Below are 144,179 nucleotides of genomic sequence, written 5' to 3'. Positions count from 1 at the left end.
ATACACAATGAAATCAAATAAGTAGGCAAAAGAGATCATACAAGACTTTACAGGACAAAATAAGATGTTTGGATTTTCTTATATAGGTGCAAAAAGAAAAAAGCATAGAATATAAAGAATATATGAATATAGTGATAGTAACATAACAATAAAAGAAAGGGTCTATCAAAACTCACAAAATCATCCAGTCTTGACCTAATCAAGTCTCCTGACCTCATTTCCAGTTAAAATGAAACAGAGAAAGCCAGGCGTGGTGGCGCACACTTGTAATCCCAGCATTTGGGAGCCTGAAACAGGAGGATCTAGGTTCACAGACAGCCTCAGCTACTTAGTGAGGCCCTTTGCAATGAAGCAAGACCGACCCTGTTTCAAAATAAAGAATAAGAAATAGGGCTGGGGGTGTAGCTTGAAGGAATGCCCCAGGTTCCATCCCCAATACCACCTCAATAAATAAATAAATAAATAAATAAATAAATAAATGAAACAGAAAGAATCCTTCTGGAATGGCGGCATGAGACCTAGACAGAGATATCCTCAGCAAAACAATCCTACCTGGTGACAATTATAAAAAGCAACCAGAATCTCTGCAAAGTGTTCACAAGGGCATACAGCACATGGAGAAGGATCTATGAAGGAAGTACTACTAAGAGCTGGGCATGCTGGCCTGTGCCAATAATCCCAGTACTGGAGACTAAGACAGGAGGATCACAGGGTCAAAGCCAGCCTCAGCAACTTAGCAAGACCCATTTCAAAATGAAAAATAAAATAAGGCAGGGGATGCAACTTGTAGATAGAATGCCTGACTCAACCTCTATTACCAAAAAAAGAAAAGCAAATACTACTGTGCCTTGGAAAAAACAGCAAGAATCTGTGACATTTGAACCATGTGCCCAGCCCTGCTCCAGTGAGATAAAAGCTCCACTCTAGGCATATTTGGTCAAGAACTCAGGGCTCAACCTCACCCCAACTCCTAGTTTTGGCCATAGTTTCTTCCCAGAAGAGGCAGCCAGACAACATCTAATTCAAACCTTGTTGCAGCAGCTCTATTCCAGGCAATCACGGCAAGAGGTCTGGGACTCTCTTTAGTATTTGCAGAGATTCTGGTTGCTTTTTATAACTCTCACCAGGTAGGATTGTTTTGCTGAGGATATGTCTGTCTAGGTCTCATGCCACCATTCCAGGCACCATGCTTGGGGCAGAAGCTCTGCCAAGGGCAGCAGGCCAAGAATAATAGGCCTCAACTGTGTCCACACCATCATGCTCAAAGGGCAGAGAGGTGCCATGAGAGAACCAGTAACAGCTGAAGACTTAAATGTGTCATTTTCAATAACAATAGGACCGGGAAGATCAAGAAAGTCTTTAACAACTTTATACTCAAACTAAACCTAACAAAACATTCATAGAATACGCCACCCAACAACAGCAGAATGCATTCAAATACACAGAGAACATTCTCCAGGACAGACCACCTGCTAGGCTGTCAAATGAGAGTCAATAAATTCAAAAGGACTAAGATGATTATAATCAATAAAAGAAAATTATGTGAGAAATTCAGAAGTATGTGTAAATGAAATAATACATTCCTATAACCAAGAGACCAGAGAAATCACAAGAAAATGAATGAAAATGAAGCTGATATACCAAAACACATGGGACTTAGCAAAAAAGCTGTGGTTAGAGGGAAATTATAGCTCATAAATTCCTATTTTAAAAGACAAATCACTAGCCGGGCGTGGTGGTGCACGCTTGCAATCCCAGCATTCGGGAGGCTGAGACCGGAGGATCACAGTTCGCAGACAGCCTCAGCTACTTAGGTGAGGCCCTCTGCAACTCAGTGAGACCCGGTTTCAAAATAAAGAATAAAAAATAGGGCAGGGGCTGTAGCTCCAAAGTCTAATGGCCCTGGGTTCCATCCCCAGACCCGCAAAAAAAAAAAAAAAAAAAAAAAAACACAAATCATCCCTGGTTTTGATCCCCAGCACCAGCACTGTAAGAATGAGAGGTCGAGACTGAAATTTTTCATATGTATTTGAATGTTTGTGGACCCTTCCCCAATTCAGATGTTGAAATCTAATCCCTACTGTTATAGTATTTGGAAGTGGGGCCTTTGGGAGTTAACTAGGTCATTAGGGTGGAGCCCTCGTGAATGGCATAAGAGTCCTTATAAGAAGAGACCTAAAAACTAGCTTGTTGACCCGGGCGTGGTGGCACACGCTTGTAATCCCCGTGCTTGGGAGGCTGAGACAGGAGGATAATACAGGTTCAAAGCCAACCTTAGGCTCTCAGCAACTTAGTGAGACCCTGTTTCCAAATAAAAAGTATAAAATAGATTTGGGTGTATAGCCTGGAGGTAGAAAAGCCCCTGGGTTCCACCCCCAGTAACACACACACACACACACACACACACACACACACACACACGTTTATTCTCTTCCTACCATGTAAAGATTCAACAACAATCTGCATTGGGGAAGAGGGCCATTATCAGAACCCAACCATACTAGCGCCTTGGACTTTTCTAACTTCCAGAACTATTGAGAAATACATATCTGTTTACAGCTGGGCATGGTGACACATGCCTGTAGTTCCAGTACAGGCATGAGATATAAAGATTATAAGCTCAAGGACAGCCTCAGCAATTCAGTTGAGACCCTGTTTCAAAAATATTTAACTTTAAAGGGCTAGGAATAGCCAGACGTGGTGACATACTCCTATGATCCTGGTACTTGGGAGACTGAGACAGGAAGATCTTGGGTTCGAAGTTAGTCTCAGTAACTCAGTGAGGCTCTCAACAACTTAGTGAGACTGTTTCTAAATTTAAAAAATAATAATAAAATAAAATAGGTCTGGGAAGTATAGCTCAGAGATAGAAGGCCTGGGTTTCACTCCCAATACCATAAAAAAAGGGAGAAACTAGGGGTGTGTGTTTTTTTTTTATACTAGGGATTGAACTCAGGGGCATTCTACCTCTAAGCTATACATTCAGCCCTATTTTATTCTCTTATTTTGAAACAGGTTCTCACTAAGTTGCGGAGGGTCTCATGAGGTTGCCGAGGCTGGCCACAAACCTGTGATCCTCCTGTCTTAGCCTCCCAAGTACTGGATTACAAGCACGTGCTTGTATATATACATACATATGTATGTATATTTTACACATATATTTAAGTCATCCAGGTTATGGTATTTTGTTACAGAGGCCCAAACTGGTTAAGACAGACTAATAACCAAATATTCTAAATTAAGACACAGACAAGCAAGGTAACTTGAGGACCATATGGCTTCCTAATAAATTTTCCCAAACATTTAAAAAGAATCAGTATGAATCCTCCACAAACTATCCTTAAAAAAAAAAAAAAAAAAAGGAACCACTTCCCAACTCATTTCATGAGGCCTCTGTTGGTCCAAAACCAAAACCAAAGAAAGACATCACCAAAAAAACTACAAATCAATGAAACAGATATATGAAAACAGAAACAAAGTCAGGCATGGTGGTGCACACTTGTAATCCCAGTACTTGGGAGGCTGAGACAGGAGGACCACAGGTTCACAGCCAGCCTCACATACTTAGCAAAGACCTCCACAACTTAATGAGACCCTGTCAAAAATTAAAAAAGAATAAAAAATAAGGTTGGGGGTGTAGCTCAGAGCTATAATGCCCCTGGGTTCAATTTCCAGTTCAGAGAGAAAGAGAGAGAGAAGAGAGAGAGAGAGAGAAAGAAAGAGAGAGAGGGAGGGAGAGAGGGGGGGAGGAAGGAAACAGAAGCAAAAAATTATCAGCAAAATACTAATAAACCAAATCCAGTAACATATAACAAAAATTGTATACCATAAGCAGCTGTGTCATATAGGAACATAAGCTTGGTTTAATAACTAAAAACTATTTATGTATTATAACATATCAACAGACTAATAAACAAAAACCACATGATCATCTCAACAAAGACACAAGATTTTAACAAAATCCAACCTCTTTTCATGATACAAATTCTCAATAAACTGAGAAGAGGGAACTTCCTCAATCAGATAAAGGGGGATCTACAAGAAACCCACTGTTAACATCACACTTAATATAAATACCGTGTGACTTCTCCCCCCAAAAAAGTTGTCTATTATTATTACATACTTATCATTGTACTGGATATTCTAGCCAAGCAAATTAGAAAAGGCATCCAAATTAGAAAGTAAGAAATGAAGCTGGGCATGGTGGCGCACACTTGTAATCCCAGCGATTGGGAGGCTGAGACAGGATGATTGAACAGGATCAAAGCCAATCTTAGCTACTTAATGAGGCTCTCAGCAACTCCGTAAGACACTGTTTTCAAATAAAGTATAAAATAGGTCTGGAAGTGTAGCCCGGAGGTAGAAAAGCCCCTGGGTTCCACCCTCACCACACACAAAAAAGTAAGAAATAAAACCATATCTATTTGAAGATGACAAACTTCTACATAGAAAATCCTAAAGAATCTATTAAACTATTAGAATAAATGAATTCAGTAAGGATATAGCATCTAAGACTCATACAAATATCAATTGTAGTTCTATACAACAGTAATAATCTGAAAATTATTTTTTGTGTGTGTGGTACTAGGGGTGGAACCCAGGGGCTTTTCTACTTCTGAACTGTACTCTCAGACCTATTTTATACTTTATTTGGAAACAGGGTCTAACTAAGTTGCTGAGAGCCTCACTAAGTAACCGAGGCTGGCTTCGAACCTGTGCAATCCTCCTGTCTCAGCCTCCCAAGTGCTGGGATTACAAGCATGTATCACCACGCCCGGCTTTAATCTAAAAATTAAATCAAGAAAACAATTCAACTTATAATTTACAAAGAACAAAAGAGAAAATATCTTAGCAAGTAAATTTAAAGTTGTACTCTAAAAAGTACATGTTGAAGAAAATTATAAACCTTAATAAAGAAAAAAGTATCACAAGCCGGGCTTGGTGGCGCACGCTTATCATCTCAGCACTTGGGAGGCTGAGACAGGAGGATCGCACAGGTTCGAAGCCAGCCTCAGCTACTTAGTGAGTCAGTAAGTAACTCAGTAAGTAAGTCAGTAAGCAACTCAGTAAGACCCTTTTGCAAAATAAAGAATAAAAAAAATAGGGCTGGGGGTATAGCTCGGAGGTAGAATGCCCCTGGGTTCCATCCCCAATACCGCAAAGAAAATAATAATAATAATAATAATAATAATAATAATAATAATGCCTTAAGAGTGCAGCTCAAAAGTAGAATTGCCCTAGATTCAATTCCTAGCACCAAAAAGAAATTTTTTTTAAAAACTCCAGATATGGCCAGGAATGGTGGCGCACGTTTGTAATCCCAGCATGTGGGAGGCTGAAACAGGAAGATCGTGGTTCAGACAACCTCAGCTATTTAACGAGACCCTTTGCCACTCAGTGAGACTCTATTTCAAAATAAAGAATAAAAAATAGGGCTGGGGTGTAGCTTAGAGGTATAATGCCCCTGGGTTCTATCCCCAGTATGGAAGAGGAAAGAAGGAAAGAAAGAAGGAAGGAAGGAAGGAAGGAAGGAAGGAAGGAAGGAAGGGCTCACTAAGTTGCAGAGGGACTCACAAAGTAGTTGAGGCTGGCCTCAAAACTGCAATCATCCCATCTCAGTCTCCCAATTACTGAGATTACAATTATGTGCAACCAAACCCCCCAAAAATACTTATTTTAAAGTCAGCTGATTTTTGACAAGAGTACCAAACAATTTAATAGAGAAAAAATAGACTTTTCAAGAAATAGTACTAAAACAACTAGATGTCTGTATGCTAAAAAAGAAATATATGAAAGCTAGAAGTGGTGGTGTACACTTGTAATCTCAGTACTTGGGAGGCTGACAGAAGATAATCTCAGGTTTGAGGCTAGCCTCAGCAATTTTGTGATGTTCTCAGCAACTTAGTGAGACCCTGTTTCAAAATAAAATAATAAATGAGGCTGGAAGTGTAGCTCAGAGGTAGAACACGCGTGGGTTCAAGTTTTAGTACCACAAGTAAAAGGAAAAAAAGGAATATATAGACCCCTTCCTTATACTACACAACAAAGTTAACCCCAAATAAATCAGAGAATTAAATGTAAGAATTAACACTAAAGCCTTTACAAGAAAATCTAGGAGTAAATCTTCATGATTGTAAGAGTCTACTTTTTGTTGCTGTAACAAAAACCTGAAGCTGGATAACTTTACGAAAAGAAAAAGAAAAGACGTTTGATATAAGCTAAAGATTCTTACCCTATTCAAATCCATGCTGCACAAAGTTGGCTTTACTTCAGTTTCTCAACAGAGGCCCTTTGGTATTTTGGACAAAAATAACAATAATCTTCTCTGCACATAAATTACAGGTTGTTTAGCATCCCTGTGTTCCTGTGTGCTGTATGTCAATATTATGGGGATTGGCTGAAGATGATTCTAAATACTGTATTTACAAATATCCTCACATTAAAGAACAAAAGCTACTGGTACATTCCCTACAACAGTTCAGAGTATTAGAGACTAGTCCACTTGGGGGAGGGGTGCACAACAAAACATAAAACAACCAAGAGAAGAGCGATTCCTGCTTTCTCTTCCCTAATCCTAAAATATCCTAACCTCTCAGGAGCTACAAATCATTGTATACTTCTCTTAAGCACATACCAAGAAACCATGACAATCTACTAAGAATGCTATATTTTGGTAGGTTATGTGCTCGATAAATGCACTCTTGTCATAAAAACTTATAAACCTGGTCCTTAAGAGCAAAAGTACACAACCAAAAGCTCATCACATTAACTGGATTTGTGATAACAATGTTTACCAAGCGACAATTGTCTTCACTACAGGGGCTCTGAGTCTTAGAATCAAATAGCATTTCTAACTGCATATAGTCATCTTTACAAGGCCTTTAATATTCTTACCTTTTGGTATTTAAAAAGACAATAGCGTAAAATACTTAGTAGTCTAGAAGCCAGGAATCCTGGCACATGACTGTGATCCCAGTGCTTGGGAGGCTGAGACTGAAGGATCATAGGTTCAATGAGAGTCTCATTATTTGCTGAGGCTGTCCTCGAACCTGTTTCAAAATAAAAGTAAAATTGGACTGGGGGTGTAGCTTGGAGGTAGAATGCCCATAGGTTCAATCCTCAGTAACAATAACCATAAAAAACTCTAGAAGAAATCAAGCTGACTGAACAATTCTAACCTATTACTTCCTTTCCTTTAACTTCACCTTTTTTTGGTACCACAGTTTAAACCCAGGGACATTCTGCTTCTGAGCTACACCCCCTGCCCTTTTTATTTTGAAACAGGTCTCACTAAGCTGCTGACAGTCTCACTAAGTTGCTGAGGCTGAAACCTGTGATCCTGTCTCGGCCTCCCAAGTACTGTGATTACAGGTGTGCACCACCAAGGCCAGCTTAACCTCACTTATCATATACCATACACTCCACCATATAAAAGGAGAATACATTTGTGTGTGTTAGCAATAGTGTCTTTTCTTTCGGTTCTAAGTATTATCCATGACACTTCTCACATCAACTCGTTTCCTTACCAGGTACCAAACAACAGTCTGCTAGGTCTACTATGCCTAAAGATGTTAATAAAAATTTTTTTTTTAATTTTTAATAACATGCAGTGCCACCTGATGGTAAGACGTAAGTATCACACCCCAAAGAGTATGGTCCAAGTATCCCTTCTTCTGAGAAGGGCTGAGGGATGAGCAGGATTTTGGAATTCTCAGTGGCCACTTAGCCAAGACAACCATCTAAAAATACAGTATGATTTTCAGAGTTCAAGAGAACAGCACAAAAAAAAAACTGAGATATTGAACAAGTGAGTGGGAGTTTAAGGAATAACATAATGCAAGAAAGATAGAATTCACCTCAAAGCAAAACATGACAACCAATAAACTTCCTTATAACACTGGCTCACATTCTATAATAGTGAAAATGATAAGAACAGGAAGGCTACCATATTAGAAAACTTAAAGAAAAGGATATTTTATTCTCTGAGAAACCAAAATCTTAAATTAAAAAACTATGTGCAGCTGGGAGTGGCAGCGCACACTTGCAATCCCCGTACTTGGGAGGCTGAGACAGGAGAATCACAGGTTTATAGCCAACTTCAGCAACTTAGTGAGGCCCTCCACAACTTAGACCATTTCAAAATCAAAAGAATGGCTGGGAAGCTGGACGTGGTGGCACACACTTATAATCCCAGTCTTGAGAGGCTGAGACAGGAGAATCACAGGTTCATGGCCACCCTCAGCTACTTAATAAGGCCTTCCATATCTTAGTGAGATCCTGTTTCAAAATTAAAAAAGGATAAAATATAGAACTGGGGATGTAGCTCAAAGGTAGAATGCCCCTGAGCCAATCCCCAATACTGTAAAAAAAAAATTAAAAAATAGGGCTCAGGGTGGAGCTCAGAGGCAAAATGCACCTGGCTTCAATCCCTAGCACCACGGGGGGGGGGGGGGGGGGACGACGGACACCTACATGCCACAGAAAAAGCTAACTCTGAATTTAACCAAGCTTCTGTGTCTTCTACCTACATAATGAGAGAAGTTGGTGGGAGGTGGTAAAATAATGTTGATAATTGTTAAAGCTGGGCAATGAGTCAATGAGACTTCATTATACAATTCTGTCTACACTCTGTTCTGTTTTGTCTTGTTTTGCGGTACTGGAGATCGGGGCATTCTACCTCTGAGCTACACCCCCAGACCTATTTTTTATTCTTTATTTTGAAACAGGGCCTCACTGAGTAGACGAGGCTATCTGCAAACTGCGATCCTCCTGTCTCAGCCTCCCAAATGCTGGGATTACAAATGTGCACCACCATGCCCGGCTTACACTGTTGTGTGTGTGTGTGTTGGTGGTACTGGGGTTCCTGGTACTGGGGTTCTATCTCCGGGCTACACTCCCAGACCTATTTTATATTCTGAAACAGGGTCTCTTAAGCCAGTGCAGCTAGCTTTGAACCTGCGCGATCCTCCTGTCTCCGCCTCCTAAGCGTGGGGATTACAAGTGTGCGCCACCACACCCGGCTCTTACACTGTATTTTTAATGGCAGCTAATGGACATGGAGATGATTAAAGTTGCTATTCAGAGCAGACACCATCTCCTCTGGAAATCTAACTGCAGTGAAGCACTGTTCTATATAGAACATAATTTTATTACTACACCTACTTATTGCCCATATCTCATCTACAGAATCACCAACTATTTAAAGGTAAGAACTGTGCCTTATTCATCTACATATGCCATCACTTACAGTATAACGGATCTAGCAAATGCTTAAGTAATGTATGATGAACTGAACAAAACAACAATGCAAGTAGTGATTGCTGACTGGAAGATAAACTTTCAGAAAAAGCGAAACAAAAAAGTCAAAGGACAACAATCATTCTGAAAAATAAGAACTGAGCTGGGTGTGGTGGCACACGCTTGTAATCCCAGCACTTGGGAGGCTGAGACAAAAGGATCACGGTTTGCAGACAGCCTCTGCTACTTAGTGAGGCCCTTTGCAACTCAGTGAAACCCTGTTTCAAAATAAAGAATAAAAAATAGGGCTAGAGGTGCAGCTTGGAGGTAGAATGCCCTCGGTTCCATCTCCAGTACGGCAAAAAAAAAAAAAAAAAAAAAAAGATAAAAATCTACAAGAACTACTATAAAAGTAAACAGTATGCTGAACGGCTAAAAAATACTGAATAAATAAGTCCATTAAAGCTGGGAGTGGCGGTGCACGCTTGTAATTCCAGCATTCCGGAGGCTGAGACTGAAAGATAGTGGTTCCTCAGCTATTTAGTGAGACCCTGTCTCAAAATAAAGAATAAACTGCGGGGCGTGGTGGCGCACACTTGTAATCCCCGCACCTGGGAGGCGGAGACAGGAGGATCACGCAGGTTCGAAGCCAGCCTTGCTGGCTTAAAAGATCCTGTTTCCAAATAAAAAATATAAAAATAGGTCTGGGAGTGTAGCCCAAAAGTAGAAGGGTTCCATCCCCAGTACCACCAAAAAAAAAAGAATACAAAATAGGACAGGGGGTATAGCTCGGAGGTCGAATGCCCCTGGGTTCCATCCCCGGACCCACAAAAAAAAAAAAAAGTCCATTGAGTACCTTCCTATACTGATATGGGGCACATCAAACCAACAAATCTAACAATACTTTTCCCTGGGAATAGCTAATCAAAATGCCACATGAAGTCATTATTAATCTTTCTTATGAATTATATTACATCAGAATTGAAGATCAAAATTAACTGAGTCATTCAAGACAACACAGGCAAAGTTAATAAGGTGAAAATAGAAGTTTAAATGAGTACAACAAAGGGTTAATGTGTGAGTGTAAAAGGAAGTGGGCACAGTGGCACATGCCTGAAAAACCAAGTACTTCAGTGGGAAGCTGAGACAGGAAGATCACAGGTCAAGGCCAGCCTCAGCAATTTAGGAAGATGCTCAACAACTTATAGAGACCCTTTTTCAAAAATAAAAATAAATAAATAAGTAAAAAAGACTAGAGATGTAGCTCAGAGGTAGAAATCCCCCGGGTTCAAGTCCCCTGCAACAAAAAAAGAAAACAAAATACAAGGAAACTTTGTAAATCTACACAGCAAGAAATAGAAAATTAGACAAAGGATATAGATGGAACCTGCCAAAATGCTAATAAATATCAGAAGAGATGCCAAATGATTATCAAGGATTTTTTTTTTGTGTGTGTGGTACTGGGGGTGGAACCCAGAGGCTTTTCTATCTCCAGGTTATACTCCCAGACCTATTTTATACTTTATTTGGAAACAGGGTCTCACTAAGTTGCTAAGAGCCTCACTAAGTAGCTGAGGCTGACTTCGAACCTGTGTGATCCTCCTGTCTCAGCCTCCCAAGCGCTGGGATTACAAGTGTGTGCCACCACGCCCGGTTTCAATTATCAAGGATTTAAAAAAGAAACCCTGAGATACTACTTTACAGTCAACAAACTGGCAAAATTTACAAAATCAAAAAATATTCAATGCTGCTGGGTGTGCATTCGGGAGGCTGAGACAGGAGGATCGCGGTTCGAGGACAGCCTCAGCTACTGAGGCCCTTTGTAACTCAGTGTGACCCTGTTTCCAAATAAAGAATAAAAAATAAGGCTGGAGGTGTAGCTCTGAGGTAGAATGACCCTGGGTTCCATCCCCAGTATCACAAAAAATAAATAATTCAATGCTGACAACATTGCTCTTAGAATATACTAGAGTACAACTACTTTTTTTTTTTTTTTTTTTTTTTTTGCGGTAACGGGGATGGAATTTAGGTGCATTCTACCTCCGAGTGACACTCCCAGCCCTATTTTTTTATTCTTTATTTCTGAAACAGGGTCTCACTGAGTTGCAAAGGGCCTCACTAACTAGCTGAGGCTGTCCTCAAACCCGTATATTCCTGTCTCAGCCTCCCAAATGCTGGGATTACAAGCATGTGCCACCACGCCTGGCTCTACAACTACTTTGAGAGCAATCTTGCTGTCTCTACAGTAATTATTAAGTGTAATGTTCATGTGTGTGGATCCTATGATCAAGGCATGCACATATATTTTTACCTCCTATGACTCAGCAGTGTCACACCTGGTACAAGAACCAAAGAAAACTGCACAGGCATACAAGAAGGAGACTGAGTCAAGGTTGTTTAACAATTTTGGAGTTGCCTATAACAGTTCAAAACAACTCTTGTTTATCTTCAAGGAAATAGTTACACTAATGTATGTTATCCTTCCCTTGTACAATTTGTTCTCTCTGGCTGGAAGGCTCTTGCCTCTAGGTATAAAGCCTGTTTGGCTCTTTAATTTCTTTCCAGTCATGCTCAAGTTGTCATCTACTAAGAGATCTGACTACCAATCTAAAATGGCTCACCCCTCACCTCAGAATCTCTCTCTGGTCCTGAAAGCCTTCTTAATTTGCATAATATTATTATCTATCTATATAATGTATTTATATCTGTGTAATGTATTTATAGTACAAGACTCTCTTGATTAAAATTCAGGTACAGGGACTTCCATTTGTTCAAAGATGTATCCTCTAATCTAGAATAGTACTTTACACAAATTAAAGCGATAAATAAGATTCAAATAAATGAGTTTTAGGAATATATCCCAATCCCTGCTTATAGTTGCATAAAGTCACAAAAGTACCCAAACCTGTCATTTTTCAAGCCCATGTGGTCTAATCTCCAGAGCATATAACAATCTACCTTCTTTCATTCCTCCCTGTGGTACTTCAATTTACATTCACAGTATTCAACAAGGAAGTGGCCTCTATTGGCCAGGCACTCCCCAGAAAAAACAAAGGAGTGTTTACATTCAAGTCTCCAGAGGGGGAAAAAAACAAACAACAATTGCAATATAGTATAAGGGCTATAATAAGCTGCTATGGGAGAAGGTAAAAGGAGGACCTAGCTCACTCTAGGGAGGTTAGAGGAAGCCTTCTCAGAGGGGAAGTAGCATTTGACCTGAGTCCTGCAAAAGCTGAGTAGGAGTTATCCAGATGAGTGCACCTAGTGTATATTTTTCAGACAGGCAACAGGTACACTCTAAGCATATAAAGGTCTGAATTTTTTTTTTTTTTTTTTTTTTTTTTTTTGCTGTACTGGGGATTAAACCCAAGGGCATTCTACCTCTGAGCTCCACCCCCAGCCCTATTTTTTATTCTTTATTTTGAAACAGGGTTTCGATGAGTTGCAAGGAACTCACTAAGTAGCTGAGGCTAGTCACAAACTAAGTAGCTGAGGCAGGGGGCAAATGCAAACAGCAATCTTCCTGTCTCAGCCTCCCAAATGCTGGGATTACAAGCGTACACCATCATGCTCAGCTTTAAAGGTCTGAATTTTTAAAACATCCTAATCCTTTTGAGGAATTATAAACAGTTCAGCCTGACAGAAGGACATGAGGCAAATGGTACAGAACATGAGCAGGTGAGAAAAGCAAGCAAAGTGCAAACCAGGGGTGCATGTATACAAAGAGACAATCATAGGAAGAGGCAGCAAGAGTGTGACAACCTTCAGGCCAATGACGAGACCTCCTAGAAAACCAGCCCTAGGGGCACGTGGTGGCACGTGCTTGTAACTCCAGTACTTGGGAAACTGAGACAAGAGGATTTGGGTTCAAGCCCAGCCTCAGCTACTTAGTGAGGCTCTCTGCAATTTAGTGAAACTCTGTTTCAAAATAAAAACTAAAAAAATAGGGTTAGGGGTGTAGCTCAGAGGTAGAATGTCCCTGGGTTTAATCCCCAGTACTGCAAAACAAAAAAAAAAAGAAAAGAAAATCAGCCCTATCTGTATCTTGATCTTGGACTTTCAACCACTAAAACTATAGAAAAAGAAATTTCTGTTGTTTAAGCCACCCAGTCCGTTTTTTCTTTTTGTTTTGTTATGGTAGCCTAGCCAGCTAATACAGGGAAGAAACACTGCCCCTAAGGGAAAAAACCCCAGAGCACAGCATCTCTCACTCTGGAGAGGCCCACATTCTTCCTTGAATGTGTAATCTTCACTTTACCCCCAAAGTCTCTCCCTCACTATTGAGGTGACCTGCATTCTCCCTTGAATGTGTACTCCTTGCACTCCTAAATAAATCCCAATTTCTCTGAAAAAAAAAAAGGAAAAAGAAAACTCAGAGCACATCTAGAAATGGAAAAACGTAGACATGTTGCAGAAGGAAGAACATAATGCAATGGAGTTCCCACCCACCAAATTGCCTCTGTGAAGCAGAAGGGTGTATTATCTAGTAAAAAGGAAGAATTATGGGTTAATAGGCCACTATCGGAATTAGGAGCAGAACACAAGATTAAGAACACAAGATTGTTAGACTGCCTGTCCAATAATAAGTCAATAAGTCTTTGCTGTTAAATGAAAACCTAGCTTTCATTCATGAATGTTTTGGTTCAGTTTAAATATGGTGACCAGCAAATGAAAAGCATTGGAGTTAAGTAAGAACCTGAGAACATGGGGTGTGAATTTACATATGTGACCTTGTGAAAGTCACTTAGCATTTCCAGGCCCCAAATTCTTCAAACAGATGAATGGGACTTGATAATCAGCATTAAGTCACCTCACGTTAAAATAAATAATGCTATAATTTTCATGCAAGCTTGTGTGTCATGTTTTCTTCAACTTTTTACCAACCAAAGTAGTTCATCTCAAGCATCAATGAATAAATAGTCCTATCATCTTAATATCTTGTTAAAATGCAAATTCAGATTTAGTTGCTCTCAGGTTGAACCCAAGACTGTTCATTTCTAACAAAGTCCCATGTGATGCCATATGCCACATTCTGAGCAGCAAGAGTGTAGAACACTGATTCAACTTAAGCTTACAAAGCTTATAACTGTGGACTTATCTGTAATGAACCCAATACTTAGAAAACCAAGCAGCAACACTTCAGACTCACACCTGTACAAAATTTGTATGGCAATTTTTTAAAACACTCTAGAATTAACTGACAATATCCACCTAAAGCAGATAAAGATAGGAACAAATAGCAATATTACCATAAATAACATCAAATTAGAAGTGAGATTAAATATAAACACATCTGTATATACATAAAAAGCTCAAAATCCAATAATCAAACATATTCCCTTTTTCTAAATTATTCTTTTACTTCTGAAGCCAGGTGTGGTGGCATACACCTGTTTCTAGTACGTAGGAGGCTGAGATAGAAGGATTGCAGGTTTGAGGTCAGTCTCAGCAACTTAGCAAGACCCTGTTCAAAATAGAATATAAAAAGGGTTCAATTCCTAGTATCAAAAAGTTAGAAATTAAAAAGACATGTATTTATTTCTGAAAAAAATCTGTTATCCTTTAAATACTACATGCCTGCAAGGATTATTATGCATTCTGGTTTTATTCTGAATATAAATATATTATTGTCTCAAAATCTAAATATTTTTGTATTGATTGCCAAATAATCTTCAGATTTTCTTTTTAGAACCTATAATCGTATTACTATGACCAAATTCATTCGTGATGAGAATTCTGACTTAAGGAAATGTAACCAACCAGGGCAGAGACCACCCTCCTACCAAATGGCTATAATATGTGGCCACATTATTCTGTTTCTACTATTGCTAGGTTCCATCAGAAAATTTCACAATCCTACCACAACAGTGAGATATGTTCTAATTTCACCTAAAGTCTCCTTCAATAAAGAAAAGAAAGATATCATGTGATGGATGTATCATTTAGTGGAGTCACTCTGCCTTCAACTCAAAGCCTTTACTGAGCAGACGTTTGAAATGATGTGAAAATAAACAAGGAAAATACCTATCTGCGGGGAGAGGGTGGTTGTATGGCTGCAAATTGTTCTTCTTTACTCCCTTTTGAAAAATAACCAGATCTCAAGGACGCTACCACATATAAGTGAGCCATTTAAATTGTGGTAGGGAGGATGTCAATTGCAACCTTGTCACCAGTACGCAATTTACCAGTCCTTGCTATTTACTTCACTTTGAGATAAGATTACTTCTCTCACACATCGCCATCTCACAGATGAATAAAGAAAAATGACAAGTGCAATGAGCCTCAAAATAGTCTTGCTGAATCATAAATATCTCCAAACATAAAACTGCGGGAATCTGAGCTTGAGCACTGGCGGCCATAATTCAGCATGATGCTCCTCTCCAAAAATGTGTGACTTCCTTCGCTTTTTCATTAAAGGCACGAACGATCTAATGTTGAAAGCTTTCACGGCATTGCTATTAGCAGCAAGGTTGTGTGTGCAATCACCACATGCACTGCTTTTATACTGAGCACGTTCTCGCAAATTTTACATCACTTATCCCCCCCAAGGGCAAACACACCAGCCTGGCCCGCAAACGCATCCACAATGGGTACCCTCGACTCTGCTCAGCCTGGCACACTGCTCCTGCCACACCGCACCCTGGCTCTCCTCCACAACCGTGCTTCCAGCTGACAGGCAGCCTCAGGGAGCACCCTGCTCCCAGGGGTTCCCGGGTTCCACAGAAAGCCAAGCCTGCAGGCCGCCCTCGCCCGCTACTGCGATCCCTCACCTCCCGGTAGCCCCACGTTCCTCCCTCTCGCCCGGATCTCAGCTGCCCAGCCCACTCCCCCCTTCCACTCGCGCGCCGAGGCTCTCGGGCCTGGGCCTCACCGCTTGGTTCGGTCCGGAACGGTCCGGCCCTCCCGCTCCCACTTCTCAACACGAAGTGGCGTCAGTTGGTCCCGCGCCCCACGCTGCCAGTCCACACGCTGCCGCCTACTGATGCCGAAAGCCGCTTCTAGGAACGCGCCATGTTCCGCGTCGCGACTCTAAACGACATGGACGCGCTAATATTGCGTCACAGGCTCCCAACGCGCAGGAGCTAGGGAAAGGGGAAAGGCGATTGGTTGACGGCAGGAAACGGAGGGAGGGGCTTCTTCTTTGAACCAAAAGGCGCCTGGCATACCCCCCCCCCCAAAAAAAAAACAAATCAGCTAGAGCGCATGCGCAGCACTTAGAGCCTGGAGTCTGGACTAGCGGGATCTGTAGCCATGGAAACCAGAGGTCGGCGCTGCCCCACAAGCCAGGAAATCCGCTTTTTCCAAGGTGGACAGAAGCCTAAGTCAGAAACATTTTATATTCCCTATTATAGGTATCGCTGCTTCTTGTAACAAGACACATCAGAGAGGGTTATTAGACGAATTTAACTCCCTCAGGGGCGCGATAGCGGTACACCTGTATTTGGAATGCTGAAACAAAAGGTGGAAGGTTCCAGGCCAGTATGCCTCACTTAGTGAGACCCTGCTTCAAAATTAATTTAAAAAATAAAATAAAATTGGGAGGCTGAGACAGGAGGATCGCGGTTTGAAGACAGCCTCAGCTACTTAATGAAGCCCTTTGCAACTTAGTGAGACCCTGTTTAAAAATAAAGAATAAAAAATAGGGCTGGGGGGGGTGCTGGGAGTATAAAATGCCCCAGGGGTCCATCCCCAGGACCACAAAAAAAGGGGGGGAGGGCAGGGATATAGCTCAGAAGTAGAACACCTTTGGCTTCAATCCTCAGTACATAAATAAATAAATAAATAAATAAATAAATAAATAAAATCTCCAATCAACTCTCTTCACTATGAATACTTAATTTTTTAAGTTCTTGAACTTGCTGGGCACTCTATTCCCAGAGCAATAACAAGGGTGAAAAGATTTAAAAGGACCAGTTCTAGCAGGGTGTGGTGGTGCACACCAATAAACTTGGGAGGCTGAAACAGGAGGATACCACATTCAAGCCCAGACTCAGCAACTTAATGAGACCTTGTTTCAAAATAAAAATAAATAATAAAATAGGGCTGGGGGCCTAGCTCAGGGATAGAATGTTCCCGAGTTCAATCCTCAGTGGGAGAGAGACTTGGATAACAAACTCTTGGAAATCTCTAAATTAGAAAAATGCAAATTGCAAATGCAGAACTGAATGTGGTGGTGCATGTCTGTAATCCCAGTACTTGGGAGGCTGAGAAAGGCAGATCGCAGGTTGGAGGATAACTTCAGCAAGTAATGAGACGCTCATCAACCTAGCTAAACCCTGTTTCCAAATAAGAAATAAAATCGGGCTGGGAGTGTAGTTCAAAGGTAAAATGCCTCTGAGTTCAATCCCCAGAACCACAAAAATAATTAGAAAAATGCAAATGTATAAATTTTACCTAAAATACAAGGATACCAAATTAGAATCCATTCAGGGTTCCTAGCTACTATAAATGTAAAATCTAGTCACATAAGTATATACGAAACAAACATGTATGCTAGATAATCTCTACTACTTCATTTTTTTTTTTTTTGCGGTACTGGGGTGAAACCCAGGGGCTTTTGTACCTCTGGGCTATATTCCCAGACCTATTTTATACTTTATTTGGAAACAGGGTCTCACTAAGTTGCTGAGAGCCTCACTAAGTAGCTGAGGCTGGCTTTGAACCTGTGCGGTTCTCCTGTCTCAACCTCCCAAGCATGGGGATTACAAGTGTGCACCACCACACCTGGCCCCTATTACTGCATTTTATTGCTTTATTCTCCTCAGGTAGGTAGGTGTGTGTGTGTGTGTGTGTGTGTGTGTGTGTGTGTGTGTGTGTGTGTTACTGGAGGTGGAACCCAGGGGTTTTTCTACCTCCAGACTATACTCCCAGAACTCTTTCTTTTATATTTTATTTGGAAACAGGGTCTCACTAAATTGCTGAGAATCTCACTAAGTAGCTGAGGCTGGCTTCAAACCTGTGTGATCCTCCTGTCTTAGCCTCCTAAGCGCTGGGATTACAAGTATGCGCCACCATGCCCAGCTTCTCCTCAGTTTTTTTTTTAAGAGTAAAAGGCAAACATGTTTAAATTAAATCATCATTGGATGTGTTCTTGATACATCTAAAAAAGTGTGTGTGTGTGTGACTGGAGATTGAACCCAGGGAGCATTCTACATCTGAGCTATATGCCCAGCCCTATTTTACTTTTTTCTTTTGAAACAGGGTCTGGCTAGGTTGCGGAGATTCTCACTACTTTGCTGAGACTAGACTTGAACATGTGATTCTCCTGTCTCAGTCTCTCAAGTACTGAGATGACAGTCATAGGCCACTACACTCTGCTCATCTAAAATCTGAATATAAATTCTGTGTTTTGCACCACATATAGTTGAGAACTATAAAAGAAAAGCAAAAGGTTGATTAAACTTATTCTAAATTAAGAAAACATTTAATGGATTGGGATGGAGCTTAGTGTTAAAGCACTAGCCTTGCATGCCCAACACCCTGAGTTTGAGCCCCATTACTGAAAAAGAAAAGACGGGGAAAAAAGAAGAAAGAAAACATTCAAGCCGGGTGTCATGGTGCTCAGCTGTAATCCTAGTACTTGGTAGGCTGAGAGAGGAGGATTGCAGCCTCAGCAACTCAGTGAGACCCTGTTTTAAAATAAAAAATAAAATAGGGCTAGGGCTGTAGCTCAGAAGTAGAATACCCCTAGGCTCAATCCCCAGTACCACAAAAATAAAAAAAACATGGAGAAAGATGTGGCATTTGTAATCCCAGTAATGGGGTGTCTGAGACAGAAGGATCACAGGTTTGAGAACAGCCTCAGCAATTTACTGAAACTCTCAAGACCGTATTTCAAAACAAAAAATAAAGAGTTGGGAGTGTAGCTCAGAAGTAGAATGCTCCTGGGTTCAATCTCTAATATCAAAAAAAAGAAAGAAGAAAAGAAGCTGGGTGTGGTGGTGCACCCTTGTAATCCCAGCATTGGGGAGGCTGAGACCAAAGGATTGCAGTTTGCAGACAGCCTCAGCTACTCAGTGAGGCCCTTTGCAACTCAGTGAGACCCTGTTTCAAAATAAAGAATAAAAAAAAATAGGGCTGGGGGTGTGGCTTGAAGGTTGAATGCCCCTGGATTCCACCCCCAAGTACCACAAAAAAAAATATTTTTTAAAGAAAAGAAAAAGAAAGCATTGGATTCCCAATAAAGAAATCATCCACCATGCCTATAATCCCAGTACAGTACTTGGGAAGTTGAGATTGGAAGACTGCAGATTTGAGGAGAGCCTCACCAATTTAGCTGGACCCTCAGCAACCTAGCTAGATCCTGTTTCTTTTCTTTCTCCACCCCCACTGTGATACTAGGGGAGCTTCACCCCCCTGCCCTATTTTATTTTTTGTTTTTGAAACTGGGTTTCAATAAGTTTTGGGTAGCCTCACTAAATTGCTGAGGCTGTCCTCGAACCTGTGATCCTCCTATCTCAGCCTCCCAAGTACTGGGATTACAAGCATACACCAGCAACCCTGGATTAGACCCTGTTTCAAAAAAAAAAAAAAAAGCTGAGCATGGTGGTACACGTTTGTAATCCCAGTACTTGGAAGGCTAGGACAGGAGGATTGTAGGTTTAAGGACAGTGTCAGCAAGTAATGAAATTATCATCAACCTAGTGACACTCTGTTTCAAAATAAAAATAAAATAGAGCTGGGGTGTGGCTTGAAAGTAGAATGCCCTTGGGTTCAATCCACAGTACCACAAAAAAAAAATTAAAAGAACTGGAAGTGTAGCTTGGAGATAGAATGTCCCTGGGTTCAATCCAAGAGAAAGGAGGAGGAGGAGGAGGAAGAAGAAGAGGGGATGAGGAGGAGGAAGAGGAGAAAGAAGAGGAGGAAGAGGAAGAGGAGGAGGGGGAGGAGGAGGAGGAAGAGGAGGAGGAATAATCCCAGTAACATTGCTACCCATTTGCCTCAATAATCACATCATTATAATTAACTTCTTTTTTACTTTTTTTTTTTTTTGGTGGTACTGGGGTTTCTGGAAGCCCTTCTACCTCTGGGCTACACTCCAAGACCTATTATATACATATATATATTTTTTTTTTGGAAACAGGGTCTCTTAAGCCAGCGCATCTGGCTTCAAACCTGCATGATCCTCCTGTCTCCGCCTCCCAACTGCAGGGATTACAAGCATGCGCCACCACGCCCGGCTTTTATTTTGTTTTTTAATAAATTTTTATTGATGCATTGTAGTCAAACATCTTAATGGGATTTAAAAAAAAACTTATGGAGATATACATGTACACATCACCCAATCAGCCCTTACCCAGTTTCTACCTTCTTCCCATGCTTGGTTTCCTGATTGACTTTGGTATGTTTAAGTACATCATGTGCTTTAAAGAGTTTCCCTCTTCCTCCCTCCCATCCCCTCAGATAGGTCACCTTAATTGCTTCTCTATAGGATCCCTTCTTCATCTAGAGTTTCTCCTATTACCCATTTCTCCCTAGTTTTCACACATTACGGAAAGCATCTGATTTCTTATTTTATTGTGACATTTTACCGTAAATGCCATAATTTTGTTCTCCTTTATGGCTGGGCAAAATTCCATTGTGTACACATCCCGTAGTTTTGTAATCCACTCATCTGTTGAAGGACATCTTGGCTGGTTTCACAGTTTGGCAATGGTGAACTATGCATCTATGAACATGGTTGCTCATGCATTAGTTTGATATTTTGGTTTTCATTCTTTTTGGTAGATACCTAGAGGTGGTATTGCTGGATCATATGTTAAGTTCATTTTCCTTCTTCTGAGGATTTTCCACACTATTTTCCACTAATAATGTATTAGAGCTTCTCCTTCTTCACACCTGATCAATTGTACTTTCTTTCTTCCTTGGAAGTCCTTCTTTTAATTTCCACACTGATTCCCACTTACTGAAATCCTGAAAGCCAGAAAGTGAGTAACTTTGACAAGATGAGCCACTCACAACCAATTTTTTTTGTGTGTGTGGTACTGGGGTTCCTGGAAGCCCTTCTACCTCCGGGTTACACTCCCAGACCTATTCTATATTTCTATTTGGAAACAGGGTCTCTTAAACCAGCGCTGCTGGCTTCGAACCTGCGCAATCCTCCTGTCTCCGCCTCCCAAGCGCAAGGATTACAAGCATGCGCCACCACTCCCGGCTCCATTTTCTTTTTAAACAGAGGTCACTTGGATCTGGAAATCTGCTGAGAGATGAGGCAAGGCTGCGTCTGGAGCCAGTGAGGCCCGGCCCAGAGCCTGCTGTGCAGCGAGCCTGGGACTGGAGCCAATGAGGCCAGGCCTAGAGCCTGACACATGGTGAGGCCAGGCCCAGAGCCAGCAAGGCTGGGCCCAGAGCCTGTCACGTGGCAGGGCTGGGACCAGGGCCTACTCCACATCAAAGGGCCAGTTGGTCCCTGCTACTGTGTGGCTAGGAAGCACTAGAAGCTACCGCTGCCTACCTTATTTCTATGATTAACTTTTAATAAATACTTCCCTTCAATCAGGTATGATGAAACTCACCTATAATCCCAGCTAATAAGGAGGCCAAGGCAGAAGGATTTTGAGTTCAAGGCATACCTAGGCAACTCAATGAAAATACTTAAATCCCTAAATACTCCAAAAAATACTTAAGTCCTCATAGAGACTATCTTTTCCTTGCTTTACAGATTAGAAGATGATGCTCATAGGAATTAAGCCATTTTTTTCAATGTTAGATTGTTAAGTAGAAGAGCTCTGATTCAGATTAAGATATGTATAGGTCATGTCATAGAACAAAACATATCCACACCCTGTCCCCAAAACCAGTGAATATATTACTTTTCAGGTGTGGGGACAGTCAAAACTTGGTGTGTGTTAGGCTTCCTCACCTCCTTCTGGTGAAGGTCCCTGTTGTGAAAAACAGCTAAGCGCATCCTTGAGGACACCATATTGTCTATGTAACTCTGTGCCCTGGCTAGTTACCACTTTTGTTCTGATTTGGTATAGGACTGGAACAGCTCACAGACACATGGGTGCTCAGGTAGGCAGATGTCCAATGGGAAAGTCCCCATTGTAACATTAAAATTGAGCGGGGGTCGCAAAGGAGATAAATGCCAGCCTAGTTATTGTGTGAGACCAGGCATCTTTAATTAACCGGCACCACTGGGCAGGTCTGCCAATCATGGGGGAAGGGACGGATGAGCCATGCGGTCAGCAGAGTCACGCTCCCCCATGACTCTGGGTTTTCATCTGAACCTTAAGTGATTTCCTTACATTTATCATACTTAACCGCTTTATAGGAAGCAGCCGCATGCAATCAAGAAGGCATTGTATCATATGGTCTCTCATTTTTATTCCCTCACCCCTAACGTTAGGGGCTGGCTGATAATCCCAGTAGGGATCCTCAGAAGGAACTGCAGCTGCTCCTGTAGGGAGCACTGGGTTGGTTAAATGAGCCTGGTCGGCCCATTCCCAGGCAGCCTTTACAATACGATCATGTTTAGATCATGTTCATCCAGATTTAAGGCAGAAGTTAGATCGTATGCTTGTGCAATGTATTGGAATTCTTTAATAAAACCGGATGGATTGGCGGAGAAAGAATGCAGTTTTCTTTCAATTTGAGCAAGGTCGGGGGGAGGGAGAAAGGGACGTGGACACGGATTACGCTTTCTGTATAGGACACCTCATGGAGTGGGGCCAAGAGAGAAGGGGGGGGTCCCTGGAGTGGGTACGGTAACATATGAGGGAAGGTGAGGGGGAGTAAGGGTTGGTCCCTTAAGGGAGGACGGTGAGGGGGAGGAGTGGGTCAGAGTGAGGGGCTGTCCTGGGAAAGGAGGGTGGCTGGGGAAGTGAGGAGAGATCCTGTGGATAAGGGTCCTCAGAAAGCAGTGCCTGCAACCCAGCTGGGTCAGACGCAATCACATGTGGCCACAAAATGATGACTATGCCTGTGACTCAGCAAAATTACAAGCTGGCAACTGTGCCTGTAACTCAGCAAGACCACCAGATGGTGCCTGCACACCGCCACAAGGAGACAAAGATGGCGACTGCATAACGTCACAAGGTTGTGACTGTGTAATGTCACAAGATGGCAACCAAGGTAGCGACTGTGATGTCACAAGGTAGTGACTACGTGCCATCACAAAACAACGGATGACAGGAAAATGGCAGCTAATGGGGGAGAGCAGTCAGAGGGACAGGGATGCAAGAAAAAGAAAGGACTTTTGACCATGTACCAGACTGCTTACAGAAGTTACTGGTCTTGGTCAGGGTATTAAAGTCCAGATTTCTGTTTTGGGGCCACAGTGACTCATTATTTTGGAATTCTGGCTTCCCATGTCTGGTCGGCAGGCAAGAATGAGGAACAGGAAACAGGAGTCCCCATTTTCCTCATCAGTCATTCAGGAACAGGGGTTAAGAGATCAGGAAAGACATTTCAATCCCTTCTCAAAACTGGAGGACGACCTGGTCATCTAGGAGGAGGTCCCAGTGGACCGGAGGATAATGGGTCACCAAGCACTTGGATTTTAGTCCCAGTAGCCAGGCAGAAAGGGAGGACCCAAGTCCGGAGAGGAACCCACCGCACAGAGGAAGAGGAGGGAACTTACCCAGTCTGAAAAACCTCTGCAAGATGTAGGAGTGCAGAGCTGGATCGGCAGTGGGTGCGTGATGTGGCCCAAGTGATCACAGGGTGTGTGGTGGGGCCTGAGCAGCTGCAGGGATTGGCGCGGGGGCCGGAGCATGGCGGCAGCCTGTGAGCAGCGGGGGTGGTGGTGGGTGGAGCCGTGGCTGTGGCCGGAGCAGCGGGCAGTGACTGGAGCAGCCATCCAGCGAGTCTGGTGCAGGACCTCATGGGCAAGTGGCTGGTGGGTGCGCTCTGCCCAATGAGCCTGGGACAGGTTGAAGAGTCCGGGATTGGAGCCTGCCGAGGGGTTAGGCCAGTGCCGGGGCCAGCGTGGCCGGGATTAGAGCCTGCTGTGAGGCAAGGCCGGTGCTGGGGCCTCCGAGGCCAGGATCGGAGCCTGCCGAGGGTTTAGACCGATGCCGGGGCCAACGGCTGGCATCGGAGCCTGCCAGGAGGCAAGGCTGCTACTGGGGCCTCCTAGGCCAGGACTGGAGCCTGCCGAGGGGTTAGGCCAGTGCTGGGGCCAGCGAGGCTGGGATCGGAGCTTGCCGTGAGGCTAGGCTGGTGCTGGGGCCTCCGAGGAGAGGATCGGAGCCTACCGAGGGGTTAGGCCGGTGCCGGGGCCAGAGTGGCCGGGATTGGACTCTGCCGTGAGGCAAGGCCACTACTGGGGCCTCTGAGGCTGGGATCAGAGCCAGCCGAGGGGTTAGGCCGGTGTGGGGTCCAGCGAGGCCAGAATCGGGGCCTCCCATGAGGCAAGGCTGCTGCTTGAGTCAGCAAGGTCTGGATCAGTCCACTAGGTAGCCAGGCCACTACTGGGGCCATCAAGAGTGGGATCAGTACTTGCAACACAGCATGCACAGAGAAATATCGCAGAAAATAAAAATCAGATGCTTCCCCTAATCAGCAATAACTGGGAGGAAAGGGGTAACAGGAAGAGGTCAAGTTATAGAAAGGGCCCTATAGCAAAGAATTTAAGGTGACCAATCAGAGGGTATGGAATAGGGGAGGATGGAGCCTCTTTAAAACTCAGGAGGTACATAAACAAATGTATCAAAGTTAATCACCAAACAAGCATGGGATCTAGGGAGGGGGAGGGAATGGGATGGGGACTGGATGAGGGCTAATTGGATGATGTGTGCTTGTGTATCCTCTCTTGTATTCCAAGGTGATATATGATTACAATGCACCAATAAAAATAAACTTAAAAATAGGTCTGGGAGTATAGCCCGGAGGTAGAAAAGCCCCTGGGTTCCACCCCCAGTGCCACCAAAAACAAACAAAAAAAAACTATAAACTGCAATTTAAAAATAGTGGGAATGTACACAATTAAATTACTCAGAAAGAGTCTGCTTTACTAATGACCAAAGAGACTTTTCTTTCAAAGACAGTTACACACTGAAAAAGTAAAAACGGAGAGCCATTACACTGGCAGGAGAAACAGATGTGGATTCATTGAGGTTACGGTTATATACCTATCATCACATTTACAGCGTTTGATATTTTTGTTTCTTTGTAGATTTCTCCAATGGAATAAATTTTTTTTTGCTCATTAATTTTTTTTATTGGTGCACTGTATTCATACATCATAGTGGGATACATACTTTTGTAGACATACATGCACACAATGCCCAGTCAGCCCCCATCCAATCCCCACCCCATTCTCTCCCTATCCCTCCCTCCCATGCTTGGCTTAGTGGTTGACATCTAGTATTATAGCAATTTATCCAAAATTAAAAATGATATTCTCACATAACAGTTTCATTTGTCTGATACCAAGCTTTTGATGACTTAAAGATAACATTTCAATATTTCTTTTTGCTTTCTTTCTTACCAGAGAATATTTTTTTTCTATTTTTTTAGGTGAAACTATCATATATTTATATATTTATTTTTCAGAAAAAAATCTATCCTAATATGGAATATGAACTCTAGGTACCCACAACGATCTTGAAAATGAAAAAAGCTAGAAGATATATATTTTCTGATTTCAAACCATATAAAGCTACAATAATTGAAACAGTGTAGTACTATTCTAAAGGCAGATAAATAAACCATTGGAGTTAAATAAAAGCCTAGAGATAAATTCTTCCCTATATTGTCAAGTTATTTTTGACAAGGTTTCCACGAACATTTGGTGGTGGAAATAATAATCTTTTAACTAAATGTTGTTGAAAAATAATAATTACATGGAAAAGAATAAAATTGGACCCTTACCTAATCCCATATACAAATATTAACTCAAAATAGATAAAAGACCTAAATATAAATCTTAAGACTATAAACTTTTAGAAAAAAATCTGGGTCATAAAACCTCACAACATTGAAATTGGTAGTGATTTCTTGGTTATGATTTCAATGGCACAAGCAACAGAAGAGTATACAAACTCCCTAAAAAATAAAAAAAAATATTGTATATCCAAAGACAATGTAAACAGAGTTAACAGTTGCTAATAGGTGGCAATATGGCGCCGCTGCTACGCCCTCAGCTGTGGGGCTGGAGTTTTTCTTCTTGGTTTTGATTTCCACTCTGAATCCCTGCAGCGTGTGCTGAGCTCGGCCACTGAGAGCTTTAGGTGATCTCTGCGCCGAGAAATCCCACCTGGCTGTTCCGCAGTGGCTCACCTCGGCTTGCTGTAGCCGTCCCGTGAATTCGCCGGTGCCGCCGGCAGTATGGCGCTGCTGCCGCGTCCTCGGGCTTGAGGATCTCCTCTGTGGCTCTGTTCTCAGTCCGCTTTCCTTCTGGAGCCTGGTGATTTTTTTTTCCTCTGGTGATGGTGTTTTCTGGCTATGAAAGGCGCTGATTATGTGGTAATGGAGATTTGTTGTTAGTGGGGCTCTTAAGCCCCTCTTTTCTCGGTCGCCATCTTCCCGGAAGTCCTCCAATGGAATAAATTTTGAGGGCAGTTTTCTTAACTGCAAATTTTTAGCAGTGTCTAGTATACAGCTGGAGCTTAATAAGCGTTTAGGAAATTAATGATGAGGCACAAGGGGGAGGAAAGGAATCAGTGCCTGTAGTGGAAACGGAGCCTAATATTCCATTCTCTGAATTCCTTTCCATAATGCAAGCAGCAAGGTACACATTCCCCCAAAGGAACAGGTTTCTCATCCCCAAATCCTGGGTATTTTGCTCCACAATTAGCAGGGAGACAGGAAAGAGACACGTAAAAGGACCTTTTTTTTTTGTGGTACTGGGGGTGGAACTCAGAGGCTTTCCACCTCCGGGCTATACTCCCAGACCTTTTTTATATTTTATTTGGAAACAGGGTCTCACTAAGTTGCTGAGAGCCTTACTAAGTAGCTGAGGCTGGCTTCGAACCTGTGCGATCCTCCTGTCTCAGCCTCCCAAACGCGGGGATTACAAGCGTGGGCCACCACACCTGGCTTAATCACCCTGAATTTACCCCTTAGGTGAAGTGCGCCACACAGCCCGTACTTATAGTCAGACAGGAGGCCCCGCCCCTAACTTCCAAACAGCCAATCCTAGCGTTTCCTCCAGCGGTGACTACATTTCCCGGCGGCCACCGGGCTCCCCTGGGGGCGGGCCCAGGGCGCAGAGGGCGGGGCGCCGCGTGCTCTGTCGCGGGACAGGCTGGAGGTGGCTCTCACGTGGTGCCCCGGCTCCGCGTTTCCCGGTCTTTACACCGGGACCACTGGGCCCGGTGTAGGCTTTCTGCAGAGATGCCGAAGGTCAAGTCCGGGGCGAGTGTTCGTCGTCGCGAGCGGCAGCAGCAGCGCGAGCTGAAGGGCACCGGAGGTGCGGAGCCGGGCAGGAGGCCGGGGCCGCGCAGGGGTCCGGGGCCGCGCAGGGGTCCGGCTTCCAGCGCTGTCAGCGCCGGCCTGGAGCCAGGCGTCCGGCGGCCTCCTTGGCACAGATCTTCCTCCTACTTACCCTGCTTTCTACCCTGGGACACCCTGATACCTACTGTTAGTTGGGAATTTAAAGCTGTTTCGTGTTTCCTTCCAGGACTCAGGTTCAACACGGGGATTGGACAGCACATTTTGAAAAATCCTCTCGTTGTTAACAGCATTATTGATAAGGTGGGTATGGAAGAGGAAAGGGAGAGAGTTGTTCTGTTTTTACGTTTATTATGATAGAAGCGTTGTAAATATTTGTTGAATGAATTGAAGAATTGACTAGGGTTCATAGGCTGTTCTATGTATGATATACTGCATTCTGTGGATTTGGGTTTCTCCTGACTCCAAATCCTATGTCTTTTTGTGAATTATATACTTCACAACTGGGTTTTTGTATTTGTTAACAGATTATTCTAATAATCACTTTTTAAGCACCATATCACTGTTAATTTTTATTAATTTCAGAGTCTAAACTTATGTCTAAATTACATATTAGGTAACTGCATTATTTGGTGTGTTCCTGGGCCCCATGTAAATGATTGTTTCTGTATGGGTTACTGAAAATTTTCTTACTGTTGTGGGTGATTGAGTGCTAGGAAATGAACATAGGTAGTAAAAATTACTTTTATAGTTACAAGGTAAGGTTTCCTACAACTGTAGAAAGAGCATAAAGAATATCTTACATACTTATTGGATCTTATAGAATATTGCAGCTGTATGCATACACAAACCCAGTTCTGTGTACAATTTCTTGTCCGTAGTTCTTGAGACCGTATAGCTTAAGAATTGAGAAATATTGATTCAACAATGCTGTGATTCTCAGGCAGGTTCATCATCCAATACTTTCTCTTTTTTTTTTTGGTGGTACTGGGGTTCCTGGAAGCCCTTCTTCCTCCGGGCTACACTCCCAGACCCAATACTTTCTCATTTTAACTTGCCTATATGAACAGAGTTGGTAACAAGGGATATTGGAATTATTGCCAAGGTAGAAAGCAGAAAGCCAATCATAGAACTACTATTCCTGTTTTTCTGGCTTCTAAAGTTGAGGAGTATTCCTCCAGATTAGTAGAGGTCTTAGCTTTTCATTTGCACCTAATGTTATTGTAGTAATTTTGTGAATCACTTACATCATGAAAAAAACCTCCTAAAAATGAAGTCAGAGTATGCTTGCTCTCTTAACTAAGTACTTTCAAACAAATATCTTTGGGTGTAAACTATGTTTCAGATGTGCCAGAAGAATTAAAGTGGGTGTGCTTACTTTTAGGCTGCTCTAAGACCAACTGATGTGGTGCTGGAAGTTGGACCTGGAACTGGCAACATGACTGTAAAGTTGTTAGAAAAGGCAAAAAAGGTAAAATGTAGTTTAATGTTTTGGTATCAGAAATGACTCTGGGCAAGCCTAACTGGTTTACAAATACAAATCTGCTTTAATTACTATTATCTTAATAGTAATTCTTGATTCCTTGCTATACATTTTTTCTTAGAAATATAATGGGCTTGGTGGTACACACTTTTTTTGGGGGGGGGGTGGTACTGGGGTTCCTGGAAGCCCTTCTATCTCTGGGCTACACTCCCAGACCTATTTTATACTTTGTATTTGGAAACAGGGTCTCTTAAGCCAGGACGGCTGGCTTCGAACCTGCGCGTTCCTCCTGTCTCCGCCTCCCAAGTGCGGGGATTATAAGTGTGCACCACCACGCCCGGCAGTGGTACACACTTTTAATCCCAGTACTTGGGAGACCGAGATAGGAGGATTGTAGGTTTGAGGATAGCCTCAGCAAATAGACTTTCATCCCCCAGCAAGACTCTGTTTCAAAATAAAAATAAAATAGGCCTGGGGTTATAGCTCAAACACAGAATGCCCTGGGTTCAATACCCCATACCAGGGGCAGGGGAGAAAAGAAAATGTAAGATCTAAAATATATTAGTCAGGAAAACAAATCATGCTAGGTCTATTGACAGGGAATTGAATATAGGGAACTGGCTTCGAACCTGTGCAATCCTCCTGTCTCAGCCTCCCAAGTGCAGGGATTATAAGTATGCGTCACCACGCCCGACCCCCAGTCCAGTTTTTTCTTTATTTTTATTTATTTATTTTTTTTGGTGGTACAGGGGTTCCTGGGAACCCTTCTACCTCCAAGCTACACTCCAAGACCTATTTTTATACTTTATTTGGAAACAGGGTCTCTTAAGCCAGTGCGATTGGCTTCGAACCTGCGCGATCCTCCTGTATTTGCCTCCCAAGCGCAGGGATTACAAGCATGCACCACCATGTCTGGCTTTATTCTTTATTTTTGAAACAGGGTCTTACTGAGCTGCAAAGGGCCTCATTAAGTAGTAGCTGAGGCTGTCCTCAAACCGCGATTCTCCTGTCTCAGCCTCCCAAATGCTGGGATTACAGGTGTGTGCCATGTTTTTGTCTTGAAGTGGTAGAATATAATCAAAGGAATATAGATGGTAGAATTAGAAAATGAAATGTGTAACTCATCAAGAGTTACTATCTGAATAATAAAGATTTATATGTTCAAATTAGCCTGATGAAACTTATTTATTGTTGGTTTAGGTAGTTGCCTGTGAACTTGACCCAAGGCTAGTAGCTGAACTTCACAAAAGAGTTCAGGGCACGTGAGTACATGTAATAGGGTTAAATTGCCTTTCAGTCTCATGAAGAACATTCTTTTAAAATTTCTTTTTTTATCATTAGGCCTCTGGCCAGCAAACTTCAGGTTATGGTGGGTGATGTGTTGAAAACGGATTTGCCATTTTTTGATGCTTGTGTGGCTAATTTGCCTTATCAGGTATGTCCTTAAGTTGTGAAACATCATACTAAGTGCTTTTCTGGTGTGTGTTCCCTGAAAATAACTAGCAATTCTCTTACAGATCTCGTCTCCTTTTGTCTTCAAGCTCTTGCTACATCGACCCTTTTTCAGGTTTGTGACAAAAGACCAGTTACTAACAAATTTTAGAAAGTTGACAGTTTAGGCCACGAACACAAACAAAAATGAAAGTCAATTGAAAAACTACTGGAGATTGCTTTTGTGTGTGTGTGTGTGTGTGTGTGTGTGTGTGTGTGTGTGTGGTGCTGGGGATGGAACCCAGGGGCTTTCTACCCCCAGGCCACACTCCCAGACCTATTTTTTCATATTTGGAAACAGGGTCTCAGACCTATTTTTTCATATTTGGAAACATATTTGGAAACAGGGTCTCACTAAATTGTTGAAGAGCCTCACTAAGTAGCTGTGGCTGGCTTCAAACCTGCGTGATCCTCCTGTGTCACTCTCCTAAGTGCTGGGATTTTAAGTGTGAGCTACCACGCCCAGCCTGGAGTTTTTTTTTTTTTTTTTTTTTTTTTTTGTGGTACTGTGGGTAGAATCCAGGGTCTTTTCTACCTCCAGGCTATACTCCCAAACCTATTTTATACTTTATTTGGAAACAGGGTCTCACTAAGTTGCTGAGAGCCTCACTAAGTATCTGAGGCTGGCTTTGAACCTGTGCGATCCTCCTGTCTCAGCCTCCCAAGTGCTGGGATTACAAGCATGCACCACCATGCCTGGCTTTTTAAATTTTATTTCTTTATTTCTTTATTTACGGGTCTGGGGATAGAACCCAGAGGCATTCAACCTCCGAGCTACACCCCCAGCCCTTTTTTTTTTTTTTTTAAATTAATTCTTTACTTTGAAACCAGGTCTCAATGAATTGCAGAGGGCCTAAGTAGCTGAGGCTGTCCATGAACCACGATCCTTGGGTCTCAGCCTTCCAAATGCTGGGATTACAAGCGTGCACCACCACGCCCAGCTTTATTTATTTATTTATTTTAAAGCAAGATTGGAAGCCAGAGCTGGGCGTGGTGGCGCACGCTTGTAATCCCAGGGCTTGGGAGGCTGAGACAGGAGAATCACATAGGTTCCAAGCGGGCCTCAGCTACTTAGTGAGGCTCTCAGCAACTTAGTGAGACCCTGTTTCCAGATAAAGTATAAAATAGGTCTGGGAGTATAGGCCAGAGGTAGAAAAGCCGCTGGGTTCCATCCCCAGTACCACCAAAAAAAACCCAAAAACCAGATAGGAAGCTGGGTGTGGTGGCGCACACTTGTAATCCCACTACTTGGGAAGCTGAGACAGGAGAATCGCAGGTTTGTGGCCAGCCTCAGCTACTTAAGTGAGGCCTTTCACACCTTAATGAGGCCCTATTTCAAAATAAAGAATAAGCCAGGCGTGGTGGCACACGCTTGTAATCCCAGCATTGTGGCTGAGACTGGAGGATCGCGGTTTGTGGACAGCCTCAGCTACTTAGTGAGGCCCTCTGCAATTTAATGAGACCTTGTTTCAAAATAAAGAATAAAAAATAGGGCTGGGGGTATAGCTTGGAGGTATAATGTCCCTGGGCTTCATCTCTAGACCCACACACACACACAAAAATAAATAAATAAAAATAGGGATCAAAACCCAGTTATTGCAAAAAATTAATAAATAAAAATTAAAAAATTAAAAGCAAGAAAGGACCTAACCAAATTCCACACGTTGCTTTTTTTTATTTTTGTGGTAAATATTCTACACCCCACTTTTTTTTTCTTTTTTTTTTTTTTTTTAGTGGTACTGGGGGTGGAACTCAGGGGCTTTTCTGCCTCTGGGCTATACTCCCAGACCTATTGTATACTTTATCTGGAAACAGGGTTTTACAGAAGTATCTCTTAGTATGATTCATTGTCAGAAAAGTTAGAAGTTAAAAGTGCAGCTTTGGCCGAGTGTGGTGGTGCACGCTTGTAATCCCCACACTTGGGAGGCAGAGACAGGAGGATCATGCTGGCTCGAAGCCAGCCTCGCTGGCTTAAGAGACCCTGTTTCCAAATAAAATATAAAATAGGTCTGGGAGTGTAGCCTGGAGGTAGAAGGGTTCCATCCCCAGTACAACAACAACAAAGTGCAGCTTTGAAGATGCACTGTTCATTAACCTCCAAAAACCTCTCCCATTTCTTGAGGAAGAGGAACAACAACAACAACAACAAAAACCAACAAGACTATATCCCTGCCTCAGCCTCCCAAGTACTGGTATTATAGCCATGCATCTGTGCCTGGCTGAGGTGGGCCATCTTCCGTAAGGTTTGGGGGACAGCCATTATAAAACAAAACAAAGCCATCTGTTCTCATTTTGTAGTAATGAAGCTAAAGTTTTTTCTAACCAGCTGAACTATTTGTCGTTAACTACATGATATTGCTTTGCTCTTTTCTGCCCAAGATTGATTGTAGCCAAAATACATTTATAATATTTCCTTATTCCTTTTTGCTTTCTTTTTAGATGTGCTATACTTATGTTTCAAAGGGAATTTGCTCTCCGACTGGTTGCAAAACCTGGAGATAAGTTATACTGCAGACTTTCAATTAATACACAACTCTTAGCACGTGTGGACCATCTAATGAAAGTAAGTGTTTTTTATTCTTGAAGAAATCTACCTTAATTCATCCCTTAACATTTAGTTATACCTTCTGTGAGGAGAGCATCTTTGATTACTAAAAGTTGCCTTTGAGAGGACTGTACTTTTTTTTTTTTGGTACTGGGTATGGAACCCAGGGGTATTCTACCTCCAAAGCTCCACTCCCAGCCCCCCCTTTTTTTTTTCTTTATTTTGAAACGGGCTCACTGAGTTGCAGAGGGCATACGTAACTGAGGTTGTCGTGAACTATGATCCTTCTATCTCAGCTTCCCAAATGTTGGGATTATTAGCGTGTGCCACCACACCCGGCCCTGAAAGGACTATACATTTTCTAATTAACAGGTTGGAAAGAATAACTTCAGACCACCACCCAAAGTAGAATCTAGTGTTGTAAGGATAGAACCCAAGAATCCACCACCACCTATCAATTTTCAGGTAAGGTTAAAATACTTTGCCATTCAATAAAGGGGAAGAAATCTCCATGCTGGAAGATATATGTCTATAGCAGCAGAAAAATATTGAGTCAGCTTAAATGTACAAATACAGGAAATGTGAATTATGATAAATCATTGTGAAGTAGATGGACTTACTTGCATTATGCAAGTTACTTACAAAGACCATAAATATGGAAAATGTAAAAGGCAAAAACAATTAGAATACAATTACAGTATGCTTGAAGATTATAGTTGTGGAAAACTCATCTAGTTGGATAAAACTTGCAAAACAAGATAAAATGAATATAGTTGTGTTTTGAATCATTTTGTAGGTGTAACAATTGTTTTCTTTTTTTGGCGCTGGAGATGGAACCTAGGGGCATTCTGCCTTTGAGGAACCACATCCCCAGCCCTATTTTTTATTCTTTTTTTCTTTTCTTTTTTTTTTGTGGTACTGGGGGCGAAACCCAGGGGCATTCTACCTCTGGGATATACTCCCAGACCTATTTTATACTTTATTTGAAAACAGGTTCTCACTAAGTTGCTGAGAGCCTCACTAAGTAGCTGAGGCTGGCTTTGAACCTGAGTGATACTCCTGTCTCAGCCTCCCAAGCGCTCGGATTACAGCATGTGCCACTATGCAGGTTTATTCTTTATTTTGAAACAGAGTCTCACTGAGTTGCAAAGGGCCTCACTAAGTAGCTGAGGCCACGAACTGTGATCCTCCTGTCTCAGCCTCCCAAATGCTGGAATTACAAGCATGTGTCACCACGCCCAGCTTAGTGTAACACTCTTGCAGATTGTTTTCTGTGATTTTAAAAAAGAAATCCAGAGCACTGGAGGCAAAGTAATACCTTATTATAGTCATGTTAGAGAAAAATTTGATTGTGTGTAAATCTGGTGTTATATGGAGTTTTAATGTGTCTTTGATACTGGGGATTGATCCCTGGGTCTCTTCTATCTCTGAAGTATTCTTAGCCTTTTTTATTTCTTGAGATAGGGTCTCCCTAGGTTGCCCAGGCTGCTCCGAAATTTTTGGTCCTCCTGCCTCAGCTTCCCAAGTCACATGTAAGACAATTTTACATTTTTTTCCCAATTAAAAAAAATTCAGTGAAGTGCACAAAAGTGCAGAATCCAAGTATACATTTTAATTTTGCATGTAGGCAAGCCAGACCAAAATTAAAATAATTTTCATCACTGCAGAAGATTCCCTACTGTTTTATATGTTAAAAGGCGCCAGCAGCAGGGTGTGGTGGTACACACCTGTAACCCCAGTACTTGGAAGGCCTGAGACAGAAGGATTGTAGGTTTGAGACCAGCCTCAGCAACTTAAGATATAAAGGGATTGGGGATAGTTCAGAGGAAGAATCCTCTGGGTTCAATTACTAGTAGCATTATAAAAAAAAGAAAGCAACAGTGCCTGGCACAGATATAAGAGACCGGGGGGGGGGGGGATATGAATATATGAATGTGTGTGTGTTAGTTACTGGGGATTGGACCCAGTGGCATTCTACCTCCGAGCTATAGCCCCAGCCTATTTTTTTTTTTCCTTTACTTTGAAGAAGGTTCTCACAGTAAATTGTGGAGGGCCTCACTAAATAGCTGAGGTTGGCCTTGAACCCGTGATCCTCCTGTCTCAGCTTCCCAAGTACTGGGATATAAAAGCATGTGCCACCATTCCCTGTTAAGGTTGGTGTTTTGAAAAATATATCCGTCTTCTATTTTAGGAGTGGGATGGCCTTGTAAGGATAACTTTTGTAAGGAAAAACAAGACACTATCTGCTGCATTTAAGTAAGTATTCTCATTTCTAATGTATTATAAAGGGCCAGTGTTCCAGATACCATCCTGGAATTTAGTCCTTGTCCTGAACAGCCACTGTAAAGCGTAAAGATTGTTCAAGTCCGAACTTAACCTTTCTAACTAACTTTGTATGTTTGGAGATAGGAAAATGTAATGAAGAAACTTTCTGGACTTGTGAGTCAGGGTTTTTTTTTTTTGACAAAACAGGAAAAAAGAACAAAAATCTGATTGCACATTTGCTTAAACTTGTTGCAAAAGTGTGATAATGAACCAGGTGCAGTGCCTCATGCCTGTAATGCCAGCTAAAGAATCACCAAGTTTAAGGCCAGCTAATTTAGTTTAGATCTTGTTTCAAAATAAAAAATTAAAAAGGCTGAGAATATAGTTTAGTGGTAGAGCATCCCTGGGTTCAATTCCTAGTATTGCACACACACACAAAAAAAGTAAAAGTAATAATGGGCCCCTTTCACACTCATGAAGGATTTGTGCCATTTTACTAACTTGGAAAAGTGGAACCTAACTTGAGATCCAAGGGTAAAAGACAGATGAGGCCAGTTTTAGAAGGTAATGCCAGTATTTGGGAGGCTGAGACAGATATCACAGGTTTGAGGAGAGCCTCAGCAAATAGACCCTGTTCCAAAATAAAACATAAAGTAGGGGTTGGGTTGTAGCTTGGAGGTAGAATGCCCCTGGGTTCAATCCCTAGTGCCACACACACACATAAAAATGCAACGTTTGGCTTGGTGGTGCATGATTATAATCCCAGCATTTGGGAGGCTGAGAAAGAAGGATCGCAGTTCTCAAATAGCCTCAGCTACTTGGTGAGGCCCTTTGCAACTGAGACCCTGTTCCAAAATAAAGCAAGCTGGGTGTGGTGGTGCACACTTGTAATCCCAGCATTCGGGAGGCTTAGACAGGAGGATAAGTTTGAGGACAACCTCTGCTACTTAGTGAGGCCTTTTGAAACTCGATGAGACTCTTTCAAAATAAAGCATTGAAAAAAAATCAGGCTAGGAGTGTAGCTTGGAGGTAGACTGCCCCTGGGTTAAATCCCTGATAAATAAAAAATAGGGCTGGTGGTGTACCTCAGAGGTAGAATGCCCCTGGGTTCCATCCCCAGTACCACAAAAATAAAAAAAGCAACGTGTGGAATTGGTTAGATCCTTTCTTGCTTTTATTTTTTTAATTTTTATTTATTGTTTTGCAGAACTGGATTTTGAACCCAGAGGCATTTGATCTCCAAGTGATACCCCCATCCCTATTTTTATTCTTTATTTTGAAATAGGGCCTCACTAAAGTGTGAAAAGCCTCACTTAAGTAGCTGAGGTTGGCCACAAACCTGCAATTCTCCTGTCTCAGCCTCCCAAGTAGTGGGATTACAAGCGTGCACCACCACGCCCGGCTTCCTATCTTGCTTTATAAAAAAATAAAAAGCTGGGTGTGGTGGTGCATGCTTCTAATCCCAACACTCGGGAGGCTGAAACAGGAGGATCACTCAGGTTTGAAGCCAGTCTCAGCTACTTAGTGAGGCTCTCAGCAACTTAGTGAGACCCTGTTTACAAATAAAATAGAAAATAGGACTGGGAGTATATCCCAGAGGTGGAAAAGTCCCTAGGTTCCACCCCCAGTAACTAACACACACACACACACTCACTCTAAATAAATGAAAATTAAGACTTTAATAAGCTGGGAATGGTGGCACATGCCTGTAATCCCAGTACTTGGGAGGTTGAAATAGGAGCATCACACGTTGAGGCCATCCTCAGCAACTTAGTGAGACCTTGTTTCAAAATAAGTAAAAAATGGCTGAGGGTGTAGCTCAAGGTTACAATGTTCCTGGGTTCAATCCCCAATACCACATACACACACAAAGACTTTGATAGATGTTTATAGGGACTCTACTATATATATTTATGTAAATACATTTAACATTATATATATAATTACTACTGGTACTAGGGGTTGAATAGAGGTTCATTTTACCTTGTAGCTGCACCCCCCCCCCCCCAGCCTTATTTTTTATTCTTTAGTTAAAAACAGGGACTCAACTGAATCGCTAAGGGCCTAAGTAGCTGAGTCTGTCTGCGAGCTGTGATCCTCCTGTCTTCAACTTCCCAAATGCTGGGATTATAAGCAGTGTACCACCACTCCCAGCTTCCTCCAAACTTTTTTAAATTTTTTTTTAAATTTGGAATGGGGTCTAGCTATGTTGCTGAGGCTGGCATTAACTCTTGACTCAGCCTCTCAAGCACTAAGATGATAGACAAGCATATACCACCATATCTGGTTAGGACTACTGTTTTTAAATTTTAGTACTGGGAATTAAGCCCCTGGGGCATTTTACCTTTAAGCTATACCCCCAGCTGTATTTTATTATTTTGAAAAAGTCTTACTAAATTGCTAAGGCCTGCCTCAAACCTGCAATCCTCCTGTATCAGCCTCCCAAGTATTAGGACTACAGGCATGTGCCATCATGCCTAATACTCTGAGTGCAAATACTCAACACCTTTTAAAATCTCTTAATTTCAACAAATGGAGCATAGAGTTAATCTTATCTAAACTGAATGGAAATTATGTATCTCTTATTTTGGAATAATGGGGATATTACTTCTTTATGCTATAGATCAAGTGCAGTACAACAGCTTTTGGAAAAAAACTACAGAATTCACTGTTCAGTCCATAATACTGTAAGTAGAAATTGTTTCAGTGATTTCCTTCCCTCCTTCCTTGCACTAGAAATTGAACCTAGGTGTTCTACCTTCTCAGCTAAATCTCCCAGCCCTATTTTTTTTTTTTTTTTTTTGCAATACTGGGGATTGAACCAAGGGGCATTATATCTCCAAACTATACCTCAGCCCTATTTTTTTTTAATTCTTATTTTGAAGCAGGGTGTAAGTTGTAGAAGACCTCACTGAGTAGCTGAGGCTGACCTCAAAACCTGTAATCCTTGTCTCAGCCTCCTAAGTATGAGATTATAAGTGTGTGCCACCACACCCAGCTTCTTTTTTTAATTTTTAAACAGGATCTTATTAACTTACCATGCACTGGCCTTAAATCTGTGACCCTCCTGTCTCAAACTTCCAGGTACTGAGAGAGTGATTTGCTTTCTTTTCAAATTCTTATTTTACTTTTTGATTAGATTCTCTATATATTCTTTGGACTCCTTGAAAGATAGTATATGATGTATAACTAGCACGGTGTTAAATTTTGACAGGTCAGTGCTGCTGTAAATTTTATGCAGATCTGAGCAACTACTTTATTCCTCCCTATCCTTTTCAACTGACTTTTTATCCATAACAATCAAATTCAGCCAAGTTATAATTTCTACAAAGCTATAGATGTGGACTGCTCACCTTAAAATAATTGTGTACACTTTGCTATCCCTCTAATCTACACCTCCAGCCCAATTTTATTATTTATTTATATTTTTGTGAGTCTGGGATGGAACCCATGACCTCCGAGCTACACTCTCTGCCCAATTTTTTATTCCTTATTAACAGGAATAATAATAAACAGGGTCTCACTGAGTTGCAGAGGGCCTCACTAAGTGGCTGAGGCTGTCCATGAACCGCAATCCTCCAGTCTCAGCCTCCCAAATGCTGAGATTACAAGCGTGCACCACCATGCCCGGCTTTATTTTTATTTGGAAACAGGGTCTCACTAGGTTGTTGAGAGTCTCACTACTTGCTGTGACTGTCCTTGAATGTGGGATCCTCCTGTTTCAGCCTCCCAAGTAATAGGACTACAGGTGTGCAAAACAATGCTAAAGTTACAGTTTTCTCTGTAACTTTAATACCAGAAACTAAGACAAGTAGAGTATTGACTGAAGAGCAATTTTCTGGTTGTGGGCTTCATGCCTTTTCTCATGTTCACAAGTTCCTTTTAAATATGTAGTGCTCATTTACATATACATATATACATATAATGAGAATGTGGTTGTTTGCTAACCTTTTAGCTATTCATTTTGATTAAAGCAGACAAAGGAAAATTTCCTTTGTAGCTTTTTTTAATGACTCAGATCCTGTGTGGTTTAAAGTATCATAATACTGTCTTCATTGTGTTTATGAGAAGTCTTTAAATACTGACCTAAGTAGAAAAAAATGAGCTGGATTAAGGAAAATTTTTAGGTAAAAGATATGAATCAAGCATGAAAAGTTAATTTTCTCAAAGATTGGAGAGGTCATCTGAAAAAAATTGCTGGTTAGGTGAAATCTGACAAGAAAATGTAAGTTATTTTGAAAGGAGTAACAACCACTTTAAAATTTAGTTATAGCTTTATTTTATCTGCAAAATCTGTAATTGGTAAGTACTTTAGAATTTAAAAAGAAAAAAGGGCAATAGGCATGATTACTTCAAGGTTATTTTGCATATTTGTTAATTGGTAAAGATCAGCCATTTAACTAGAGGTCCAAGTATTATTCAAACTGTCAGCCTTTCCAAGTAGTCATTAAAGTTATACTAAAGATGACTATGACTTTAAAAAAAAGAGCCAAAATACTTCATTAAAGATGTTGTTCATTTATTCTAAACTTTATATTGATAGATAATACCAGAAGATTTCAGCATAGCAGATAAAATACAGCAAATCCTAACCAGCACAGGTTTTAGTGACAAACGGGCCCGTTCCATGGACATAGATGACTTTATCAGGTAATTACATTTTTGCTCTAAGTGTTTACATTTTACTGTGATACCTTCAGATTTGAGATTTAAAGGCTTTTAAGCGGTATAAGGTGCTACCTGGGAGAGTTATTGCATAGCACTTCCATGGCATGGAATAGTATTTGGTGTAGAAGACAGAGGTTAGTTAGCTGCAGCAGAATGAACATTTTCTTTAAAAATAGTAGTAAAGAACAGTCTGAGCCAGAAGACTGCCTCTGTGTTAATGTGCACTGTGGTGTATGTGTTTCTTCCCTTCTGCCCCATCTCCACCTCTCATTTATGGTCTTAGTCTATTTTAATGCTTGTCTCTTCAAAGCAGCCGATACGGTAGAAAAATCCTAATACATGTAACTGGACCTGATTATCTCCTTATTGGGAATAGATATCATTAAATAGATCTGAAGCATGAAATGCTGGTTATAATCATACTTTACTATCTATTTAGTAATAATTGTTTTGTAGCCTGAAACAAATTCTACACATTTTGAGTAAAGGGTGTCAAAATTACCTGGGCAATTTAGACCAAAATTTGTTCCCTTGAACTAAAGCAAGTAAATCTAATGAAAATAAAGCTTTGATAAATTAATCTAGGTAAATTAACCTGTAGCTCATTGTTTAATGACTTGTTAGGAGTCTAGGTGAGGCATTAGTATATGCTGATGTGTTCATGCATTGGAATGGTATGGACTTATGTATAGTGCCACAAACTTTTAATACCACATTTTGGTTTTGTTTTAGATTGTTACATGGATTCAATGCTGAAGGTTTCCATTTTTCCTAGCAGTTGGAAAAGTTTTCAAGGTCAAGACAAAGTGAATTATGTATTTCTAGTACTTAAGAAGATGAACTATGCTTCTGTTCCACTGGGACATTATTTTCTTTACTATTTTTACTGTTTTTGACTTATTACTACTATGTACCCTTTTATTATTTTGTACCTTTAAGGCAGTCAATTCTAAGTACCTTTGTGGGATTTTTTTTGGTTTTGGTTTGTTTTGAATATACTAAGTAGGGCAGGATCTAGTCTATACATAATAATCTTCAAAAGCCGCACATACGCACAACCTTACACTTAAAATAATCATTTTAACAGTTTATTGTATAAAGATGATCCTCTTATTATTTACTGTTACGTACTGAGGCCCTCTTTAGTTCTTTAACTATCTGTCCTTTAAGTAGTTACAGTACGTTCATTTAGTCACATATTCCCCATACCATTTATTATCCACATGTATAGTAAAACAGTTGTTTCTTAAAATGTTATTATGCTTCTCATTCTTTCCCGCTTATCCTATACAATTTCTTCTAATACTGCCTACCTTTTCAGTTGTCCACCTTGCAGCACAGGCTACATGAGGGTCCTGAGTAAGACTTGGTTGGTTATTATCATGTGCTGCTGCCAGGCATGTTCTCTGTATGACTCCTTACCTATAAAATGAGGAAGCTCTACAAAGATGAAATTAACTATAAAATCATGATTTTTCTTGTAGAATTTAGCAAAATTTGAAAAGATTTTAAAAATCAAAATGGGCTTTAATGTTAAAATATTTCCTCTTCAAAACAATGGCCATTTTCCCACAAAAACAGGCTTCTGGCATTTATGAGATTTCGAGATAAAATCTCTACTACTTTTTCAACTGCCTATAGCTTAATTTTAAGCTATTTAAAAACTTGAGATTGAGAATTTCAGTAGATGTCATATACAAGCTTTATTAGCTACTCTGTTCAAATCAGATATTTTAGGTGCAGTTAATATTTTAATAAAGAATTAAGGAAATTAATAAATATATCATCACTGATACTTGGCTTCCTGTATACCTAAAATTTACAGGAGTGTTTCCAAGTAATTTAGCAAAGGTACACTGAGTAAATAAAGAAGGAAAGATAAACTGTAGATTCTTTTCAGAAGAAAGTCTGGCTTCAAAGTCATGTTACTACATAATTTCAAGTCTGTCTGACAAAGTACTAAAGAATGTTTAACCCATAAAAGAAAAAGTTAGCTGCATTTTTGTTACAAGAATATTAAGGTTTTTTTTAACTTTCACAAAACCATTTACTTTGCAAAGTTCATTTGTACCATTTCTATCCTTACAGGAAAATAAATTTAAGATTTATTGTTTCTCTCTAACCTATGAACTGATTTTTAGTCCCTTTTCTATCAGTAAAGCTGAGAAAAGACTATTATACTACCTTCCAAGTTCTGTTCTGATACTAATTTTTTAAATACCTTGGCTACCAGTCAGTATGAAGCCATCATAGTATAGGCAGCAAATTTGTCTATAGAAATACTTTTCAAAGATAGTACCCATCCACTGCACATAATATTAAAGCAGATTCTTGTGCTTGAAATGCTCGTGTTCACATGTCTTTATTGCCCTTTAAAGATCAATCTCAAAAACTACCTTTTTTACCAACCCCTGTAAAGTCAATAGTAACAGCTCTCCAATCTTTCTCTTTGAAATAAACATAAACAATATATCTTACAACTGCATGAAAACCTGAGTCCCTTCCATAACAAAGGTGACTGTATTGAAGTAAATTATCTCTATAAACTCATTTCATATATTTCATTTGTTAATAAGCATCCGCGAAAAATCTACATTTGTCTTAGATTTCATTGTTTACAGAGCTTTTCACCATGGCATTAGGATTTCTCACAGCTACCCTCTGAGGTTTGAGTTTTATGAACAGTGATGCAAGAGAGTCTGGCTCATGTGGCTCTATTCATAGCTTTCCTTGAGCTCATGAATGAGCTAATAGTTCCCTACAGTAAATAAAATGTTATCTTTGGGAGATTTTGTTAATCTACTCCTGGACTCTACCTTGGGAACAGAGGGAAAACTCCTAGAGAGAGGACAGATAAATATTTAAACAAAATATTTACATGGAAAATGGCCAGTTTCCTTTACTGGAGTAGCAATCTGTAAAAAATAAGTACTGTCATTTAGAGTAGCGCATTTTACCACCAATTCAAATAGTGGTGAAACATCTCACATTAGGTACCAGATGGAGATTGGGTTAGATGCCCTTTACGGCAACGTGAATCCTTTCTTGGCTTAATTCTTAAGGAAGTTACGTATTGTCTACACTCGGGTTAAACTAACTTCTATTGTGGACTACTTTCAATTTACATATTACTGTTCATGCATCAGAAGCCAGTTTCCTTTAACAGTATATTAAAAGGTATATTTTGGGGTGCTAATGATCACTTCAACTTAAATAATGGTATTGGTAGGGATCAAATTGCACTATTACTCTTGTTAATACCACACTGGCACACACACTGCATATATATATATATATATGTATACCATCCTAAGATAAAACTCTTCTCAGAATTTCATTACTTTTTATTATACACCAACTAGTTTATATTTTAGGTTTTTTTTTTTTACAAAGAAAATGCTAAGAAAATTAAAATCACATGTATGGTTTTAAAATCATAATTCCAGATTTCTTTACATATAAGATGGAATGGTCCAGCAGCTATGTCCACTGTCACAGGCTTTAGTTCCATTCAATGATATGGCACATCCTGCAAAATTAACTAGTCACACACACACACACAAAAAAAAAGTCTCAAATACAGCAGAAATGTACACACGATAAAGGTAATTTACAATGACAAATAAGGAATGTAATTTAGCTTGGCTGTGCTTCAGAAATTTCGGGTCAATAGCCTTAAGTCAAGGCACAGAGCAGGAAGAGGCGAGCACAGCTATCTCTAGGAGTAGGCAAGGTATGTACAATCACTGATGAGGTATGCATGCACGCAAAGAAGTTAAAACTGTTCAATCTCGCTACGAAAATTGAACTGAGTTAACAGGAGTGGCTTCCCCCTACTATCCACTTCTGGATGGAGTCCACAATCTTAACTTCATCATAAAGAAAATGACTGGCAAGGACCTCCAAAAGTAAATCACTATTTGGGTAAATGGAACAAAATGCTTCAATAATCCCAATTCTTGGTTGTGCCTCTTGGACTAGAAGCATTTTGCAGACAAAGGAGTGTTTCACAAAATTGAAATGCCATTCAGGTGAGGGACAAGACATTTTCCACAGACACTCAAAAATTCAAACTTTCAGACTGCCCTTACAGCTGAACCACTGTATGTTACAGTAGTGAGAGTTCTGGGGATCCTTTAGCAGCAAATATCACTTTAAAGGGCACGGGGTCTCTTCGGGTTAATTTGCTTGCTGGCTTGTTCTTCTTCTTGTAGAGCTGCACGAAAAGATTTCACTTTATCTTGGAAAAATAAAAGAATAAAGGAATAAATATTAAACACAAAATAGTACATAACTAGGTCTTATCAAGGTAGCTTTCTTAGTTGATAGGAATTCAGTATTTTCCCTGTTCTATATTGTCTAGAACCTTAAAACTAAATACAATGTTCAATTATAATAGCAGGAGTTTAATTAGATTTCTAAATGCCAATTTTCTGCAGCACTGCTGCCTTTATTGGATAATTTCAAATGACCAACTTTATGAAGGAAGGGCCTGCATTAAAAAATTAAGCAACCTATTTGCTGTTAAAAACTAGGAATTTCAATGTGGTTTCATGTTGAATTGTTGTACATACATGCCAAAAGCCCACCCATACATAAGCAGAAACCAAATTAGTACATATAAGGTGTGTATGTATTTGAAGCTAACCAAATAAGCTAATTAAAAAGCCAAAAAGACATTGTATTATAAGCAAGCCACATGCTTTCTTCCTTTTATAAATAAGGTGAAAAGGCTCTAGTCATCCAGATAGCACTGCCAAATTAAGGATCTGAACAGGCATATAAAAGTTGCAAGTTTGTTTAAACATGTCCTTTTTAATAATGAAATGTCTTTGTTATCTCAAAAGATGGAAAAAAGATAACTAGAGATAATAACTTGAAGATGTTAAACTTAATTTTCGCTTCAGATGTCCTCTTGCAGTATGAAACCTCACCACCACTAGTATACATCTCAATAACAAGCAGATTTCAAACTAAATACTAAAATGAAGAGAATTACCCCGCAGCTCAGTTAAAATGTCTATTTTTTGCTCAAGAATAGCTTCAAGTTGTGTGGCATATGAATCGACATCATAGTCTACTTCTTCAGTCATCTCTAGGAGAGCCTTTTCATCTTCTAACCATCGAATAGATTCCTAAAAAGAACAAAAATTCATTAACCCAGTAATCCTCTTTGTAAAACAGCAATTTACACATTCTGCTAAACAAAATCAAATATACTTATGACATTCTCTAAAACATAAGTAGATATAAAAATCTACTCACATAGTAAAATTAACTTTCCTCAAATGTAAACACATGTATGATGGGCCAAGTAAGATAACTCATTGCTTTTTTTTTTTTTTTTTGGTGGTACTGGGAATGGAACCCAGGGGCTTTTCTACCTCCGGGCTATCCTACCAGACCTATTTTATACTTTATTTAGAAACAGGGTCTCACTAAGTTGCTGAGAGCCTCACTAAGTAGCTGAGCCTAGCTTTGAACCTGTGTAATCCTCCTGTCTCAGCCTCCCAAGCGCTAGGATTACAAGCATGCTCCACCACACCTGGCAACTCATTGCTTTTAATTTACCTTGGGTAGAGATTTGGGGGGAGGGAATGAATCAAAAACATCAGTGAACAGAATAAGTCCTAACATCTCAACAGTTATCCCTAAAACAAAGGAGCAATGGGCATAATAAAACTGAGAAATGTAATGGGGGCTATGGTAGCCTATGACTTTTAAGTAATCTGTAATAAAACACTTTTGGCCTGCTATGGTTTGTCTCTGAAACACATGTTGGAGTTTAATCCCCCATTGCAAGGTTGAATATCCAGAGGTAAAAACTTAATCCAACCATGGTGTTTAGATAGGGTCTTTGAGAGGTGTAAAGCCTCCATAGTTGAGTACTAGTGGCTTTCTAAGACAAAGACCAGATCATACAAGAGCATTGCGTACAGGTCCTCTCTAACTATGTGAAGCACTGCACCGCTTCAGGTCTCTGCCAGCAAGGTGGCCATAACCAGATGTGGCCCCTCAACCTCGAGACCATGTGAGCCCAAATAAACCTATTTTCTGTATCACCTACCCAGTCTGGTGCTGTGTTATTAGCAACAGAAATGGATATAACCCTAAATATTAAACATTAAATTTTCAAAATCATTGTTAACTATAAATAACCAATAAATAGCCAATTTTAGAAAAGCCAAGCCACTCAATAGTAGCTACTTCAAATTTATAAATGTTTCAAGGAATCCCATCATTCTTGATTCATTTTAGATATGTGAAAGATGTAGCAATATCATAAATCATCCAGATTATCAATGAGGCCAGATGATTCAGAATTTATTCAAGTGCTTTTTTTGTACATAATAGCCTGGTGTGATAGTACACATCTGTAATCCCAGTACAACCTTCAGACCAAGTACAGCCTTCAGAAATTATGTCCAAATGATGTCTTTGCTTCATCATAATATCACCTCTAGGATATTTTCCTGATGAAAACAAAGGGAACTGAGCCTCATGTGTGTACCTATAGTCCCAGCTACTCAGGAGGGGAGGCCAGATTGCTTGAACCCAAGAGTTTAAAGAGAGCCTGGGAAGCAAGACCTTGTCCACCCCCCAAAAGAGGAACAGGAACAAGAAAAAAAGGGGGTGGGGGAAGGATCATACAGTAAATAAGTCCAAGTAATAATTCCCCATCTCCTGAAGTACACTTCCTTTTCTGTAAAGACTGATACTTCAACTGCTCCATAACTATTTTATTTATTTATACCACTATACTCAATTTCCATAACCCCTTGAAGACTTTTTCTTACTGTTAAAAAAAGGGACAAGAAAGGTTTTTAAATAAAGTAGATCTTTTCACCATGGTGCAGAGAAATGTTTAGTCACTGTTCATTCTGTTTAAAAAAATAAGGCTGGAGAAAAAACTTCCATGTCATATGCCCTTATAAGTACCTTTTTTGATGGTACTGGAGACTGAACTCAGGGGTGTTCTACCTTAGAGCTATACTCCCAGGAAAATTTTATTTTTTTAATTTGGAAATAGGGTCTTGCTAAGTTGCTGGGGCTGGCATTAAACCTGCGATCCTCCTGTCTCAGCCACTTGTGTATTGGGATTACAAGCATATGCCACCATTCCTGGCCCAAAGAAGTACTCTTTTGTGATATAGGGGATGGAACCCAGGGGCATTCTACCTCTGAGCAATAACCCCAGCCCTATTTTTTATTCCTTATATGGAAACAGGGTCTCAATGAGTTGCAAAGGGCCTTACTAAGTGCTGAGGCTGGCTTCAAACCTGCATGATCCTCCTGTCTTGGCCTCCCAAACACTGGGATTACAAGTGTGCGCCACCACGCCTGGCTCTAAAGAAGTACTTTTGTTGAAATTTTTGGTTAATAATCTCAAACATTTTGATGAGAAGTGTTTTCTTACTTTACCTGGAACACTGCCCTGTGATCTTCTACAACCTGTTCTTCCATTTCAACCATTTGTGAGACAGCTTCGTGAAAAGTAAACAACTGTGGAGAAACCTCTTCTTCCTTAAAATAAAGAGTTTAAAATTATGACATAAAACTTGTATTTTTAAATGTTAGAAAAGTAGTGGTTTTGTTTAGATTTTCAGTGCTGGGGATCAAACCCAGGGCCTCACATGCTAAGTATCCACTCTACTACCTAGTCACATCCCCAGATCCTGAAAGTAGTTTTTCAATGTTATTTATAAAATATCATTTAGAATTTAAGGAAGCTTAGATGGTATGTATATACATACATAAAAGAAAAAGTCAGAATTCTACTCGTGGGTCAAAATAATTAATGTAACTCTCAGTTAAACGACCCAAACTTTATCATATGAGAATAATGTTCACTTAGCCTAGGCTTCACTGTAGAATTGCTCTAAAAAGAAATCTGCTTGGGAGGCTGAGACAGGAGGATCGCAGGTTCACAGCCAGCCCCAACAACTCAGTGAGGTCCTCAGCAACTTAGACCCTGTTTCAAAATAAAATAAAATAGAAATAGGACTGGGGGTGTAGCTCACAAGCAGAATTTATTCCCATTACATAAAAAAGAAAAGGGCAATCTCTTTTGGAATATTAACTTTTACTGCAGGTTATAAATACTTTTAAAATATTTCTTGGGACCCAGTAAGACACTGGGTTCTGGGCGGGGGTCGCGGGCTGGGCACGCCAGATGGGGCCCGGGTCGCGGGACTCTGGGCCCCGGCCGAACTGCGCGTAGCACGCCAGACCCCTGGAGAAACCGGACCCAGTAAGACGCTGGGTTCTGGGCAGGGGTCGCGGGCTGGGCACGCCAGATGGGGCCCGGGTCGCGTGACTCTGGGCCCCGGCCGAACTGCGCGTAGCACGCCAGACCCCTGGAGAAACCGGACCCAGTAAGACGCTGGGTTCTGGGCGGGGGTCGCGGGCTGGGCACGCCAGATGGGGCCCGGGTCGCGGGACTCTGGGCCCCAGGCCGAACTGCGAGTAGCATGCCAGACCCCTGGAGAAACCAGGCCCAGTAAAGAAGCTGGGTTCTGGGCGGGGGTCGAGCACAGGGCACACCAGCTGGGGCCCGGATCGCGGGACTCTGGGTCCCGGCCGAACTGCGAGTAGCACGCCAGACCCCTGGAGAAACCGGGCCCAGAACAGAAAAAGATAAAGAAAAATATCGGAGAGGTGGTAAGAAAGCCGTTATGGATGCCAGGACACTGGAATGCAGACAAAACTTATCTAAATGCACTGGAACTTATGGAAAAATTCGCCGTGAAAGAGGACTGCTATTTCTCTATATTGTTAAGAATCTCAGACATCACATATAAGGAGAGAGTTAGCAGAGACCAAGGAGAAATGCGGTGTTGAAAGAGTTCTTCGCGATGGTGGTGGAGACTTGTATTCAGGAGAAGCAGAAACCGGATCTTACCAACTCTATTTTTTTTGGAGAAATTACACCAAATGTCGAATGCTACCATCACGCATGCTTAGGAACACTGGACAACATTCAGAGTGGAAAAAGAGCCTGGGAAGGATTTGAAACGGTGGAGGCAGTGGCAATGCCAGTGGCCAATATTCGGGGGAGGCAGAGATCTGATACATTACAACTGGAACCTTTCAAATAATAACCACAGAGACAGTGATCGGAACCTGCTGAGGGGTTAGGCGGGCACCGGGGCCAGTGGCCGACATCGGAGCTTGCTGTGAGGCAAGGCCACTACTGAGGCCTCCGTGGCCCGGATTGGAACCTGCAGAGGGGTTAGACGGATGCTGGGGCCAGCGAGGCCGGCATTGGAGCCTGCCATGATGCAAGGCTTGTGCTAGGGCCTCCGAGGTCGGGTCCGGAACTTGCTGAGGGGTTAGGCTGGTGCTGGGGTCAGCGAGGCCGGCATTGGAGCCTGCCGTGAGGCAAGGCCAGTGTTGGGGCCCCCGAGGACGGGACCGGAGCCTGCTGAGGGGTTAGGCCGGTGCTGGGGCCAGCGAGGCTGGCATCAGAGCCTGCCATGAGGCAAGGCCGGTACTTGGGCCTCCGAGGCCAGGATAAGAGCCTGCCGAGGGGTTAGGCCGGTGCTGGGGCCAGCAAGGCCGGCATCGGAGCCTGCCTTGAGGCAAGGCCGGTACTGGGGCCTCCGAGGCCAGGATAAGAACCTGTTGAGGGGTTAGGCCGGTGCTGGGGCCAGCGAGGCCGGCATCGGAGCCTGCCTTGAGGCATGACCAGTGCTGGGGCCTCCGAGGCCGGGATCGGAGCCTGCCGAGGGGTTAGGCCGGTGCTGGGGCCAGCGAGGCCGGCATCGGAGCCTGCCGTGAGGCAAGGCCGGTACTGGGGCCTCCGAGTCCAGGACAAGAGCCTGCCGAGGGGTTAGGCCGGTGCTGGGGCCAGCGAGGCCGGCATTGGAGCCTGCCGTGAGGCAAGGCCGCTACTGGGGCCTCGAGGCCAGGATAAGAGCCTGCTGAGGGGTTAGGCCAGTGCTGGGGCCAGCGAGGCCGGCATCGGAGCCTGCCTTGATGCATGACCAGTGCTGGGGCCTCCAAATCCAGGATCGGAGCCTGCCAAGGGGTTAGGCCGGTGCTGGGGCCAGCGAGGCCGGCATCGGAGCCTGCCTTGATGCATGACCAGTGCTGGGGCCTCCAAATCCAGGATTGGAGCCTGCCAAGGGGTTAGGCCGGTGCTGGGGCCAGCGAGGCCGGCATCGGAGCCTGCCTTGAGGCAAGGCCGGTACTGGGGCCTCTGAGGCCGGGATCGGAGCCTGCCTTGAGGCAAGGCCGGTACTGGGGCCTCGAGGCCAGGATAAGAGCCTGCCGAGGGGTTAGGCCGGTGCTGGGGCCAACGAGGCCGGCAGCAGAGCCTGCCGTGAGGCATGACCAGTGCTGGGGCCTCCGAGGCCGGGATCGGAGCCTGCCGAGGGGTTAGGCTGGTGCTGGGGCCAGCGAGGCCGGCATCGGAGCCTGCCATGAGGCAAGGCCGGTGCTGGGGCCTCCGAGGCCAGGATAAGAGCCTGCCGAGGGATTAGGCCGGTGCTGGAGCCAGCGAGGCCGGCATCGGAGCCTGCCTTGAGGCATGACCAGTGCTGGGGCCTCCGAGGCCGGCATCGGAGCCTGCCGTGAGGCAAGGCCGGTACTGGGGCCTCCGAGGCCAGGATAAGAGCCTGCCGAGGGGTTAGGCCGGTGCTGGGGCCAACGAGGCCGGCATCGGAGCCTGCCGTGAGGCATGACCAGTGCTGGGGCCTCCAAGGCCGGGATCGGAGCATGCCGAGGGGTTAGGCCGGTGCTGGGGCCAGCGAGGCCGGCATCGGAGCCTGCCGTGAGGCAAGGCCGGTACTGGGGCCTCCGAGGCCAGGATAAGAGCCTGCCGAGGGGTTAGGCCGGTGCTGGGGCCAGCGAGGCCGGCATCGGAGCCTGCCTTGAGGCAAGGCCGGTACTGGGGACTCGAGGCCAGGATAAGAGCCTGCCGAGGGGTTAGGCCGGTGCTGGGGCCAGCGAGGCCGGCATCGGAGCCTGCCGTGAGGCAAGGCCGGTACTGGGGCCTCCGAGGCCAGATTAAGAGCCTGCCGAGGGGTTAGGCCGGTGCTGGGGCCAGCGAGGCCGGCATCGGAGCCTGCCTTGAGGCATGACCAGTGCTGGGGCCTCCGAGGCCGGGATCGGAGCCTGCCGAGGGGTTAGGCCGGTGCTGGGGCCAGCGAGGCCGGCATCGGAGCCTGCCTTGAGGCAAGGCCTGTACTGGGGCCTCTGAGGCCAGGATAAGAGCCTGTCAAGGGGTTAGGCCGGTGCTGGGGCCAGTGAGGCCGGCATCGGAGCTTGCCGTGAGGCATTACCAGTGTTGGGGCCTCCGAGGCCGGGATTGGAATCCTGCCAAGGTGTTAGACCGGTGCAGGGGCCAATGGCCAGCATCGGAGCCTGCCTTAAGGCAAGTTCACTCCTGCGGCCTCCAAGGTCGGGACCAAAGCCAGCTTAGGGGCTTGACCGGTTCAGGGGCCAGCGAGACCAGAACTGGGTCCTCCCATGAGGCAAGGCCGCTGCTTGAGCCAGCGAGGTCTGGATCAGTCCACTGAGTAGCCAGGCCACTACTGGGACCATCAAGAGTGGGATTGGTACTTGCAACGCAGCATGCACAGAGAAATATCGCAGAAAATATAAATCAGACGCTTCTCTTAATCAGCAATAACTAGGAGGAAAAGGGCAACAGGAAGAGGTTGAGCTATAGAAAGGGCCCTATAGTGAAGCAACTAATGCGACCAATCAGAGGGTATGTAATACTGGAGGACGGAGCCTCTTTAAAACGCAGGAGGTACATAAACAAATGTATCAAAGTAAATCACCAAAGAAGTGTGGGATGGAGGGAGGGGGAGGGAATGGGACGGGGGCTGGAGGAGGGCTAATTGGATGATGTGTGCTTGTATATCCTCTCAAGGCTTGTACTCCAATGTGATTGATATATGACTACAATGCACCAATTTAAAAAATAAATTAATTTAAAAAAATATTTCTTTAGTATTGTTTCTTCTAACAATTCATAATCAGTCCCTGACTTGGCTTATGATTTTTAATATATATATATATAAAATTTGGAAACAGGGTCTAAGTTTCTGAGAGCCTCTCTAAGTAGCTGAGGCTGGCTTCAAACCTGTGCGATCCTCCTGTCTCAGCCTCCCAAGCGTGGGGATTACAAGCATTTGCTATAGCACCCGGCATGATTTTACTTTTAAGTAGCATTAAAGTCACTATGTATTCAGAAATCATAACTCAAATTTTGAGTTTTCATCTTTTCTTAGGCTAGAAATATGTGATAATCTCTTGTGGTGGACAGTAGCAATATGCCATAGCTCCAAGTCAGCCATCAACTGTGAGAGTAAACAACTGATATCCTACATGGCTCTACTGTGTTGCTAAGCTATCATATGCTCAGTGGGTCAGGTGCAATACATGTATTTTCCACTTAAGGTATTTCCAACTTACGATGGGTTTATTAGGACATAGCCCATTGTTAAGGTGAGAAGTATCTGCACATATCTTAAGTTTCATTCCTTAACAGAAAAGAGATGAGCTGGGCATGGTGGCACATCTTATAGCCCAAGTCCTATTCAGGAGGTTGAAACCAGAGAACTGCTAGTTCAAAACAGTTTGGGCAACTTTTAAGATCTTGATTCAAAAAAAGAAAAAGGTTAGGGATATGGCTCAGTGACAGAGTGCTTGCCTACCACACACAAGGCCCTGAGTAATGCAAAGATGGTGTCTTTCATGATGGTGACTATCCAACTAGCATTCTGAAGGAATCAAGTCTTACTAAACCTTAATTTCATAATTACACTGTAAAATTTGCTTATTGCCCCCCCCCAAAGGCATTCTACTTTTGAGCTACACCCCTCACCCTATTTTTGTTTTTTATTTTGAAAAAGAGCCTCAATAAGTTTTGGAGGGCCTCACAAATTGCTGAGGCTGGCTGCGAACCTGCAATCCTCCTGTCTTGGCCTCCCAAGTACTGGGATTACAAGCATGTACCACCAATGCCTGGCTTGCTTATTATTTCTTTTCTTTCTTCTTTTTTTGGGGGTGGTGGTACTAGGGGTGGAACCCAGGGGGCTTTCTACCTCTGGGCTATACTCCCAGACCTATTTTTATATTTTTATTTGGAAACAAGGTCTCTTAAGCCAGCAAGACTGGCTTCAAACCTGCATAATCCTGTCTCCGCCTCCCAAGTGCGGGGATTACAAGTGTGGCCACCACGCCCAGCTTGTTTCTTTAAAAAAAAAAAAAAACAAAAAAAAAACCCCTTTTTTTTTTCTTTGAAAGAGATGGGGTCTTACAATGTTGCTCAGGCTGACCTCAAGTTCTGGATTCAAATGGTCCTCCTGCCTCATCCTCCTGAGTAGCTGGGCCTATAGTAACCTACTGGGTTGTACAGAAACTCAAATTGACAGTACACAATTTTATTTCATCAACAATATAAACATATTAAAACATATATACATATATAACATACGCATATTTTGGCCTTACATCATGTCAAAATTTATTTGGTTTAGCAGGGCGTGGTGGCGCACGCTTGTAATCCCAGCATTTGGGAGGCTGAGACAGGAGGATCGCGGTTTGCAGCCAGCCTCAGCTACAACCTAGTGAGGCCCTTTGCAACTCAGTGAGACCCTGTTTCAAAAGAAAGAATAAAAAATAGGGCTGGGGGGATAGCTCAGAGGTAGAATGCCCCTGGGTTCCATCCCCAGTACTGAAAAAAAAAAGAAAAAAAAAATCCTTTGGTTTAGTTTTTGGTGGTTCCTTCCCAGTGTCTAATGGCTTATTTTACTTTCTTGAAATATGGCTTTAGAAATAAAGAAAACCATTCAGAAGTCTACTTAAAACTCTGCATATTGTAAAATGCAAGGAGAAAAAAGTATCACTTCTAAATAAAATACACAATTCTAAATATACATACAAAATTTGATTAAATCAATTGCTTTAAGTAGATATTTGATGACTATATTTACTAACACTTTCTCATACACATATTCTCTCTTTCTGATAAAAACACAATTAACATACCGTGCTCTCCCCCACCCCCATTACTTCCCCTTCAAACTCAGAATATACTCTTTCATTTGCTTCTAGATACTATGAAAATTCCTATTATTCTACATAATACACTCCAAACACTTTTGTCAATATAAATTTCTTCTACTTCTAGTATTCTAATATACTTGATTATTAGTTATTAGTTTTATATCTAGTGTATGTTTTAGATGCCATTCCATTTTAACCCATCTTGTTAAGAGTCAATATTTCAAGAATACATACATATAGGTACATAGGCCCTAGTAATACTAACTAAAAAATGAATCCTAAACCATTACAAGGAAAACCCCCTGGGGGGTGGTAAAGGTCAAAGAAATGTACCCTCTGAAACATGGAGGCTATAAAAACTCATGTCATACTGAAAACCACTAGATTAGTTTTGGTCATCTAACCAACCTATCCAAATTAAGGTCCAATAATTGCAAGAATAAAATGCAAAGAGATGCTGGGCGTGGTGGCACACACTTGTAACCCCAGCATTCGGGAGGATGAGACAGAAGGATTGCGGTTTGTAGAGGGCCTCAGCTACTGAGTGAGGCCCTTTGCAACTCAGTGAGACCCTGTTTTAAAATAAAGAATAAAAAACAGGGCTGGGGGTGTAGCTCGGAGGTGGAATGCCCCTGGGTTCCATCTCTAGTACTACAAAAAATAAAATATGCTATAGGAATGCTTATTTTTCTTTAGCTTTCCATGTCTTTGAGAGTTAACCTATCTAGGTACAATGCAGTGATTACATTTGAGTATCCTAAGAATTACTATAAAGTATTTTTAAGAACTTCTGAAAACAACAGGGTGGACCGAGGCCAGAATTTCATTTTTAGTTCTCTTGTTTTCCATAGTCCACAGTTTAGAACTCTCACTTTAAATGAAGTTTTTTCAACTTTGTAACTACTGGCATTTTTGAGGGGTAGCGTGGAGGATGTTGTCCTGTACACTGCATGATGTTTAACTGCATCATTGGCTTCTACCCATTAGAGGCCACAATGTCTCCATACATTTTTTTCTTGGGGAAGCAAATTACCTCTGGTTGAGAAAAGCTGCTTTCAGCTCTGCTTTAGTAATACTACACAGAACATGGTAACAAAAAAGCAGCATGCCTATCTGTTACTCTAGAATACTTTGACTTAAATTAGAACATCACCACTAGTTATGTTGCTTTCAAAGAATGTTATATTGCAGGTTAAATAAACTTAATATAAACTTGGGTCTGGTATAAGAGAGATTTAGCTTTCAGTCCTGGCTCCAGCTTATATACTCTTGGGTAAATATAATCTTGGTTACTATTATAATCTTGGTCAATTATTTAAACCTTTCAGAAAATTAAGTATAGCCGGGCATGGTGGTGAACACTTGTAATCCTCGCGTTTGGGAGGCGGAGACAGGAGGATCATGCAGGTTTGAAGCCAGCCTCAGCTGACTTAAGAGACCCTGTTTCCAAATAAAATATAAAATAGGTCTGGGAGTGTAGCCCCGAGGTAGAAGGCCCCTGGGTTCCAAAATGCTTGGCAAATGTATAGCATATAGTAAGGAACTAACAATATTAGAAAATGCCATGATAGAAACTATACTACAAAACCATTGTAATAAAAACAGCATGGTACTGTCACAAAAACATATACATAGACCAATGGAACCCAGGGGTTTTTGTACCTTCAGGCTACACCCCAGCCCTATTTTATATTTTATTTGGAAACAGGGTCTCACCAAGTTGCTGAGAGCTTCACTAAGTAGCTGAGGCTGACTTTGAACCTGTGTGATCCTCCTGTCTCAGCCTCCCAAGCACAGTGATTACAAGCGTGCGCCACCACGCCCAACTATTCTTTATTTTGAAACAGGGTCTCACCAAGTTGTAGAGGGCCTCACAAGTTGCTGAGGCTGGCCATGAACTTGAGATCCTCCTGTCTCAACCTCTCAAGTACTGGAATTACAAGTGTGCACCATGACTCCCAGCTTGTTGGTGTTTTAATAAGGTTAAATACATGATTTTTAATACAGCTCATGCATATATATACATATACACACACACACACATATGTACAGACATATATACTTCTAAATGTTCATATATATGTTCATATATATATGAAATGTTCATATATATATGAACATTTAGAAATATATATTTATTTATTTACATATTAAAAAAATATATATATATTTTTTGGTGGCACTGGGGACTGAACCCAGGGGCTTTCTACCTTTGAGCTATACCCTCATCCCTATTGGGCCTTAAACCTGCAATTTTCCTGTCTCCCAAGTAGTGGGGATTATAAGAATGCACCATCATGCCCAACTATGTATGTGTATTTCTTAAACTTGCTTTCTCCCTGTTATAGTTTTAAAATTTTTTCTACTGATATAAAATCTGAAAAGAATATTTTAGATAAGGTAAGTAAACCAGATTAATAGTTGTTTTGGTGTTTTGGAATTGTGAGCCATGAAGTCTCTGACCTTGAGGCCCCATAAATAAATAGGTATAGCTGTGTTCCAATAAAACTACTTGCAAAAAAAAAAAAAAAAAAGATGATTGGTCCACAGTTAGAGTTTGTTGACCTCAGACTTATTTATTTTTATTTTATATTTTCTAGTTTTGGCACTGGAGAGTAGATCCAGGGGCATTCTACCTCTGAACTAATCCTCCAGCCCTTTTAAATTTTATTTTTTATTAAAACAGGGTTTCTCTAAGTTACCTGTGCACTGTCCTCAAACCTGCAATCCTCCTGTCTCAGATTCCCAAATACTGGAAGATTATAGGCATGTGCAACTATACCTGGCTCTGACTCCTGATTTAAAATGACAGTTTTCAATTAAGTTCTGCTATTAATGAAGTGAGATTAGATTAATTACAATTATATTATGCCACTCACATTTTGTTCACAAAGAAGTTTTAGATCATCTCTCTGAGGAGAACTTCCCACACCCCATTGTGTCTCTAAGTCATCAATCTGGTTTGGTGGATGGTGCATTATTGGACGGACATCACCAGCTGCTGTTGGATCTACAGTCAGTTCTTTCACCCTGTAAATACATAAGAGGTATATAAAATTAACAAAGACTCACATGCAGGAATAAGAAAATACAAGTCTATTAAATCTAAAAGAATTCAATTAATATACTAAAATTGATGATGTCACTTTTGAGTCAAATTTATCTGGAATCTGTGGAAATAAGTGGGTGTCTGGTTGTTTAATTCTAGATTAGTTAAGCAACTTTATAGCTACTTTAAGTATAATTACTGTGCCTAATAAGTAAGAATTAGCAAAGTACGTAGATTTAGTACTTCAAAGACCTACTATTGCAATTACATTATATGAAAAGAAAAATGTTTAAATACACAAGAGTCACTGCTGAAATCAAATAATTTGATACACTTTGCAGATTTCTAGTAGTTGAAATACTCAAGATAAATATGAAATGGTTTTATTTCTAATGTATAAAGGTTATAAAATTTCTGTCATTTTAAAAATTACTTGTCAGACTTAAATTTACATTTGGAGATGGCTATACTTTTAATTCAAGAGGATCTTTGTTATTTCCTTGCAGACAAGGAAATTTAGAAGATCATACAAAATAAAGGTAAGCTCTTCATTTTAAGCAAGATAATTTATCTTTTAATGGTAAATATGCAAAAGTGACATCATCCTTAAAAAAAAAATGAAGGGACATAGGAAGCTGGAATTCTAAACCAACATTTTAAGCAAATAAATAAAAGATAAAAAATTCCAATCATGCAGCACAATCACCACCTGCCAAATGAAATGAAAATGCAAAACAAAATGGCCCAAAACAAAAGAAATGTTTATGTACAGCAAAATTCAAAGAAAACTATTAAAATAAATATCTTATGTATAGAATAAAGTAGACCTGGTAATCGAAGGAGAAAAGTCGTCATACTCATAAGAAGGAGAGAGATCAGGGCGACTGCCACTACCCTGCGAGAAGGGAATGTCTGATGGACTAATTCCAAACTCCTTTACTCTGCAGCACCAAAACAGCAACAAATTAAAAGAAAATGCTCTTATAAAGACAGCAGTGCACATTTCAAGTTTTCATTTGCTATTCAGTTTTGTTTAGAAAAAGGTATCAAAATTATTGCAACAATGTATTTTGAATATTATTTTACTAACAATTAATTTTAAGAGTTTTTTAATTCTCTTAGTTCTACAGATATTTTCCCTTTTACTCATTATACTTCCTAGAATTAACATAGACCACTCAATTTTCTCTTGTGGTAACATGAATATTTTTTTTATTAGGATTGGTGAATCTCTAGCATTTTTTTTTTTTTTTTTTTGGTGGTACTAGGGTTCCTGGAAACCCTTTTACCTCCGGGCTACGCTCCCAGACCTATTTTATAATTTTATTTGGAAACAGGGTCTCTTAAGCCAAGCGTGGCTGACTTCAAACCTGTGTGATCCTCCTGTCTCCGCCTCCCAAGCTTAGGGATTACAAGAGTGCACCACCATGCCCAGCCTCTAACACTTTTCTAAATCTCCTCAAACAGGACACAAAGAGAATAAAGACCCAGTGCCTTAAGGCATCCATTGTTTGTAATGAATTAACTTCTGCTTATGCATCTAGAATGGTGTGAGCTATGAAGTATTTTTCATATGACTGAGAAAACAGTTGCTTTTTTTTTTATGGTTGGTGATTTAGTTGAAGAACCCTAATTCAGAACAGCCTACACCAGTGGAATTAAAATAACTTTTGCTAATGTTTATAATAGTTATATTTAACCACATTATGACTTTTGTTGTCCTATTTGATTCCCTATTTCCCTTTTGGGTTTAACCTCATTTCAAAGCAATAGACAGTGATTACTAAGTACTCCTATATGCCAGGTATTAGAATTAGTAAGCTTTAGGAATTATATAAGTCCTATTTTATAGATGAAAAAAGTGACAAAGTATCTTACCCAAGGTCATTCAACAGGTCTGTGTGAAATAACTGAAGTTCAAACCTAGTCCTGAATATAAGCTCAATGCTATTCAAGCATTTCAGTGTACTAACAAAATTGTTTTCTCATTTTTCTTAGGTTGAATTAAATATCTTTCTTAGTAAAAGAAAAAAAACCTTAAAATATCAATAACTACAATACTAATATATGCAAACACTACTTAAAATCTCTTAAAATATATTGTACTTAAAAATCTCTCTCTTTTTTTAAATCTGGCATGGTGTCATGTACCTGTAATCTCAGTACTTGGGATGCTGAGACAGGAGGATAGCAGGTTTGTAGCCAGCCTTAGCAATTTAGCAAGGCCCTCTGAAATTTAGTGACACCCTGTTTTAAAATTAAAAAATATATAAATATATATAATAAAATAGGAAAGCTATTTTAGCTCAGGGATAGAATGCCTTTGGGTTGTCTCAAGTACCAAAGGTTCAATACTAGATTCATTTGTTCTTTAAACTTTTTTTGTGGTATTCTGGTTTGAACCCAGGGGTGTTCTTTCCCTGAGCTCTACCCCTGCCCCATTTTGTTTTGAAACATGGCCTCACTAAACAGTTGCAGAGGGGCCTGCCCTTTATCCTTTAGAATACTCACTTGGAAAGTTTACCTACCCCACATGTTTGCTGACAAATCTGATTTCTAATACTAACTGAACTCTTTTTTTCTACTGATCATCTCAAGAATTTCCAATTTAGACACACCATTAATTTCACCCACAATTTCTTCTACCCAAGATCCATCCCCTCCAACCTCTTCCATTAACCAAAGATTGTATACTCTGCTTCAGAACAGAGGCTGTTTCCTATACATTCTGTTCTTCCTTTGTCCTTGATACAGGCACTCCTTTTACTCTCAAGATTTTCTCTTTAAAATATCTCAACTGTGTCAAGTGATTACAACTGGATTTTCAAACATCGTCATCAATTACCACCAATGTGTGCTGTTACAAATTGTCCCTCTACTCTCACAAAACACTTCCAAAGTATTTCATACTAACTAAAATAAAGATTGAAGTCAGGAGTGGTAGTGCATGCTTATAATCCCTGCACTTGGGAGGCTGAGACAGGAGGATCGCACAGGTTCGAAGCCAGCCTCAGCTAGCTAAAGAGACCCTGTTTCCAAATAAAATATAAAATAGGTCTAGGAGTATAGCCCGGAGGTAGAACACTCCTGGGTTCCATCCCCAGTACCACCAAAATAAATAAACTGAAAAAATGAACACAATTTCCACAACTTTTTTTTTTTTGGAGCTGGGGATTGAGCCCCCAGGGACAATTTTCCTCCAAGCTATACATCCACCCCCATATTATTTGGAAACAAGGTCTCAAAGAGTTGCTAAGGCTGGCTTGAACCTGTGATTGCCTCCCAATATTGGGATTACAGGCATGTACCAACCACCCCTGGCTCAACTAACTGAACTTTAAAGCCAGACTGCTCACTAAAGAAGCAACCAGAAAAATAACTAATGCACTTAATATACTCTAGGGACTAAATAGACATGATCATTAATCTCTCTAAGGACAAGGAAACCAAGGCACAAAGAAGCTTTGCTGCCATTAGGTAGAAATGGGAGTATTAAACTCTTAAGAACAACAATATATAAAAGATAAAAATTTTCCTAAAAATATAGAAATTTTAATACAACACCTCAAAATATTGATTCAAACAATCAATATTAAGGAGGAATAAATTCTCCTTCACTAATGAAAGAAGAGGAGTTACTGACCAAATGTTATAAAATACTGGGAAGAGCCATTGAGGGAGAGTGAAAATCTTTACTTCTAGGATTTGGAAATAAAAGTGAGACAGAAACCCGGGTGTGGTTGCACATGCTTGTAATCCCAGCATTTGGGAGGCTGAGACCAGCGGATCTCAGTTTGCGGACAGCCTCAGCTACTTAGTGAGGCCCCTTCGTAACTTAGTGAGACCCTGTTTCAAAATAAAGAATAAAAGTGAGACAGAATATTTATCTCAGATGGTTAGTTATTTTGCGAAGAGTTAACATTATACAATAAAACAACTTATTTGGATCTAAATGAAGTGAAGAAAAAGCCTACCCTTAATCTCAAAATCTAAAATCCCAATTGCTCTAAAACCTAAAAGTTTTTGTGGGCCAACATAACAAGTATCAAATTCTACACCTGGCCTCATGGGATGAGTCTGACCACAGCTGCACTAGAATAGTGTATATAAAGTTACCTTCAGGCTATGTGTATACGGTGTTTCATAAATGAATTTTATGGTAAGACTTGGATCTCATCCCTAAGACACCTTATTGTATATGTTCAAATATCCTAAAATTTAAAAAATACAAAAATCTAAAACACTTCTGATCATAAGCATTTTTTTTTTTTTTATCAATACTGGGGATGGAACCTAGGGCATTCTGCTACTGAGCCCCCAGACCTATTTTTTATTCTTTATTTTGAAACAAGGTCTCATTAAGTTGCACAAGGCCTCACTAAGTAGCTAAGATTGGCCCCAAACCTGCAATTCTTTTGTCTCAGCCTCCCAAGTACTGAGATTACAAGCATGTACCACTATGCCTGGCTGATCACAAGCATTTTAGATATGGGATATTCAACTTGTATAGCATTTTCATAATACTAGGGAGAATCCTTTGGAGTGTTAAGTTTTAAGATATGAAGAGATTTTGTTTTAATTCTATAACATGACAAAAAATCTACCACTCTAAGGTGTTCCCCACCTCTCCATAAACAATTTTAGAAAAAGAAACATTTCAATGAGGAAAAAAAAATCCCATGCCCAAAATATTAATGACAAGTCAGGTGTAGTGGCGCATGATTCTTCTTCTTCTTCTTCTTCTTCTTCTTCTTCTTCTTCTTCTTCTTCTTCTTCTTCTTCTTTCTTCTCCTTCTTCTTCTTCTTCTTTTTTTTTTTTTTTGTGGTACTTGGGGTGGAACCCAGGGGATTTTCTACCTCTGGGTTATACTCCCAGACCTATTTTATACTTTATTTGGAAACAAGGTCTCACTAAGTTGCTGAGAGCCTCACTAAATAGCTGAGGCCGGCTTTGAACCTGTGTGATCTTCCTGTCTTAGCCTCCCAAATGCTGGGATTATAAATTCACCACCATGCCTGGCTGGTGCATGCTTCTAATCCCAGTACTTGGGAGGCTGAAACAGGAGGAATGCAGGTTTGTGGCCAGCCTCAGCTACTTAGTGAGACTCTCAGCAACTTAGTGAGAACTTGTTTAAAAATAAAGAATAAAAAATAGGTCTGGGGGTGTAGCTCAGAGGTAGAATGCCCCTGGATTCCATCCCCAGAACTGGAGAGAAAAAAAAAAAGTTGCACAATAATGGCTTACCGGTACGTTATCACAATCAAACTTTAAGAGGGATTAAATTTTGAAAATTAAAGTTCTATTACATTTTTATAGTACTTATATTTTAATAACATTTACAAAAGTTTAGTAGGCTTATACTTTCCAACAACCACCATTTAAAATCTCTTCAGTTGAAACAACTGGAGCAAAATATAAGGGAACAAAAGGAATGACCCAAATATAGCTTCCTATGTTGCTCAAGGATACATTTATAGGTAATAAAACTATTTTCAAAAGGAGGAAAGAAAGGGGGAGAATGGGTTAGGTGTGGTGGTGCATGCCTGGAATCCCAGTTATCTGGGATGTTGAGAAAGGAGAAACACAAGTTTAAAGCCAGCTGCAGCAACTATGTGAGACCCTGTTTCAAAATAAAGGGGCCAGGGATGTAGATCAGTGGTAGAGCACCCCTGGGCACCAGTACCACACACATACACAAAAAAAGAAGATGAAAAATAAAATAATTGTTACATAGAAGTCAGGAAAATGGTTATCTCAGAGTAGAAGATTAATGGGTTTAGGCAAGTAATTACACATGCCATTAAATTATTCATATAGTATTTATATATATGTATTTCATACTTTAAGATTAAATAAAATTTGTACTATGATAAAAACAAAGAAAAAGAACAAACATTTTTGTCAAACAAAATTAAGATAAGATCCACACACTAGAAATAGGTCATAAAGATGAATTTTATCTCTAGATTAAAATCATAAATATGTAAAAACAGAAATTTAAAACTATGTACTTGGCCATTCAAAATAAGAGCAGTGGGGGGAAAAAATCTAAGAAATATATATGCCCATCATAATCCAAAGTTCCAAGGGCATTTCATTTCATGACTATAAGGAATAAATTGCTTCAATACACTATCATGTATTCTGTCCTTCCATCTGTAACGACCCAGTTGTTTATTAAAGTTGGAAACACTACTGACATAGTAACATAGTAACATTCCATGCAGAATCACCACAAAGAACTGTGCTATCATCACTTCTTACTCAAACTCTAAATTCCCTATAAGTAATACTTAATATTAGGAATAATTTTCTGTATATAGCAAGATGATTTGTATATAAACTAACCCCCCAATTTTCATAAGTGAAAAGGTCTGAAATAGGAAGAAACTGCATGATTTAAATTATAAATGTAGCAGTAAAATATTATGATAAAATATTACCTGTTCAGCCCCCTCCCTAATTATGTAACACATTTTCACTCACTTTTAGAACTTGACAAAATGATTCTAAATGTTTAAAAATTAAAATTTCTTAAAAATTAAAAAAATGGAGTAAAAAATTACCCATTACATATAAAGCCATACTACATACTGCTCTAATTTAGTATTAGATTTCAAAACAGAACTATTTGTCATACCTATTTGCATATCTTAATGTATTAAGAGTATTTTCACAGGATGCCATTCCTGGGGAGATTGTAGCAATCTATAGGGGAAAAAATGAAAAGTAAAAGGTCACAAATAAAGCAATAATTCTGACAAATAGCTCACCTACATATATTACAATGGTTATTTAAAAATATTTATCTGCTATTTTATACCCATAATCATATTTATTGTTTTGCAGTACCAGGGATTGACTCAGGGCCTTTCTACCTCTTAAGCAACACTTTCAGCCCTATTTTTTAATTCTTTATTTTGAAACAGTGTCTTACTAAGTAGCTGAGGCTGGCTTCAAACCCACATTCCTCCTGTCTCAGCCTCCCAACCCATATAATCATATATTATAAAGTTCAGTTAAAATATAAACAATTCAATCAGGATGCAGTGGTGCACACCTGTAATCCCAGTTTTTGGGAGCTTGAGACAGGAGGATCACAGGTTCACAGCCAGTGCTTAGTGAGGCCCTATTTAAAAAATAAAAAATTAAAGTAGGGCTGGGGGTATAGCTTAATGGTAGAATGCCCCTAGGTAAGATCCCCAGCACACTCCCACACTATATATGTATATACACACAGACAGACAGACACAGACACACTTACCCCTCTCTCTAAAAGCAATGATTAAAATTCAGCAGAAAACTAAGCCGGACGTGGTGGCGCACGCTTGTAATCCCCACGCTTGGGAGGCTGAGACAGGATCGCACAGGTTCAAAACCAGCCTCAGCTACTTGGTGAGGCTCTCAGCAACTTAGTGAGACCCTGTTTCCAAATAAAATAGAAAACAGGTCTGGGAGTATAGCCCGGAGGTAGAAAGCCTCTGGGTTCCACCCCCAGTACCAAAAAAAAAAAAAAAAAAAAAAAAAAAATCAGCAGAAAACTAAACACTGAGAAGATAGGAAAAATCACTAAGTAAGTGCTCCCTTCCACAAATAAACATTTTGCCAGAGGGCAGGCCCTGATGCTGTCACACACATCGAAAACTTCATTAGAAACTTGCAATATCACTACGTTAAAAACTAGAGTATATACTTTGGGAGTAGGGGCCCTAACAGCTGGAAAATCTGTCTCACAAGGGACAGAACACTAAAAAAGAATCCCAAATTTTACATATATCTATCTACACAAAGCTCTGCCTGATCCCTAAGTGAGGCATATACAAGACAAACTACAAGCAACACAGCTATCTAATCAGAGATTACAATTTCAGTTGTTGCCTATACCAAGGGAAACAAGAGTTTGAAGTAAATTCAGTCAAATTATTTTCAGCTAAAAACAAAACCCCATAATCCTCAGAATACAATAGAATGTGCAGTATTCAATTATAAAGTAACTTGGATACTGGAATTAGCAGCATGCATTATAGATGCAATAAATCTTTTCTATATCAGACTGGCAGAGACATATTTAAAATATCACTATCTAAAGATACAAATGATTGTTAACTAATAAAGTACATTAAATTTTCCAGAGGTGGATAATTTTTCCTTCTGGATTAAAATAAAACAAAACAACAACAAACTTACCATGCAGGTACGAGAGTTTTCACCTATGAATGAATCTCTTAACACCTGAGTGAGTTTACTTGCTCGGAAAGGAGTGTGAGGTTTATTTCTACCTAAGGCTCTGATGCACTCCTGAAAATTAAGAAAACAAGCATCACAAATTAGGTTTTCCTATAAACAGTGGTCTTAATTAACATAACTTAAGAGGTCTCTTACTACAACTGTAACATATAAGGTCTAATAAGCTCTGAAATTAAGTTTCAGAGTTTTGTAAAAATGTTCTCATAAATGTTAATTCAAGAAAATGAACAACAGAAAATCTATTTTATTTTAAAAATATATCTGTATCTGGAAATTCTGACCAGTGTTTAAAAGTAACAAGCAATAGAAAACTGTAAAAAGTTTAACTTTAACACTTTATTATATTCCTCCCAACCTTTGCTTTTCCAGTAAAGGAAAAAATGTAATAACCTAGCCAAACTTTCTCAAAACAATTTCACTTTTTTTCTTCTGAGAAACTATTTCTTTACCTACTTCTGTGGTTTCTTGCCCTCCCCAAGAAATTATGACTGATTAAGTCCTTAGTATCTGATTATGCAGTCTCAAAACTAGCATGCCAATGCCATCTAAAAAGAATTATATGTAAGAAAAAATTTTAGGTATAATAAAATCTACAACTTCAGGTATAACAACTAAAACTTGAAATCCTCTTTTTATTTGATAAAGTACTATTATTTTGCAAATAAGCAAATAAGATTAAAGAAAAAAGTAAGCCTTTTTACAATTAAATACATTTAATTTACCTTGAGTGCTAAAAGGCTTTTATTAATTTCAGCACCTTCAAGCCTAGTTTGCCTGTCTGCACTGGAAGTATCAGCTCCTCTTTCATTTCCAGCTAAATCGATGAGAGAAAATTTGCCATGGAGTTTTCCTTTCCTTCTAAGAATAATCTGAAATACTGCATGGCTCCGAGATGAATGGGCATTTGCAGATGTTTGACCGGATGTCCTACAATGTGATTAAGCACACATGAAAACGAATTTTTCATTTACCATGATATTTACATTTAAATAAAAGCAACAACAAAAATCTACTTAGTTTTTATCCTTGTTTTTTTATTTTGTATTGGGCATTGAAACCAAGGGTGTTGTAACTGAGCTGTGTCCCCAACCCTATTTTTCTTTTAATCTTGAAATAAGGGTTTTGCTAAATTGCTAAGAGTCTCACAATATTGCTGCTGTCTTTGAACCTGTATCCCCTGTCTCAGACTCCCAAATACTTAAATTGCAGGCGTGTAACACTGTGCCTGGCTAGTTTTTATCATTTAAATGCCAAAGCGACACTATAAATTAACAGTTAAATATAACCAGATTCATTCAATTTCACCTGCCATTCTCCTAATGTAGTATGGCATCAATATAATAGATGTGATTCAAATTTCCATGTAATAAAATTTTTATGAATAATCTTTTCTTCCAATATGTATCAAAAGAACACCCTTGCTTTGTTTTGTGCTATACTCATAGTACCTAAAACTGAAGTTTAACCAGGCATGGTGGTGCATGCTTGTAATCCCAGGACTTGGGAGGCTGAGACAGGAAGATCACAGGTTTCAAGGCCAGCCTCAGAAACTTATGAGGCCCTCTGTAAATTAGTGAGACCCTGTTTCAAAATAAAGAATAAAATAGGACTAGGATTGTAGCTCAAAACTAGAATAAAAATAAATAAATAAAACTGAAGTTTCCCTTTCTTAATTAAAATGAGATTTACCTGCAACTGTTGCCTATATCAATAAGCTTCAGTACATCTTCAACACATTTGACCTCCCGTTCCTGTAACCCCACCACTTGAACCTGCTGTTTTCCATCTTCCAGAACTCTTAATTTTGTTTTCCTATTTAGCAAGTCAAACACCTATGAAAAACCATTCAAATGAGAAAACCAGCTTTAAAAGAAAAACAAGCAGTCCTATAAAATTAAGTCACTCAGAACCTGACAATAATTTCAAATATGAAAATAGTAATTATTAGAATAATGCTCAATAATACTGACAACTTCAAATAACTTTTAAATCTTAAGATAGAAATTCTAACATAATATTCCAAATACATATAGTTTGTGGCAGAAGTTGTGATAAAATATGAATATACCCAATGCCAATAAATTGTACAATTAAAATGGCAAAAATTTTATAATTTTAATTAACATTTTTTTTAAAGTTTCCACATACCTTTCCACTATAAATTTCAAAAAAAGTTGCATATACTTGAAGTTCTAGCTTCTTATAGTTTGGCTTCTTTAGCATTAAAAAGACATCTCGAGCTATTAAGAATTTCATATACAGAAAATTGTTAAGATAAAATATTTTTAAAATACAATACAGATTTTCTATTGGTAAAGTTACCTAGGATGGTAACATCAATAATAAAGATAAAAATTAAAGTGAATATATACTTGACAAAAATAGTTTACAGAAGTTACTCTTCTTTATATTCCATATAAGGATGCTACTGCTTATAAATAACATAAAATTATAAGTGGTAAGCATAAGACCATTTTTTTTTCTTTTCTTTTTTTTAGTACTGGGGATGGATGCCAGGGGTATTCTACCTCTGAGCTACACCCGCAGCTCTATTTTTTATTCTTTATTTTGAAACAGGGTCTCACCAAGTTGCAAAGGGACTCATTAAGTAATTACCAAGGCTGGCCACAAACCATGATCCTCCTGTCTCAGCCTCCCAAATGCTGGGATTACAAGTGTGCACCACCATCCCCAGCTAAGAATAAGGTCATTTTCATAATCATACCAAACAAAAGTTTTTACAATTGAGCCATTCAAAAATTTATACTCATATTCAACAATATGCCAGACTATACTGATAAAAAGATCATTGTCACTTAGGGTTTTTTCTAGTAATTTGATACTCTAACAACTGACATCATATATAGTAAATATAGCGTCAAAGTTGCTGAACAGAATTTAAAGCTTTATTTAAAAAACACCTTAGTTATATCCAAAAATAATATTACAAATTACGTGCATAAAGGGCACTTACCAGCTAATGCATAAATTCCTTTAGAACAATCTTGGTTCTTTCCTGAAAAGTCACCACCCATTGTCTATCCATTGAAAAAATAAAATAAATAATAATAAACATTATTCAGGACAGGAATATGTTTTCAGAATTTAGATCTTAGAATTAAACTATAAGAAAAAGACTATAACATCACAAGAGGATTTAACTTCAATGAATTACTTACATGAGTTTTTCCACTTCCAGTCTGCCCATAAGCAAAGCATGTAGCCATTCCCCTTTCAAATATAGTTTCCACTAGTGGTCGAGCAGTAAACCTTAAAAATAAAATGCATCAGTTGGAGCTTGTCACAAATAAATTTAAGTTGTAACTGATAACAAATAAAATAATAGTGGGTAACAAATACCAAGTAATATAAAGCATATGGCAAGATATTATGCAAATCTTTAATTTTAAACAACCATACCCCAGAATTGCTCAGAGCTATTGAAAGCATAATTTTAATCAATAATTCTATTAAAAAATGGTAACAAAGCCAGATGTGGTGGCGCACCCTTGTAATCCCAGCATTTAGGAGGCTGAGACAGGACGATCTGGGTTCAAGGCTAGTCTCAGCTACTTAGTGAGGCCCTCTGCAACTCTCACTAAGTTGCAGAGGGCCTCACTAAGTAGCTGTGAATCTCCTGTTTTAGTCTCCCAAAGAAAGTACTTGGATTACAGTGTGCGCCACCATGCCAGGCTAAAAATAAAAATTTAAATAAACAAACATAAAAGAGAAATCTCTAACTCGAATACTTTATATAGGTCTGCTAAAAGAAAATTAAGACAAAACTGAAGAAAAGTATGAAACAAAAACAACAAGAAAAAGAGAACCGGGCATGGTGGCGCATGCTTGTAATCCCAGCATTTGGGAGGCTGAGACCAGAGGATCGAGGTTCGTGGACAGCCTCAGCTACTTAGTGAGGTTCTCTGCAACTCAGTGAGACCCAGTTTCAAAATAAGGAATAAAAAAAATAGGGCAGGGGTGTAGCTTGGAGGTCAAATGCCCCTGGATTCCATCCCCAGACCCACAAAACAAAGAAGATAAAAAAAGAGCCAGGCATGGTGGTGCACACTTGTAATCCCAGCATTCAGGAGCCTGAGACAGGAGGATTGCGGTTCGCAGCCAGCCTCAGCTACTTAGTGAGGCTCTTTGAAACTCAGTGAGGCCCTGTTTCAAAATAAAGAATAACCTGGGCATGGTGGCACACGCTTATAATCCCTGTGCTTGGGAGACTGAGACAGGAGGATCGCACAGGTTCAAAGCCAGCCTCAGCTACTTAGTGAGGCGTCTCAGCAACTTAGTGAGACCCTGTTTCCAAATAAAATATAAAATAGATCTGGGAGTATTCCCGGAGATAGAAAGCCCCTTGGTTCCACCAAAAAAAAAAAAAAAGGGGGGGGGGTGGGGAGCTAGGGGTGTAGCTTGGAGGTAGAATGCCCATGAGTTCAATCCTCAACACCGAAAAAAAAAAAAAAAAAAATCTAATTTATCAATCCATAAAAGTACAGAAAATAAGTACTAGTAAAATTAAGAATAATATTGGGTGAAACAGAACATTTACTAAATCTACCACAAAGAGAAATGTATCTGTATAATGATTACTTGAAAACTTACAAGTCAAACAAACTTAAATTTTATGAGGCAGAGGTAGAAAAGGGAGTAAGGGGAAGTAGAGAATTACATTTGCCAAAAGCTAAAAATTATTATATTTACTATATAAAAATTTATAAATTTATAATAAAAAATTTACTATTATAATTCATTCTAAAAACATTCTTCATATCTTTCCATGTAGCATTCATACAGTCTTTAATTTTGTCTTTATTCTTTATAACTAAACTTCCAGTTGACTGGGATTAAAGATCATTGAAATCAGTCTAACTGTATTTCATTTGTAATACGTTTTTGTGTCTATATGTGATAACAGGGACTAAACCCAGAGACATTCTATCATTGAGCTTTACCCTCAGCCTTATTTGTGATACTGAGAATTGAACTCAAAGGCATTCTACCTCTGGCCTCCACCTCTATCTCTTTCTATACTTTGTTTTTGAAACAGGGTTTCCCTAGGTTGCTGCTAAAACTGTCCTTGAATTTGTGATTATGGGTGTGCACCAGTACACTGGGCCCTTTTTATTTTTATTTTTTGCAACAGTGTTTCATTAAGTTACCGAGTATTGGCCTTGAACATGGACCCTCCAGTTTTCAGCTTTCCAAGTACTGGGATTACACAGATCACACTCAGCTATTTGTAATACCTTCAATTAGGATTATTATTAACTCTTCTGCTTTCTAGGCATTTTTATAAAATACAAGGGCAAACAAACCATGGTTCATTCAAGTAACTGCAAAGCAGTTTTATACATTAAACTTCTCTGCTAATAAAACTCTTATATATGTAAGATTGAATTGTTTTTAAGTTGAATGTACAAGAATTAAGAATCTCATGTGTTGAAACTATTCCCAAGTTTAAAGAACAATAAAGGTTAAGCAAATGTTAGGTAGATTTACTGAACTGTTTAACCTTAGAAAGTAGTCCATGCTAAAAAAGATTTAAAAAAGAAACCGAACTATTGAGGTATACAAAAGGGATTCCAAATTTATTTACTAGTGAAGCGATTAAAACATAAAAGTTAGCCCGGCGTGGTGGTGCACGCTTGTAATCCCTGCATTTGGGAGGCTGAGACCAGAAGATCGCGGTTAACAGACACCCTCAGCTACTTAGTGAGGCCCTTTGCAACTCAGTAAGACCCTGTTTCAAAAAATAAAAAGACTAAAAAATAGGGCTAAGGGTGTAGCTCAGAGGTAGAATGCCCCTGGGTTCCAGCCCCAGTTCCACAAACAAAAAAACAAATAACATAAAAGTTAAAAATATTCTTCATACCACATCCTATTCCTAAAGGTTATATTAACATTTTCCGGATTATTACCCACATGTTTCATAGTATCCACATGTGTATGTGGTCTGTGACATGTATATAATAGGTGAAGTAACAATTAGCAATAAAAACTATGTTTCGGGAAGCATTATGGAGAACAAGTGTTAATAGTCATTAAAGAGTTTTATTACATTTTCTTCATTTAAACTCAGAATGAAATACTCATTATACCTCTGGAGTGCTGTATCAAAAACCATTTTAAGACACAAGGTGGTGGGGAAAACAGTTTAAGAACAAAATTCTGATTTTAAATAAATTTACCTACCGGTAAACCATTTCATTAGGAGCTGAGTCATCAAAGGCATAATCAAAACGAAATGTTTGGTTTTCTAGGTACCTTGTTAAATCTACTTTTTGCTTGGGTTCGTGTACCATTACAACATCTTTACTGGGAATTGTGATTACATCAAGATCTTTCATTTGCGTTTCTAAAAGAGTAAATGAAATCAATGTTCAGTAATTTACACAGCATTTAATGTACATAAGTAATTTTTAGTAAGAATTTCAAAAGTAGTAAGATGTGTGAATACAACGACAGTATCCCATAAATATGCCATTCAATAAGACAAATTAATTCAATAGCAAAATGAAAGAATCAAGATTTCTGTGAAGCAAAAGCCAAGAATAGAGGCTGGGCGTGGTGGCACACGATTGTAATCCCAGCATTCGGGAGGCGGAGACTGGAGGATCGCAGTTAGTGGACAGCCTCAGCTACTTAGTGAGGCCCTCTGCAACTTAGTGAGACCCTATTTCAAAATAAAGAATAAAAAATAGGGCTGGAGCTGGGCGTGGTGGCGCATGCTTGTAATCCCCACGCTTGGGAGGCGGAGACAGGAGGATCACGCTGGTTCGGAGCCAGCCTCGCTGGCTTAAGAGACCCTATTTCCAAATTAAAAAAAAAAAAAAAAAAAGGTCTGGGAGTGTAGCCCGGAGGTAGAAGGGCTTCCAGTAACCCCAGTACCACACACACACACACACACAAAAAAAAAAAAAAAAAAAAAAAAAAAAGAACTAGAGCTGCAGCTTGGAGGTAAAATGCCCCTTCCCCAGTACTGCAAGAAAAAAAAAAAAAAAAGGGAATAAAAAATTAGAGCTGGGGGTGTCTCTCAGAGGTAGAATGCCCCTGGGTTCCATCCTCAGTACCATTTAAAAAAAAAGAGTAATGCTTTACAAAGCCACAACCAACAGGTTTAGACACAGATCTGCATAACACTTAATATTCAAATGAAAACAAATGATTTACAACACTGCACACAAGAGAAAATTAAGTTTTTTAGAACTAAGTAAATATCATACCTTTTTTATTGAGTGGTCGTTTTCTCACACAAACACATATCCTATGTTCATCAATCTAGAAATAAAAAGTATTTTATCAGTGATTATCAGTGATATATAATAGAAAGTAAATTATGCAATGCTTCTTTTCCAGAGCTTTTAAGAAATTTATACATAGCATACATATGATAGGTAAGCTTAAAAGCAAGCTTTGCATGAATTTTAATGGTTGTCAGACAATTATTTCAAGACTTTTAAATATAATGAAAACTTGTCCACTACCTTAGGAAATAATTTTGTAGAGTACTACTACTCTTGGCATTAAGTTCATGTTAGAAAGGTGCCTTATTCACTTTAAGAAGAGTTGTATGCAACTGAAGTGAATATTTATCTTCTACCAAGTAGTGTATTTTCAAGTGATTATAGCAAAGTTGTTTTATAAAGATCCTTATAAGCAAAAATTGTATTCTCTAAAGATTACTGAGCAAAATAATCAAGTTTTATAAACATGACAATTCTTATACACAAATATTTTTCATAAAACTAATGTCCTCACAACATGCCTTCTTTAATAATTAATACAAAGCAGGAACTTGAAAGCCAATAACATCTACTATCATCAGGCACAGTTCAAAAAACTTTGTCAGTCTGCCTGTCCTAAAACATGGGCTTACGTATAGTAGGTAAAACAACACATGGAGGTGTAGCAAGGCCTAAAATATATGAAATATAAATGTTAGAAAAAAATCTATTAAATTCTATATAATAAAACTGTCTAACACATGTATTTTTTGTAACCAACTCCTATCTGTTTATGCTGGGTCGGGCAGATTATTTTTCTTAAGAACCACCACTCATAAAAATATTTTCTACATAAGAAATTCTTAATCTATGACAGAGAGGGAGCTTAATATTAAGACCAAAAACATTTTTCATCACTGGATTTTTGGTTCTTGGCAGGTTCCAACAAATATCACTTAACATTAAAAGCAAGAATAACACTTTAGAACAACAAATTAATAATGAATTGGGATGATGGTGGGATCTACAGTCTACACTAAAAGAGTTGTAATGCAAGCTTGGAATTAAGATAAAAATAAAAGTGATGATCAGAAAGAGACACACACACACACACACACACACACACACACACACACTCTGGATTGAAACCTGGGGCATTCTACCTCCGAACTACATCCTCAGCCCTATTTTTTATTTTTATTTTGAAACAGGGTCTCACTAGGTTGAAAGGAGTTTCACTACTTGCTAAGGCTTCCCTCCAACCTGTAATCCTCCTGTCTCAGCAGCCTCCCAAGTATTGAGATTACAGGTATGTACCACTATGTCAACCTAAACTGGGTCTTATTTCCTGCCAAAAGTGTTGTTCTACCTTTCCAAAGACAAGAAGTCTTTGTTTTAAAAAAAAGAACATACCTAGCTGGGTGTGGTGGTACACTCTTGTATTCCCCACACTTTGGACAGGAAGATTGCACAGGTTCAAAGCCAGCCTCAGCTACTGTGAGGTGAGGTGCTCAGCAACTTAGTGATACCCTTTGTCCAAATAAAATATAAAATAGGTCTGGGAATATAGCCCAGAGGTAGAAAGCCTCTGGGTTCCACCCCCAGTACCACCAAAAAATAAAATAAAATAAAAAATAAATTAATCCCCGTGCTTGGGAGGCAGAGACAGGAGGATCGCGCAGGTTCGAAGCCAGCTTTGCTGGCTTAAGAGACCCTGTTTCCAAATAAAAAGTATAAAATAGGTCTGGGAGTGTAGCCCAGAGAAGGGTTCCATCCCCATTACCAAAAAAAAAAAAAAGAAAGAAAGAAAGAAAATGAGGAATTCCCTTAAGAAAAAAATATTAAAATAAGAATTTGAGTAGATCAATACAATGCTCATAAACAGTCCAAAAAGGAATGGTTTAAGATGGAGAATCTTACAGGATCTGCTGTTGTTAATGGTCTATAATCCAAACTTCCTCTAAAGTCTCTGATCATACACATAATTTCATAATTTGGATTCGTAGCATCAACATCCTATTAGAAGAAAGAAAGCATTTGTTATTTATTATAATACTGCTATATATATATTTTTTGTTATATGTAAGGTTTAAAAATTACAATTAAGAGTGTCATTTATCATAACCAAGCCCAAATTCGAATTGAACATGCAATATATAAATTTTACAATTAAGATTTAGTATGTTCAGAATCATTTTCATATTAAAAACACTCTATTAGTCTATATGCATCCTGTTAACGTCAAAGATTCTCTCTTAAAACAGCTCTTTAACTAGTTAAGAAATCTCATATATACTGTATCCTAGAAAATGGAACAAGAGAAAAAGTACTCATTTAAAGTACTACTAGCAAAGAACTCTAGAAGTTCAATTACTAAAAAAAAATCCGTTTTACATGCAAAATCTTCTAAATGCTTTGTTTAGTGTTTTAGAAAAATGGAATGTAGATTTATTTAGGTTCATGTCCTATTTTTGTTAACTCTAAAGTAAATACTAAGGTATGGTAAAAACACTAAGGTATGGTAAAACAACCCCAAAATGACAGAACAGAACTTAGAGAAATCAAACCAAAGACTGCTTATTTATCTGGTACTCTGGATTGAACACAGAAACATCCTAACTTCAAGCTACAACCTCAGGCCTTTTCATTTTTTAAATTTTAAAACAGGGTCTTGCTAAGTTAATGAGGCTGGCATTAAACCTGCAATTCCCCCTTTAAATACTGGGATTCCAGGCATATGCCACCAAGCCTGGCAAGTCAAGATAATTAAAAAAATTTAAATTCAAATTGTTGAATGATAACTGCAATTTATTTTGCTTCAAAATGGATAAAGTTCAGATTCAATTACAAATATCAATAGTCAAAAGCCTCTCCCAGGTGTGAATAATTGAACATTCTAAGTGAAAATTTTCATAAATCATATTCAATTTTCTCTGAATACAAATTTCATAATCATTACTGAAACTTACTTTCAATTAACCTTCTAGGAAATAATACCAACTATGTCAACTAAGCAGTAGAATATGAAAAGAGATTCACGAGATCAGAGAAAGAAATGTTTAAGTATTATGAAGTACCCAAAGAAAACACCAGGTGGCATCTATGCTAAGTTATCAGTAAATGTCTGTTTTGTGTATTACTTATTTCAAAACTCTACTAGTCAGTCTCAGATAATTTTCAGACACAAGCTGATATTTATTCACTTTGAATATTATTATTTTATTTTTGTGGTCCTGGGAATTGAACTAAGGGGCATTCCATCTCCAACCTACCAGCCCTTTCTATTTTTTTGTTTTGAAACAAGGTCTTGTTTCAAAAGGCTGGCCTTGAACCTGCAATCTTCCTGTCTCATTCTCCCAAGTACTGGAATTACAGGCATGTGCCACCATACCCTGGCCACTTTGAATATTATACTGGGTTCAAAATCCACAATACAATATATGAATGAACTGGTAGTCTAACATGATGGGGCATTTGAATATACCACTAAATAAACAAACTTGTTTTACTATAGAAGATATGTTCTGAGACTAGAAATAGATATAATACTAAAGCACATTATACGAGCTATAGGTAATTAACAAAACTTCTAGATCTGTAAAAAAGTTTGTTTGTTTGTTTTTTGCAATACTGGGGATGGAACCCAGGAGCATTCTTCCGCTGAGCTACACTTCCAGCCCTATTTTTTATTCTTCATTTGGAAACAGGGTCTCACTGAGTTGCAAAAAGCCTCACTAAGTAGCTGAGGCTGTCCTTGAACTACTATCCTCCTGTCTCAACCTCCCAAATGCCAGATCTGTAAAAGTTTAAAGACCAGTTTTCTATGCATTTGTTCCATTGCTATAAAATTTTTTTTTTTTTTTTTTTTGGTGGTACTGGGGATGAAACTCAGAGGCACTGTACCTACAAGCTACACTCCCAGCCCTATTTTTTAGTCTTTTAATATTTATTTATTTATTTTATTGTGGTACTGAGGATGGAACTCAGGGGCATTCTACCTCTGAGCTACACTCTCAACAAGAGAGGCACACAAGAAAGGCCCACTCTCAATATTAGTATAAGTTGAAACACAAATTCCCCTCCTTTCCTTGTGCCAAATAGTATTTAAACATTCTTTAAACACAAGAGCTATAAAAATAGAACTGGGGCTAAACACCCATTAAAACATGAAAAGTACATGCAATAAAAATCTGTTAATGGTAATTTATTTTCATAAAAGTTTACATGATTCCTCAATATTAAGGAATCATTTTAAGCTCTTTAAAATTAATGCCTCTATTATTTTTTCACAAGTCAATCACTTTCACTGATATAGCTTAGTCTTTAGTTGGAAACAAAATATGTTTGTTACAAACCTGGGCTCTTTTTTCTCTAAGTTCTTGCTGTTGCAATCTCCTTTTTTCTCTTTTTTCTTGCAATTTTTCCACTTCTTTCACACAATTAGATTTTCTACGTGCTATAAGAAACAGATGAGCTGTAGAAGTATAGTTTTTTTTAAGAGTAATATGGTGGTACACAAAAATTTTATGAATAATTTCACCACATGTACAAAAAAATACAGTGACAAGGCACACTGGTGTGAGTTTGACTTATGAGCTGCTTTAACAGAACCAGGGATAGGACAATATACAAATGAGTCAAGAAAAAAATGACTCAAACATATTGATACATGCCATCTCTTGGTTTAGAAGTACAGGTCTCTGAATTGAAAGATGTTTATCTTATAACATCTGAAAAATTGTATCTGGCCAGAATTTCATATCTAAAGTAACTGAAACTTTGTCAAATTTTCCAAAGTGATAAAATGAAATGTGAAATTAAGTTCACAATTAGACTGTTTACCATTTGAGGATTTATGACAATGACCAAGAGAGAAAACATGTATGCCTAAAAATGACTGAATCCTTGATACGTGATTTACATACAAGGGGGTCCAAATTCCTTTTTTGCAGCTTGAACTGGAGATATATCTGAAACACTACCATTCTGTTGTGCAGAGGAAGACTGTTCAGGAAGTTGACTAGGCCGTGCACGTGCAGAACCAACCACTGTAAGAAAATTTTTAAATTCAAAACAGAAAATCAGTAAAAGCTAACCCTGGTAAAAGTAAATGACATAGAAAGACTCAATACTTACATAATACCTTTAACAAACTGTAAAAGTTTTCTACTTATGTGTATAAATAGGATATAAAACAATGAGTTCTGTTCAATAAGCTGACAATAATAAAAAAGGTTTTCAAAGTAATATGTGTAGACTTAGCTTCCACCAATGTAATTTTAGCTATAAAATGCAATGAATAATTTATATAAAAACCAAAAGCATATTTTACTTTTAAGATTTAAAAATATATGTGAGAACTCTTCCATGTCTTAAGATCTCAGACTACAAAGGAATTTTCCTAAAATATGTATACAAAACATAAATATTAAAAAGGACTCATTCTGAAAAACTGACACTATTCAGGTACACAAAAAACAAAACCTTAAAATCTCTCCAACCCTCTTTATATCCCAAGACTTATTCTTTGTTCTTCAAATATACAACTCTTCAGAAGAGAATTTCCTCATTGTAGATGTTATAAAAATAGAAAAAGAAACATGATGTTAAATAGCAAATTTTATAAGGAAATACAAAATTTCACAGGACTCAAAAGACAGATGTTCAAGGAAAGACTGTCCCTTCTACCTCAAACCTCTCCTCTGAAAACATCTGCCCATCCTGTCCTATCATCCATATGTACAATAAAATGAAACAGATACAGTAGTCTGAACTAAACAGTAGAAAACATATTGTGTTTTATATTGCCTGCTGAAAGCATGTGAGAGGTTTGATTTACTACAATTTATACTTTTGTGTCACTGACTCTGACAGTGACCATAATATTTTTTGGAAGCTCTTTAGTCAGGTAATTAAACACTGTGATGACTAAATTTACCCTTGTGAAATCTATTAGCTGATTCTGTCCCCATTCCTTCTTTCTCTCTTCTAATTTATAAACTTATCAACTGAGATGACTAAAAAATTGCATACTTCATGGAGTTAATATTTATCTAATTTATAAAATCCTTTTTAAAAATAATGTCGCCAGGCGTGGTGGTGCACGCTTGTAATCCCCGCACTTGAGAGGCGGAGACAGGAGGATCATGCAGGTTCGAAGCCAGCAGCGCTGGCTTAAGAGACCCTGTTTCCACATAAAAAAAAAAAAAAAAAAAGTATAAAATAGGTCTGGGAGTGTAGCCCGGAGGTAGAAGGGCTTCCAGGAACCCCAGTACCACCAAAAAACAAACAAACAAACAAAATACTGTCACTTATATTAGGAAATTGAGAAAATGTCAATCTTAAAATTAGCCACATAAGGGCTGGGGGCACAGCTCAGTCGGACAGCACTTGCTTAGCATGCATGCGGCTCTGAATTCAATCCCCAGTACTACAAAAAATAAAATAAATAATAATAATAAGGCTGGGTTTGGTGGTGCACACTTGTAATCCCAGTACATAGGCTGAGACAGGAGGATTGCAGGTTCACAGACAGCCCCAGCTACTTAGTGAGGCCATCCACAACTTAGTGAGACACCCTGTTTCAAAATAAAGAATAAGCTGGGCGTGGTGGCACACACTTGTAATACCAGCATTTGGGAGGCTGAAATAGAAGGATCATGGTTCGCGGACAGCCTCAACTACTCAGTGAGGTCCTCAGCAACTTATTGAGACCCTGTTTCAAAATAAAGAATAAAAAATAGAGGCCAGGCATGGTGACGCATGCTTGCAATCCCAGCATTTGAGAGGCTGAGACTGGAGGATGTGGTCCAAGGAGAGCCTCAGCTACTTAGTGAGGCCCTTGGCAACTCAATGAGACCAGGTTTCAAAATAAAGAACAAAAAATAGGGCAGAGGGTGTAGCTCGGAGGTCGAATGCCCCTAGTTTCCATTCCCAGACCCGTAAAAAAAATAAAAAATAAAAATAAAAAAAAGGGCTGGGGGGTGTGTAGTTCAGAGGTAGAATGCCCCTGAGTTCAATCCCCAGTACTGCAATAAATAATAATAAATAACCCACATAAAGTTCAAATCACAATACCAAGGGTAATGTTTTTGTTTTACTTTTGATTTACCTTGTAAAGCCCATACTAAAAAGTCTATAGACAAGATTAAGAGATGAAGTTTTGCTTTACCTCTGTTATCTCTTGGAGGAGGGTCATTCTTAATAGATGCCACAGTCCGTCGATTCTATAAAAGAAGAAAATATGTTCACTGTATTTCCTCTTCATTTCTCACATATACACGCCATGATCTGTTTCTTTAACTGAACAAAAGTAGACATAGTAATATAAAAACAAATGGAGAAAACCTATAATTTAACAAGTTCCTGTTACCAAATTCAAGTTCTTGTTTATGTTCTAGCTGAGCACAATGGTACACACCTATTATCCCAGTACTTGGGAGGTTGAGATAGGAGGATTGCACATTCGAAGCCACCCTGTGTAACTTAGCAAGATTCTCAGCAACTTAGCAAGACCCTGTTTCAAGATTAAAAACAAACAAACAAACAAACAAACGAGTTGGTAGTGTAGCTCAGAATGTAGAATGCCCCTGGGTCCAATCTCTAGTACCAAAAGAAATGGGGCCCAGAAAGTACTTTTTAAAAATTCTTCAGATGATTATATCATAAAGCCAAAGTTGCTAATGATATGTCAAGAAAGATAAACTATAAAGATTGCCCAAGGTTTTGAAGTTAAATATAAAACAGTCACTTAAGCCAGAGATGGTGGCACTCACTTGTAATCCTAGTACTTGGGAGGCTGAAATAGAAAGATTGCAGGTTTGAGGACAGCCTCAATAAGCAGTGAGACGCTCATCAACCTAGCAAGAGCTTATTTCAAAATAATAATATAGGGCTAGGGTGTAGCCAAAGGTAGAAGGCCCCTGGGCTTAAGTAGCTTTAATGATATATGAATTAAAAATCTGATCATACACCATTTATAAAGCAGAATGTTTTGTTAATTTGTCTATCATACTGTATTTATATATCTATGCATGTCGTCTTTGTAAGATACTGAGTTCCTATAGGCTGAAAGTGATGTCAAATTCATCTTTGTACTTGTCTAGCAGAGTACAACATAGAAAAAAATTAATATATTTTTAAAAAACTAAAACTAAAAATTGTGGAAAATTTATATAACTATTTGGTTTAAGAAGAATTGTATTAGCTGGGCATGGTGGCGCACACTTATAAATCCCAGCATCCAGGAGGCAGTGACCAGAGAATTGCAGTTCGCAAACAGCCTTAGCTACTTAGGCCCTTTGCAGGGGGCTGAGAGTGTAGTTCAGAGGTAGAATCCCCAGTAAGCAAAAAAATCCCCAGCACCAGCCGCCCCCCGCCCGCCCAAAAGTTGTATTTTCATACAAAGTTTAAATAGTAAAGGGGTTTCAAAGAATGGAAGAGAAATAATTTATTTTTGCGGTATTGGTAACTGAACCCGGAGGCATTCTACCATTGAGCTCTGCTCCTAGCCCTATTTTATTTTTTAATTTTAAAACAGGGTCTAAGTTGCAGAGGGCCTCATTAAGTAACTGAGGCTGGCTGTGAACCCGCAATCCTCCTGTCTCAGACTCCCAAGTACTGGGATTACATGTGTGCACCACCACACCCTAGCTAGAAATTACCTTTAAGAACAACAAAAATAATGTGCTTTTAACTGCCAGGAAGTAGCATGGTCTCAAAGTTTATCTTCACAGATAATATACAAAGTAGCTAAACCATATTCTTTTTTTGGTTTTTGTGGTACCATGGGTGGAACCCAGGAGCATGCTACTTTTAAACTACACTGCCACCCCTATTTTGTGCTTTTTTTAAAATCTGAAAAAGGGTCTTACTAAGTTGTGGAGAGCCTCACTAAATTCCTACAGCTTAGGATCCTCCTGTCACAGTATTCCAAGTACTGGATTATAAACACGTACCACTATACTCGGCTTAAACTATACTATTATCATTTTTCATGTATAGTAAACTTGAATAGCAAAATTGTAATTTCAAAAGACTACTGGAAGCCGGGCGTGGTGGCACAGGCTTGTAATCCCCACGCTTGGGAGGCTGAGACAAGAGGATCGCGCAGGTTCGAAGCCAGCCTCAGCTACTTAGTGAGGATCTAAGCAACTTAGTGAGACCTGTTTCCAAATAAAATATAAAATGGGTCTGGGAGTATAGCCCGGAGGTAGAAAGCCTCTCTGGGTTTCATCCCTAGTAACACACACACACACACACACACACACACAGAGACCACTGGAATAGGTATTTATTATTCATAATAAACAGCTATTTTAGTCAAGGTCTTGTCTTATGTATTTCTTTTGAAAACATTTGCAAGTTGGGTGATAACAGGTGGGGAGCACCTGTAATCCCATAACTTATGAGGCTGAGATAGGGAGCCCATAGGTTCAAAGACAGCCTCTCAGCATTTAGTGAGACTCTCAGTAACCTAGTGAGATCCCTTCAAAACAAAATATAAAATTGGGCTGGGGTGGTGTAGCACAGGTTGTAGAGTGCCCCTTTGTTCAATCTCTAGTACCACCAAAAAGAAAAAAGAGAAAAAAAGAAAACACAAACCTTATTAACAGATAAACCCTACTAACCAATAGTACTGACTGCTATTTGCTTTGAAGCTGTTTTTCAGAAAACATCCTACTTAAGAAAGTTCTATAGTCTTACCTAATAATTGTGAATTTGACAACCCCAATCCATGAAAAGTAGTGTTTATATACTTTTGTTTATGTGGATGGTACAAAAAGCTTTTCTTAAAAAGCAAACTAGTAGCCGGGTGTGGTGGCACACACTTGTAATCCCAGCATTCAGGAGGCTGAGACAGGAGGATCGTGGTCCGCAGATAGCTTCAGCTACTTAGTGAGGCCCTCTGCACCTTAGTGAAACCTTATTTCAAAATAAAGACTAAAAAATAGGGTAGAGGGTGTAGCTCAGAGGTTGAATGCCCTTGGGTTCCATCCTCAGACCAGCAAAAAAAAAAAAAAAAAAAAAAAAGCAAACTAATCAATATTAAGACAAACTCTCACAATCTACCAACTTTAAACCAGAAGGTTTAAGAAGTGGTATATGCCATACATACTCCTTTCTCTCAATTCTCATCACTAACCTTTACAATTTTGTTTACTTTTGCTGAGGATGCTGGAGGTGGAGGTATTTCTGGACTGGGTTCAATTTCTTCATCAGGTACAAGGTCAGGGTTAAGTGAAAAAATGCTCTCCAGATCAATCTGTTGAGAAACATACACATATATTTTGAGAAGACATTTTGACATTTTCATTTTCAGATAAATTTACACTCAGTAAATAAATGATTTAACCTAATGAATAGCAATGCTTTGCAAACTATTTAGAATGATAATCCACATATATCAAATAATCTTTCTTAAAATAGCATTTTTTATTTACTTATTTTCTTGTGGTGCTGGGAATGAAACCGAGAGGCCTTCTACCTCTGGACCACACTCCCAGACCTATTTTGTTATTTGGAAAAAGGGTTTTCCTAAGTTGCTGAGGCTAGCGATCCTCCTGTCTCAGCCTCCCAAGTACTGGGATTACAAGCATGCAACCACCACACCCAGCTAAAATAGCATAATGATAGTATGACTTGCTACTAATATAGCAACCATCAAATTACCTAATTATTCAGCAACTTTCAAATTTAATGAACTAGGTTAAAGGAATAGTACATTTTCATCTAATAGTAAACATGATTAACGTGCAATCACTCAAAATATGTAATCTAACTTTTCCTGAAAGTTTTTAATCTGAAAGTTTTTGAAGGTATCATAAAGAATATATGTACTATACAAAAATTAGGTACTTTCTACTTAGTTTTACATTCAGAATCTTGACTGAAGTACTAAAAATTCAACCTAGTGATGATACCTCTTTGCCTTTTGTATCTCCATTTTCTATCCATTCAACAGTTACACTTTCATTATCTTCATTTAAAGATGTTACCATTGCTTGGTGTATTCGGCCTAGGAATAAAACACACATTTTTAAAAGAAATGGACAATGGTACTCCTAAATGCTATTAAACTGTAATGTGCTATTTTACATATTTACGTATACACACATATACATTACATATGATGCTACCTTTCTTACAAGTTTTTCCACAGAATCTCAGGATTAGGGACAAACTTTGTTCATGGGTCATAAATCAATGTGTTTCTCCTGTCTCTGCCTCCGGAATGCTGGGATTACAAGCATGTGCCACCACGCCTGACTTGTATTTTAAATTCAAATGCAAGTACAAAGACTCAACAAAATAGCCGGGCATGGTGGCACACGCTTGTAATCCCAGCATTAGGGAATCCCAGCATTAGGGAGGCTGAGACTGGAGGATTGCAGTTTGCGGACAGCCTCAGCTACTTAGTGAGGCCCTCCGCAACTTAGTGAGACCCTGTTTCAAAATAAAGAATAAAAAATAGGGTAGGGGATATAGCTCGGAGGTCGAATGCCCCTGGCTTCCATCCCCAGACCTAAAAAAAAAAAATAAAAAAATAAATAAAAAAATAAAAATAAAAAAATTTTTCAAAGAAAAAATGTCAAAATCAAGTATGGTTTCAGCATCTAGGCATAAGAACAAAGTTTTTCGCCTGATGGTACTAGGGGCAGAACAATGGGATAACTTATCCAAAGTTTTAATTGTTAAAAGAAATTAGGTAGCCAGGGCACTCCAGTAATCCTAGTATTTGGGAGGCTGAGAAATGAGGATCGCAGGTTCAAAACTGGCCTCAGCAACTTAGGAAGACTCTGGGCAACCTAGTGAGACCCTGTTTCAAAATAAAAAGGGCTGGGGATGTAGTTCGGAGGTAGTATGCCCCTGGGTTCAATCCCCAGCACCTGCTCCCACCCTAGCCAAAAATCATGTATCAGTATTAATAGAATGACTACAGGTATAGAACAGCAAACTAAAAAAAAAAAAAAAAAAAAAAAAAAATCAGGATTGGAAACACCCGTCCCTAGAACCCAAGACAATCTTCCTAACGACATTTATCTAGTCCAATTGAGAAAATTTCATTTTATTTGCTTATTTTTTCTTTTTTTTAAACTGAAAATGGTATACATTTTAAACTGTATTTGGTGCCTTCTCCCCCTCTGCTTTCCCTCCCCCACCAACAATGAGTGTCCAGGTTAACCATGTTATATTCATACTTTTACACATATTCGGATGTAGCTTGTCCATTAATTAACCTCAGCCTTCTTCCTCTATCTTTCAATTCTTGCTTTGCTGAGATTTCCTCTCCATTAAATGGAGTCCCTCTGGTATTCCCAATGCTCCCTAGTTTGGGCATATTAGAGAAAACATGTCCCTTCTCTTTCTGTGCTTGGCTGATCTCACTTAACATAATATTCTCCAGGTCTTTCCATCTTCTTGTGAATGCCATGATTTTTGTTCTTCTTTACAGCTGAACAGAATTTCATTGTATGTATTTCCCATAATTTTGTAATCCATTCATCTGTTGATGAAGACCTGGGCTGGTTCCATATTTTGGCTATTACAAACTGTGCTGCTATGAACATAGGTATGCATATGTTACTGTAGTTCTCTGATTTCAACCCCTTTGGAAAAATACCCAGGAGTGGTAGAGCTGGATCATATGGTGGATCTATTCCCATAGGAATAGGATAGGGAATCTCCACACTGATCTCCAGAGCAGCTGAACTACTTTGCACTCCCAACAACAGTGTAAAAGTTCCTCTTTCCACACATCGTCGCCAGCATTTGTTGTTGATTTCTTTATGCTTGCCACTCTGATTGGGGTAGATGGAATCTCAGTGTAGTTTTGATTTGCATCTCCCTGATTGCTCATGATGTTAAACATCTTTTCGTGTATCTATTGGCCATTTGTATCTCTTCTTTTGTGAAGTTTCTATTCAGTTCAGTTGCCCATTTATTGGGCTGTAAATGGAGCATTACAAGATGGCCACTAGAAAGTGTGGAAGTGGTCATGGCTAGAATGCTTACAGAAATATGAATAGTAAAGGCCATTTGATGAGGTCTCAGATGGGAGTAGGAAATATCTTACAAGGAACTGACATAAATAAATAAATCCCATCATTATCTTTTTTTTTTTGGTGGTGGTACTGAAGATAGAACCCAGGGCCTCAAATATGCTAGGCAAGCACCAGCCCTGACACCTTATTTGTTATACAGTTGCAAAGAACTTGGCTGCAATATGTCTATGCTCTAGAACTTTATAAAAGGTGGAATTTAATTAGCATATGTGGCTGAAATTGCTAAACAAAATAGGAAAAGGAATTTCATAGTTACTTTTAACTGCTTACACTAGGATTTAAGGCCAAATGAATGAACTAAAGTTGGTAGAATTTTTTTGGTACTGGGGACTGCAGCATCCTACCCCCAAGCTACACCTCCAGCCTGATTGTTTTAATTTTGAAACAGGGTCTCACTAAGTTGCTAAGGCTGGCTGTGAACCTGAAATCCTCCTGTCTCAGCCTCTAAAGTACGGGGATTACAAGCGTGCATTACCACACCCAGCAAGGTGGTAGAATTTATAACTAAATGTAGAAAGTAAAAATTTGAGAAATTTGTTGCCTGGCCAAAGAAAGAATAGCTTGAGGGTGTGGCTGAGCTACAAATTACTAGAGATTCGCTTGGACAGAAGGGAGCTAGGCATTTTACCATCAGAGGGAAAATGCCCTGAAGGTATTTCAGAGGTGTGGAATGGGCAGCAGCCTCTCCCATCACAGGACAGAATGTTAGGGCCTTCAGGGCAGAAAGGGACTGCTTCTAAATGTTGCTTTCACCTGACACTCCCAGCATCCTAGCTGTGGCTCAAGTAGCCTCAGGTGCAACAAAGACCACTACTATGGATGGTGCTGGCTGTTAACCTCGTTATGTGCACAAGGTGCTAATTATGCAGGTATGAATAAAAGTGCTATGATAGCAACTTCCACCTAGATTTCCAAGGCTATTGCAAACTGCCTGAGAGCACAGGAAGAAATATGTTACAGGGAAGGAGCTACTACAAAGAGCCCCCACGAGGGCAATGCCTACTGGAGCTGTGGAAATGGTGTCTTTGACAGGACCCGGGAATAGTTACTGGTAGCATGCAACACCTGAGACGGCTAAAGGCAAAGTTAACCCCAATCCCAGAGATCTGCCATGTGGGTTAAACCCAACATAGGTATGGATGTAGGTATACTTGAGAGGCCTTAGGGGCCCAACCTCTGCCTGCGTGTGTCCAAGAAAATAATATATGGAATAAAAATAATTTTAAGAGCCTAATTTTTTTTTTTTTTTGGTGGTACTGGGGTGGAACCCAGAGACTTTCTACCTACAGGCTATACTCCCAGACCTATTTTATACTTTATTTGGAAACAGGGTCTCACTAAGTTGCTGAGAGCCTCACTAAGTAGCTGAGTCTGGCTTTGAACCTACGCGATCCTCCTGTCTCAGCCTCCCAAGCACGGGGATTACATATTGCATATGTCTCCCTTTTGGAAAGAGAATTTTTACCCTATGTCTTCCCTATAATCCTCCCTTGGAAGCGGATAAAAAAAATAATAAAATAAAAGCAAGAGCCAGGTATTGTAGCCCAGGGCCATAATCCCAGTACTTAGGAAGATGAGAAAGGAAAACCACAGGTTTGAGGCCAGCCACAGTAATTTAGCGAGACCTTCAGCAACTTAGCAAGACCTCCCCTCCACCCCCCGCCCGCCCCTAGGATGTGTACCAGTATTGGGAATGGCTTAGGAAGATTTGCGAAAGCTCTGATTATTAATAGATATATTTCAGAAATAATTGTGTCAAAATGGCAGACCTGGAGAGAGAAAGGCTTGGCTTTGGTCAGGAAGCAAACAACTATTGAAACTTAGATTGATTTAGCTAAAAGTAATTAGCAAGTCGATAGGAGAGGGGAACTAGGTCTTCCTGTCTAAAGACAGATCTACAGGATTAGATAAGCTAGCTAGGATGGGAGGAGGGGGTCGACTTTCCTGAAAGGAGACATCTTGTCACACCCTGCTGGGGGAGAAACCTAACAGGGACCTTGACTAGTCAGAATTATGTAAACAAGATGGAGATCATGGGTATAAAAAGTCTGGTCCACATGCTGTATCTTGGGTGGGGCATTCATTTGAAACCCCCCCCCCATGCCATTCTGGCATGGGGCTGTAACTATCTTCTGTATTTCTATCTTTTTAATAAACTTCTTTAAATCTTCAGCAAGTGTTTGAGCTATGTATACTTATCCTTAGCTCAGGACAAGAACCCGTGGTTTTTCGGTTTTTCTGGGTTTTTTTTGGGTTTTGTTGTGGTTTGAGGGAAATTGTGTCCAGGACCCTAACGGGGTCCCCGGGGACAGTGTCCCCCAAACCATAACATTCCCACACCGTAACATATTTCACCATTAACAGTATGGAACCAAGGGGCATTCTACCTCTGAGCTACACATCCAGCCCACTTTATTCTTTTTTATTTATTTATTTTTGAGGTACTGAAGATTGAACCCAGGGGCATTCTACCTCTGAGCACACCCTCGGCCCTATTTTTTATTTCTTATTTTGAAACAGGGTCTCATTAAGTTGTTGAGGGCCTAAGTAGCTGAGGTTGCAATCCTCCAGTCTTCAGCCTCTCAAGTACTGGGATTAAAAGCATGCACCACCATGCCTGACCTTTCTTTTATTTTCAAACAGGACCTAAGTTGCAGAGGACCTCATTAAGTTGCTGAGGCTGGCAGCAAACCTGTAACAAAACAAGACTGAGGGTGTGCGTAACTCAAAGGCAGAAGGTCTGGGTTCAATCCCTAGTGCCACAGAAATAAACAAGCCGTGCATAGTGCACATGCTTGCAATCTCAGTATTTGGGAGATTGAGACAGGAAGATCATAAGTTCCCTGCCAGACTCAAGCTACCCTCCCCAACTTAATGGGACCCTGTTTCAAAAAAAAGAAGAAAAAATAGGGCTGGGGATGTAGCTCAAAGGTAGAAGAATGCCCCTGGGTTCAATCCTCCAGTACAACAAACAAACAAATAGGCTCCTGCTCAGCATTTCCACCATCTAATTTTTAGGAATTGCTTACTGACCTCAAATGAGACACGACTATGTATTGTTTAAAAACAGTACTCTAACAGGTTTCTACTGAGAACCAATAAGATCTTCAAATATATTAAGGCACTATGCTGGGCATGTGATGCAACACAAGTAATTCCAGTACTTGGGAGGCTGAGATAGGAAGAGAGCAGGTTTCAAGGACCACCCCACCAATTTAACAAGGCTCTTAGCAACCTAGCAAGACCCTGAAACCCTTTTTCAAAATAAGAGATAAATAGGGTTGGGAAGTGTATCTCAGAAGTAGAATGCTCCTGGATTCAATCCCCAGTACCAATAAACAAATGAATAAATGTACTGGATCATGAAGTCTAATTTCAACCATCTGATGTTTTAAAAAAGGGTAACTTCATAAAGCTCAACCTAGTAGGAAAAGTAAATTGCATCTCACATTTAAGTGTCAAGTTAATTTACAAAAATGTAATCTGCTAATTGACATACACTTGTAATCCCAGTACTTGGGAGGCTGAGACAGGAAGATCAAATGTTGTAGCCAGCCTCAAATACTTAGGTGAGGCCTTCCACAACTTAGTGAGACCCTGTTTCAAAATAAATAATTAAAAAATAGGGCTGGGGTGTAGCTTGAAGGTAGAATGCTCCTGGGTTCAATCTCCAGTAACCCCCCCCCCAAAAAAAAAACTTTAACATTATTTAAGGCTCAACTTTTTTTGTTATGGTAAAATTAAAGGAGAAACAGTTCAGATATCAAGTTTTAAATGTGTTAGAAAACCTTAAGACAATTTTTTAAAAATCACAATAAGTGATCAGAAGAATATATATCCTAATTTAAGCCATCTTTGTCCCAGTGAAAAAAATAATAGATGCATAGATTCTACATTGTAAGACTTTCTAATCTTTAAAGTTAAGTTGGTTACTTAAAATTGGTATTAGTGCTGGGCATGGTGATACATGCTGGTTACCACAGTACTTTGAGAGGATGATACAGGAGAATCACAGGTTCAAGACCAGCCTTGACAACTTAGCCAGACCCTGTTTCAAAATAAAATATAAAAAAGTGCTGGGGGTATACCTCAGAGATAACTAGGTTGAATTCCCAGAACCAAAATAAGTTTGGTATTAGTATTAATTTGCCATAGAGCTCATATACTTATCAAGCTGTCAAAAACAAGTATTACATGTTGACAATTGCCTTTTGGTCTCTGAAAACAGGATCCTATTATATGTTTCCTAGTTCACAGCTGAATTCACAGCAGCTGTGAAGCTAAGAAATGCCAACAACAATTAGGCTGGAATAAACCTTGTCTAGCATATAAAGTATAATCTGCTTGCAAATGTAGAAGAGCCAGAATAAACCAGCCAACATTACCAATATAATTTCAAGTATTCTAAAAATCAGATATTTAATATTTGAAAATATATGTATTGTATTAAAAAATTCAATTCTTTAGAGATCCAAGCTTTTTTTATTTTTTAAGACTGCAGCTGTTTCTGACACACCAGATTACAAATTCAGTGTTTGGGTTTTTTTTTCCCCCTTTTGTCTTGTTTCGAATTACCCTAATCATAGGTTGGAAGTATACATAAACACACATATGACAAGACTTCCACAAAAGTGAACATTTTTATCAGTTCCTTTTGAGATATTTCCATGAAATTATTTCATCCTTTCAAGATATTAAGAACTTATGATTAGTAAAAATAAAACTTGAACCCAGGGGCACTCTACTTCAGACCTACATCCCAGCCCCCGCCCCTTTTGGGAACAGGGTGTCACCAAGTTCCCAAGGGTCTTCTTGCTAAATTGCTGAAACTGGCCTCCAACCTGGATTCTCCTGGCTTAACCTTCCAAGTACTGGGATTACAGGCATATACCATTGCACTTTGCTTAATATATCTCTTCTTGATAAAGACCCTCAATTTTCAATCAGAATACCACTACATAATTTGAAAGGATTTTTGTGTAGACTTTAAAAAATGTTAATAAAAATCTAATTATCTCCTGTGCCTCTCAAGCAGGAACTAAGAGGGAAAGCATGCATAAATATCCATTCTCAAAATAAAGGTAAATTTTTCTCACACATTCAGACCAGGTGCCTGACATAATAATGCTGTTCCCAGAAGGTGAGTAAAACACATGCTTACTCAAGGTATTTGGTAAACAGATATCTGAAAGAAGTATTTTCTTCTGAAAGAAGTACTTTCTTCCGAAAGAAGTACTTTTGGACCTACCAGAAAAGAATCCTGATAAATTATCTGAGAACACACCGACCTCAAAACTTCTGACACTTTCTACCATGTCACTGATTAAAAACAGTCTTAATTCAACAGGCTTCTCACTATAAAAAAATGAATAAATATTGCATAAAATACCGATTTAAATCAATTGTGTATTTAGTTCTAAGAATCAAGTGCCAAGTAGAATGGAAATTCAAAACTTTTCTCGTTCCAAGTAGAGTCAGAGCAAAACATGTTAACTAGTTCATTTGGTCTAAGGAGGTCTATCTCAAGTTTGTTTTTAAAGCAAATATAATTCCTTTCTTCAAGTTATTGAAAGGATTACAAAAGAATAATCTTTCAGGAACAGAACAGCACATTCCTTAGTAAATTCACAATGTATGATTTAATATTGTAACTACAATGGGGGAAAGCTGAAAAATAAGAGAATGTTAATGTTTCAAAATAGACTAAATATGACAAAGATACTACAAAAACATTTTTTAAATGGAAGGCATTCTTAACTACACACTATATATTCATCCATTGTATCTCAGTTTTACCAACTATCTAGAAGCACTTTAATTTACTTGTGTCCTGACAGTAAATACTAATCTGCTCTTAGATGTTGATGACTAGTAAAAGAGGAGAGAAAGAAATCTGGTGATTTGTTGGAGAGCAAACAACAGAGATGAGAAGTACAACCAGCAAAAGTCAAATTCTCAAAATGATACATCTTATCTAAACAGTGATGCAAAGAATTCTTAATGAGGACCATGTAAGCATTACACCTTCCTCAATAGCTTTGCTGAAACAAAAAGCCATTAGAGGGCATAAATAATGCTTCAGCTGACACTGGTAACAGTGCGTTGCTGTTTAGTAAATCCCCAGGGAATATGACTTTGCCAAACATAGACACCTTTGTGTTTTGGTTTATTACACTTAAGATGCTGTTTATAACTAAATTAAAAAATTCTAGCATTTCCTTTCTTAGACTTTAAACGTAACACTGGAATTCTGATATTAGGGGAAAAGGGGGGGGACAAACAAGATTTTCACGAAGAAAATAAAAAATGGGACAGACTCATACTATATACAAACTTAATTTTCAAATTCTAAAATCAGTCCATTGTTTTGAAAAGTATATAAAAATTAAATACTTCTCAGTTCCTCTGGGTTGACTGAATTTCACTAAAAATTCAGATCTATTTGGGTTTATGATGATTATAATAGCAGTATTTAGGAGGTTGAGACAAGAAGAGCTCAGGTTCGAGGCCTGAGTAATTTAATGAGACCCTCAGCAACTGAGACCCTGTTTTAAAAAATAAATAAATAAAATAGAATGCCCCTGGATCCAAACCCCAACTGGGGGACTGCATAACTTTTTAGAAAAGTTCCAATCAGAATTAGCATAAGGTAATAAAAACATCATAAAAAGGCTAACCATTTAAATGTATTTAATTACTATAGTTCCCTAATCCACTTGTAATAAGAACATAATAACTGAAGTTCTAAAATCATGTTATATGAACACAATTCTAGCTGAAATAGTGAAAAACACATACAGCAGTAAAAACCCACTTTGTGAAGTTTATTAAATTTATTAACTAAATAAGTCACAATGCATATGGACTTTAACTTAAAGGATATGTTTTATACTCTATCCCCTGGGATGATAGAAAAGCCCACTATATTTTTATTCATTGTTCAAAAAAAAAAAAAAAAACGGTTTGCTATCTAGAATACCAGAGTTCTATAGCATTGTTAAAATTATGTTGTTTATAGTCCAAAGTTTTGAAGAATTGCCTTTCACAGATGTTCTGCTGCATATACCGAGCAATATTATCCAATTGTTCCCTGACTTAAATTCTTATTTACTCAAAAGGAAATTCTATACCACTACAGCTGGGCTATTCCATGACTTTTCATAGCTACATATAATGTCTTCCCTTTTGCTTACATATATCCTAAAAAGAGGTAGAAATCTTGTGGGATGTTTTTCAACAGTCTGTGTAAAGCCACTATTTTCCCCAGTAATTCGACATCACAATTCTTGCTACATTCTACCTATAAAAGCCTAATATAGTAGTGGCAGGACAATTTGAACTGTTTAGTGCCTGGCCAAATTGTATAAAGACAATTCATAATCACACTTTTAAACTTTTTAATTGCTAGAAGAAACGTGGAAAACCAAATTCAGTGTGGCTAGAGAAAAAAAAAAAAAACACCACACACACACAAAGAAAAGTCATAGAAGCTCAGTGTGGAAATAAATGCTAAAGTCAGACTACTGAGCGCACACAGAAGTTTTTAGCAGGGGTGAATGCTCCAAAGGGGTGGATATTGGTTTTTCAGGTCGGGTAATCTTAGATACTGCAATGGTATATGATCCACCAACCGTCCACAGTTCTTCAGTAAGTGTACAGTATACCCATAGCATAAAATTTTAGAATATTTCACTGGTGGGGGAAATTAGAGAAAAAAATTCATAAAAAGTTCTTTGGGTGGTGCAACAATGAAAAAGTTTGCAAAAGCACTGGTACAAACATTAAGTCAATAAAAGTACATCTGATCACAAAGACAATTGTGAAACAGTGAAAATGTTTGCAAAACACCAGTATAGACATTAAGTCAATAAAAGTACATGTGTGTGTGTACTTGTGTGTTTCACTGGAGATTGAACCCAGGGATATTCTACTCTGAACTACACCCCCAGCCCTATTTTATTTTTTATTTTGGAACAGGGTCTCGGTAAGTTGCTGAGACAATGAGTGAATCTGTGATCCTCCTGTCTTAGCCTCCCAAGTACTGAGAAACAGGTATGTACCACCATGGCCAATTCCTGGTTTTTCGAAATATAGAAGTCAGGCAGCTAATGAAGTATCAGAAAAAGAGATTCAGAGGTTTGTCAGAGAAGGAGAAAAACTAGAATAAAATCCTAGACGAAGGGATATGAGGCAAGAGAATGTGAATTAACTAACAGATCCAGTTAACAAATCAAGTAAAGTAAGAGCAATGCCTAAAAGTGAAAGTGGTGTCAAGGGTTTTTTTTTTCCCCCCCAACGAGAGGAGAAATAACATTTCGATATGCAATAGAGAAGGAAAAAAAGAATGGTGAAACACAGAAAGACCCATTAAAATTACCTACTTGGTGACTACAAGCAGGTAAATGGGGATAGGCTCTAGTGCACAAGTAGCAGAAATGGGACTAAAATAGGAACATAAAGAGCATGTCTAGAGTAAAGTAAGGGATGCAGAGACAAAGACACAGATGCTGGTAGCTGGGTGTTTGTGGTTGTCGTAGACTCATAATTCTTTTCTAGTGCTTATATTCTACAGTGATGGAATAGCAGGCAAGGCAAGTCAGAATAAAAAAAAAATCTCCAAGGAATGAGGGAAAGCAGCATTGTCTATAGGGTTTCTATCTTGAGAAATCAGGTATATGGTGTTTCCATTAAGATAGATAGATAGATAGATAGATAGATAGATACATACATACATACATACATACATACATACATACATACTGGGGCATTCTACCTCCGAGCTATACCCCCAGCCCTATTTTACTTTTACTTTGAAACAGGGTCATTCTAGGCTGATGAGAGTCTAACTACTTACTGAGGCTGTACTCAAACCTGTGATCCTCCTGTCTCAGCCTCCCAAGTACTAGGATTACACACATGCGCCTACATGCATGGCAACAGCTTTTACTAAAAATTTTTAAAATCATAAAAAGTTAAAAGCCTGTACAATATACTGTAAAACCCACATCTACTTTCACTAGTTTTTCAACACATGGCTAACTTTACTATCACTCCTCCCACCACTGAGTTATTTTGAAGCAAATCTCAGTCATCATATCAATTCAACCATATTTACTTCAGTATGTACAGAAACATAATTTTAAGAGTTCCTTCTTTCCTACTGGGGATTGAACCCAGGGGCAGTCTACCTCCAACTTACACCCTCAGCCCTTTTAATTTTGAAACAGGGTCTAAGTTGTTGAGAGTCTAAACTGCTGAGGCTGTCCTAGAATCTGTGATCTTCCTGCCCCAGTCTTCCCAAGTACTAGGATTACAAGCATGTGCCACCACACTTTGCATGAGCATTTTAACAGAATACATAAAGCAAGGGTACTTATCCTAGTCTGGAAGGATGAAATGTTTCACAAAGGCAAAAGGGAGAAACAGGAGTTAGCTAGTAAAGACAGAAGTAGTAGAATGTCCCAAGTAAAGTTCAGTGTATCTGAAGGATAGTGTGTCTCAAGTGGCAAGAATGAGACTAGAGGCAAGATAGATTGTTCGCGAATGTTCAAGACACAGTAAATAACCAAAGGTGGAGAGACCTACGAGAAATCTGCTACAACAGCACAGATAAGGCATAATACTAGCCAAAGTTGCAGTGATATGGAGTAAGTGTATTTTGAAAAGGTACTCAAGCAGTTAAATTAAGAGAACCTCATGACAGAATATGAGGTTAAATGAGAATAAAAAATAAAAAATGATGTATAAATTTCTAAGTTGCAATAGGGTCAATAAAAGTGATGAGAGATACTGAAGTAGATTTGAGGGTGGGCTCAATTTTGGACACAAATGAATTTGAGGTGTTTTACAAGACATTTTAGTAGAGATTTTCAGTAATCCATTAGGTACACATACAATATATGTCTGTAGCCACCCTAGGCTCAAGCAAAGCATTTAGTTTACCCAGAGAGCAACAATTACGTGAAGAGTACGTCAGGGTTAGGACCAAGTCCTGAGGTACACCAGAAGAAAGAAGCACATGTAAAAATTAGGAAGAAAAGAACTGAAGGATGGGAGAAGACTGAGAAGTTGAAATGGCTTCTACAATAGAAACCCAGAGATATGTAAAGGTAAAAGCAATGTATCACTCTTAATAAAACTCCAACCCCAAAAGCATATAAAGAAAAATACCTATATACTTAGGGCCATGTTATAGTAAAACTCTCAGTATAAGCTGTAATTGAAAAGTAAAAACACAACCCATATATAATCTAAAACCAATTTCACACAAAAGGTTTATAAAAATAAGTATCACTAAATCTGGACAGGCCTACAAATCAATCTATTATATCAGCAGATGCTTAACAAGTTGCCATAATATAACAGTTTTCTGATAATACCACTGCTCATCTAGTAAGAAGCCTCCTTTCACATGACAGCATATCTTCCTATTTAAACTTCTGAAAGTCTTTGAACAGGTGAACCTAAACTTAGGTAGAGAGATTGGAGAAGACTAAAATTCCTTTTCCAAAAGAAATTATAGAGCCACACAACACTTACATGAAATGCAACAGCTATAATAATTTGTTGTAGCTGGGCATAATGGACTATACTTGAGGGGCTGAGATGGAGGATCACAAGTTTGAGGCCAACCTCAGCAATTTGGTGGAACCCTGTGTCAAAATAAAAAGCAAAAAGGGCTGGAGGTGTCGCTCAGAAGTACAATGCCCATAGGTGCAATCCCAAATCCCTAGTTTAAATTAAAAAAAGATATAAATGACATAGTAACCTTTTCTAGGGAAAAGCCCTTTATTCCTTCAAAAGCACCATATGAAGGAACACATCTGTCACCTAGCAAATATTAGCTTGATTAATAGAAACACCTGGAAACACACTCTCCTTGAAAGGAAAATGAAAATATATGTACTTAATGATCTGATATTGATGCCCGGAACAGCCACAACACAAATAACTAAAAGGAATTCTTAAGGGTATAGAGATCTTTGGAGGCAGACAATCTATGTTCTAAACTCAGATTTGCTACTTTGTATGACTTTGGGCAAATCAATGTCCTTGTAACAGTGCAAGCAAGTTTTAATCAAAAACAGTATTTCACCAAAGAGCTGTCGGTGGTTAAATTCCAAGATTTACCTCATTAATAAGGACCCTGTCATATCCACTTCTCTTTTGTGGTCCAAACTAAACTGCAGGCTTAATAGTACCACCCACCCAAGAAAAGAAACAACAACAAAAAATGACACACTTAGATACACTGTTTGGACATTTGTCATGGCATATGAAAAAAAATTTTTTGTGTGTGGTACTAGCAATTGAACCCAGGGACATTCTACCTCAGAGCTATACTCCCAGTCCTATTTTTTAGTCTTTATTTTGAAACAGGGCCTTAACAAGTTGTAGAGGGCCTCACTAAGTAGCTAAGGCTGGCTGCAAACCTGTGATCCTCTGTCTCAGCTCTCAAGTACTGGGATTATAAACACGAGCCACCATGCCCAGCATGGCATATGAATTATAAACATTATTTCTGTGGGCTGAAATAAAGAATTTGGGCCAGCATTATAATTTCTCAATAAAAATTTAATCCTCATTCTTAAAAAATTCTAAGTTCAAGCCAGGTGTGAGACCCCCAGCAATCTGGGGAGACCCTGTTTCAAAATAAATAAAAAGGGTTGGGTGTGGCTTGGAGGTAGAAGGCCTCTGGGTTCAATCCCCAGTACCACATACACACAGGGGGGAAAAAAAACCTACATTATTAATCAAATCCATTATTTCAAGAGCATCTTTGGCTTTTAACATCTCAAGTTTGCAGAAACATCCTCTTTTTTTTTTTTAGGTTCAGAGTAAAAGTGAGTGGCAGATACATAGATTCCGATATATCTCCCTCCCACACCTGTGCACACAGTCTCCCCACAACATCCTGCACTAGGCACATGTATCATTACAGATGAATCTACACTGACACAGCACCATCACCCACAGTACTTAGCTTAAATTAGGGTTGTACCCCCTATGCATTTGGCAAATATATAATGGCATGTATCCATCATTATGGTATATCACACACAGATTAATTTTACTGCCTCCAAATCCTCTGTACTCTGTGTTCATCCCTTACCTATCCCTATGTGTGTTGTGTGTATGTGAGTGGTACTGGAGATTGAATCCAAGGGCATCCTATTTTATTATTTTTTTATTGAAAAGAGGGCCTCATTAAGTTGCTGAGGCTGGCCTCAAAATTGAGATCCTCCTGTCTCAGCCTCCCAAGCACTGGGATTATAAGGATGTACCACCCTACCTATCCCTTTTTAAGTCTTAAACTGCAAATAGCAGCTAAGAGATTCTAAACACTGAAATGGCTATGGGAATCTTGAGGACAAAAAAGGGGAGGATGAAAGGGGAAAAGAAGGACAAAAACAAGAGCAAAGAAAATGTAAAGGAGTGTAGCCAGTGGGAGGAGCTACGGGGGATTCAACGCTAAGCCTTACTATAAGCACACAGTCCACCGGCCACACAAGCACACACTCTACTGAGCTATACACCGGGCCCCTAGAAGATTCAAGAATCAGAACACTTCATTTATTAAAGAGCTAAAACTAGATTTAGTACTGTTTCTCCTTTCTATTCCAGAAATTCTGTGAGGGTCTTAGCTCAGTCTTAAGGCAAATCAGTTAGTTATAGTTTAAGTAAGTTGTTGCAACATGTAAACATTTATTAGAAGTGACCCATACCTTACTAATGGCAAAAAGCAGCCTATGTACTAATGGCAAAAAGCTGCCTATGTTGGACAGGCTCTTTGATATTATACTGTACACAGGCTTCTGCAGTGCTCTATACTGTATTCATAAATAGGATTAGCTTTAGCAAACAGAACTGAAGAAATTTTATCATTTACACTCATCCATTCCTTTCAAACTCATCTGTTCTTTATTTAACACAAGTGACGTAGCATCCCATAAAATCAAATTTTTTGTAGCACGTTCTGCATCTCATCTGCTGTTTAATCATTTGTCCACTCTCCTAGGCTGATGAAATCTTATCCCTGCTAGCTCTCATATTCAGTACTACTCGCCCTTTATCACTAATCGCTGGCTAACTCCTATTACTGCTCTTAGGAGATTAAGTCCTACAGTAGATTCCAAGTGTCCTAGAAATTAATTCCAAGATACTTACCTATGTTTCCAAGTCTTTAATAAGGTACCCCAGATTATCTCTCCTTACTTCATCTTTCTCATCTATCTGTTTTTAAAGCACTTTACCTGCCTGCCCTTTTTCCAGCTCAGGAACTTTTCCCATATTGTGTGCCTTAAGCGTAGAATGCCTCCTCCCCAAGACAATCAATACTCTGGTCATCTTCCTCCCTCTACTTAAAGTTCATTCTCCATGAAGTCTTGTCAGGTCACTCCATTAAGAGATGCTACTTCTTTGTAAAATAATAGATTGCAATCCTGGCTACAAAGGAGCAACTGTATGTAAGATCAAGTTTCTCTTCTGTCTCTTCTGAAGATACTGTCTACCTTATAAAGTTGTCATAAAAATCAAACAAAAAACTATATACTATACATTTAGCAAAGGAAGACACTCATAAAGGGCACAAATGTTAAATCTCTCCAGGTATCAAGAGTAACAACTAGACTGACTTCTTAGGAAAGAAACACAAGTCATGAAGTCTAAAAAATATAAGCTCTTTGTGTGAAACTGAGCAGATTAACTGCTGGCCAAGAATTATGATTAAAAGAGTTATCCTCAGCTGGGCACAGTGGCATATACCTATAATCCCAGTACTTGGGAAGCTGAGACAGGAAGACCACTGGCTTGAAGCAGGCACACAGTAATTTAGCAAGATCCTGTTTCAAAATAAAACAGGGCCAGGAGTGTAGTGCCTGTACAATACAATCCCCAGTATGAGAGAAAGACAGACAGACAGACAGACACACACACACACACACACACACACACACACACACACACACACACAGAAAGACAGACCGACAGAAACACACACATGTGCTTTAGCCTAAGATTGTTGAGTTTTGACCTTTATAATTAATAAAATGTCAGAATTCATTCAGGAGAGCACGATGGCGCAACACTTGTAATCCCAGTACTTGAGAGGCAGAGACAGGAGGACCAGGAGTTCTAAGCCAGCCTCACCAACTTAGAGAGGCTCTCAGCAATTTAGTGAGACCCTGTTTCAAAATAAAATAAGGAGGAGGAGGAGGAGGAGGAGGAGGAGGAGGAGGAGGAGGAGGAGGAGGCGGCGGCGGCGGCGGCGGCTGGAGTGTAGCTCAGAAATACAATGTCCCTGCGTTCAACTCCCAGTACCACCAAAAAAAAAGTCATAATCCAGTATGATTTCACTGATCTGGCAAATTTAAGCTATGTTATCAATTGTTCGTTTTCTGAGCTCATTAGGAGTGAAGCACTTTATTATAGGGGTTTCTATGTCTCAAAAAAAAAATCAGTATCTTAGTAATACCACTCAATACTATCATGAGCAAACATTTGCCAACCCTTAAAGAAAGCTAGAAGTAAATTTAGGATTTAGCCCGGGGTATGCTCTTCATAAATTACATGATGATATTGGTAAATAACTTTATATTCTGCTGTGTAAAACAATGAATCTACTCTTTTACCCTACTTACTTCACAGGGTTCCTGTGTGTTTAGAAGCATCTGGAATACTGTACCTAACAAATACATATATGAACTATTATTATCCTAGTCATCATGCAAAGAAAATGATTTTATTTTATTTTTATGGTACTGGGGATGGAACCCAGGGGCCTTCTACCTCCGGGCTACACTCCCTAACCTATTTTATATCTTATTTGGAAACAGGTTCTCTTAAGCCAGCTGAAGCTGGCTTCGAACCTGTGTGATCCTCTTGTCTCAGCCTTCGAAGCACGGGAATTACGAGTGTGCACCACCACGCCCATCTAAAGAAAATTATTAATCCACAAATTCCCCTATCCTATCCCCAAATCTTTCACATAATTATAACAAAAGAACTATATTGTTATGTGGTTCATTTTTATTATCTAAATTCAGAGTTTATTCTTCAGAAGCCTATATAATAACATGTAAAGATGAGCTAGCCAAATAATAAATGTGGCAAAGCATGTAAAGACTTAGGCCATTTAAAGCCAAATGTGGTGGTGCACATTTGTAATTCCAGTATTTTGGAGGCTGAGACAGGAGTATCAAGGTTTGTGGACAGCATCAGCTATTTAGTGAGGCCCTTTGTAACTCAGTGAGTCCATGTTTCAAAATAAAGAATAAAAAATAGGTTTGGCGTCAGGCGTGGTGACGCATGCTTGTAATCTCAGCATTAGGAAGGTTGAGACCCAAGGACTGGGTTCGTGGACAGCCTCAGCTACTTAGCAAGACCCTTTACAACTCAGTGTGACTCTATTTCAAAAATAAAAAGACTAAAAACTAGGGTTAGGGGTGTAGCTCAAAGGTATAATGACCCTGGGTTCCATCTCCAAGGGGAAAAAAAAGAGCTGGGGGTATAGCTCAGAAGTAGAATGCCCCTGGGTTCCATCTCCATAAGTAACACACACACACACACACACACACACACACACACACACACCCATTTAAAAATCTTAAAATCTTCTATTTCAGCCGGGCGTGGTGGCACACCCTTGTAATCCCCATACTTGGGAGGCGGAGACAGGAGGATCAAGCAGGTTCGAAGCCAGACTCTCTGGCTTAAGAGACTCTGTTTCCAAATAAAAATATAAAACAGGTCTGGGAATGTAGCCTGGAGGTAGAAGGGTTCCATCCCCAGTACCACCCCCACAAAAAAAAATCTTCTATTTCAGCTGGGCGGGTACATGCCTATAATTCCAATAACCAGGAGGCTGAGACAGGATGATCACAGGTTTAGCACCGGCCTCAGTAACTTAGCAAGACTCCATTTCCAATTACAAAATAAAACAGAGCTGGCAGTGTAGCTAGGAGGCAGAATAATCCTGAGGTTCAATTCTTAGCACCACTTACACACACAACAGCCAAACTATTTTCTTTGGATTGCAGGTACTTTACTTAAAACACTTTTTAAAATAACAAGAAACAAGAATATTTTCCTCTCACAATTTTGAGTTTTGTGATATTCTAGTGTACACTATAATAAGGACTAGGCTCTGTAATACTGCTCTGTTATCTTTTCCATGAGAAGCAACTTACCACATTTTGATAAGGCTATAAAAAGCTGTATATGGCTCCAAAATAAGAGAATTCTTCCTTTACTGTCATAGTGTGTGGAAATCTGGTTTCTATGCCGTGCAAAACAGGTTCCTAGCTGCCACTGAATAACTGAAAGTAAGCAAGTCAAAGTTATTGTGACTTAGGACTCAGTTTCCATATACTTAAAAAATGAGAACTAAATAATCTCCAAAGACTTTCCTGATTAAATTATTGTAAGATTCCCTTCAGATCGCAAACATCAATACTATGACTAAAACATCCCCCCCCCAAAAAAAAAAAATCAATGCTATCTTAGGTGCAGTTTCCAAATAATCAACATTTCTCATCTTTTCTCCAGTCTCTAAAGAGTTGTCACAACTACTGTAGAACTGATAAATATTTAACAGTGCAGCCTTTTTTTTTTTTTTTTTTTTTTTTGCGGTACTGGGGATGGAACCCAGGGGCATTCTCTCCCCCAGCTACACCCCCAGCCCTATTTTTTATTCTTTAGTTTGAAACAGGGTCTCACTGAGTTGCAAAGCTGTCTGTGAACCAAGATCCTCCAGTCTCAGCCTCTCAAATGCTGGGATTACAAGCATGCACCACTGCGCCTGGCTACAGTGCAGCTTTTAAGAAAAAATCTCCCAAACTGGGCATGGTGGAGCATGCTTGTAATCCCAGCATTTGGGAAGCTGAGACAGGAGAATCGCGGTTTGCAGACAGCCTCAGCTACTTAGTGAGGCCCTTTGCAATTCAATGAGACCCTGCTTCAAACTAAAGAATAAAAAATAGGGCTTGGGGTATAGCCTGGAGGTAGAAGGTCCCAGGTTCCACCTCCAGTACCAAAAACCAAAACCAAAACCAAAAAGCACTCCCATTAAACTGGGCATTGTGGCCCACATCTATAATCCCAATACTTGGGGAACTGAAATAAAAGGAAAGAAGGTTCGCCAGCCTCAGCAAATTAGCAAGGCCCTCAACAACTTAGTAAGACCCTGCTTGAAAATAAAAAAATATGGATAGATGTGTAGCTCAGAGGTGAAATGCCCCTTAGTTCAAACCCCAGTACCCTCTTCCACAAACAATTCTCCCACTACAGACTACTTAGCTACACAACTGTAAACAGGCCTAAAACAGAAAGACAATAGCATGACACATGAAAGAAAATATACATGAGTGTTTCTAGAAACCAGTCCAATTTCATACCAGGTTACCTCCTATAGCTAAAAACAATCTCAGGAGTCGAAGCCAACTCCTACCACTTCTAACCTTAGAATATCAGAGAAAGCAGATTGGTCTTAGATCATTTTAATCAACCCTGGGGATCCTGAACCAAAAGGCTATCAGAGTATGTAGGGGTGGAGAGATAGTAGGGCAGTGACAGTGCAGAATGAATACAGAAGTGTTTTATTTCATAGGAAGATATAATCTGAGTGGTTAACTAAAATAATGTTTAGAAACCAAAAGTCCAATAGTATATGATTCACTCAACGCTGTTATGTCAGTCATATTGGAGGGGAGAAGAGGAGGGATGATACACAGATGAAGTGTATATAGCCTCTTAGTTAAGTACTTTAACGCTATAAAACCCTGGCTCTAGTTGAAATGAGTGTGGGTAGCCTGACATCCCTCCACTGCATTCGCTATACCATACCTGTGTTTGAAAAATACTAAGAATTTTATGCCCAAATATTAATACTTAATGAAATATGCTGTCTCATACAGGGTGACTTAGGAATTCAAAAGCTGACCAATCACCTGTTTCTAATAATCAGCGAAGACTTTCTGGGATTAGCTTTTTTTTTTTTTTTTTTTTTTAGGTAGGGCCTTAAAGTATGAATAAGTCCTTTTTATTTTTTACTTTTTGCTATTGGGGATTAAACTCAGGGACATTCTACCTCCAAGTTCATACCCACTCCAATTTTATTTTTTTACTTTAAAACAGGATCTTGCTAGATTGATGAGTCTCGCTACTTGCTGAGACTGTCCTACAAACTGTGATCTTCCTATCTCAGCCTCCCAAGTACTGGGATTATAGGCATGAGCCAACAGGCCTTTTTTTTTAACTATCATTTTTATCTCTGGAATGAATTTTATTAACATATCAGTATCACTGATGGGGAAAAGTATAGTCTGAAACAGGGACAAGGATCACCATTAGTATCCATGCAGAAAAACATCAAGATGCCAGTTAATAGCAGTGTGAGACAGCCCTTCTCTTCTGCAATCTCCACCGTTTCAGATATTGCATTAGTGTTTATTCAACTACAAAGTTTTTGTTACAACAACCACTATTTTTTTAATCCAATACAGATCTGTTATAGAAGTGAGAAGAAGCAAAACAGTTTTTTTTTTTTTTTTGGTGGTGGTACTGGGGTTCCTGGAAGCCCTTCTACCTCCGGGCTACACTCCCAGACCTATTTTATACTTTATTTGGAAACAGTCTCTTATACCAGCGCGGCTGGCTTTGAACTTGTGCAATTTGCACCACCACGCCAGGCGCAAAACAGCTTTTTTAAAGTGAAAAGGAGAAAGCTTGAAGGGAGTCTCCTAGACATCAATTTCCAGTGTAAAACACTACCTTCATGCAACTTATTTCTTGAGAAGTTCTCTTCTTATCTTTGGCTTTCAACCAACTCCATCGTGCATCCAGGGCACTTCACTCTACAGCGACAGGTTAGGATAATACACACTGTAATGACTTCCACTATTTCTTTTTTTATAAGAAACCACTTCTGAAACATGGATTTAGGTTACCAGCACTTAAGTAAGAACACAAAGCTCTTATATGTCCAGGAATTTCTGGGATGGGCTGAAGGTAAAGGCTGAAAGAATATACCATATTCTAGAATCCACAAAGAACCCAAATTGATTCAAGCCCAAAACAATAAAAGATCGATAAAAGATATGAATTCAGAAAAGTTAAAATGCAGAAAATTTCTTAATGTTTTTTTTAATAAGATTTCACAGCTAACACCTATAATCATAGAGGCTTACAAGATGTTAAAGAACTTACATTTTATTGCAGCCCAAGTTTTTTCCCCTCTCTGGTACTGGGAATTGAACCAGGTGCATTTTACCTCTGGGTTATACCTCCAGGCCTTTTTTTTTTTTTTTTTTAACATTTTTTTTGTTTTTAAACAGGGTCTCCCTGGGTTGTCGAGTCTGGCAATGTTGCTGAAGGTGTCCCGGGACCTGTCTCAGCCTCCCAGGTATTGATATTAGAAAAGTGGGCCATGATGCCCGGTTGCACCCCAAATTTAAAAAACACTATGTAAATACTACTTTAGTTGGTCTACAGTGAACACATATAAACCTAAGAATAAAATGATATTGACAGCACTCTTTCAAGAAAATAATCTGAAGAGAAAATACAAAATAACTCCAACCCAAGAAGGTATTTCACTAGTGTCACTATAACATCTAAAGCTCTAAGTGGCATAATTTTTTTCATATACAGGATAATGCTTTCAGTCGTTACCACAAATTACCTCAAATACAACGGAGAAAACAAAAGACTAAACAAATAGGTCTTCCATTATAAAGATAACATGAAAATTACTTGCTCAAACTTGATGAGAACGAAGAAGGCATAGGTGTTATAGCCATGTCACTACTGACAATGCTACAAGATGAATAAGGAAAAATACACATATGTAACAGAGACGGAATTAAGAACGCCTTATAACTACTACATTACCCATCTCTAGTTCGTTCAATCTCCGCACTGAAAGAAAACAATTTTACTTAACGCCTTATAACTACATTACCCATCTCTAGTTCGTTCAATCTCCGCACTGAAAGAAAACAATTTTATTTCCCCCTGCGCATTTTCTCCTTTTCAATGACTTCCAAGTCTGGCCGATGTATCTCATTCCACATCCCAAGCCAGTGACTTAAGACATTTTCCCCAAGAGGAACCTACGGAAACATACACTAGCCTAAGGCTCTTTTTAAAAGCAAGAAGCGTGTGTCTTCACCTCGCCTTCCACTTCTCTCAGTTACCTCTCCTGAGGGTGTGAAAACATCAACATCCGGTCGCCCACCCCACCCTCCAGCCGCCCGGGCTCTGCCTCGCTCCTCGCGCACCGCCGCCCGGCGAGGCTGGTCCAGGACGGCTCCCGGGCTCCCCGCCCCTCGTGATGGCCGAGGCGGCCTTCTCCCCATCCCTCTCCCAGGAAGCGGCCACCCGGAGCCGCGCCCCGGGGCGCCGAGGCCCGAGCAGGCCGCGGCCCGCGCACGGCCCCGCGGCGCCGCCTCCCCGCCCCCACCGCCGCCCGGCCCGGCCCGCACCGCACCGCCGCGGCGGGCGCCGGGCCGCAGCCCACCCGCCGCCCGTCCCCCGCACGGACCGCGGCGCCGGGCCGCCCGCGCCCGCACACAAAGCGCCGCGCCGCCGCCTTCCCGCCCCCACGGCCCCGCCGAGACGGATGGCGGCCGCCCCCCCCCCCGCGCGCACGCCGGACGCCGGCTCACCATCGCTGCGCTTGATCTCCACGTAAATGCCGATCTGGATCTTGCCGAAGTTGGCCGCTGCCATCACCTCATCTGGAGCGGCGGCGGCGGCGGGCCGGGGGAGGGGGCCGGGCGGGCGGAACAGGCGGGGAGGGGGCGGGGTGGGCGCGGGAGGGGGCGCGAGGGCCCGCGGCCGCGCCGGGCCGGGCGGCAGCGTGGACGCGAGCGGGGCCGCGAGGCCCGGGCGGGCAGCGGGCGGGCGGCCTGCGGGCCGGCGGGAGCAAGCGCGCGCCGGGCGCGGGATGCAGCGAGAGCCGGGGCCGAGAGCCGCGAGAGGCGGAGTGCGAGGGCCCGCGCCCGCCGCCCGAGTCGACGCCGGGGGGCGGGGCGCCGCGCCTGCGCAGAGCGCGCCGCCGCGGCGCTCCCCTCCCCCGCGCGCGCCGCCGGCCCCGCCCCTTTACGCCCCGCCCACTCCCCGGCCCCCGCGGGCCCGCCGCGTTTGACTGGAGCGCGCGGCCTTCCAGTCCCGGCCTGCTCCGGAGGCGCAGGGGCGGCCAGGGCTGGAGGACGCGCGGTTCCCGGGGTCTCGGGGTGCAGCGGAAAGCTGAGGGTGAATTTAGGAGCTGGCCATTGGCAGCACTGGTTAGGCTTTTCATCTGCAGGTGTCACCCCACTTGCCTCGTAAAGGTGGCCGGCCCCGTTACCCTCCCGAGGCACACCGGGCTCAGGTTCCCAGAGAGTTACGGGGGAAGAAGGAAACGCCTTTGAGATGCCCCCACCTTAACTAGAGAGAAGATCGCTGCTCGCCCGCCTCGCTCCCGGCTCCGCCCGGGGTGGGGCGGCTTTAACTGTTCGCTTTAGGATCCATCACTTGCTCGTGCTCTGTTTCTGCTGTAGGGTCAAGACTTTGCCCTGGCCTGAAGAGCCAGCAACCATGACTCAGGGACCGAGGGCAGGGGTGACTAAGGATGCGCCTTTTCTGCAGTCACTTGACGAGTCTGACCACATCAGTGTGGAGAGCAAGACTCTTCATCCTCGCAGAGCAGGAAGGCCACGTAGACCCACCGGGACTATGGCGGCTGTTGACAGCACCACGGAAAAACCTCCAGGGAGGAGGTTGCTTGTAGTATTGGGACTTGATATGGAGGAAACACTCTTTTCATGACCTACTTTCCCTAGTCATTGTTACTCAGCCTGTAATGATTAAAAATATACAGTCTTAAAATTCAAAACTGGGAGACTGGTTATATGTGTATATAAGTGCATATGTGCATATATGTGCGTGCCTAGAGTTGCAGCCTAATATAAATAATTCAAGTGGAACCTTAAAAAAAATTAAGACTTCAGCTCCATCTGTAACTAGAACATACTGAAGGTCTACTTGTCAAAAAAGTGCCTTTTAAATCCATGCTAAAGTAGGCATAATTTCTATGAAAAAAAAAGCACTGTATAGACGATGTAGGAAATAACTTCTGCTTTGTGCTCAAAAAATGACAGTACACTTCAGAACCTCTTTCAAAAGCCTTGACCAAGTGAGTGTTCCTCTTTTTTCTACATATAAAGTGAGTTTTATCTGAACTTGTTGAGCAGCAGTCTAATAGAAATTATTCTCTCATGTCTCTGAGATATAAAGCATCTATTACTTGCAAATCCTTAAAAGAATGGAAAAAACTATACAGCTCTTAAATTGCTTAATACATATGTTTTATTATGGTTGCTAACACCTTCCACCCTCTGAGTTATATAATTAATAAGTCTTAACCTTTAATCCATATACAAAAGTATTTTCAAAATAGGTATATGAAGCTGGTCATGGTGGTGCACGCCTGTAATCCCAGGATTTGGGAGGCTGAGACAGGAGGATTGCAGGTTCAAGATCAGCCCCAGCAAATTAGACCCCATTTCAAAATAAAGAAGGCAAGGGGTATCACTCAGTGATAGAACCCTCCAGGGTTGAATCTCCAATACCGCATACACACACAAATATGTACACCATCCTGCTTGATAAAAATGTATGAGACACTTGCCAAACACACAAACTTTTTCTTCATAAGTCATACCCAAAAGGCTGAAGTTATTTTGGTACACCCCAGCATTTATGTTTACCAAGACTTGCCTTTTGGACATTTTATGCAAGTGGCCTGAAGAAGAGTAGCCATAAAACATGCAATGTAACTGTTTCCATCAACATCCTGGATTAGTGATTTTAATTCTGATTCAGGAATTAGGGAGAAATATATCCTTAAATAGAACTAATTACTGTTGCTAAGATCATTGAGCTAGTAACTAACAACTAATTGCTAATGTATGTAACTCTACTAAGAACTATTATCCTCAGCCAGGTGTGGTGATGATGCATACCTGTAATTCAGTACTTGGAAAGCCGAGACAGGAGTATCACAGCATCAAGGACAGCCTCAGCAAGTGGCAAGACTGAGCAACCTAGTGAGACCCTGTTTCAAAACAACAAAATTAAAAAAGGATTGGGATGAATCTCTGAGGTAGAAGGCCCTGGGTTCAATCCCCAGTAACACACACACACACACACACACACACACACACACACACACACCTATCCTTTATTTAGGATGGCATATTAGGCATTCGTTTGTTCAGTAAGTTTACTTCTTAAACTGCTTGGTATCTCAGTTATCTCTTTGATCAATCCTAGAATGATAGCTTCTATTTTCCCAATCACAAAGTTCTTGTGAGGGCAAATAAAATGCGATAATGCTTTGATATTTATAAGTTTTAAAAAACACCATTGTTTTTATTTTTGTGTGTATGTGTAATACTGGGATTAGACCCAGGGAGGTTCTACCTCCGGGCTATACCTCCAGCCCTATTTTATTTTTTATTTTGAAACCGGGTCTCACTAAGTTACCATGTACTGGCCTTGAACTGGCAATTCTCTCTCAGCCTCCCAAGTGCTGGGTTTACAGGCATGCATACGCAGGCCCAGTTAATGACATCACCGTGTGTGTGTGTGTGTGTGTGTGTGTGTGTGTGTGTGTGTGTGAGCACAGAGGCATTCTACTTCTGTGCTTCACCCCCAGCCCTATTTTATTTATTCTTATTTTAAAACAGAGCCTTACTAAATTACTGAGACCAGCCTTGAATCTGCAATCCACCTATCTCAGCCTTTCAAGTCCTGGCGTTGTACATGGTGTGTGCCACCATATCTGATTTAGTAACATCGTTCTATAAAAGAAAAACACCCCACAATACTATAATACTTAAGTGATAGTTTATGTCTAGTTGTACAAAATTAAATGCACCTTATCAATTTGGTTTTGGACCTCATTACCTCATGTTAAGAGAATAGCAAGCTGGGTGCGGTGGCGCACGCTTGTAATCCCAGCATTTGGGAGGCTGAGACCAGAGGATCCCGGTTCGCGGACAGCCTCCGCTACTTAGTGAGGCCCTTCGCAACTCAGTGAGACCCTGTTTCAAAATAAAGAATAAAAAATAGGGCTGGGGGAGGGGTGTATCTTGGAGGTAGAATGCCCCTGGGTTAAATACCTAGTATTACCAAAGAAAAGTAGGAGGTAACAAATCCTACTTTTTACCCTCTCTATAAAATGTTCTCTCTTTTCTCTACATTAGATTCTTCTCCACCATCTATAAATATTCAGGCTCCCTCCTCTTGGGGGGAAAAAAAAAAACTCCTCTTGATCTATCTATTTAACTTTTCCTCTGCTGCCAAATTCTCAAATGAGTGCTGTCTTGGTTCATTTCTATTGTTAAAACAAAATACCGGAGACTGCGTAATTTATAAAGAAATGTCTTTCTTATGGTTTTTGAAGTCAAAAAGTTCAAGACCATGATGCCACTATCTGGTAAGGACTGGCCTCATAATATAATCACTTTTTTTTTCAGTACTGGGATGAAACCCAGGGGCATTGTACCTCTGAGTTCAGAGGCAGAATATCCATATCAATATCAATATCAATCTCCAGTACCACAAAATGAAACAAAACAAAATACTTTTTGATTTACTTCATTTGTGTGTGTTCTATATTTTTACTTTTAGAAATCTAAAATATGCAGATTGTTAGTTCCTATTAAATATGGGTTTTCCCTTATGAATGCTAGTTATAATATTCATCACACTTGTTTTTATCTGATATATTCTTTAAATTCCTTTAGTGTAAATTAAAATACAAAAAGTATTTTAATTCAAAGCTGGGCATGGTGGCATAAGCATTTGGTGGGCATAATCCCAGCATTTGGGAATCTGAGACCAGAGGATGGCAATTCACAGATAGCTTCAGCTACTTAGTGAGGCCCTTTGCAACTCAGTGAGACCCTGTTGGGAAAATAAAGACTAAAAAATAGGGCTTGGGGGTGTAGCTCGAAGATACAATGCCCCTGGGTTCCATTCCCAGTACTGCCAAAAAAAACCCCCCAAAAGAATAAAAAATAGGTTGGGGGTATAGCTCAGAGGCTGAATGCCCCTGGGTTCCATCCCCAGTACCACAAAAATGTATTTTAAAACAAATGCATACATTAATGAGTTATTATAAGGCAACCCCCCTGTAACTACCACCTATGCTAAGAAATTGGACTTTATTACTCTCACAGACACATTTCCAAGTGCTACAGTCCTGCCCACTCTGTTCTTCCCTCCAAAATTATCCATTTAGCTAACATTTGTAATAATAACTTCTTTGTACTTTTTAAAAATAATTTTATCTCCTAAATGGGCACCTGTAAGCATTTAAGTTTATTTCGTTCCATTTTGTAAACTCTATAGATTTCCCACCTCCATCTATTTATTCCCTTATAGTTTTTCTTCCATTGAAGAATTCAGAATATTGACTTGTGGAATTTTCTCTTTTCTCTTTAAAAAAATATATAATTATGTATATTCCAGGTAAACAATGTGATGATTTGATGTATATTATGCAATGATTTTCATTATCAGATTTACTAATGTGCCCATCACTATTCATGCTGTATGTACTGTACATCCCTAGAACTTGTTCATTTTATAACTGAAAGTTTGGACCCTGTGCCATCAACATTTCCCCATTTCTTGACTTTATGACTTATTATTATTTTAGTGTTTTATAACCCATGCACATAGTTTTAAGACATTTGTTATTCCATATATTTCTAATTTTTTTACCTGCATACTCACTGTATTGTTGATTTGTCTTCAATTTTATACCAAAATAAAAATCCTCATTATAATCATCTTTGTAGAATTGTGTATATGCAGGTGTATATAGTATTAGGGATTGAACCCAGCATTTTACCTCTGAGCTATATCCCCAGCCCCATTTTAAAATTTTTATTTTGAAGCAGTCTTGTTAAGTTGCAGAGGGCTTTGCTGAGGCTGAGGCTGGCCTAAATCTGTGATCCTCCCATCTCAGCCTTCTAACCACTGAGATTACAGGTATGCGCCATCATGCCCTGCTGATTTTTTTTTTCTTGTGAATATATGCCACAAAATAAAAGGTCAAAGAGTATGAAAGATGGCCATTTAAAAACATGAAGGAGTAAGCTGGGCATGGTGGCACATGCTTATAATTTGGGAGGCTGAGACAGGAGGATCACAGGTTCTCAGCCAGCCTCAGCTACTTAGGGAGGCCCTCTGCAACTTAGTGAGAACCTGTTTCAAAATAAAGAATAAAAAATAGGACTGGGGTAGAACTCAGAGGTAGAATGCCCCTGGATTCCATCTCCAGTATGAAAACAATCAATCAATCAATCAATCAATCAAACAAACAAACAAAAAACACCAAAGGAAAGTTGAGTGTAGTGGTACAAAATTGTAATCCCAGTACTTGGGAGGCTAAGACAGGAGAATCTCTTGTTCACAGCCAGCCTCAGATGCTTAGTGAGGCCCTCTGCAATTTAGTGAGACCCTGTTCAAAATAAAGAATAAATATAGGGCTGGGGGTATAGCTTGGAGGTACAATGTCCCTGAGTTCAATTCCCAGTATTTAAAAATAAAACAAAACAAAAAAACCCCACAAAAAAACAAAGGAGCTAATGTTAGTTCTTTCTTAAAACCAATCACTAGCTGCTTAGAACAAAATATAAGGCCAGGAGTGGTGGCGCACACTTGTAATCCCAGAGCTTGGGAGGCTGAGACAGGAGGATTGCACAGGTTCAAAGCCAGCCTCAGCTACTTAGTGAGGCTCTCAGCAACTTAGTGAGACTCTATTTCCAAATAAAGTATAAAATAGGTCTATGAGTATACCTCAGAGGTACAAAAGTCCCTGGGTTCCATCCCCAGTACCACCAAATAAATAAATAAATAAATAAATAAATAAATAAAATATAAATATTTTATAGAACTGTGCATGCTTTATCTTGGCTTCCTCTGCAGCCTCACCTAGGCCTGCTCTCTCCCTTACAGAATACCTATCTTTCCCACAAAATGTCAAGCTCTGGAACTCAAAGCAGTACCTGGAACACAAATGCTCAGCAAATATTTTTGAAGAAGTGAAGGAAAAGTTTGATATCTCACTATGTTGCCAAATTTGTAGCCTTTGGTTCAGTGGCCTTTGCTTTTCCCAGATGAGCAAATAGGTTATGTATTCCTCATCTACGTGACCCAGACAGTCAATATTTACCATTCTTACCTTCCAAGCCTCAAAAATCTCTAGTGGATTGTTACATATGTAATAATATTTATAAAAATTTAACACCAGAAGAGTAGCCACTGCAAGTAACCCATAAGTACTGTATTTTAAAACTTTATTGGGCACAAGATTCATGTGAATTAGTTGTTATGCAGATTCATGGCTCCTATCTCTAGAGATTATGAGTATTTTATTCTTTATTTTGAAATAGGGTCTCACTAAGTTGCTGAGGCTGGCTGTGAACCCTTGATCCTCCTTTTTCAGCCTCTAAAGTATCAGGACTCCACGCATGTGCTACCAAACCCAGCCTCATCATCATTTTTTATAGTTAATCCACACCCTCTCTCTTTCCTGAGGATTTCTACATTTGTTATAGTTTAGATATGATTTGTCCCCTAAATATTCTTGTGCTGAAGCTTGGTCCCCAATGTAACAGTGCTGAGGTGGTGGGAACTTTAAGAAGTAGAACCTATCAGGAGATGATTGGCTCATAAATCTTGGAAAGGATCCATACATATCTCTAGAGAATGGGTTAGCTCCTCGTGTGTGAATGACTAGTTCTCACGAGAGTGAGTGGTTGTAAAGCAAGGCCTGGGCATGCTTGGTTCCTTTTCCATGTGGCTGTTTCCTTTTCTGCTTCTGTATTGTGTAGTGGTACAGCCAGATGGTTCCTCAGCAGATGCCAGCTAGCACCATGCTGCTCGGACTTCTCAACCACCAGAATTATGAGCCAAATAAGCTTTTTTTTTTCCAGTGCTGGGGATTGAACCCAAGGCCCGGCACATGCTATGCAAGCATTCTACCACTGAGCTACATCCCCAGCCCAAATCTTTTTTCTTTATGAAATACCATATCTCAGCCATTTTGCTTTAGCAAACCAAACAGACTAAGACAATCTCTAACAAATTCTTGGCCTTGACATTCTAGGTAGTTTGACTTCAAGTGCACGTAAAGCCTCGTCTCAGGATTTATTCCAGGGTCCTACTCTAGATTCACAGTACCATATTCTTTAGTTTTCCAGGGCTAGCAGTTTTCCTGCCTTGGACTCATCAACTCTAAATCCACACCCTATTCCAGATCCCTATAATTCTATTCCACCCACATCCTTGTCACCTACTCTAACACATATGGAACAAACAATGCCAAGAATGTGTAATTAAATGCTAATTGTGCGGTGCAGGCTCAGAGTAGGGAGAAGACAAAAGTCAATGAAAGGTAGAACAGTCAGGGGTGATAGGCTGATGCTAAATTTTCTTGATGCTTTTTATGTTTTGTTTTTGAGTAGTAAAGAAGTTCAATTTAAAAAAGGAGTTTTTACATCTGTGGCTTCAGTTGGGCCATAAAAGATGTCTGGAATTTAAATAGGCAGAGAGCAGAAAAGACATTAAACAAAGCAAGAAAAACCAGAGGCAGGATCTTTTTATATGGTCACTTTGATGGGTCCACTGTAATGCCAGCCAGGACTACTGGATTAAAATGTAAAAATCAGTTGCGTGTGATAGTGCACGCTTGTAATCCCAGTACTTGGGAGGCTGAGGCAGGAGGATTGCAGGTTCTCAGCCAACCTCAGCAATTTAGGCCCTCTGCAACTTAGTGAGAACTTGTCTTAAAATAAAAAAAAAGAATAAAATAGGGCCGGAGTATAACTCAGAGGTAGAATGCCCTGGGCTCCACTCCTAATGTCACATACACAAAAAAAGTAAAAAGTCACCACTTTTATTTTTATTTTGTGGTGGTACTATATATTAAACCTAGAGGCATTCTACTTATAAGCTATACTCCCAGCCCTATTTTATTTTATTTTTTTTTATTTTGAGACAGAGTCTTGCTAGGTTGCTGAGAGTTTTGCTACATGGCTGAGGCGGTCCTTGAACCTGTGACTGTTGTCTCAGCCTACCCAGTACTGGGATTACAGGCATGTGTCACCATGTCTGCCACCATTTACTTTTTAACTATAGGAATGTACACAAGCAGCTATCCATGACCTATATCCAATCCCTAATGCTCACTCCAAATGTGGTGGATTTTCTGATTGTTACTTTTATATTATTTGACCTTTAAGTTAGTATGTATTATTATAATCATGACTTTTTTTTCTCAGAAGTGTAGGTTAATGGATGTGGACCAGTTTACAGTAGGGAGATGGGAGAGACATCGCTGATGAGTGAGGTACACATTGAAGGTAGATGGAAAAGTCTTCAGCTAGGATATAATTATGGCAGGCCTTAAAAGCCATGGAGAGATGTCTGCCCTTGATAGGGGCATGAGGAGGGAGCTTCCAAGAGAGCAGGCCTGCCATGAGTCACGAAGCAGAAGCAGGATCTGAGGGCAGGAGCACAGGCCTTGAAGTGGGACTGACCTGGTTTTCAGTACCAGTTTTGCTGCTTCTTATGTGTGTGGCCTGGGCCAAGTCACTGACATTTCTAAGTCTCAATTTTCTCAGCTGTAAAATGGGAGTAATATCATGTCAGAGTTTTTATAATGATTAAATAAAATTAGGTAAGACTTACAAAACATTTGGCTTGAAGAAGGTCCTTGAAAAATAGTTGTCATGATTATTTGGAGGATATTAGTATAGACATATTTACCAAGCAGATTCGAGGGAGAAGAGTTTTGCATTGAGATGGTGAGATTCCTGAGAAAGAGGAGGAGAAAAAGGAGACTCATGAGAAATCCAAGCATGAACTGAAGTTTGAGTTAGTGGGATGGCAGGGAACAAGAGGAAAGACTGACAGACAAAAGAGAGATGAAGAATGGAAACTGAGTACATACAAGATATAGAGAATAAAGGAGAATGATACATGTAGTCCTCTGATTCTTAAAAAATGAGAAGAATGTGGCAATACCTATAATTTCAGTATTTGGGAGGCAGAGACAGAAGGATTGTGGGCTCAAGGGCAGCATTAGCAATATTATTTAATATTAATATTAATTAGCGAGATTCTCAGCAACCTAGTGAGACCCACCTTCAAAACAAAAAAATAAAGGGCTGGATGTGCAGTTTGGAGATAGAATTTCTCTGAGTTCAATTCCTAGTAACACACACACACACACACACACACACACACACACACGTACACACACACATGGACAAAAGGGAAGGTTGTCAGCAGATGCTAGAATTTTTCTGGTGTACAGTTATACAAAGTAGGAAATAGTCTATGTTGGCATTATTACAAAAAGTAACTTGGAAAACTAGAAGCTGGCAAGATAAAAGTAAAAAAGTGTATAGAGAACATAATTTAGAGAAAGACATTAAAGATACAACATCAGAGGACAAACTTTGTTGGAAAATATTATTATGGTTCCCAGTGCTGAATGATGGTAATATGACATTTGACAAACACATTTAATATCTGTAAGAAGAAATTAGAGCTGGGTGTGGTGGTGCATGCCTGTAATCCCAGTACTTGGGATGCTGAGACAGGAGGATCGCAGGTTTGTGGACAGCCTCAGAAAGTAGTGAGACTCTCATCAACCTAGTGAGACTCTGTTTCCAAATAAGAAATTAAATCAGCTGGGCATATAACTCAAAGGTAAAATGCCTCTGAGTTCAACCCCCAGTACCACAAGAAAGAGGATGAGCATGAGGACGAGGACGAGGACAAGGAGGAGAAATTAGCTGCAGCTGGGCATGGTGGCACACATCTGTAATCCCAGTACTTAGGAGGCTGAGACAAGAGGATCAAAGGTTTTAGGCCAGTGCATGGTAACTTAGAGAGACCTTATTTCAAAATAAAAACTAAAATGCTGCCGAGGTGTATCTCAGGGGTAGAATTCCACTGGGTTCATTCTCCAGCAACACACACACACACACACACACACACACACACACACACACCATAGCTATAAATTTGCTTCAGTGTTTCAGCTAGTTTAAACTGGACTTTCTACTACAATGTCTCAACTACTACAAGTGCTGAGACATTTACCAACATCAGTATTTTCCTGCACTCTGGAGCACATTGCCCATTATCAGGAGTCATGGACAATAAATGGATCTCAGTTTAGGATTTAAAGGCTTTTATTTTGTGAACTGGCACAGAGTTTGTAGCAGAACTTGAAATTACTGAGATACAAATCTCCATTTGGATATGAATCTTCAATAAAATTTAAGATTGTCTCACTAGTAGATGTTAAGTCAGCTTCTAGAAATATTTTCTAAAATCTATCAAGCTTCATTTTACTACTTATGGGAGTACTTGAAGAGATGGTGCTAAAGATGCTTGGGTAAACATATTTCAGTCTATTTTCTAACCTCTTGATGAGAGGTATTTGTGCTGCATTTAAAGATATAAAATGTGGTTTTAAGCTTTCATTTAAAAAAATCTACTCATTGATTTTTCTACAATGTCCAAACTATAATATGAGGACATATGATGGTTTTGAAACAAATCATTATCTAAACAATGTCCTCATGATTAAACTTGAGGATTTGGGAAACCTTTTTGAAAAAGTGATTTTTCTGAGGGTGTAGAAGCATTTGCCTGTCAATCATATTGGTGCAGAGCAGAATGTAGCAAGGGCCCCAGCCTTGAGGCATTTATAGGAGTTGTCTTCCAGGGACTGGAAAATACTGTGGCTGGAAGAATAGTAGATGAGAAAATGAATGAAGACTCTGCAGAAAACAAAACAAATAAACCACTAGCAGTTAGCAGGGAACCTATGAAAGGTCCATTTATGATTTGGAAATGACACTGCATAATTGCAACAAAGTCAGTCAGTTCAAAAGGAAGAAATAAAGCCGGGTATGGTGTCGCAGGTTTGTAATCCCAGCATCAGGAGGCTGAGATCGGAGGATCGTGGTTCACGGACAACTTCAGATACTTAGTGAGGCTTTTGCAACTCAGTGAGACCCTGTTTCAAAATAAAGAATAAAAAATAGGGCTGGGGGTGTAGCTCGGAGGTAGAATGCCCCTTGGTTCCATCCCCAGACCTGAAAAGAAAAAAGAAAAAAAGGAAGAGATAAATGAATCCTACCTGCTGTGGTTTGAATTCATCCCCCAAAGTTCATGTACTAGAAACTTAATCTCAACATCGGTAATACTTGGGGATGGGCCTTTGGGAGGTAAATAGGGTTAGATAGGGTGATTAGGGTGAGGCCTCCATGATATTAGTGACTTTATATTTTTTTACTTTTTTGCGGGTCTGGGGATGGAACCCAGGAATATTTGACCTCCAAGCTACACCCCCTGCCCTATTTTTTATTCTTTATTTTGAAGTAGGGTCTCACTGAGTTGCAAAGGGCCTCACTAAGTGGCTGAGGCTGTCCATGAACCGTGATCCTCCAGTCTCAGCCTCCCGAATGCTGGGATTACAAGCATGCACCACCACACCCGGCTGATATTAGTCACTTTATAAGGGGAAAAGAAACCTGAACTTGCACACTCTTGCACACTCTTTGATATGCAATACCCTTGGCCAGGATAGGAGGCACAAGAAGGCCTCTGCCAAAGGCTGGCCCTGTGCCTTTGGACTTCCGAGCCTCCAGAACTGCAAGAAATAACATCTAAGTTCCTTTTTTTTGTGATATTTGGGATGGAACCCAGGGGTATTCTCCCTCCGAACTACACCCCCAGTCCTATTTTTTATGCTTTATTATTTTTTTTTAATTTATTTTTTATTGGTGCAATGTATTCATACATCATAGTGGTATAAAGAAAATACTTTTGTAGACATACATGCACATATCGCCCAGTTAACCCCTACCCAATCCCCACCCCATTCCCTCCCCATCCCTCCTTCCCATGCTTGGCTTAGTAGTTGACATCTAGTATTATAGCAATTTATACAATATTAACATTGATAATCTCACATAACAGTTTCATTTGTCTGGTACCAAACTCTTGATGACTTAAAGATAACATTTCAATATTTCTTTTTGCTTTCTTTCTTACCAGAGAATATTTTTTTCTTTTTTTTTTTTTAGGTAAAACTATCATACATTTATTAATTTATTTTTCAGAAAAAATCTATCCTGATATGGAATATGGACTCTAGATACCCAAAACAATCTCAAAGAAGAACAAAGCTAGAAGATGTATATTTTCTGATTTCAAACCATATAAAGCTACAATAATTGAAACAGTGTAGTACTGTTCTAAAGGCAGATATATAAACCATTGGAGCTAAATAAAAGCCTAGAGATAAATTCTTCCAAACATTGACAAGTTATTTTTGACAAGGTTTCCATGAAGTTTTGGTGGAGGAAATACTAGTCTTTTAACCAAATATTGTTGAAAAATAATAATAAATGAAAAAGAATAAAATTGGACCGTTACCTAACACATATACAAATATTAACTCAAAATAGATAAAAGACCTAAATATAAATCTTAATACTATAAGCTTTTAGAAGAAAATCTGGGTTATAAAACCTCACAACATTGAAATTGGAAGTGATTTCTTGGATATGATTTCAATTGCACAGGCAACAAAAGGGTAAATAAACTCCCTAAAAAATAAAAAAAATATTGTATATCCAAAGACAATGTAAACAGAGTTAAAAGTATGACCCATTTCTCCCTAACTCTCACATATTAGGGAAAGCATCTGATTTCTTATTTTTTGTGCCTGACTAATCTCACTTAGCATAATGTCCTCCAGTTCCATCCATTTCCCTGAAAATGATGTAATTGAGTTTTTTTTTGATGGCTGAGTAAAATTCCATTGTGTACATATCCCACAGTTTTGTAATCCATTCGTCTGTTGATGGACATCTTGGCTGGTTCCATAGTTTGGCTATGGTGAATTGTGCAGCTATGAACATAGATACACATGGATTAGTTTGGTAGTTTGGTTTCTTTTCTTTTGGGTAGATACCCAACAGTGGTATTGCTGGATCAAATGGTAGATTTGTTCCCATTCTTCTGAGGATTCTACATACTGTTTTCCAAAGTGGTTGCACTAATTTGCAATCCCACCAACAATGTCTTAGAGTTCCCACTTCTCCACATCCTCGCCAGCATCTGTTGTTGTTCGTGTTTTGAATGATGGCCATTCTAGTTGGAGTTAGGTGAAATCTCAGGGTAGTTTTGATTTGCATCTCTCTGATTGCCAGTGATGTTGAGCATTTTTTCATGCATTTATTGGCCATTTGAATTTCTTCTTTTGTGAAGTGTCTATTTAGTTCATTTGCCCATTTTGTTATTGGATGTTTTGTTTTCTTAGTGTTGAGTTTCTTGAGTTCTCTGTATATTCTAGATATTAGTCCTCTATCAGTGGTGTAGGTGGCAAAAATCTTCTCCCATTCTGTTGGCTCTCGATTGAGATTCTTGATAGTTTCCTTTGCTGAACAGAAGCTCTTCAGTTTCATGCAATCCCATGTATTGATTCTCCTTTTAATTTGCTGTGCCTTTGGGGTCTTGTTGAGGAAATGTTTGTCTGTGCCTATGTGTTGTAGTGTTGGACCTATGCCCTCTTCAAGGAGCTTCAAAGTCTCTGGTTTAATTTCCAAGTCTTTGATCCATCGTGAGTTGACTTTTGTACAGGGTGAAAAAGTGGGATTAACATCCAATTTTCTGCATATGGTTAACCAGCTTTGCCAACACCATTTGTTGAAGAGGCTATCTTTTTTCCAGTGTATGTTTTTGGCCTCTTTGTCAAAAATCAATTGGCAGAAAGTGTGTGGACTTGTTTCTGGGTCTTCTATTCTGCTCCACTGGTCTATATATCTGTTCTTTTGCCAGTACCATGCTGTTTTTATTACAATGGCTTTGTAGTATAGTTTAAAGTCAGGTATTGTGATTCCTCCTGCATGGTTTTTGTTGCTGAGAACTACCTTGGCTATTCTGGGCTTTTTGTTATTCCAGATAAATTTAAGGATTGATTTTTCTATGTCTGTGAGGAATGATCTTGGTAGTTTAATGGGCATTGCATTAAATCTGTAGATCACTTTTGGGAGGATGGCCATTTTAATGATATTTATTCTGCCAATCCATGAACATGGAAGGTCTTTCCATCTTCTAAGATCTTCTTCGATTTCTTTTTTCAGTGTTTTATAATTTTCTTTGTAGAGATCTTTTACCTCCTTGGTCAAGTTTATTCCTAGGTATTTTATTTTTTTGTGGGAGATCCTGAGTGGAAGTGTTTTCTGAATTTCTTTTTCAGTGGATTTATGGTTGGTGTACAGGAAAGCTTCTGATTTTTTAAGATTGATTTTGTATCCAGATACTTTGCTGAATTTGTTGATCAGTTCTATAAGCCTTTTGGTTGAGTTTGTTGGGTTTTCTAAATATAGTATCATGTCATCTGCAAATAGTGAAAGCTTAAGTTCTTCTTTTCCTATTTGTACTCCTTTGATTTCCTTTTCTTGCCTTATTGCTCTGGCTAGAGTCTCTAGTACTATATTGAAGAGAAGTGGTGATAGTGGACATCCTTGTCTCGTTCCAGTTTTTAGGGGGAATTCTTGAAGTTTTTCCCCATTTAATATGATGTTGGCAGTGGGCTTATTGTAGATTGCCTTAATAATGTTGAGATATGTTCCTTCTATTCCAATTCTCTGCAGTGTTTTTATCATAAATGGATGTTGAATTTTATCAAATGCTTTTTCAGCATCTATTGAGATGATCATGTGGTTTTTGTCTTTGATTCTGTTTATATGATGAATTACATGGATTGATTTTCGTATATTGAACCAGCCTTGCATCCCTGGGATGAACCCTACCTGGTCATGGTGAATGATTTTCTTGATGTGGTTTTGAATGCGTGTTGCTAGTATTTTGTTTAATAGTTTTGCATCCAAGTTCATCAGAGATATAGGCCTGTAGTTTTCCTTCCTTGAACTGTCTTTATTCGGTTTGGGTATTAGTGTGATGTTGGCTTCATAGAATGTATTTGGGAGAGTCCCGGTTTTTTCTATTTCCCGAAATAGTTTGAGTAGTATTGGGATTAGTTCTCCTATAAAGGTTTTATAGAATTCACTTGGGAAACCATCTGGTCCTGGGCTTTTCTTTGATGGTAAGCTCTTTATTGCTATTTCAATCTCTTTGATTGTTATTGGTTGGTTTAAGTGTTCTATATCTTCTTGACTCAGTTTAGGAAGGTTGTATTTATCTAGGAAGTTGTCGATTTCCTCCAGATTTTCCATTTTGTTGGAGTATAGTTTTTCAAAGTAGTTTCTGATAATCCTCTGGATTTCTACGCTGTCAGTAGTAATCTCTCCTTTTTCATCCCTTATCTTCATAATTTGGGTTGATTCTCTCTTTTTCTTAGTTAGGTTGGCTAGTGGTTTATCAATCTTGTTAATTTTTTCAAGAAACCAGCTTTTGGTTTTGTTGATTTTCTGTATTTTTTTTTATTCTCTATTTCGTTAATTTCTGCTCTAATTTTAATAATTTCCCGACTTCTGCTGGCTTTGGGGTTCAATTGTTCCTGCTTTTCAAGGGCTTTGAGGTGTGTCATAAGGCTATTTATTTGAGAATTTTCTGTTTTTCTTATGTGAGCACTCAGTGCTATAAATTTTCCTCTTAATACTGCCTTCAAAGTGTCCCAGAGGTTTTGATATGTTGTTTCTTTATTTTCATTTGTTTCTAGAAATTTCTTGATTTCACCTCTTACATCTTCTATGACCCATTCTTCATTCAGAAGTGTGGTGTTCAGTCTCCACATGTTTATGTTGTTTCTCTGGGTCTTCTTATAGTTGATTTCTAGTTTCATTCCATTATGGTCTGAAATGACACAGGGAAGTATGTAACATTTTTTAAATTTGCTAGTGCTCATTTTGTGTCCCAGGATGTGATCTATTTTGGAGAAGGTTCCATGAGCAGCTGAGAAAAATGTAAACTCTGCTGTAGTTGGGTGAAATATTCTATATGTGTCCAACAGGTCCATTTGGTTAATGGTGTTCTTTAGTTCTGAGACATCTTTACTGACCCTTTGTCTGGACGATAGGTCTAGTATTGTGAGAGGTGTGTTGAAGTCTCCCAGTATTATTGTGTTGGGATTTATGTGTGACTTCATATCACAGAGAGTTTGATTTATGAAAGTAGCTGCCCCTATGTTTGGGGCATAGATGTTGATTATTGTTATTTCCTCTTGCTGGACTATTCCTTTTACCAGTAAGATGTGACCTTCTTTGTCTCTTCTAATAAGTTTGGGTTTGAAGTCTAACTTGTCTGATATCATAGTTGCTAATCCTGCTTGTCTTCGAGTGCCATTAGCATGGATTACCTTGCTCCAGCCCTTTACCTTGAGTTTGTTCCTATCTTTACTTGTAAGGTGTGTTTCTTGTAAGCAGCAGATGGATGGATTCTGGCTTTTAATCCATTTTGCCACTTTATGTCTTTTTATTGGGGAGTTGAGGCCGTTTACATTCAGTGTGATTATAGAGAGATAATTTTTAATTCCCAACATGTTAAGATCTTATTTCTGTTTAAGATACTGTTTATTCTTCTTTGCTTAGTTGTCAGCTGGATGGGAATTCTTGTTTCTTTGGTTCTGGCGTGTATTACCCATTTCCTCTTTGCAGTTAATCTCCTTGAGTATTTTCTCTAGCGCTGGTTTTGAAGACATAAATTCCTTCAGTTGCTGTTTGTCATGGAAGCTTCTTATTTCCCCATCTAATTTGATGGATAGTTTTGCTGGGTAGGAAATTTTTGGCTGGAAGTTGTTTTCTTTCAGAGTTTGGAATATGTTACTCCAAGCCCTTCTGGCTTTCATAACTTGGTTTGGGAAGTCTGGAGTGATTCTAATTGGTTTGCCTCTGAATGTCACGTGGCCTTTTGTTTTTGTTGCCTTTAAGATTCTCTCCTTGGCTTCCACATTAGTCATTTTGACAATTATGTGGCGTGGGGATCCTCTTCTCTGATCCTGTCTAAAGGGAGTTCTATAAGTTTCCTGGACCTGTGTATCGACCTCTTGCTCTATGTTTGGAAAATTTTCTGCTATTACTTCCTTGAAGAGATTGTTGATCCCTTTGGTTTCACCTTCTTTTCCCTCCTCTATTCCAATTATTCTTAGGTTAGCTCTCTTGAAATGGGCCCATATTTCTTCAATGTCAGATTCCTGCTGTCGGGTTTTTTTTTCTAAATTAGAAACTATGCGTTCATTTTTAGAATGATCATCTTCAAGAAGCGAGATTCTATTCTCCATGTGGTCTAATCTGTTGTTTATACTTTGAATTGAGGCCTTTACTTCATTAATTGCATCCTTTATCTCTTTTTGACTCTCTCTAAATTCTTTTCGAAAGTCCTCTATTATTTCTAAAGTTATTTTCCTAATTTGATCTTCTAGAGATCTTTGGGTTTCTGTGTTATCGGATTCTGATGTTGTGGGGTTGTTGGCATTCACTGCTCCATTGTTATTTCTCTTTCCCATGATTTTGGAAGTTTGTGCTTTCTCTGGGTTCTTCCCTGAGTCACTACGAGTTCACTTAAGATGCTCTGGATCTCGTGTCTGTGGTATCTCTGTCACCACTACTCCTTAACTGGGTTGTATCACAAAGTCTCAGACCCAGGGAGTCAATTAAGGCTGCTTAGACCGTGGGGAGTGCCAAGTTGGGCGTTCTCCAGTGGGGAGTTGTGACTATGGTATGATATCTCTGCCACTGCCACTCCCCCACTGGGCTGCACTGCTAAAATCTCCGACCCAGGGAGACTATCTGCGCGAGTCCCTGGGAGTGCAGAACTGGGATTTCTCCCCTAGGGGCCGCAATTTGACTCACGGTTATTGAGTGCGCTGATGGAGCTGTAGTGAACTCGATGGATTCGCTGCTGCCGCCACTGGCAATTTGGCACCACTGCCACGCCCTCGGCCGTGATATGGCGTATTTCTTCTCTGGTTTTGAACTCCGCTCTGAGTCCTTGCCAGTTGTGCTGTGCCCGGCCCTTGGGAGTTTTAGATGTTCCCTGCACCAACAAAACTGCTGACTGCCACCCGGCTGTTCAGCACCTGCTCACCTCGGCTCGCTGTCCACCCCTCCTCTCAGGCGCCTGGTGGCTGGTTGAGTGGATTGGTCTAGGGTCGTCAGGTGAACTCACCGCTGCCGCCAGCAGTAAGACACTGCTTCTGCGTCCTAGGCCGCGAGGCCAAAGTACCTCCTCTCTGGATTTGAGCTCTGTTTTGAGTCTCCCTCCTCTCTGGAGCCTGGTGCTGCTAGGGGAGATGTAGGCCGCGCCGCTCCGGCCGCTCTGCGCCGCGGCTCTGGCTGCTCTGCACCGCGGGTCTGGCCACTCCGGCCGCTCCGGCCGTTCCGCGACGCGACTCTGGCTGCTCCGGCTGTTCTGGCCACTCCGCTCCGGCTGTTCTGGCCGCTCTGCTCGGCTGCTCTGGCCGCTCAGCTCAGCTGTTCTGGCCGCTCCGCTCCGACTGCTCCAGCCGCTCTACTCCGCGGCTCCGGCCACTCCGCGCCGCCGCTCCAGCCAATCCGGGCTGCGGCTCTGGCTGCTCCGGCTGTTCTGGCCACTCCGCTTGGCTGTTCTGGCCGCTCCGCTTGGCTGTTCTGGCCGCTCTGCTCGGCTGCTCTGAACCGTGGCTTCGGCTGCTCTGCACCGCGGGTCTGGTCACTCCAGCCGCTCTGGCGGTTCCACTACGCGGCAGGCCGCTCCACTCTGCGGCTCCCCCCAATCCGCGCTGCGGCTCTGGCCGCTCCGCGCCGCGCGGGCGCGGCACTTCGGGCTGGTTTTTCTCTGGTGTCTTGTTTTTCCAGCCCTTTTTCTCTGTCCCTTGTAGTTACCGTTTTTATTTTTTTGCTGGTGGTGTTTTCTGGCTCTGAAAGGCGCTGGTTTTGTGGTAGTAGAGTTGGATTGTTAGCAGGACTTGTAAGTGCCGCTTTCCTCCGTCGCCATCTTCCCGGAAGTCTCACTCTTCCTTTTATGCTTTATTTTGAAACAGGGTCTCACTAAGTTTCAGAGGGCTTCACTAAGTAGCTGAGTATGGCCATGGCGCGAACATGCAATCCTGTCTCAGCCTCTCACATACTAGGATTACAAGCATGCGCCACCATGTCTGGCTAATGTCTAAATTCTTTATCAATTGCCCAGTAACAAGTATTCTGTTGTGGCAGCAGAAAATGGATTAAGGCACTGTAGTTGTTTTGGGAAGATTGGGCAGTAAGATAGTCAATGCTGGGACTATGTATGACATAGCTGTGAGTAACCATCTGAAGTTAAAATAACTACAGAAAAAAGACTTTTGAAGAATAATCAGGGAAATTTGTATACATGCCAAATATTAAATATATTATGGATGCTGGGCATGGTGGCACACGCTTGTAATCTTAGCATTCGGGAGGCAGAGACCAGAGGATCTGAACAGCCTCAGCTATCAGTGAGGCCCTCTGCAATTCAGTGAAACTCTGTTTCAAAAAAATGAAGAGACTAAAATATATGACTAGGGGTGTGACTTGGAGGTAGAATGCCACTGGGTTCCATCCCTAGTACCGCAAAAAAAAAAAAAAAAAAAAAAAAAAAAATATATATATATATATATATATATATATATATATATATTGGAATTGCCATTAGTTAGATCATATATAGTAATAATGTTTTGTTTTTGTTAAAAAAAGCAAAAAGACCCAATAAGCTGGGCATGGATGGTGGGTGGCACATTACTGTAATCTCAGTACTTGTGAGGATGAGACCGGAGTATCACAGCTCAAGGCTAGCACATGGAAGCTTATCAAGACTTTATTTCAAATTAAAGAAGAAAAAGGAGCTAGCTAGGGGTGTAGCTGAGAGGTAGAATACCACTGGGTTCAATTCCAAAACAAAACCAAAGAAACCCCATTTCTCTTCTTGAATCTTTGAGACCCTGTTTCAAAATAAAGCATAAAGATGAACTTGTTAGTTCTTACAAGTTGAAAGATGATACAAGACTGTCATAGGTCATGAATGATGAAAGATTTGAAAATCACAAGTATTTTATAAATGTATAGCAGAGAATGCTCATCAGCCTTATTTTAGTATGGCCTCATGGCTAGATTCTGGTTAATGGAATATTAGTAGAAGTGATTTATGCCCTTCCACGTCATCAAACAGCCCAGGCTTCTCATCCCCTCAGTTTCTTTCTTCATCTGTCAGCTGAAGTCTAGAACTAAAAAAGGCTGTATCCCAAAGCTGGAAGGAGTCTAAACTCCTGAAAGACTGCATGGAGCCAAACTTCCACCATACTCCCACTCTCCCCATTGGACTGCCATGCACTATGGGACAAGTAAGAAGCAAAGTTTTATTGGTTTATGCCACTAACAGAGTGGGAATACTTACACAGAAGCTGACCACCTCCGTTCGAAGGAGCTTCGTGTTTGTGGGTATGGTAGCTCACGCTTGTAATCCCAGTACTTGGGAAGCTGGAACAGGAGGATCATGCAGGTTCGAATCCAGCCTCAGCTACTTAGTGAGGCTCTCAGCAACATAGCAAGACCCTGTTTCCAAATAAAAAAAATAGATCTGGGAGTGTGGCCCCGAGGTAGAAGGCCTCTGGGTTCCATCCCCAGTACCACAAGAAGAAGAAGAAGAAGAAGAAGAAGAAGAAGAAGAAGAAGAGGAGGAGGAGGAGGAGGAGGAGGAGGAGGAGGAGGAGGAGGAAGAAGAAGAAGAAGAAGAAGAAGAAGAAGAAGAAGAAGAAGAAGAAGAAGACCTACATGACTAATATACAAGTTACCATAAAAATTTTAGATTTCGCCAGGTGTGGTCGTGCATGCTTGTAATCCCCGTGCTTGGGAGGTGGAGACAAGAGGATTGCGCAGGTTCGAAGCCAGCTGTGCTGACTTAAGAGACCCTTTAAAAAAAAAAAAAAAAAGGTCTGGGAGCATAGCCCGGAGGTAGAAGAGTTTCCAGGAACCCCAGTACCACACACACAAAAAAACCTTTATATTCCTTTTTAAGTACTGGGAATTGAACCCAGGGACACTCTAGTATGGCTCTATACTGCCATCCCTTTTTATTTTTTATTTTGAAAGGGTCACACTAAGTTGTCCAGGTTGACCTAGAGCTCGCATTCCTTTTGCTTCAGTCTCCTGAATAGCTGGGGTTACAGGTGTGTGCCACTGTGCCTAGTAAAAATTTAGATTTTTAAATGATAACTGACAGTGGTTATCATTCTGACCAAAAATTCTCACAGATTAGGTTTCCTAGGAAGAAGACTCTGAAGTGAAGATTAGCATGCAGGAAATTAACTGGGAACTGGCTTTAGGATCATCATCTCATTAAGAATAAGAGGACTGGGCAGAAAAAGTTAAACTGTGATGCAATGGGACAAAGGCTTCCATCAATTCCATGGGTAACTGTAGAGCTGCGCTATTCTTTCCAAGTTGTCTTAAGTGTGGATGAGGGCAAGTGTACTCCTGCACATGGATCAGCTTTGGATACAGGGACCTCTAAAGAGGAGAGTGGATGTTGGTCAGGGTGAACAGTTCCTAGGGAGGAATTCAGCCATGAGCCCTCAGAAGCCAACACTCCTAGGGAAGCACCTTGTTTAGTCTTAAAGATATATCGGGCAGTAAAATACACATCTGGTCAGGAATACTTCAGAAGAGAGATTGATTTACTGGAAATTAAGCCAAGAGATGTTCTACTTGTGAGCTAGAACCCCAGCCCTCCCTATTATATACATGCTTTTATTTTGAAACAAGTCTTGCTAAGTTATCACACTGGCCTCAATCCTGTGACCCTGCTAGCTCAGACTCTCAAATACTGGCTTTATTGTTGTGTGCCACTTCACACAGCAGGTAGTGTGCTTTTATTTTTTTTATTTTTTAATTTATTTTATTTTTTATTTTTATTTTATTGGTGCACTGTATTCATACATCATAGTGGGATACAAACTTTTGTAGACATACATGCACACATTACCCAGTCAGCCCCACCCGATCCCGACCCCAGTCTCTCCCCATCCCTCCTTCCCATGCTTGGCTTAGTGATTGACATCTAGTATTATAGCAATTTATCAAAAATTAAAAATGATAATCTCACATAACAGTTTCATTTGTCTGATACCAAGCTTTTGATGACTTAAAGATAACATTTCAATATTTCTTTTTGCTTTCTTTCTTACCAGAGAATATTTCTTTTCTGTTTTTTTAGGTGAAACTATCATATATTCATATATTTATTTTTCAGAAAAAAATTTATCCTAATATGGAATATGGACTCTAGATACCCAAAACGATCTTGAAAAAGAACAAAGCTAGAAGATATATATTTTCTGATTTCAAACCATATAAAGCTACAATAATTGAAACAGTGTAGTACTGTTCTAAAGGCAGATATATAAACCATTGGAGTTAAATAAAAGCCTAGAGCTAAATTCTTCTCTATATTGTCAAGTTATTTTTGACAAGGTTTCCACGAACATTTGGTGGTGGGAATAATAATCTTTTAACTAAATATTGTTGAAAAATAATAATTACATGGAAAAGATTAAAATTGGACCCTTACCTAATCCCACATACAAGTATTAACTCAAAATAGATAAAAGACCTAAATATAAATCTTAAGACTATAAACTTTTAGGAGAAAATCTGGGTCATAAAACCTCACAACATTGAAATTGGCAGTGATTTCTTGGATATGATTTCAATGGCACAGGCAACAGAAGAATATACAAACTCCCTAAAAAAATAAAAAAAATTGTATATCCAAAGACAATGTAAACAGAGTTAAAAGTTACTAATAGAATTGGATAAAATATTTCCAAATGCTATATCTGAAGGTATATTAATATTCCAACTAGAAATCCTAAAAATTAACAACAATAAAGGCAAACAATACCATTTAGAGATAGGTAACAGACTAACATAAATAATGAATCTCCACAGATAACCAATCTTAGTTGTCTGTTGGATGGAAAATCTTGTTTCTCTAGTTCTGATGTGTGTTACCTATTTCTTCTTTGTAGTTAATCTCTTTGAGTATTTTCTCTAGTGCTGGTTTTGAAGACATAAATTCCTTCAGTTGCTGTTTGTCATGGAAGCTTCTTATTTCTCCATCTAATTTGATGGAAAGTTTTGCTGGGTAGGAAATTTTTGGCTGGAAGTTGTTTTCTTTCAAAATTGGGAATATGTTACTCCAAGCCCTTCTGGCTCTCATGACTTGGTTGGGGAAGTCTGGAGTGATTCTAATTGGTTTGCCTCTGAATGTCACTTGGCCCTTTGTTTTTGTTGCCTTTAAGATTCTCTGCTTGGCTTCCACATTGGTCATTTTGACAATTATGTGGCATGGGGATCCTCTTCTCTGATCCTGTCTAAAGGGAGTTCTATAAGTTTCCTTGATCTGTGTATCAACCTCTTGCTCTATGTTTGGAAATTTTTCTGCTATTACTTCCTTGAAGAGATTGTTGATCCTTTTGGTTTCACTTTCTTTTCCCTCCTCTATTCCAATTATTCTTAGGTTAGCTCTCTTAAAATGGGCCCATATTTCTTCAATATCAGATTCCTGCTGTCGGATATTTTTTTCTAGATTAGAAACTATGCGTTCATTTTTGGATTGCTCATCTTCTAAGAGCGAGATTCTGTTCTCCATGTGGTCTAATCGGTTGTTTGTGCTTTGAATTGAGGCCTGAACTTCATTAATTGCATCCTTTATCTCTTTTTGGCTATCTCTGAGTTCTTTTCGAAGCACCTCTATTATTTCTACAGTTATTTTCCTGATTTGATCTTCTAGAAATCTCTGATTTTCTGTTTTATCGGGTTCTGATGTTGTGGGGTTGTGGGCATTCATTGCTCCAGTGTTATTCCTCTTTCCCATGATTTCGGAAGTTTGTGCCTTCTCTGGGTTCTTCCCTTGGGTCACTATGACTTCACTTAAGGTGCTCTGGATCTCGAGTCAGTAGTATCTCAGACCCCACTACTCCTTTACTGGGTTGTATCACAGAGTCTCCGACCCAGGGAGTCGATAGAGGCTGCTTTAAACTATGGGGGGTGCCAGGTTGCACGTTCTCCTATGGTGTGATATCTCTGCCACCGCCACTTCCTCACTGGGTCAAGTCCCAGGGATTACAGTACTGGGATTTCTCCTCTGTGGCCCGCAATTTGACTCACTGTTCTTGAGTACGCAGATGTAGCTGTACTGGACTTGGTGAATTCACTGCTGCTGCCGCCGGTGGCAATATGGCGCCGCTGCCATGCCCTCAGCCGTGAGGCTGGCGTATTTTTTCTTCTCTGGTTTTGAGTTCCACTTTGAGTCCCTGCAGTGTGTGCTGAGCTCAGCCACTGGCAGCTTTAAGTGCTCTCTGCGCCGAAAGATCCCGCCTGGCTGTTCCACAGCGGCTCACTTTGGCTTGCTGTAGCTGTCCGGTGAGTTTGCAGCTGCCGCCGGCAGTATGGCACTGCTGCCGCGTCCTCGGGCGCGTGTATCTCCTCTGTGGCTCTGAGCTCTGTTCTCAGTCCGCTTTCTCTCTGGAGCCTGGTGGTTTTTTTGTTTCTCTGGTGATGGTATTTTCTGACTATGAAAGGCGCTGATTTTGTGGTAATGGAGATTGGCTGTTAGCGGGGCTCTTAAGCCCCGCTTTTCTCGGTCGCCATCTTCCCGGAAGTCCTCGGTAGTGTGCTTTTATAACTAGACCAAAGAGCTATTTACTGTTCATGAAAGAGGACTGTCTTCTGAGGCCAAAGGATAAGTAAAGTCTGAATTACATGTTAAGAAATTTGAGAAAATAATATCAGGATGCCAGAAGATGATAGACTGAAGAAGCAGGAGAATCTTCTTTGAGATTCTGAGGGAGAGACCCTGTTAGAGAAACGGCATGAAATATAATACAGCTTCCAAGAGCAACCCTTCAGTGACTTTCTGATCATTCATTTGAGGATAATAATCAAGTTTCATTGAATCACTGAAAACAATTTGGAGGCCAAGAATAAGCCACAAGATCAAAATGGGTTCACTAAGGTGTGTGTGTGTGTGTGTGTGTGTGTGTGTGTGTGTGTGGCATTATACCTCTAAGCTACACCCCAGCCCTATTTTATTTTTTAATTTTTGTCACAAGATTCTACTAAGTTGCTGAGGCTGTCCTCAATTCTGTGATCTTCCTCTTCTAGCCTCCTAAGAACTGGTACTACAAGCATGCACCACCATGCCTGTCTTCACTAAAGTATTTGTTTTTTTGTTTATTTATTTATTCATTTTGCCATACTGGGGATGGAACCCAGGGGCATTCTACCTCTGAGCGACACCTCCAGCCCTATTTTTTATTCTTTATTTTGAAACAGAGTCTCCTGAGTTGCAAAGGCCTCACAAAGTAGCTGAGGCTGTCCACGAATCGCAATCCTCCTGTAAGCCTCCCAAATGCATTATAAGCATATGCCACCATGCTCACCTTATTTATTTTTATTTTTATATAATTTTATTGGTGCATTGTAGTCTTACACCATAATTTAGTTGCGAGTGATAGAGACATATCTGCACACAGCACTTGGTGAGCTTCCCCTACCCCTGCTCCGTACCCGTCTCTGTACATGATAATGAGATTGACATTGGTTATTTTACATTCCCTCCTCCCCCACCCTCCCCTAAATCTCCCTCTATCATTCAACTAGGGCCCCCCCCCATTATCTAAAGTCTCTCTTGTATCCCAATTACTCACTAGTCTGCACAGTAGAGAAAACATATGACCCTTCACTTTCTGTGGTTGGCTAATCTCACTTACCATAATGTTCTTCAGGTCCATCTATTTTCCTGAAAATGAGATGTTTGTTCTTCTTTATTGCTGAGTAGAATTTTATTGTGTGTATATCCCATAATTTTGGGACACCTTTGTTGGTTCCATAATTTGGTTATTGTGACTTGTGCTGCTATAAGCATGGATATGTATGTATTACTATAATATTCTGATTTCAGACCCTTTGGAAATATACTCAAGAATGGCATACCTGGATCATGTGGTGGATCCATTCCCAGTTTTCTGAGGAATCTACACTGATCTCCATAGCTGCTCTAATTCTAAATCCCATGAACAGTATAAAAGAGTTTCTATTGCCCCACATCCTTGCCAGAATTGATTGTTATTTGACTTTTTGATGATTTCCATTCTGGTTGGCAAAGACCTCCCTTTCTGTAGGCTCTCTTTTTAGACTCTTTATGGTTTCCTTTGCTCAATCGAAACTTTTTAATTTTTTTTCTTGCAGTACTGGGAATTGAACACAGGGGCATCCTACCTCTGAGCTATACCCCAGTCCTATTTTTTATTCCTTATTTTGAAACAGGGACTCACTAAATTGTGGAGAGCCTCATGAGGTTGCTGAGGCTAGCCGCAAACCTGTGATCCTTCTGTCTCAGCCTCCCAAGTACTGGTATTATAGTTGTGTGCCACCACTTTTTGTCCATCTTTTTTCTTTTCTTTTCTTTTCTTTTTTCTTTTCTTTTCTTTTCTTTTTTTTTTTTTTCTTTTTGGTGGTACTGGGGTGGAACCCAGAGGCTTACTACCTCCGGGCTATACTCCCAGACCTTTTTTTTTTTTTTTTGAAACAGGGTCTCACTAAGTTGCTGAGAGCCTCACTAAGTAGCTGAGGCTGGCTTCGAACCCGTGCGATCCTCCTGTCTCAGCCTCCCAAGCGCGGGGATTACAAGCGTGCGCCACCACACCCGGCTTCTTTTCTTTGTTTTGTTTTGTTTTGTTTTCTCTTTTTCTCTTTCTTTCTTTCTTTCTTTCTTTCTTTCTTTCTTTCTTTTTTTTTTTTTTTTTTTTAGGTCCTGGGGATGGAACCCAGGGACATTCTACCTCTGGGCTACACCCCCAGCCCTATTTTTTATTCTTTATTTTGAAACAGGGTCCCACTGAATTGCAAAGGGCCTCACTAAGTAGCTGAGGCTGTCTGTGAACCACGGTCCTCCAGTCTCAGCCTCCGAATGCTGGGATTACAAGTGTGGGCCACCATGCCCGGCTCATGTCTGTCTTTTCAAAACAATATATTAAAAGGATAAAAAAAGTTGCCCAAGATAAACTCCATTTGGAGTTTAAGCCTAATGTTTAAAAATTACATTTTAAGCTGCGTGTGGTGGTGCACACTTGTAATCCTAGCCCTTGGGAGGCTGAGACAGGAGGATCACACAGTTTTGAAGCCAACCTCAGCTACTTAGTGAGGCTCTCAGCAACTTAGTGAGACCTTGTTTCGAAATAAAGTATAAAATAGGTCTGGGAGTATAGCTCAGAAGTAGAAAAGCCCCTGGGTTCCATTCCAGTACCACAAAAACAAAAATAAATAAATAAATAAATAAATAAATAAATAAATAAATAAATATTACATTCTGAAGTTGGCTTGGTTCACTGAGTCTGAATGACCAAAGAGTATATTGAAGGCTACCTTCCTCTGAGAGTAACAAAAGACATTCAGTGATGGATTATCTGCCTTTCCCCCTTGAAGTTATCAACATATCAAAAAAAAAAAAGTAGTGCTGTTAACACCTGTATTCCTACCACACCTTACTAATGAGTGATAATTAGTTAATACATTATAATAAATATTTTATTTAAAGTCAACCCGGTGGTCTATTTTTACTTGCAAATATTTTAGATTTTTTGTGTTTAATAAAAACAATTGGCTTGAGTTATAGTGCTGTAATATTATGATTGTATTTCTAATTCATTTAGTGACATTTCCATAACATTTACTAACAAATGAAGAAAAAAAAGACTTGCCCTGGAGAGGAAAGCCCCCTGAGAATTTAGAACTACAAAAATAAATCCTAGGGCCAACTCCATGGGTGCTTAGTTAATCTAGTTCATGTTTTTATTGGCGTGCTGACTTCAAAGGAAACTTCCTGAAACCTCACATTTACTGACCTCTTTCAGAAGCTGGCAATATGAAGCAAAACAAAGCTTCCAACAACTCAGTTGCAAGGAATTGTACTTGAGAACAGACAGTTCCTGTTAGAAGTAACCGTACCCTATACTGTGATCACCAAACTGTCCTGGGCACCACACTTGAGGATTTCAGGTTCTCCTTTTCTGAATTTCCTGTTCTAGGGAAAATCACTCTTTTGAATAGACATCTTGTAAGAATAGAAATCATGGGCCTCGCCTGTGAAATAAGGCATCTTAATACGTGTGTGTGTGTGTGTGTGTGTGTGTGTGTGTGTGTGTGTGTGTAAGTATTAATGTATTAATGAATATAGATTACAAAAAGACTGACTTAGAATACTCTGTGAAAATACGTGACCAATATTTTGTTATTGGATAATATAGAATATGTAATAGTCTGTTACCAAAGAACTCTTTTTAAGCCATTTTTGGAATTGAGGGCTCTACAAAATTTTCCTTAGAGAAGTATTCATTTCTTTATTCATTCCACAAGAATTTTCTGGATGCCTGGTTATGCCAGGCAGTTATGCCAGGCATAACTGATGGCATGTCAGTGCACAAAACAAAGATCCCTGTCCTCGTGGACCTTCCATCTGACAGTGGAAGAAAGAAAAAAAAAAAACATACAAAAAAAAAAAAAACGTAACTAAGGCTGGGCAAAGCAGTACACCTGCAATCCTAGTACTTGGGAGGCTGAGACAGGAGGATTGTAGCTTGAAGACCAGCCACAGCCACTTAGTGAGACTTGCCGCAACCTAGCAAGACCCTGTTTCCAAAAACAAAAGCAAACAAGCGAAACCAGGACTGCTGAGGGTGGAGGTAGCTCAGAGGTTGAATGACCCTGGGTTCAATCCCTAGAGCTAAACAAAAACAAAACCATAACTGTGTTATGATACAGATTAGAGAGTGATAGGTTTATGGGGAAAAGAAAAATAAAAGATGGAACAGGATAAAGAAAATCAATAGTGCTGATGGGGGAGACAGTCTCTATGCATTGTAAGGGCAAGGCTCATTGAGAGAGTGGTAGAATAAAGACTGGAAGGATGCAGAGGAAATTCTCTATCTGGGCAAAGGGTACTGCAGTCTGGGGAAGTAGCCATACAAAAGCCTGCCTTGTTCCTCTAACTTACTGGTTGGAGGAACAAGAGCTGGCAAGGGGAAGTCAGGCTGTAATGCAGGCCTAATGACAGCCCTGGGCAGCCCCATGAGAAAATGGAGCTGAAATGGCCCTCGGAGGGCTGGGATGTAGCTCAGTGGCAAAGCGCTTGCCTGGCAAGTGCACGGCCCTGGGTTCGATCCCCAGTCCAAAAAGAAAAAAAGAACCCCTTTGAAATGGCCCTCGGAGTTCTTGAGTTAGGCTAGAATGGCCAGGTCTTTATCTCCCCACACAATTATGCTTTGAGATACAGAGCACCCTAAGTAGATGTGGCTGTGAGCAAGGTAGCTCTCTGCAGTGAAAGGGGAGGAGCTGCAGGGCTTCTGCGGACATTGCTCCCATCAGTTTCACTGAAGTGACACACAAACACCTTGAAGCAATAGAATTAGGGTGACGAATTCTGGAGAACAATAAAATATCAAACCCAAAGAAAGGGTAAGATCCAGCTGAATCTTACAAAGAGCTTGAACTAAGGACCCTGACACCATCATAGCTTTTTCTCTGCCGTTCTGCTTCTCTCTGTGTCAGCTTCTTCCTCTTCCACCTCCAAATAGCTTTCTCTACCTAGTAGAAACATGTCACTGACAGCATTTGAATTTTATGTCTTATATATTTAGCCGTCGGAGGGATGCAAAATCTGTATCATCAAGAGTAGAACAGTCTAATGCAGGGCGTGGTGGCACACACTTGTAATCCCCACGCTTGGGAGGCTAAGACAGGAGGATCACACAGGTTCGAAGCCAGCCTCAGCTACTTAGTGAGGCTCTCAGCAACTTAGTGACACCCTGTTTCCAAATAAAATATAAAATAGGTGTGGGAGTATAGCCCAGAGGTAGAAAGCCCCTGGGTTCTACCCCCAGTACCACCAAAAAAAAAAAAAAAAAAAAGAGTAGAATGGTCTAAAATATAGGGACTTTTTACATTAAATTTTATATAAATAAAAAATAATTGAATAAATTAATATTAATTTGATTTTTATTTTTGGAAGAAATAGAAGCCCAAACTAGCTTAAAAATTAAAAGGGTGGTCAGGCATGTTAGTGCATGCCTATTGGCTGAGACGGGAGGATCACAAGTTTGAGCTAGCTAGTTTGAGCAATTTAGTACAATCCCGTTTCAAAATAAAAACATAAAAAGGGCTGGGGGGGTATAGCTTAGTGGTAGAACACCCCTGGGTTAAATCTCCAGTACTGAAATAAATGAATGAATAAATGAATGAATGAATGAATAAATAAATAAATGAAGTGGATTTACTGGAAAATTACTGGACTGGAGTAGTCCATGGAATTTAAGAGACTAGAATATAACGACCAGATGGGGCAGAGGAGCAAAGGCAGACAGACATTCTCCTTTTGACCCTTGTCTCTGCCCCTTTCTCCACATCAGTTTCACTTTCACAAAGCCCACCAGCTTTCTTGTTGCAGTCCATGTGTCAGCAGGAACAGTTGCCAAGTTAGCATGCGCAGTCTAGATAACCAGACAGAGATGATCTGTTCGTCAGTCCCAATTTTAAAATTCTTAAGAAAGGGAGTGATAGACCTGTTTAAGGACTAATACCCACCCTCAGACAGATTAATCATGACTTGAGGCAGTGTCACCTTATAGGAACAGTGCAAGCCTCCTGCAGCCCTATGGATTGGGCAATAATGGGGTGAGGCAATTCCTGGAAAATAGTTGCCATGTAGACAAAACAATAGGTGTGTGTCTGATGACGATTAGATAAGCAATGACATATCCATAATAGAATATGAAGGGTGTTCAAGGTCCAATAATAGTGTCTGGAGTTTGACAGGGAAAATCAAAAGGTATTCTTGGTGTCCCTGTAAGAAATGAGTGGTTGAAATCTTTGTCTGAGATGGCGTGACATTTCTCACGTTCTAATCATTGTATTATATTGTCCTGGCTTGGGTGAATCACTGTGTTCATTGCTTCATTAGAAAGGGGTTTAATTAAGATTTTAATTTCATTTGCTGACATGTTGGGGAAGGTTCCAGAAGAGATAAACTATGGATTACAGCTTCAGCTACATTATTTAGCTCTAAAGGAGGATTCAGATGGTTTTATAATACCTCTTTCTAAAATCTTGGTGACAACTGCAGTCGATCTCCAGTTATTAACTACAGTTAATAACTGACTTCAGCATCTGGAGTTAAGTGCCTCTGTTTAAACTCAAGTGTGTTTTGATGCTATATATTCTTTTTCTGTTTCATGTTCTTTGGCAAAAAAGAAAAGACAATTCTCCTTAAAAGGTGTAAAGATTGCCACTGCAATGTGTGTGTGTGTGTGTGTGTGTGTGTGTGTGTGTGTGTGTGGTACTGAGTATTGAATCCAGGATCATTCTATCTCTGAGCTATATCCCCAGTCCTATTTTATTTTTTATTTGGAAAAAGGATTTCACTAAGTTGCTGAGGCTGTCCACAAACCTACTGCGATCCTACTGTCTCAGCTTCTCAAGCACTGGGATGATAAGTGTATGCCACCATGCTCAGCCCAAATGTTGTTTTTTATAGTAAAATAGAGAACAAAAATCTATTGAGTATCAAAGTGTGGACAGATATGTTCCTGACCTGAGTTTTAAAATGAGAATAAATTATGATCAGAATAAAATTACCTCTATAAATGTTACAATGAAGTGTCTGGCTTCTGCGTGAGGGGGAGTATCAGAAAGAATGAAGAACATTTTTAGGTCCCCTTAGTACACCCAGACCCAAACATTGCATTTTATCATTTCTGATACCACCTCTTAGGCAGAACCTGTGAAGACACTATTAGAACCAAAGAAACGTAATCTCACCAACATCAGAGTTCTTTGCCCATTTGGATCGATTTATTTATTTATTTATTTATTTATTTATTTATTTATTTATTTATATGGGGATTGCAATCAGGGGCAGTCTATCTCTGAACTACATCCCTGGCCCTATTTTATTTTTTATTTTATCTTTTTGTCATTGGGGATGGAACCCAGAGGCATTCTTTCTTCGAGTTATACACCCTCAGCCCTATTTTTTATTCTTTGAAACAATCTCACTGAGTTGCGGAGGACCTCACTAAGCAGCCGAGGATGGCCGCGAACCTGTGATCCTCTTGCCTCAGCCTACACAGTACAAGTATACGCTATCACGTCTGGCTTTTATTTTGAAACAAGGTCTCACTAAGTTGGGATCCTCCTGTTTCAGCCTCCCAAGTAGCAGGTGACAGGTGTGTGCCACCATGCCCGGCTTCATTTAAATCTTAGAGTTGACTGAGGGAGGAGGCAGTGTACATTCAACCTCCCCTGCCGCCTGATGGACCCGCTCGCTCACTTCTTCCTGGGCTCTCATTTTCCTGCTCTAGGCCTTTTCAGCTTTGGGAGTATGACTGATACCATTCGTTCTTTTCATCATGGTCTGGCCTCTGTCTTCACTCTTGTCACTCATTCTTTTGGTTTGTACTTTGAGGTCCAAATGTTGACATAATGATCTTTTCAGCCACGCTTATCAACACCAGCATTTATTGTCCATTATAATTATGATTCTGTTTCCTTTAAATAATCAGTGGTCAACTCATAAAGGTGAGTTTTATGAATTTTGGCAGATTTAAATTTTTTCTGTCTCTATTTCCATTTCAGGTATTTTACTATCAAAATGTCACACATTTATAAAATCGGTGTGTTCTTTCTGTTTGTGAATATAATTTAAAAAATGAGTGATAGGCAAAGTAAATGTGCACTAAGCTTCTGAGTAATTGCTTCATATAGTGTCTGCAGCTTAGATGAGAAAAAATGGTAAATCTTTTGTCAGTCACACAGAGGGACAGTTGGCCCAAAGGGAGGTAAGACCATTAAAATTCAAAAAGACTTTTTTGCATAAAGAGAGAGAGACAATCCCAAACAACCAGAATTCATTTGTTTGGACCTGCCCAGTATTAGTCATTTGTCAGCCTGATTATATAGTGATCAGAACTTAGCAGTAACAAATTATACAGTGCTAAGAAGTCTTTCAAATGAATTTGTCCCTAAATTTATGGCTTTCATTTTATCATTATTTTCGTAACATTTCTGTTGTGGTTTAAATTAATACTTTAATATGTCCTATGTTTTCTTTTGAAACATCTTTCTCTAAATTCCTCCCAAACACTTTTTGAGTTATGAGTCTGTGTTTAGAACCAAGTAAGTTTTAATAAACATTTGTTAAATGAATGAATATAAATAAGATAGAATTGTAGAGCCTTTTATCTAAGGGCTCATAACTTTTTTGTGTGTTTGGACCCCTTTGGCAGTCAAATGAAGTCTATGATACTTGTTATAATAATATTTTAATGTGTAAAATAAAATACATAAGGTTACACAGAAAATTAAACATATTGCAGAAAATTATCAAAATATTTTAAAAATGAAGGTATAGTAATACAGAAACATCTTTGTCAATTCATTAAGTAAAATGATCTAATATCATGTCCCAAAACTACCATAATTTTGAAGCAATGATAAATGCAATATTAATCGATATTTATCTGCTGCAACTGTAATGTGCTATGAAAGTACCTGAAATCTCTGTGCTAAGGTTGCTATCTCTTGATATTGCCAGCATCTGTTCCATGCTGGGCCTGTGTCCTTTCTTACTTGGTCTGTAAAGCAACTCTACTTAGGCACAGAGACTCTCAAAGTTGCTCATGAAAGTTGATCCTTTAGACTTTGCTCTTCATTTCTGCAAGTGACTCTCAAAAGGTCCTCCATTTCTATCCTTTCCAGAGAGTCAAATGATATTCCAGACAAGTCAAAGAAGGTTAATTCATCACCCCTCCCCTACCCCCAAATTAACAAAAACTTTAAAGATATAGTTCTGATTTTGTCTTCTACCCTGTGTGATGTCGTTTCCTTAGTCTCTTGTTTACTTGGGATTCATTTCCAGTCATTCTGGTGTTGGAACAGATATTGATCCTGTCTTTTGAGCTTTTTTTTTTTTTTTTTTTTTTTTAGTACTAGGGATTGAACTCAAGGGTATTCTACCTCCGAGCTATCCCCCCCAGCCCAATATTTTATTTTTTATTTTTTGAAACAGGGTCTCACTAAGTTTCAGAGGATCTCCATAAAAAGCTGAGGCTGGCCATGAACCCGATCCTCCTGTCTCAGCTTCCCAAGTACTGAGATTACAAGCGTGTGCCATCGTGTCTAGCTTTCTTCTATGCTTATTGATGTTGTAGCTCAGGAGTTGTGCTGCCAGATATACATCAACTGTCTGTCACCCAGCTGGTTGGGATGATGGTTTAGCTGCTCCTGGACTCTCCAGGTGTCCACCTACATCTTAATGTCAAATGTAGAGGGGTCGGTAGGTTGCAACTACATTTTAGGGATGGAGCTCATGAAATTTTTTTTCTCTAAGACTTGACTCCACTTTAAATATTTTAGACATTCCCAGCAATCTCCATAATTGTCAACAGTTTCCAGCTTGCTTTCTGTTTATCCTTCTTTCTACTTGCTTTCTCTTCTGGAGAGTCCTATCATGAACAGGCACTGTACTGGTTAGTTTTATTTGTCAACTTGGCAAGGATATGGTGTGCAGTACTATATCCACTCTAATTGTTACTGTGAAAGTATTGTTAGTGTGATTAAGATTTAAATCAACAAGGCCAGGCGTGGTGGCACACACTTGTAATCCCAGTACTTGGGAGGCAGAGACAGGAGGATCACACAGGTTCAAAGCCAGCCTTGCTGGCTTAAGAGACCCTGTTTCCAAATAAAAATATAAAATAGGTCTGGGAGTGTAGCACGGAGGTAGAAGGGTTTCCAGGAACCCCAGTACCACCAAAAAAAAAAAAAAAAAAAAAAAAAAAGATTTAAATCAATAGACTTTAAATATAGCAGATTACTCTCCTAATGTGGACGGGCCTCACTCAATCAGTTATAGACCATAAGAGAAAAGACTAAAGCCTCCCAAGGAAGAAGGAATTCTTTCAGCAGATTGCTTTGGGCTTAAGACTGCAATGCTGATTTTTCTTGTGTCATTGGCCTGCTGACCCATCCCACAGATTTTGTACTTGCCAACTAGAGGTTGCTGACATTTCCAACTAGACGTTGCTGGCATTTCTTGACTTTCTTGGTTTGTGGCCCCATCATTCCAACTGGTGTCCTCATTCTTACATTGCTCTCTCCTCTGTGAGACTATGCCAAATCTCTGTGCCAGTCACAAAGACGCTTTGATGGCATTTAGGGCCCCTCTCAATAAATCAGGGCAATCTCTTCATTGCAAGGTAATATTCACAGAAGTAAGACATAAATATATTAAATATTAGGATAATATATATACATGGAATACATGTATATATATTTAGGGAGTCATTTTACAACATACTACAGTATCCTCTTGTAACAGCCAAATTCCCTTTTTTTTTTTTTTTTGTGGCACTGGGGTTCCTGGAAGCCCTTCTACCTTGGGGCTACACTCCCAGACATATTTTGTATTTTTTTTATTTGGAAACAGTCTCTTAAGCCAGCGAGGCTGGCTCCAAACCAGCGCGATCCTCCTGTCTCCGCCTCCCAAGAGCGGGGATTACAAGCGTGTGCCTGCCAAATTCTTTTTTACTTCTCTCTCTCTCTCTCTCTCTCTCTCTCTCTCTCTCTCTCTCTCTCTCCCCCTTCGGTACTGGGTATGAAACTCAGGGGCTTTCTACCTCTGAGCTACATCCCCAGCCCTATATTTTCTTCTTTATTTTGAAACAGGGTCTCACTGAGTTGTAAAGAGCCTCACTAAGTAGTAGCTGTGGCTGTCCTTGAACCGTGATCCTCCTGTCTCAGCCTCCCAAATGCTGGGATTACAAGTGTGCGCCATCAGGCCCAGCTTTTACTTCTCTTAATTGCAGTGTCAGTTTCTAAAAAGTTCTATCTGAAAACTGGAGTTCTTTGGAATGGGTCAACATAACATAGAAAATGCACATTCGACAGACAGACTTGGAGTTGGGAGATATATCAATACAACGGTATTAAGTCCATTCTTAGCAGAACTCTTTGCAGATTCAATGGTATAAGGCAGAGATTCTGTTTGGAGCTGACATTGGTAGAGCTTGCTATGTAAAATGCATCAAAACAAGGACTAGGAGCAGAGTATCCATCATTTGACTTCTGGTGATTCTAATTATTCATGAGATAATGAACTCGAAATGTGTAATTTCAGGTCCAAGAAATGAAAGACACTCTAATATAAGAGATGTTTGCAACACTATTAATATATTGGCTAGAAGTACAAGGAAGAAGTTATATCCAATTGTGATTTATCAATGATTGACAAAGAGAATTTCTACACCATTTTTTCTTAACAATATTTTATTAATCAATAAAGCATTAGTTCAATGAATATTTTCTGGACAAGTGAATGAATTTTCCTGGCACTGTGGTCATGCTGGAAGCTGTGATGGTACAGTCTATACTTTCCCCAGCTGTTATGGGATGGCAAGGCAAAAGTGTTTTTAGAAAGAACTTTTCCATTTATTGGGAATCTAAATTTTCCCAGATATCTTCTTCCTAAAAAAGATAATCGACAAGGGAAAATCAGTGGCATTCTTTTTGGTTTCAACTTTCGCATCAATATCCTTAAGACTGAGAAATAAACTTTCTGATGAATCTGAATATATGTAGCATGTTACACTTACTGGTGACATTTGCCTAGTAAAAAACACCAGTTATATCAATATATATATATATATATATATATATATATATATATATATGACAATACTCAGTAAGAGTTACGGCTTTGCCTTGAAATACTACTTTAAAATGTTTTGAGTTTGAAAATATGATTTCAGCCCGGTGTGGTGGTGCATGCTTGTAATCCCAGCATTTGGGAGGCTGAGACCAAAGGATAATGGTTCGCGGACAGCCTCAACTACTTAGTGAGGCCCTCCACAACTTAGTGAGACCCTGTTTCAAAATAAAGAAAAAAAAAAAAAAACAGGGCAGGAGGTATAGCTCGGAGGTCAAATGCCTCTGGGTTCCATCCTCAGACCCACAAAAAAAAAAAAAAAAAAAGAAAAAAGAAAAAGAAAAGAAAATATTATTTCAGACAGGCTTGGTGGTGGACACTTATAATCCCAGCATTTGGGAGACTGAGATGGAAAGATCGTGGTTTGTGGACAGCCTCAGCTACTTAGTGAGGCCCTTTGTAACTCAGTGAGATCCTGTTTCAAAATAAAGAATAAAAAAGAGGGGCTGCGGTATAGCTTGGAGGTAGAATGCTCCTGGGTTCCATCCCTAGACCCGCAAAAATAAAAAAAAATAAAAAAGATTTTAATGTCCTGTTTCTATTGATTGAGATATGGTAAACTCTCATATCCTTTGCTTGTGTACATTGTCTCCTGCTTCAGCTGGGGACAGGGGTGATTCTTCTGTATACTTGTTTTCCTAGAGGATTGTTTCGGTTAGTAGAGTATGTTGGGCA

At 39.8% G+C, this 144,179-nt stretch overlaps 2 protein-coding genes across 5 annotated transcripts; one reads left to right on the top strand and one right to left on the bottom strand.

Moving 5' to 3' along the window:
- Nucleotides 1-27,516: 27,516 nt before the first annotated feature.
- DIMT1 (DIM1 rRNA methyltransferase and ribosome maturation factor) lies at nt 27,517-40,800 on the top strand (the record flags this gene model as incomplete). The annotated part of the gene is made up of 12 exons (XM_080705738.1): nt 27,517-27,592; nt 27,803-27,876; nt 28,958-29,044; nt 30,257-30,318; nt 30,398-30,491; nt 30,574-30,623; nt 32,987-33,110; nt 33,465-33,557; nt 35,284-35,348; nt 37,981-38,044; nt 39,901-40,007; nt 40,758-40,800. 12 exons carry the CDS (start codon nt 27,517-27,519, stop codon nt 40,798-40,800), a joined length of 939 nt encoding a protein of 312 aa, XP_080561864.1.
- Nucleotides 40,801-44,179: 3,379 nt separating this feature from the next.
- KIF2A (kinesin family member 2A) lies at nt 44,180-106,367 on the bottom strand (the record flags this gene model as incomplete). 4 transcript variants are annotated; one of them, XM_080695018.1, is made up of 21 exons in its annotated part: nt 44,180-44,265; nt 45,025-45,160; nt 47,448-47,549; nt 56,927-57,077; nt 57,924-58,037; nt 63,738-63,805; nt 65,285-65,395; nt 66,067-66,271; nt 67,034-67,176; nt 67,493-67,584; nt 68,319-68,382; nt 68,524-68,614; nt 71,546-71,708; nt 72,577-72,631; nt 74,497-74,592; nt 76,932-77,032; nt 77,502-77,624; nt 79,748-79,802; nt 82,721-82,840; nt 83,499-83,593; nt 106,304-106,367. In XM_080695018.1, the coding sequence occupies 21 exons, from the start codon at nt 106,365-106,367 to the stop codon at nt 44,180-44,182; spliced, it is 2,235 nt and encodes a 744-aa protein (XP_080551144.1). The 4 variants fall into 4 exon arrangements, with proteins under 4 accessions (XP_080551144.1, XP_080551145.1, XP_080551146.1 ...); XM_080695019.1 differs by having other exon boundaries at nt 77,559-77,624; XM_080695020.1 differs by lacking the exon at nt 57,924-58,037.
- Nucleotides 106,368-144,179: the final 37,812 nt, after the last annotated feature.

Source organism: Muscardinus avellanarius (assembly GCF_963383645.1).
Source record: "Muscardinus avellanarius genome assembly, chromosome: 1".
Lineage (NCBI taxonomy): Eukaryota > Metazoa > Chordata > Mammalia > Rodentia > Gliridae > Muscardinus > Muscardinus avellanarius.
This window is presented reverse-complemented; position numbering and strand designations above follow the sequence as displayed.